The following is a 124434-nucleotide window of genomic DNA, read 5'->3' as shown; positions in this document are numbered from 1 at the left end:
GTGGGAGATGCTTAGAACTCTGTTAATATATGAATCAGAAGCAGAAGAAGTCCATTCATTCCCTCGAACTTACTCCACCGATAAATAAGATCATGGCTGATTTGATTGTTAACACAGATCCACATTCCAGCCTACCTCTGATAAGCTCTTATCCCATTGCTCAATGAGCATCCATCTACCTTTGCCTTAAAACTATTCAAGGCACGTTCAGGGTGAATAAGTTACCATAACACACACAAACAATGGTCAATATCTCGCCATAGCCACACATAAAATGAGGTCAGTACCTCACCATAACACACACAAACAATGTTTAATAAAGAATTAGCTCTTGGGCAGGAAACAGCGGGTGATGAAAAGAGGCTGCTTTCCAGGTATGACCAGGGATCAGTGCTGGGTCCACAACCATTTATGCTATATATTAATGACTTGGAGCAAGGCAGTGAATGTACTGCAGCCAAATTTACACACAACATTAAAATAGGTGAACAAAAACAAAGTTGCTGGAAAAGTTCAGCAGGTCTGGCAGCATCTGTGAAGGAGAAAACAGAAATAATGTTTCAGGTCCAGTGACCCTTCCTCAGAATTCTGTTTGAAATGTAGAAAGCTACTACACAGATGTAGCAGGTAATCAGGAAGGCTAATGGAATGTTGGCCTTATTTCAAAGGGATTGAAGCTTAAGAGTAGGGAAGTCTTAATAAAACTATACAAGGTGCTTTTGAGACCACATCTGCTGTGAGCAGTTTTGGTCTCCTTATTCAGGGAAAGATATTACTTCAATGAGAGGCTTTTCAGAGAAGGTTCACTAGGATGATCCCTGCCGTGGAAGGATTGCCTTATAAGCAAAGGCTAAATAGTATGGGATTCTACATCCTGGAGTTTAGACAAATGAGACAGGATTTTTAAGGGGCTTTGCAGAGTAACTGCTGACAGAATGTTTCTCCTCATAGAAGAGCCTAGGACTAGAGGGCATAATCTCCGAATAAAGGGGTGCCAATTTAAGACAGGAATGAGGAAGAGTTTCTTCTCTCAGAACATTGATAGTTTTTGAACTCCTTGCCACAGGGAGCTGTGGGAATACAGTCCTTGAGTATATTTAAGGCTGAGATGGATAAGATTTGTGATTAATCACAGGGAGGGCGTAATGTTACAGTAAGGAGCAGGAGATCAGAGGATATTTGAGAAAAAAAGCCTCTTTACTCAGAGGGGTTGGGAATCAGGAAATGCACTGCCTGGGAAGATACTTGAAGCCAGAAACCTTACAGCCTTTAAAACATACTTGGTTGGGTCATAGAGATGCACAGCATGGACAAATCCTCTGGTCCAATTTGTCCATGCTGACCATTTGCCAACATTTGGCCTATATCCTCTAAACCCTTCCTATTTGTATACCCATCCAGATGACTTCTAAGTGTTGTAATTGTACCAGTCTTCAACACCTCCTCTGGGAGCTCAATCCATACATGCATCATCCTCTGCATGAAAACATTACCCCTTGGGTCCTTTTAAATCTTTGTCCTCTCACCCTAAACCTATGCCCTCCAGTTTTGGATTCCCTACTCAAGGGAAAAGAGATGACTGTTCACCCTATCCATGCCCCAAGTGATTTTATAAACTTCTTTCAGGTCACTCCTCAGCCTTTAATGCTCCAAGGAAAATAGTCCAAGTCTATTCAGTCTCTCCCTGTACCTCACACCCTCCAAGCCCAGAAACATTCATGTACATTTTTTCTAAACCCTTTCAAGTTTCACACCATCCTTCCTATAGCAGAGAAACCAGAATTGAATGCATTGGTCCATAAGTGACCTAACCAATGTCCTGTATAACCATGACATGACCTGTCAACTCCTATACTCAAGGCACTGACCAATAAGGGGGAGCATTCAAAATGCCTTTTTCACTACCCTGTCCCCATGCGATTCCACTTTGAAGGATCTATGAACCTGCACCCCAAGGTGTCTTTGTTAGGCAACACTCACCAGGACCTTACCATTAAGTGTATAAATCCTGCACTGACTTGCCCTACCAAAATGCAGCACTTCACATTTATGTAAATTAAACTACATCTGCCTCTCCTCAGCAGTGAGTATTTGAAATATCATAACGTTCAAGGACATGGGACAAATGCAGGAAATTTGGATTACAACACCTTCAGTGGTAGATATATCAGTGCAGACTCAGGGCCAAAGAGCCTTTTCTGTGCTGTCTGACTCTGACTCATGAGTTAGTTCAGGTATTTAGTCAAAGATTCTGGAATTTAATGAAACAACCAGGGCAAATTGATATTGAATTAAATAAGGCTTAAGCAAAATAATTTTTAAAGGTGTTATGAGTATTAGAGACTGAAACTAATTGTGAATATTTTGGAGAGATTATTCTCCTAGAAGTTAAAAACTCTAATCCTTCCACAGTAAGAGCCCATACTGAGGACCGAAAGGTTGCAACTGCTAGATGGGCAGTGATATGGCTGATGATTACAAGTTAATCCATTAAACTATTTTTGTCTATCATCATCATAAATTTGAAAGGGATGGAAAATGAGAGAGTGAAAGGAAGGCAAGGTACCAAGTTAATGAATTGATAGCCTGGAATGCCCGAAGGTCTCCTCCACAGATTATAAGAGAAAGTACTGATAATGGAAGCGAAAATCAGAAGTAGAGGTGTTTGCATTGTAACAAGGATGGTGACGGCAAGCACAAGGGGGCATAGCTTTAAATTGAGGGGTGAAAGACATAGGACAGATGTCAGAGATGGTTTCTTTACTCAGAGAGTAGGAAGGGAATGGAACGCTTTGCCTGCAACGGTAGTAGATTCGCCAACTTTAGGTACATTTAAGTCATCATTGGATAAACATATGGACGTACATGGAATAGTGTAGGTTAGATGGGCTTCAGATCGGTATGACAGGTCGGCACAACATCGAAAGCCGAAGGGCCTGTACTGTGCTGTAATGTTCTATGTTCTATAAGCTGAGACATATTCAATCAGAATGATTGAAGTTATGAGGGGAAATTGATGGGGCCTAATGGAGCTAGTAAGAATTAATCTGAAAAGGAGACTCACAAGGAAAATGGCCATGGATCAGACTGTGGCTTTAACTACAAATTAGAAATCAAAGATAAACTTTGCTATAATTGCAGAAGAAGTTCGTTGGGTAATTGAGAGATACAAAGGGTTTTTACCTACTGGGAAAAGAACATTTTTTTTTCCCAAAGGAAACATCCTAGTCCATCACAATGCTATGGTATATAGGGGCTACTCAAACTCTCTCTTGTTAGAGAGGAGATAACAAAGTGTGGAGCTGGATGAACACAGCAGGCCAAGCAGCAATGAAAGTCATTGCCTCAGTAAATAGGATAGGCGGAGAGTATATCCCAATTCCATTGTGTACTAGTCGTGGTTCAAGAAATCTCCTGTGGATGAAGTTGATTTAATTCTGGGGAATGATTTACCAAGAGTGAAAGTTATAGCCTTGCCTATAATCACAGAAAGAGATGGAACAGTTGCAATAACTCATGGGTACATTTTCGTAGGATGATAAGAGCAAAGGATGAACAAAGTCCATCACCGGACATCACAGCAATACCAGGAGCAGATTTTAGGGTAGCCAAATTTGAGAATGAAGATAATTCAAAATTATCAGGGTGCGACATGATGGCTCTGTGGTTAGCACTGCTACCTCACAGTGCCAGGTACCCAAGTACGATTCCAGCCTTGGGAGACATCTGTGTGGAGTTTGCACATTCTTCCTGTGACTGTAGGATTCATCTGTGTGCCCTGGTTTCCTCCCACAGTCTAAAGATTGCACATTTGGCTTCACTTAAATTTCCGACGGTGATCAGGGATATGTGGGTTGGTGGGTTATCCATGGGAAATGTGGGGTTACAGGTATGGGGGAATGGTGACTCTGGGTGTGATGTTCTGAAGACTGTCGTTGTGGACTTAATGGCTGAATGTTAATTCTGATTTCTCTCCATAGATGTTGCCAGACCCGCTGAACTTTTCCCAGCAATTTCTATTTTTGTTTATGAAGTATTGGTATTTGCAATGTGAAACTCAGAAAGTGAAGTTCGGTGGTCCATGCAAAGTAGTTAAGCGTAAGTAAAGTCACTGACCTGATCGTGAGATCTAGAATCAGAGAAATCTAGAATCCAGACACTGGATCTTCAGAATCCACTTCTGAAGAAGGGTTGCTAGACTCCAAGCTCTTTGCACTGATGCTGCCAGATCTGCTGAGTTTCTCGAGCAATTTCTGTTTTTGTTTCAGCTTTCTTCGCCTTATTTATGCTAAATTTATCATAATGGAACATATAAAACCAAAATACACCCATACTAGAAATCTGAAACAGCTGTTTCTCTTTCCATGGATGCCGCCAAACTGGTTGAGTTCCTCCAGCATTCTCTGTGTTTGTAACAAACGTAGGATCTTCTGACCTGTTTCGTCAACCCGGGAGAATTCTTTCGACATTTTCTTCGAATAATTCGATGTGACTTTTTACATCCAGCTTCACAAACAGTTTAGATTAACATTAAATATGACACGTCAGATACAATGCTCTAAATCTAAATCATACACTGGTCTTCGAAATATCATTGATCAGCAGAGCTCAGAAATCCTCCATCAAAAAGGACTTCAGTTACGTGTAACTTTCATTCGTGGGGTGGCGAGCTGCGGGTTCTGGTGGCTCCGCACTGCACTCTAGCAACTGAACTCAACTAATAACGTGTTTAAGATTATAAAGGGGGTCTGCTATCCAGCTGTTTATGGTGGCCTAAATGTGAAGAATCAGAGAACACTGATTTAAGGTGACTGCAAGAAGAGAATGCCTCGAGGAAGAAAAAGAGCTAGCGTCTGGTTAGGATCTGGGAGGAAGTTGAAAAAAAGATTTCCGCGGCCTTCAAAAGAATACTGAAAACTCATGTGAAAGGAAAATGCATCGTTGCCCAATAACAATGTATAGAAGGAAATGCTTTTTCTGTGGTGTTGCCTCCACACCGCGACCGTTAAAAACGATCTCGGACATAACCTTCACTAAGGCCGAGCCTCAGCACATAAGAGCGCCACCAAGTGTACACATCTGATATAACACACTTGATCTTAGCCAAAAGGCCGAAGAAATACTTGCTCTCGTACAGTCGCCATGACATAACTGAGTAGTACGCTTATGTGCAGTCACTATGATCTCGTCTCCGCCCCACGAGTTGTGATGCCTGATCAGTATTTGCAGTAGCTCCTCCCCGAACACTCGCATCCATTGCTGGCATGATGAGTCAAGAGGAGGAGGTGGTCATCGTGTGTGCTGCCAGAACCCCGATCGGTAAGAACATTCGGATTGGTAAGGGAATGGAGCGAACAAGTCGGGTCGGCGCAAATGCTGTAAAACAGTGAAACAACAATAAGACGGACTTTTTCCCTGCCCTCCATTCGAATTGCGCGGAATGCCAGAATCCATGTGCAAACCTTCTGGCTCAGCCGTGGCCTCTTGTTGGATCAGCCGCCGATCAGCCAATCGCACGCTCCCTATCATTGTCTTTTAACTCAGCACCTGATAGGTAATGTCCCGGCAGCCATTCTTTTCCGTGGAGTGAAGTTAGCGAGGTATAACAACCAAACATTTTAAACTGAATCTAAATACTGCAGTTCTTATCGACAAATAAAGTAGTCCTTTAATGTTATAACAACCAAACATTTTAAACTGAATCTAAATACTGCAGTTCTTACCGACAAATGAAGTAGTCCTTTAATGTTAAAGGGCAGCTTTGTGCTTCTTAGAACTATGGGGACTTTACCTTCATTTACGAAAAGAATACCACCATCGAGGGCGGTACGGTGGCTCATTGGTTAGCAATGCTGCGAAAGGACCCCTTCACTTCCACCCTCGGACGAGTGTGTGTGTGGAATTTGCACATTCTCCCCGTGCCTGCGTGGGTTTCCTCTGGGTGCTCCGCTTTCCTCCCGCATTCCAAAGATGTGCAGGTTTGATGGATTAGCCATGCTAAATTGCCCCTAGTGTTCAGCGGTGTGCAGGCTATGTGGATTAGCCATGGGAAAATGCAAAGATAGGGTAGGGGGATGGGTCTGGGTGGGCTACTCTTCAGAGGCTTGGTCGGTGAGGACCCTTTGGGCCGAATGGCCTGTTTCCACATTTGTAGGGGTTCTTTGGTAATACCAGGTTTATATTCCTGGAATACAACGTAGAGAGGAGAGTATTTAGGTTTATTTAGTATATTTGGATGAATCCAGCAGATTTGTATATTAATATATTGAAAACTTTTCCAGGAATATATGTTAATCATGTCAGTTTAGTGTGATCACAGGAGAATTTCGGTTTCCTGCAATACCCAATGTGCGTAATGATGATTATCAGTTTGGAACATTACGAACTTAAGAACATAAGAACTAGGAGCAGGAATAGGCCATCTGCCCCCTTGAGCCTGCCCTGCCATTTAATAAGATCATGGCTGATCTTTTTGAGACTCAGTTCCACTCACTTGCCCACTCACCATAACCTTAATTCCTTTACTGTTGAATCTAGCCTTGCCTTAAAAACATGCAGCAAGGGCGGCACGGTGGCTCAGTGGCTGCAGCCTCACAGTGCCAGGGACCCGGCTTTGATTCCAGCCTCTGTGTGGAGTTTGCTCATTCTCCCTGTGTTTGCGTGGGTTTCCTCCCACAGTCCAAAGATGTGCAGGCTAGGTGGATTGGCCATGCTAAATTGCTCATAGTGTTCAGGGGTGTGTGGGTTATGGGGGATGGATTTGGGTGGGACGCTTCGAGGGGCGGTGTGGACTTGTTGGGCCGAAGGGCCTGTTTCCACACTGTAAGTAATCTAATCTAAATAAAGGTAGCTTCAACCGCTTCACTGGGCAGGGAATTCCACAGATTCACAACCCTTTGGGTGAAGAAGTTCCTCCTGACCTCAGTCCTACATCTGCTTCCCTTTGTTTTGAGGTTATGCCTTCTTGTTCTAGTTTCACCTGCTAGCGGAAATAACCTCCCTGCCTCTACCTTATCTATTCCCTTCATAATCTTATATGTTACTGTAAGATCTCCCCTCATTCTTCTGAATTCCAATGAGTGTAATCCCAGTCTACTCAGTCTGTCCTCATAATTCAACCCACTCAACTCTGGAATCAACCGAGTGAATCTCCTCTGCACCCTCTCTAGTACTAGTGCATCTCTTCTCAAGTAAGGAGACCAAAGCTGCACACAGTACTCCAGGTGTGGCCTCACCAGGACCCTATACAAGTGCAGCATAGCCAGGGTCTAGGCCTGAAACGTCAGCTTTTGTGCTCCTGAGATGCTGCTGGGCCTGCTGTGTTCATCCAGCCTCACATTTTATTATTATGCAGCATAGCCTCCCTGTTTTTGAACTCCATCCCTCTAGCAATGGCAGACAAAATTCCATTTGCCTTTTTAATTACTTGCTGCACCTGCAATCCTACTTTTAGTGATTCATGCACAAGGTCACCCAAGTCCCTCTGCACAGCAGTGTGCTGCAATTTTTTACCAATTAAAACATAGACCATTTTGCAGTTATTCGTACCAAAATGGATGACCTCACACTTATCAACATTGTACTTCATCTGCCAGACCTTTGCCCACTTACTTAGACTATCTATATCCCTTTGCAGACTTTCAGTGTCTTCTGCACTCTTTGCTCTATCACTCACCATAGTGTCATCTGCAAGTTTTGACACACCACACTTAGTCCACAACTCTGAATCATCTGTATAAATTGTAAACAGTTGTGGTCCCAACACTAATCCCTAAGGCACACCACCAGCCACTGACCGCCAACCAGAAAAACACCCATTTACTCCTACTGTTTGCTTTTTACTAATCAACCAATCCTCCATCCATGCCAATACATTGCCTGTAATACTGTGCAACTTTATCTTACGTAGCAGCCTTTGGTGTGGCACCTTGTCAAATGCATTCTGGAAATTCAGATACACCACATCCATAGGCTGCCCATTGTCCACCATGTTTGCGGCATGGTGGCTCAGCAGACAGCACTGCTGCCTCACAGCACCAGGGACCCAGGTTCAATTCCACCCTCAGGTGGCTGTCTGTGTGGAGTTTGCACATTCTCCCTGTGTCTGTGTGAGTTTCCTCTGGGTACTCAGGTTTCTCCCAACAGTCCAAAGATGTGCAGGTTAGGTAGATTTGCTTTGCTAAATTGGCTGTAGTGTTCAGGGATATGCGCGTTGGGTGGGTTATGGGGGATGTGTCTGGTTGGGCTGCTCCAAGTATTGGTGTGGACATCGGCCAAAGGGCCTGTTTCCATACTGTTGGGATTCTGTTCCATGAGAATTCAATAAAGTGAGGCATGACCCACCCATAGAACATAGAACAGTACAGGTCCTTCAGCCCACAACATTGTGCCAAACTTTTACCCTAACATAAGGTCTGTCTAACCTCCATCCCTCCTTATACCATATGCCTGTCTAATAGCCACTTAAATGCCCCTAATGAGGCTGACTCCACTACCCTGCCAGCAATGCATTCCACGCCCCACCACTCTGAGTAAAGAACCTACCTCTGACACCTCCCCTACATCTACCCCCACTCACTAAAACTATGCCCCAGCGTAATAGCTACCTTCACCCTAGGAAAAAGTCTCTGGCGGTCCACTGTATCTATACATCTGATCATTTTGTACACTTCTATCAAGTCACCTCTCATCCTTCATCGTTCTAATGAGAAAAGCCCTAGCTCTCTCAACCTTTCCTCGTGAGGCCTTCTCTCCATTCCAGGCAACATCCTGGTACATCTCCTCTGCACCTTTTCCAACACTTCCACATCTTTCCTGTGATGAGGTGACCAGAACTGGACATAATACTCCAGACATGGTCGAACCAGGCTTTTGTATAGCTGGAGCGTAACATCACGACTCTTGAACTCAATCCCTCTATTAATGAAAGCTAACACACCATACCCTTCTTAACAACTCTATCCACCTGGGTGGCCGCTTTCAGGGAACTTTAGACATGAACCCCAAGATCCCTCTGCTCATCTACACTGCCAAGAATCTTTCTGTGAACACTGTATTCTGCTTTCAAATTTGTCCTTCCAAAATGAATCACCTCACACTTTTCAGGGTTAATCTCCATCTGCCATTTCTCAACCCAGCTCTGTATCCTATCAATGCCCCTTTGTAACCTAGAACAGCCCTCCGCACTATCCACAACTCACCTTCGTATTGTCCATGAACTTACTAAAATCCACCCTTCCTCTCCTTCATCCAAATCATTTACAAAAATCGCAAATGGAAGAAGACCCAGAACAGATCCTCATGGTACACCACTATGTTGAATATTTTTCATCTACTACCACCTTTTGTCTTGTAAGGGTCAGCCAATTCTGAATCCAATCTGCCACATTTCCCCCCATCCCGTGCCTCCTTAGCTTCTGCATGAGCCTACCATGGGGAACCTTATCAAACGCCTTACTTAAATCCATGTATACCACATCCACTGCTCCACCTTCATCCACGTTTGGTCACCTCTTCAAAGAATTCGGTAAGGTTTGTGAGGCATGATCTACCCATCACAAATCCATGCTGACTGTCACAAATCAATCTGTGTCTGTCCAACTGATCATAAATCCTATCTCTCACAGCCCTTTCCAATAATTTGCCCGCCAGTGACATAAGCCTAACGGGCCTGTAATTTCCGGGGTTATCCCTGTTCCCTTTTTTGAAGGAGGGAATGACATTTGCCACTCTCCAATCTTCCGGCACTGTACCCGTGAACAGCGAGGACGAAAAGATCTAAAGGCCCTGTGATCTCTCCCCTTGCTTCCCATAGAATCCTTGGAGAAATCCCATCAGGCCCAGGGGACTTAGCTAATCCCTCACAAAATCATGCTGACTATTTCTAATCAAACTGTGCTTTTCCAAATAATCATAAACGCTACCTCTCAGAATCCTCCCTTGATAATTTGTCCATCACAGAACTAAGATTGACTAGTCTGTAATTCCCAGGATTATCCCTATTCCATTTCTTGAACAAGGGAATAACATTTTCCACCCTCCAATCATCTGGCACTACTCCAGTGGACCGTGAGGACACAAAGATCATTGCCAAAGGCACAGCAACCTCTTTCCTTGCTTTCCTTAAAAACTTGGGTATATCCCATCTGTCCCATGGAACTTATCCATCCTCATGTTTTTCAAAATTTTTTAGCACATCGTCCTTCCTAATCCTGTTGGAACATATCAGCCTGTTCCACACTGTCATCACAAACTATAAGTTCCCTCTCACTGGTGAATACTGAAGCAAGATATTAATCAAGGACCTCCACTACCTCCTCTGACTCCACACACAAGTTCCATCCACTATTCCTGATTGGTCTTACACTCACTCTGGCCATCCTCTTGTTCCTCACTGAAGTATAGAACACTGTGGGGTTTTCCTTAATCCTACCCGTCAAGGCGTTTTCATATCCTCTTCTAGCTCTCCTCAGTCTGTTTTTCAGTTCCTTTCAGGCTATATTGTGACCCTTTGGAGCCCTGTCTGATCCTTGCTTCCTCAACCTTAAGTAAACTTCCTTCTTCCTCTTGTCTAGATGTTCCACATGTCTCTCCATATATCTGCTGCCCTAGTCCTTCTAGATGGAACTAGTCATGGATTCTTAAATACCTATTAACCTGTCCCTGTAAAATCACAGATCTGTGAACAAGATCTGTCGGTTCCTCTAAGTTTCCTGGTGTCCTGCCATTCACGAATACTCCCTCGTCTTGTTACACAGGAGCCCCTCCATCCTGTTACCCAAAAACAGGAGGAGACCAGTCAGTCATCCCAAGAGGCTGGTAGTAGGGAGTTGGAGCAGCCTAGTATCATCCTAGTGCGCATGGTGCCCACGCCCTTATCTCACATCATATCCGTCACCACAAACAGTGAAAAGAATGGAGTTTGGCAGTCAGCAGAGAGAATGCTTAATTCAGGAATCAAAGGGAACTTGTGATGCCTTTGCCCTATCTCACTTGTAACCTTCACTTCCAATTCTCTGTTCATCGACTGGTACACTGTCTATGGTTCCCTAGTACTGGCCCACTGCCTTTCAAGTGCAGAGCAGAATCGCCGGACCAACTCTGCCTGGCACTCTCAGTGGATGGCCCAGAATTGGAGGTAGCCAGTCCCAGCCTCCAGGCAGCGCTAAGTGGTCATAAGGAACTGTGGCAATCAGTATAGGGAGGTTAATGAGTTCCATTGGATGGAGGGATCTTGAGTAATACACTTTCCCAAGTCCAGACTATAGTTTCACTGAGATTCATAATCCAACAGTCATGGAAAAGCCAGTCTTACTCTAGAAATATTATGGGAAACTTAGAGATTTCAACCCCTATAGAGGAGGTCAGAAGTATGGGGTGTTGAGCTCTCTACTGGAAACAGAAATTGGGACCAGATGAATTCCCAGAATTATTTCACTCCTGCCAATTTTTACATTCTTCTGACTAAAACCTGAGTCTAAATCCCAGACCCCAGAAGGTAAAGAGAAGAACTCTTGTGCTGGTGGGTAATGGGAGTGAGGGTTTGGGGAAGGGAGCACCTGTGGAAGTATAGAACCTGGGAGGTGCTTTCCCACCCCAGGCCTGAGTAGAGCATAGTACCCAGCTTCCTTTCTGCCCCTGTGCTTCTGATGCCAGATTCAAATTTGAGGCTGCGAAGTTAGAGGCCCGTAAATAGTCACTTAGGGGCCTCAACTGAGGTAAAGACAGTTGGATTCCCTTAGATCCTGTGTGCCCCATGTGAAATGCTGGACAAATGGGAGACAGGGGTAGGGCAGCTTGGGAATATTTATAGGCCCATCGAAGCCTGCAACTCTCCTACAGGAACTGTTAAAATTTTCCCCTTAGAATTTGGGGATTGTTTGTGACCTCAGACCTAGCTACTGCAGGAGCTGCTTTGCCGGTACTACAGAGTTGCCAGCTAGCCTGATTGGATATCATCTGCCTGAGGTAAGGGTTCCACCCGAGTGAGGGGAAGATTGTCATCTCCGGCCAGTTAATACTCAGAGTGCCAATTGAAAAATTTTGCCCACTGGTCCAGACACACATGCTGGAGATATTTTAGTATATTTAATAGAGTTCACCATGTGCTGCAGATTAATGCCTTGTCTGTCAGAGTCCAACTGTAGTGCAATGGTGAATGTTGTGGCACTTGGATACTACACACATATGAATATACACAGTACCAATATGACTTACAAACTATAAAGTCGTTCTTTTTAAAGAAAACCCCCTAAATGTAACTGTTTTGTTGGGGAGGGATGTCAAACAGGAGACTTGAGTCCTATGTCGAGCAACACTGTTTGATCTTTATTCAGAGCTCTTTACCAATGCAATGTGGGAGAGGTCCTTGGAAGCAATTTCTTCATGGCATTCTGGTTCTCTCAGCCAAATACAGCATTTTTATACATTCTGTGGTACAATTATATCATTGTTAGCCACATCCCCCTAACCCCCACATCCAGTCCTATAAACACAATTGATGATGTACATCTCTATGGACGTCCGTAGGTCCTCCCATGATCTCATGATGTTCACCAGGCACCTTTATCCAATCCTTCTCATTCAATCACATTCCAATTGGGGCGGCATGGTGGCTCAGTAGTTAGCACTGCAGCCTCACAGCGCCAGGAACCCGGGTTCAATTCCAGCCTCGGGCTGTGTGGAGTTTGCATGTTCTCCCCATGTCAGCGTGGGTTTGCTCCAGTTTCCTCCCACAGTCCAAAGATGTGCAGGCTAGGTGGATCGGCCATGCTAAATTGCCCGTAGTGTTCAGGGGTGTGTGGGTTATAGGGAGATGGGTCTGGATGGGATTCTTCAAGGGGCGGTGTGGACTTGTTGGGCTGAAGGGCCTGTTTCCACACCGTAGGTAATCTAATCAATACTGACAGTAAACTTGCTTCCCAGATTTTGCCAGCTGCATCACTTAATTGCCAATAAATTGGTTCTATTAAATAATTTATATTCACTACTGACCTTATTATCGGAGATATTAAAGGATGCTAATTTCTACCAATTGCTATCAGGTGTGTAATATCAGTTCCAATGTAAATTTGGTCATGTGAAGCTTTAGAGTTACATTTAATGTTATAATCCTTTGACAAAGCTGACAAATTGGGGAACAGCTGCTCTGTCTCTACGTTGGGAGATCAAATAAGCACAGACTATCTTGCAGCTGCAAGTTGGTTCAAAACAGAGGTATGATCCTTGGTTGGACCCCACTGTCTTCACTTCAAAAAGCTTTCACACTAGCTGTCTCAACCAAACAAGATCACACATATTCAAATTCTATTTGATCGGAGCAACATCAAGGGCCGAAGGGCCTGTACTGCACTGTAATGTTCTATGTACTATGTTCAGTGATAAGAAAGAAATTCAATCACTTTCACAGCTTTGCGCTTGCCCACTGCCTTTCAAGTGCAGAGCTATTTGCCACTACCTGAAAATGTTTTAACTAGGTGGGTCAAATTTCTCCTTCTACTCTACACTAAATGGGAACTTTTTTAATTAGTTTGTTAAAAAAGTTTTCATCTGTCCCTCCCTGACTACACTCCATTATCTTCTCTCACTGTAACCTTTCATTATCTTATCTAGTAACCCTATCTGGAAGCCCCATGTCTGGGTGTGGCAGTTTGCTGTGTGTGGCTGCTAATTCCTTCTTGGCCATCTTATGTCAGCAAAAAATCCATGGGCAGCTATTTTGTGTCACCTTCAGTCGTGGGTTTCCCTAACTTGTTCCAATTATTAACTTTTTGTATTACATTTAAATTTAAAGAAGAATAACTGTCAGCTTTTATAATTAAAACAACACACTGTGGATGCTGGGAATCTATCACAAGCACTGCAGTGTTGGAAAAACGCAACAGTTTTGACAACATCTGCAGAGAGAATAACAGGTGAAGTTTAACAAAGCATGACTTTTTCTGTATAAAAGATATTGGAAAATTTTTGTTTATACTTTTGACAGAGGCAGAGGAGGGACAAGGAGAACAGATGCTGTAGGCGCAGAGTATCAAAGATAATGGTGGTGAAAAGGAAGGGGGGTGTAAAATGGGTGTAAATTAAGGTGACAAAGGAAAAGAACAGGTCCTGTCTACTGAGTGAAAAGTAAACAAGACAAACTAAAGACCTGTGCATGCTGAAGATCTGAAACAAAAACTGAAATTGCTGGGGAAGTTTATCATTGTCACATTAATTTGCTGCAGTGGCCAATGATCACTCTTCACTTTGAACAGTCTCCCACATAGATATGTATAGAATTTCTATAATGCATAAATGACCCAAAATTTCTCCGATGTTTTTATTTCCGCATGGATTTCTAATTTGAGGGTCTAACATCAGCTGATTTGGCTGCGTTTGATGACACCACAGAACATGCAAGCTGTTCACTGTATACACACTTGCATATTAACAGAGGCAACCATGAAAGGGGAGAGCATTGGAGATGCACCAAGGGGAGGAAGGAGCAATCGTGGTGGTGAGGCAGGGAAAGAGATCGGGAACAGTAAGGGGAGGAGGTTGTGCTGAGAAGATATTTGGGTCAGGGTGGAGGTGGGGATATTGGGCTGTCCATCTGTTAGGATGGTCGGAGTAGCGGGAAGAAAACATCCATTCTATCTAAGCCCACTGCCCCGACTGTTCTCCCCTTCGCATCCCCAGCTTTGCCCGTTCTCTTCCCACGCCAATAGCCCCACCTGTTCATCTCTTCACACCGCCACCAGCCCCATTTGTTCTCCTGTCTTCCCACCACCCCATCCCTCCCATTCTGCTCCCCATCGTCAGCCCATCCATTCTACTTTGGCCTGATCTCTATCCTTTTCCTGTTTTAGTTGGATGAAGGGTCACCAGTTTCGAAACATTAGGTCTTGTTTACTTGCCACAGATGCAGCCAGACCTTCTGAATTTCTCCAATTTCTGTTTTTAATTCCAATCTCAAGCATTTGCAGTTCTTTGTTTTATTCTAGTTTCAGTGTTGCAACTGTTTTGCACATGTGTAGCACAGACTTTGCACAAGATGCAATAGCATTCAGGTTTTGGAATTGTGTTCCTGCGCGTTTCAGAGTAAGCAAACATACGCAGTTATTTGCAGTTCCAGTGTCAGCAAATACTGCATATTAATTTGGGTGGCACGGTGGCTCAATGGTTAGCACTGCTGCCTCACAGCACCAGGGACCCAGGTTAAATTCCGGCCTCGGGCAACTGTCTGCGTGGAGTTTGCATATTCTTTCTGTGTCTGCATGGTTTTCCTCCAGGTGCTCCACTTTCCTCCCACAGTCCAGATTTATGCAATGTAGGTGGATTGGCCATGCTAAATTGCCCATAGTGTCCAGGGATGTTTAGGTAGGTGGGTTAGACATAGGGAAATTGGGGGTAGGGGAATGGGTCTGGGGCGTTGCTGTTCGGAGGGGTGGTGTGGACTTATTGGGCTGAATGGCCCGTTTCCACACTGTAGGGCTTCCATGATTCTATGACTTTACCTTCTTGTGTCAGAGCCACTTGCAGCCAAGAAGTATCAACTTTTACACTGACAGGTTTCCTTCTGTTGTGATGTAACAGCCTAGTGCTACTTTGCATCCTGCTACTTTGGGTTTGCTGTAATTTCTCTTCTGTGACCCTGACCATTGGTGCGCAATGGATGTTTTCTGAGTTTTGATATGAGTTATGAAAGAACTCATGTACTGGAACTTCTCAGCTCCTTCTTGTCTCTTGGAACTTCCATCTTAGATATCAGTACTTTTTCAGAATGCACTTTGACTCCTATCAACTACTTACATTGTCCCAAAGAATTGGCATATTGTCACCTATTAAAGAAATTTATGCATTGAGTCATGGAGTCAGTTTTACACAGAAGGAGGTCACTTGGTCCACTATGTCATGCCAACTGTTCTTAGAGCAATCCACTGTTGACCCCAGAACACATTGAGGAACTCAGAAGGGAATTACATAGGTTGGAAAAACCCCTCTTTTGAGTCTCCAGCGGACTCGTGGGAAACAGTCAAGAAGAACATCAACAGGTACTTCTTCATCCTCAAAGGCGTTGAAAAGCTGTGAAAGAGACAAGGAAAACTGGCCAAATTCCAGCAAAGCATGCATAGCCTACTCCTGCTGTAGACGATGGAGGTGGAAGGGTGTGGAGGGTATGTCAAGAAGGATCTCCAGGAGGAGTTTCTTGCATTTCTTCTTCAACAAGGTTCAGAGGAAGAACTCTGTATCAGCAACCTGAAAGAAGAAGATGGCTCGGTAACATTATCTCAGTCTGACTTTTGAGGATTGGTGAATCCATATATGCCATGCTGTATGACACGAAGCCCACAGACAGTGTGGCGTCCCAGCCGTTACTGTCGTTTGTAACAGAGGTCTTAGACAACAGCATGTTGGAGAGGATGGACCGGTCATAGAACATAGAACATTACAGCACAGTACAGGCTCTTCGGCCCTCGATGTTGTGCTGACCTGTCATACCGATCTCAAGCCCATCTAACCTACACTATTCCATGTACGTCCATATACTTGTCCAATGACGACTTAAATGTACCTAAAGTTGGCAAATCTACTACCGTTGCAGGCAAAGCATTCCATTCCCTTACTACTCTCTGAGTAAAGAAACTACCTCTGACATCTGTCCGATGTCTTTCACCCCTCAATTTAAAGCTATGCCCCCTCGTGCTCGCCGTCACCATCCTAGGAAAATGGCTCTCACTATCCACCTTATCTAACCCTCTGATTATTTTAATTAAGTCACCTCTCACCCTTCTTCTCTCTAATGAAAACAGCCTCAAGTCCCTCAGCCTTTCCTCGTAAGACCTTCCCTCCATACCAGGCAACATCCTAGTAAATCTCCTCTGTACCCTTTCCAAAGCTTCCACATCCTTCTTATAATGCGGTGACCAGAACTGTACACAATACTCCAAGTGCGGCCGCACCACAGTTTTGTACAGCTTCACCATAACCTCTTGGTTCCGGAACTCGATCCCTCTATTAATAAAAGCTAAAACACTGTATGCCTTCTTAACAGCCCTGTCAACCTGGGTGGCAACTTTCAAGGATCTGTGTATATGGACACCGAGATCTCTCTGCTCATCTACACTGCTAAGAATCTTACCATTAGCCCTGTACTTTGCCTTCCGGTTACTCCTACCAAAGTACATCACCTCACACTTGTCCGCATTAAATTCCATTTGCCACCTCTCAGCCCGGCTCTGCAGCTTATCTATGTCTCTGCAACCTACAGCATCCTTCGTCACTCCGCACAACTCCACCGACCTTAGTGTCATCTGCAAATTTACTAACCCATCCTTCTGTGCCCTCATCCAGGTCATTTATAAAAATGACAAACAGCAGTGGACCCAACACCAACCCTTGCGGTACACCACTAGTAACTGGTCTCCAGGATGAACATTTCCCATCAACTACCACCCTCTGTCTCCTTTCAGCAAGCCAATTTCTGATCCAAACTGCTATATCTCCCACAATTCCATTCCTCCGCATTTTGTACAAAACCTATTGTGGGGAACCTTATCGAGCGCCTTGCTGAAATCCATATACGCCACATCAACCGGTTTACTCTCATCTGCCTGTTTGGTCACCTTCTCAAAGAACTCAATAAGGTTCGTGGGGCACGACCTTCCCTTCACAAAACCGTGCTGACTATCCCTAATCAATTTATTCTTTTCTAGATGATTATAAATCCTCTCCCTTATAACCTTTTCCAACACTTTACCAACAACTGAGGTAAGGCTCACTGGTCTATAATTACCAGGGTTGTCTCTACTCCCCTTCTTGAACAGGGGAACCACATTTGCTATCCTCCAGTCATCTGGCACTATTCCTGTAGACAATGACAAGTTAAAGATCAATGCCAAAGGCTCGGCAATCTCCTCCCTGGGTTCCCAGAGGATCCAAGGATAAATCCCATCCGGCCGAGGGGACTTATCTATCTTCACCTTCTGAAGGATTTCTAAAACCTCTTCCATGTGAACCTCAATCCCACCTAGTCTAGTAGCCTGTATCTCAGTATTCTCCTCGACAACATTGTCGTTTTCTAGAGTGAATACTGTTGAAAAATATTCATTTAGTGCTTCCCCTATCTCATCTGACTCCGCACACAACTTACCACTACTATCCTTGATTGGCCCTAATCTTACTTTCGTCATTCTTTTATTCCTTAAATACCAATAGAAAGCCTTAGGGTTTACCCTGATCCTATCCGCCAACTTCTCATGTCTCCTCCTGTCTCTTCTGAGCTCTCTCTTTAGGTCTTTCTGGGCTACCTCGTAGCCCTCAAGTGCCCTAACTGAGCCTTCACATCTCATCCTAACATAAGCCTTCATCTTCCTCTTGACCAGAGATTCCACCTCCTTCGTAAACCACGGCTCCCGCACTCTACAGCTTCCTCCCTGCCTGACAGGTACATATTTATCTAGGACACACAGGAGCTTTTCCTTGAATAAGCTCCACATTTCTAATGTGCCCATCCCCTGCAGTTTCCTTCCCCATTCTATGCTCCCCAAATCTTGCCTAATCTCATCGTAATTGCCTTTCCCCCAGGTATAACTGTTGCCCAGTGGTATACACCTATCCCTTTCCATCACTAAAGTAAACATAACAGAATCGTGATCGCTATCACCAAAGTGCTCACTTACTTCCAAATCTAACACCTGGCCGGGCTCATTACCCAGTACCAAATCTAATGTGGCTTCGCCCCTTGTTGGCCTATTGAGATACTGTGTCAGGAAGCCCTCCTGCACACTCTGGACAAAAACTGACCCATCTATAGTACTCGAACTATAGTGTTCCCTGTCAATATCTGGAAAGTTGAAGTCCCCCATGACAACTACCCTATTTCTCTCACTCCTATCGAGAATCATCTTTGCTATCCTTTCCTCTACATCTCTGGAACTATTCGGAGGCCTGTAGAAAACTCCCAACAGGTGACCGCTCCTTTCCTGTTTCTAACCTCAGCCCATACTACCTCAGTTGACGAGTCCCCAAACATCTTTTCTGCAACTGTAATACTGTCCTTGACCAACAATGCCACACCTTTTACCATCTTCTCTGTTCTTACTGAAACATCTAAATCCTGGAACCTGCAACAACCATTCCTGTCCCTGCTCTGTCCATGTCTCCGAAATGGCCACAACATCGAAGTCCCAGGTACTAACCCATGCTGCAAGTTCACCCACCTTATTCCGGACGCTCCTGGCATTGAAGTAGACACACTTCAATCCAACTTCTTGCTTGCCGGTGCCATCTTGCGTCCCTGAAACTTTATTTCGGACCACCCTACTCTCAACCTTTTCTATAGTCGAACTACAATTTTGGTGCCCATCCCCCTGCTGAATTAGTTTAAACCCACCCGAACAGCTTTAGCAAATTTCCCCCCCAGGATATCGGTTCCCCTCTGGTTCAGGTGAAGACCATCGTGTTTGTAGAGGTCCCACCTACCCCAGAAAGAGCCCCAATTATCCAAGAATCTAAAACCCTCCCTCCTGCACCATCCCTGTAGCCACGTGTTCAACTCCTCTCTCTCCCAATTCCTCGCCTCACTAGCACGTGGCACGGGCAACAAACCAGAGACAACAATTCTGTTCGTCCTAGCTCTCAGCTTCCATCCTAGCTCCCTGAATTTCTGCCTTAAATCCCCGTCTCTCTTCCTACCTATGTCGTTGGTGCCAATGTGTACCACGACTTGGGGCTGCTCCCCCTCCCCCTTATGGATCCCAAAAACACGATCAGAGACATCATGCACCCTGGCACCTGGGAGGCAACACACCAACGGTGAGTCTCTCTCGTCCCCACAGAGCCTCCTATCTGTCCCCCTAACTATGGAGTCCCCAATGACTAATGCTCTGCTCCTCTTCCCCCTTCCCTTCTGAGCAGCAGGGACAGACTCTGTGCCAGAGACCCGTGCCCCACAGCTTTCCCCTGGTAAGTCGTCCTCCCCAACAGTATCCAAAACGGTATACTTATTGTTGAGGGGAATGACCACAGGGGATCCCTTCACTGCCTGCCGGTTCCCTTTCCATCCCCTGACTGTAACCCATCTGCCTTTTTCCTGTACTTGAGGAGTGACTACCTCCCTGTAACTCCTCTCAATAACCCCCTCTGCCTCCCGAATGATCCGAAGTTCATCCAGCTCCAGTTCCCTAACGCGGTTTTCAAGGAGCTGGAGTTGGGTGCACTTCCCGCAGATGTCGTCAGCAGGGACATGAGTGGTGACCCTTACCTCCCACATTCTGCAGGAGGAACATTCAACTGCCCCGACCTCTGTTCCCATTATTCTAAGTTCCCAAAGACTTAAAAAAATAAAAAATAAACTTGTTACCTTACCAATCAGGCACACAGAACCTTTTTTTTTCGTTAGAGGAGGAGGATGGGTGGGAGACACTACCTGGGTAGTGTTTCGGGTAACGCAACCACACAAATTTCTTACCTCACTCACTCATCAGCATTGTGTCGGCTCCTGCTCAGCGTACCTCTGCCTATTCACGAGGTAAGCTTTTTAACGATTCAAAAACAGTGACTCACCGGCTTCCCGACAGGCCCCTGCTCCAAGCTCCCGTTCGCGCTGCTGCTGCAACCAGAATGGAAGATCCTTTGAAAAGAGTAAAGCTGCTGGAAGTGACAGCTTATTGGCCAAGTTGTTTTCAACTGTGAGATTTGATTGGTCTGGATCTGCTAAAGGTGTATGACTGTACACTTTTGGGAGGTGGCATTTGCAAATCTAAAACGTGGGAGAAGCGTACCGTCAAGATGAGGCAGAAACAGGGTAGAGGGAGCATCACTCCATCTCCATTGGTGAAAAACCTATTTGTCAGGTGTGAAGTACTCCGCATTGCTGTGTGTGGCGCAGGTCTGGCCCTTTCCTTGAGCTTGTGCCACTGCATTCACTGAAGCTATTTTCCACTTCAGGAAGAGGTCAAAGGTGAACTGTGTCTGCAGGGACTCAATGTACAAAGCTCTGGATAAGGGTCGGGGGATGTGGGATGTACCCAACACCACCCTTATCCTGAGAGCCACCTACTTGTGTGGCTGCATCAAACAGATCCTCATATGCAAGGATCAGGTGCACTCGAATGAGCACAATGTAAAGTTTGTAATGTCGCCTCTTGGCACCATCCTAGGTACAGGGTACTTAAAATATTTCACAGAATTGAAATAATGAAACATAGATTAGTGTAGGAATACAGAGTTTTAAAGTCCAGAATGAGAAGCAGTAGTGTCTATAAAGTACTCGAGTTATAGTCCTCATAGTCCTTTTCCAACATGAGCCCATGCCTGCTGGGCTTCAGCACATGGTAAGCCATACTGCCTCCACGTGCTGACCTCCATCCAGGACTCACTTTGCCATTGATTGAGGTCTCAGCCATGACTTGGCCCATGCTCACTCTCTTCCTGCTCCAGGACTTGACTGTGAGTTGGCCCTTGCTCTGTGGCCTATGTTGTCACCCTGGGAGTTGGCCCAGACTTCAGCTATGACTCGCTCTTCAACCTGCTCCAGGACTCGACCCACAAGCTCTGAACCCACCTGGGCTCTAGCTGCAACTCTTCTTCCTTCATCTCACCTCCATTCTCCAGGTAGGATAAGGTAGTTTGAGAAGTGGTGGGGCAGGGAGGTGGGAAGAAAAACTGCTTCAAAGGGAAAGAATAAAGAGAAAGGAAAAGTAACTGGTATGCAGAGGAGCATCTTACTCTGCTGCCATCTTTGCCACAAAAGTCAAGTGTCATGACGTACTGAGGTTCTACCTGTCCCCGATGACAAGAGTGAGTTTGGTTCTGTTGAACTACCACTGCTCCTTTGTAGTGCAATTTGAAAAGAAAACACCTTTGACCACAAGTCTATCAGGCAGTGTCCTTGTGACCCTTCAGGAAAAGGAGAGGGTTAATTCTGTCAAGTAGTTTCCACAGCAGACTGTCAAGGTCATGTGGCAGAACACCTCATTGCCAGAACTTTCCCACAAGCACCAAGACACAACTTGCTTGGTGGTGAGAAGGTCAGTACCCATCAAACCCTTCATGTATGCCCGAACTCTGTCTGCTACTTCGTGTTGCCCTTGAGGCAGCTGCCGGTGGAGGGTGGAAACTGTCGTGCACCACATTCTGTAATTCAGACCTTTGCAAAGAAGGTCTGGAGAGCAGAGTGTCCGGATTCGAAACATCAGCGTTCCTGTTCCGCTGATGCTGCCTGGCTTTCTGTGTTCCTCCAGCTCCACATTTTGTCATCTCTGACTCCAGCATCTGCAGTTCTTTCTATTTCTGGAGAGAGATGTAATGACTTTGATTTCAAGCAGCTCTTTGACACAGGACTTTGTGCTGTATGGACTGTTTCCTAGGACGCATACCAAGACAAACATTGATAGTACCTGGAAAACTAACAACTCAGTGAAAGATGCTGTTTTGGTGTTCCTTAAACTGGTTGACCTTCCAGTGTAAAGACTTGTCCTCAACTGAATGTTGCAGACTGGCACATTTCAAGGTCCAGGATCAAATGCTGAGGGACGCAGTAAAGCTTGGGGCAGCTGCTGCCAAGATGCAGTGGGAAAAGGCCACCATCTAATATCTTTCTGCCAATGTATAATGGGAGCCTGTTCAGTTGTCTGACCCTTTGTCTCAAAATGTACGTACTTTCTTTTTGCATGAGTTAAAATGCCCTTGTTATTCACAACTGTACAAAAGTAACTCTGTGGGATGTAAAGTTCTAATGTAGCATTCATATTTCTTTTTCCTTTTTGATAAGATTATGCAGAACAGAATGAGGACCGTTTTGTTGTACTTGTGGATTTTTTTTTGAATGAGGTATATTTTTGCAATTAAAAGATCAATCCTCATACTCCTGCATAGACTGGGGACTTTTTTCACTGAGCGTAGGAGGTTGAGAGGTGACCTTGAGGTTTATAAAATCACGAGGGGTATAGATGTGGTTAATGGTAGGTGTCTTTTCTCCAGGATGGGGGATTTCAAGTCCAGGGTACATATTTTTAAGGTGAGAGTAGAGAGAATTTAAAAAAAATACAAGGAGCAAATTTTTTACCCAGGGTAGTTCGCACGTAGAATGAACCTCCTGAGGAACTGGTGGATGTGAACATAGTTATACCATTTTAAAAGACATTTGGATAAGTACATGAAAAGGAAAGGTTTACAGGGATATGGGCCGAGAGCAGGCAAGTGGGACTAGTTTAGTTTAGGATTTTGTTTGGCGTGGAACGATTGGACAGCAGCATGTGTGCTTTATGATTCTATGACTCTATGTAATTCCTTCTACTTTCCATCTATCTAATTTCCTTTTGAAAGCATTATTTCCACTTTCACCACACACATGGGCAAAGAGTTCAAATTCATTACCACTTACTGTACAAACAAGTTTTTTTTCCTCACATTATCATTGCATCTCTTGTCCATAACCATAAATCTGTGGTTCCTGATCTTTGTACAATGAGTTCAATTTTTCCATGTCTGCTTATCCAATCTACCTTCTATCTTCCCATCACCCTCCCTTCAATCCACTTTGGTCTGAAAGAGAACAGTCATGTCTTTTCCAATTTCTCAGGCTGATTTTGACTCCTGTGGACCTCTGGAAGGTTATTATTCGAACAAACACGAAAATACGAATTAATGAACTGCAAATTAATTAATGTTTCGGCTTTATATAACTTGTGGCATTTTAGTAAATATTGGTATAATTTACTTGTCTGTGTAGGTTCCTTCAATGGCAGTTTATCTGGCCTGGCTGCACATCAGCTAGCTTCAGTGGTGATAAAAGAAGTCCTGAAGAGAGGAAACATCAAACCAGAAGATGTGTCTGAAGTAATTTTAGGCCAGGTTTTGACTGCAGGTATGTGTGTGGTAATTGGATGGCAAATAAAGTGAAGGCTGTATACAACGAAAGAAAGAAGATAATTATTTCCATTTATACTGACCCTGTCATGTGCTTAGGACATAACAAAGCACTTAATAGCTAATTGGGTACTTGTGAAGTGTATTTACTATTTGTAAGCTAACCATGTACATTCCTGTGCACTATCTCAGTAGCCTGCAAGTTTATTTCCCTCAATCCCATCATCCTGTCCAGTTTCCTTTTGGAAACCGTTAATCGTGTCTGCTTCTTAAACCCTCACAGACAGCATGTTTCAGGTACTTGCACTGTAAAAAAACTATTCACATTTCCAGTTTTATTTTGGTCATAAATGTGACCCCCTTTTAGCTCTTGCACCATCAGGTAATGAAAGCTTTTGTGTTTACTTTATCAAAACCTTTGTATTAGCACCTCAATCAAATCTCCCCTCGAACTTCTTTGCTCTTAGGAAAACAAGCTCATTCTCCAACCTAAATTAGTTAAATTCCCTCATTCTTGTAAGTAGCCTCTGCAAGCTCTGAAAAAGTCAAGGAAGGCAGTGGTTTAGTGGAAATCTCATTGGACTCGTAAACCAGAGGCCCAGTCTAATGCTCTGGAGACATGAGTTAAGAATTTAAATTCATCTGTATCTGTACGTCTGGAATTGAAAGCCGGTCTCCGTAATATTGCCATTGAAACTATCATTGGTTGTTGCAAAATCCCATTTGGTTCACTGATGAAATAAATATGCCATCCTTGTGTCATCTGGCCTATGTGTAACTTCAGGCCCTTAGCAATGGGGTTGACTCTATATTGTCTTCTGAAATGGCTGTGCAAACCATTCAGTTCAATGGCAAATACAAATGCATAATAAATGATAATCTTGCTAGTAATGCTCATTTTCAGTGCAGGAATAGAGATCTTTCCTTGGGTGGGGTGACCAGAACTGGATGCAGTTTTTTTTGTGGCCCACATTACGTTCGTTTTACTGGTTGTGGGTATGGATCCTTTACGTTCGTCAGTAGCTGTTGCAGAGTGGATGGTGGTTTATGGGCTACTCTGATATCCAGGAGTTTGAGTAAGACAAAACACCATGCAAGGACTGAGAAACATTATGTAGGCCAAACTGGAAGAAAATTGACAATAAGATGTTACAAACACCAACTAGCCACCAAGGTGTGATGAGATGTGGTGACTGTCAGGTTAAGCTACCGTGTGGAGGTAATCTGTGTGTAAAGCTGCAGGACATTGGAAGGGTGTTAAATGAATGCTACTTTTAGATCTTCACTCAGGAAAAGGAGAATATAGGTACAGATTTCAGAAAAAGACTACTGTGAGGAACTTGTACAGATTGACATAGGGAATGGGGAAATATTGGAGGCTCTGCATGCTTAAAACGGACAAATCCCTGGCCGTGATGAATTGTATCCCTGGATGCTATGGGAGGTGAGGTAGGAGATTGCAGGGGCTCTGACACAAATTTTAATTCCTTCCTGGCCACGAGAGCATGGCTAATGTGGTTCCATTTATCAAGAAAGGTGACAGAGATGAACCAAGAAATTACAGACCGATAAGTCTCACGTCAGTGGTCGGGAAACTCTTGGAGAAAATTCTGAAGGATAGAATTAATGTCCACTCGGAAAAGCATGGGTTAATTAGGGATGGTCTCTGTGACTTTGTGAGAGGGAGGAAATGCTTAACAAACTTGGTGGAATGTTTTGAAAATGTGATCAAATGTGTGGATGAAGAAATTCAGTTGATGTAGTTTTATGTGGCTTTAGGAAAGCTTTTGACAAGTTACCACAAGGGAAGTATGGCAAGATGGATCGGAAACTGACTTGGTAATAGGTCACTAAGGGCAGTGGTGGACGGATCTTTGAGTGACAGGAGACTGGTGTCCAGGACCACAAAGTACCACAAGGATTAGAAGCGGGATCCTTATTTTTGTCATACATAAATGATACAGATAAAAATATTGGGGGAATGTTAAGCATGTTTGCAGATAGCACCAAGATTGGTAGGGTGGTTAATTGTGAGATGGTTGTAGGTTACATGAAGATATAGATGTGTTGGTCAGATAACAGAGAAGTGGCAGATTGTATTTAAACATGACAAGTGCAAGCACTTTGCTAGAAGAAACAAGGTGAGGGTGTATTAACAGCACAGGACAATGGGTAGCTCAGAGCAACAGCGAAGTGCAGGAAATTGGGTTATGTCCATTTAGTGACAACCATTGACAGTGTGGACTCAACAGGTGGAAGGGCCTTTTATGCGCTGTATGACTCTGACTGTGTACATTAAAACTAGATGTGGGTTGCAAGAAATATTGAGACACAGTAAGTATTATTTTGTAATTTAGTTACAATGGTGGACAGTCACTGGACAGGGAAATCATGCTTGACAAACCTGCTGGAATTCTTCAAGGATGTAACTGGTACAGTTGATGAGGCGAGCCAGTGGATGCGGTTTATTTGGACTTTCAGAAGGCTTTTGACAAAATCCCACGTAAGAGATAAATGTGTAAAATGAAAGCACGTGGGATTGGGGGTAGTATGTTGACGTGGACAGAAAATTGGTTCCCAGATAGGAAATGCGGAGTAGGAATTAAATGGGCCTTTTGCTGAGTGGCAGGCAGTGACTATTGGGTGTTGTAGGTAAGTTATCACATCTACGTTTAATTCAGCTACTTATAAAAAATACCCTCGGACTATCAAATACTGAAGCAATTATTTAAGATTTATTGCATGCGGCTACCGAAATAAGGCGCCCACAAACTGAAACATGCCAGGGAATTCTTGGAGGCCTGGCATTTCATCTGGGAACCCATCAACAAACACATTGAACTGGACCCGATATACAAACCACTGAAAAACAGAACTGGTAATGAAGCCAACCAGCCCAGCAAACCAAGGCATATAAATAAATAACAAGCGAGACAGAACGCCAGTGATTCACTGGAGGTGCATTGACGAGCTTACTTAGCAGGGTGACAAAATGTCTGCAATCAAACAGCTTGGCAAGCAAGTCTACAACCTCATCCACAACCTGAGCTACAAATCTTCTCAAAAAATTTAAGAGGGAACTAAATGTAATAGCTCAAAATTTGCAGCTGCCACAAAGCTGGATGGAAAAGTGAGCTGTGAGGAGGATGCAGAGATTTTACAATGTGATTTGTACAGGCTGAGTGAGTGGTAAATGCATGACAACTGCAGTTTAATGTGGATAATGGTGAGATAATCCATTTTTGAAGAAAAAATAGGAAGGCAGATTATTATTTGAATGGCTGTAAATTTTGAGATGTAAATGTTCAGTGAGACCTGGGTGTCTTTATGCAGCTGTTGCTGAAAGCAGGTACTCAGGTGGAGCAGACAGTAAAGACGGTAAAACTGTATGTTGGTCTTCATAGCAAGAGGATTCCAGTACAGGAACAAGGAGCCTTGCTACAATTATATAAGGTAATGGTGAGGTCACACTTGGAATATTGTGTGCGGTTTTGGTCTCCTTTATTCATTTTTTTGCAGCAGATGGGTGCGCTGGCAGGCCAGCATTTATTGCCTGTCCCTAGTACCCTTGATGTTGCTGCCTTCTCGAACTGCTGCAGTCCAACTGCTGTTGATTCACCTATAATGCCATTAGGAAGTGAATTCCAGGCTTTTGACCCAGCGACAGTGAAGGAATGGTGATATATTTCCAAGTCAGGAATGATGAGTGGTTTGGAGGGGAACTTGAAGGTGGCTGTGTTCTTCTAGATGGAAGTGGTTGTGGGTTTGGAAGGCGCTGTCTGAGAAGCTTTGGTGACTTCTTGCAGTGCGTCTTGAGATTGTACACACTGCTGCTACTGAGCATTGGTGGTGGAGAATAGGATGCTTGTGGATGTGGTGCCAGTTAAGCGGGGTGCTTTGTCCTGGATGGTGTCAAGCTTCTTGAGTGCTGAGGCTGGACTCATCCAAGCAAATGGGGAGTATACCATCACACACCTGACTTGTGCCTTGTAGATGGTGGACAGGCTTTGGGGAGTCAGGAGATAGTGCCTGATCTGCTGCTGTAGCTATTGCATTTATATAGTGAGTCCAGCTGAGTTTCTAATCAATGATAACTCTCAGGATGTTGATAGTGGGGGATTCATTGATCGTAACACCATTCAATGTCAAGGGGTGGTGGTTAGATTGTCTCTTGTTGGTGACGGTCATAGCCTGGCATTTGTGTGATACAAATGTTACTTGCCACTTCTCAGCCCAAGCCTGGATATTGTCCAGATCTTGTTGCATTTGGACACAGACTGCTTCAGTGTCTGAGCAGTCATGAATGATACTTAACATTGTGCAATCACTGATGAACATCCCCACTTTTGACCTTATGGTGGAGGGAGGGTCATTGATGAAGCAGCTGAAGATGGTTGGGCCGAGGACACTACCCTGAGGAACTCCTGCAGGGATGTCCTGGACTGCGATGACGACCTTCAACAACTACGACTATCTTCCTTTTGTGACAGGTAAGACTTTAACCACTGGAGAGTTTGCCCCCGATACTAACTGATTTCAGTTTTGCTAGGGTTCTATGATACCACAGTTGAATGCAGCCTTGATGTCAAGGTCTGTCACTCTCGCCTTACCTCTGGAATTCAGCTGGTTTGTCCGTGTTTGAACCAAGACTGTAATGAGGTTTGGAGCTGGGTGGCCCTGGTGGAACCCAGACTGGGTGTCACTTAGCAGGTGCTGCTTGACAGCACTGTTGATGACACTTTCCATCTCTTTGCTGACAATCAATAGTAGACTGATGGGGTGGTAATTCGCTGGGTTGGATTTGCTTGCTTTTTACGTACAGGGCATACTGGGCAATTTTCCGCATTATCAGGTAGGTGCTGGTGTTGTATCTCACCACCAGGTTATAATCCAACAGGTTTATTTGAAATCACAAGCTTTCAGAGTACAGCCCCTTCGTCAGGTGAAGTGTGTAAGAGCACACACAGATAAGTACAGAGATCTGTCTGCCTATGAATTTCTGTGTCTGTGTACTCTTTCGTCCCATTTTGCCTGACGAAGGGACTGTGCTCTGAAAGCTTGTGGTTTCAAATAAACCTGTTGGACTATAACCCAAAGTCGTGTGTCACCTCAACATCAATGTTGTGACTGTACTGGAACAGCCTGGCTAGGGGAGTAGCAAATTCTGCAGCACAAATCTTCAGAATTGTTGCTGGAATGTGGTCAGGGCCTGCAGCCTTTGCAGTATCCATTCCCTCCAACGGTTTCTGATGCAGTTTCTGGAGTGGACAGAATTGGCTGAAGACTGGTATCTATAATGCTGGGGACCACTGAAGGAAGCCGACATGGATCATCTGCTTGGCACTTCTGGCTGCAGGTTGTTACAAAAGCTTCAGCCTTATCTTTCGCACTGATGTGTTGGGCTCTTCCATCATTGAGGATGGGGAGATTTGTGGAACCTCCTACTCCAGTGAGTTGTTTAATTGTTCACTACCATTCATGATGGGATGTGGTAGCAGTGCAGAGCTTAGATCTGATCTGTTGGATGTGGGATTGCTTACCTTCGTCTATCGTTTGCTGCTTATGTTGTTTGGCATGCAAGTAGTCCTGTTTGGTGGCATCACCAGGTTGACACCTCATCTTCAGGTATGCCTGCTCTTGAAATGCCATCCTGCACTCTCCACCAAACCAGGGTTGATCCCCTGGCTTGATGGTAATGGTTGAGTGGGGGATATACTAGGCCATGAGGTTACTGATTGCGCTAGGATATAATTTTTTTTCGTTCATTCATGGGATATGGCATCGCTGGCTGGACCAACATTCATTGCCTGCCCCTAATTGCCCATAGGGCAGTTCAGAGTCAACCACATTGCTGTGGGCCTAGAATCTGATGTAGGCCAGACCAGGTAAGGATGGCAGATTTCCTTCACAAAAGGACATTAGTGAATCAGATGGGTTTTTCCTGAGAATTGGCAGTGGTTTAATGGTCATCATTTAGACTCTCAATTCTAGATTATTATTGAATTTAAATTTCACAATTGCTATGGAGGGATTTGAACCCAGGTTCCCAGAACATTACCTGGGTCTCTGGATTAATAGTACACCGATTATATGACCAAGCCATTGCCTATTCTGCTGCTGTTGATAGCCCACAGCACCTCATGGAAGCCCTATTGCTAAATCTGTTCAAAACCTGTGCCTCACAATACGATGGAGGTTATTTTTAATGTGAAGGCAGGACTTTGTCTCCACAAGGACTGTGTGGTGGCCACTGTTACAGATATTGTCATGGACAGATGCATCTGCAACTGGCAGATTGATAGGGATGAGGTCAAGTATGTTTTTCCCTTTTGTTGGTTCCCTTACTAGGTGCCACAAACCCTGTCTAGCAACTATGTCATTTAGGACCCGACCAGCTTGATCAGTAGGGCTGCTGCTGAGCCACTCGTGGTAGTGGACATTGAAATCCCAACCCCCTCCAAGAGTACATTTTGTGCTTTGCCATTCTTAGTGCTTTCTCCAAGTGGAGGAGTACTGATTCATCAGCTGAGGGAGGACAATATGTGGTAATCAGCAGGAGGTTTCTTTGCCTATGTTTATCCTGAAGCCACAAGACTTCATGGGGTCCAGAGTCAATGTTGAGCACTCCTAGAGCAACTGCCTCCCAACTGTGAAGCACTGTGCTGCCACCTCCGCTGGGTCTGTCCTGCCAATGAGAAAGGACATATCCAGGGATGGTGATGGTGGTATCTGGTACGTTGTCTGTTAGGTATGATTTGTGAGTATAAGTATGTCAGGCTGTTGCTTGATTAGTCTGTGAGACAGCTCTCCCAGTTTTGGCACTTGCGCCTAGATGTTAGTCAGGAAGACTTTTGCAGGGTTGACAGGGCTGTTTTTGTTGTTGTTTTTTCCAGGTGAGGATGGGAGATTTCCTTTCCTGAAGTTTCTTAGTTTCTTAATTCCAGACTTTTTTTAATTGAAAACCTATGTCCTCCAGAACATTATCTGTGTCTTTGGATTAATCGTCCAGCAACAATACCACTAGGCCATTGCCTTTTGAGTGCAGAAAGCATACATTAAATGTAACAAAGACAAATTAGGCTTGAAATTTTGGTGGTTCTGTCTTTAATTTTCCAATGCCTTTTAGCATGTGGAAATCCTGTGTATCCAAGTGCATGTCAGCAACATGTTTCAAAAGGAGCAGTAGTCCTAACTCTTCACGCAGAAAGTGGTGAGCCTATGGAATTCCCTGCCACAGAAAGTGATTGAATGTTTTCAAAAAGGAAATGGGGTGAAAAGATCAAAGGATGTAGGACAAATGCAAGGAGAGGCTACTGAGTTGGATTGGATGATCACCCATAGTCCTATTGAATAGCAGAGCAGGCTTGAAGGGTTTATTAGCCTACTTCTGCGCCTAATTTTTATGTTTTTACAAATCTAGATGCATACTACCCTCTAGTATGATCAACCATTCTGTGCTATCTGTCCTTTGGCATGTATTTGTGCTTGCACTGGTCATTTAGACTTTAAATTTAATGACAAGTCAATTATGTAGCACTTGGTCAAATGCTTCATGAAAGCCTGTGTACACACGATCAACCATGCTACTCTTATCAAATATATTCAAGAGTTCATCAAATAACTCAATCAAGTTTATCAAATATAATTTGCTTTTAACAGATATGCATTGTCCTTCATTTATGAATCTACGCTTTTACAAATACCAAATCATTTTGTTCCAGAGTTTAGTCTTTGAAACTTCCCTCATCTTGAAGTTAGTTACTGTGTTTATCCTCCCCCCACCCTTTTTAGTTTTAAACCAGGATATTCTATTTACAATGCTCCATTCTCTTGTACCATCCTATGTTCAAGGAGGATTGGAAGATGCTAGAAATACTCAATAGGTTTGCAGCATCTTCAGAAAGAAATTAACGTTTAGATTTCAGGTCTACACCAATAATATTCTTGATCTTGTTGAGCTGTGAAAGAATATTTACAAAGTTTGTTAATGCAAAGAAAATAGTAACTTTGAGAAAACATCTAACTGGGGCTTAATCTTGCCACAAGGTTGCAAGAGAAATTGTGTGATGTTGATCACTTACTGTGATGATGAGTACTGCCCCATCAGCAGACCACATAGTCCGACTTAACCCCTTATGCCACATCTCCCGTCAAAACTCTGATTCTGCTCATTATATTGTCTCCTTCCCTCCATCAAAAACTTTGACTTCATTGATTTCATTTACTTTGTATTCGCTCATGGAATGAGGGTGTCACTGCCTGGGCCAGCATTTGTTATTCATCCTTAATTGCCCAGAGGATAGTTAAGAGTTGACCACATTGCTCTAGGCCTGGAGTCACATGCAGGTCAGACCAGGTAAGGTTGGCAGTTTCATAGTAAACCAGATGGATTTTTCCTGACATTCATAGCCGTCATTAGATTTTTAGTTCCAGATTGTTTTCTTGAATTCAGATTTTGTGATCTGCGGAGGGATTTGAACCTGGGTCCCCAGATTTCTGAAGAAGAGTCTAGGCCTGAAACGTCAGCTTTCCTGCACCTCTGATACTGATTGGCCTGCTGTGTTCATCCAGCTCTACACCTTATTATCCCCAGAACATTACTTTGGTCTGTACATTAACAGACCAGTGATAATGCGAAGTTGTTACCTCCTTTTTTTCTATACAGGAATGACTTCTATGGCAGCTTCACTAATCAACCTTAGCATCTTCTCAGTTTATTTGAAGGAGGTTGGGAATTCCAGTTTTTGTGTGGCAAAAGTAGAATCAACAGGTGGCTTCAGTTCAGCAATCAGACCTTCATCTGGATCTGTTGACGAGCACAGCATCTCTTCATGGCTTTGACCGTTGCTTCTGTGCAGAAACTAGTGCACATCTGTTGCTTTGTATCATTTCTTTTGGTTTGAATGGTATAGGGCTTGGATGTGATGTCTGTTCTACTACTTGCCAGTAACAAGTTTGGCCTTGAATCCAGACTATCCTAATTCGAGGTCTGTTGGGTATCATACTTTGTGGATATATCACAGTTCCACATCTGATTGGAACGTTTCTCATACTCCTTCACTTTTTTTCCCAAATCATTACCTCATGCATGTGAAGAATTGAGAAGTAGGCTCAGAAATATAAGTTGCATGTTCCTCTGAACGCTTTCACTGTACACTATTTTCACTGTCAGCTTGATATTCCTGTATGTTGATGAGCTGCTAATACAGACAAATCCATATGATGTTGCTGTGAGCTCCTTAAAGTATTCATAGACAAACTGTGGTCCATGGTCTGAGATGATAAGGTAAGGGACCCCATCTATTGGAAAGGTTGGTGATATATTGATGTGACTACTTCAGACATGCAACCCTCAACCTTTTTGACTTCTATCCATCTGCAATAGTAGCCTGCCGCTATGAAGAACATTTTACCTCTTTTTGAAAATGTACATCCCAACGTATTCCCATGGTCTTGATGGAAATGAATAGTCCTTTTGCAGTGTTCCTTCCAGCTTTGTTTACTGCTGTGCTGACCTCTGAAGACTCCACTCGGTGGCAACTTCTGGAAGTGGAAGGCAATATGATTGTTGTGTGCAACTCCTCCCTGCGGCTGCACAGTTTAGAGGGAACATTATTTTCTTTTTCCTGATGAATAACGCAAGTTATACAGCTTGACATCTTTTCTTTCCGTCTCAGGGCCCTTGGAATGACCAATCCCTCATCTGCTCATAGTACTGTCTAAGAATGGGAGTATGGCACATATGTTGGCCATACTTGACACAGCACTGCCTGTCCTGAGCACATTCTTCATCAGATTTTTGAGCATCTGAGTTGATTGAGTTTCTAGTAGAGTTGTAGTTTGCTTTTGTGGCAAGATTTGCACCTCTTCAACAAAGACTGCATCTCCTTGTCTAGGTCTTGACACACCGAGGTATAGGATGCTGTGCTATAGTCAACTTCTTTCCTGAAACATACTCTGTAATTGATGGAAGCATTTATGCCAACTTGGATTTGTGATCTGGATGTAATTTGAGGTGAAGATTAAGAACATAACCTGCAAAACTTCTCACAAACCCACAGAGCATCTAATGTGTCCTTCTCTAACACTGGCTATGTCTGATCATTTTATAAGTAAAGGGGTTGGGTAGTGAACTGGTCTATGCTTTCTATATGTCTGTATCCAAAAGATCAAAAGCTCCCAATCCTATGAAAATGCAGCTCGAACAATGATAATAGGCTGCTCTGGGTATTAGCTAAAGTGTCAAGCGATATCAGCTGTGTTCCATCTCATCTTACCATGTGCCATTCCCACAACAACCTGCCACCTGTAAAATATCCACTGAACAACCACTGGTTCTCAATATGTGATCCAAATATGTTTAGTTTTTTTTCAGAATCTATTTCCCATTCTTAAGTTTTACTCATCCCTGCTGTGCTTAAACAATCACCACAAAGTTCTTTTTTAAAGACATAAATGTACTAGCAACATGAGAATCTAGCTCAGCTGTGATCCCTCGCATAATAGAACAGAACCCTTTTTTATTTCAGAAGCTCATAGATGTGAACCCACCGCTTGAAGAACCAGCAAGATGTTAACACCTTTTGGGAGATATGGGGAAAATAGCAATAAAATCTGTACAACAAAATGAAATCTCACGCACAAGAAAAAATAACATCAATGTCTTTTGATTAAACATACCCTTGTTCTTTTTTGTAGTAACAATGATATACTTTTTAATATGAAACATTACTGCCATATCTCTTCTACCATTTTGTAGGCCAAGGACAGAATCCTGCTCGTCAGGCTAGCATCAGTTCGGGAATCCCATATCTGGTGCCTGCATGGAGTTGTCAGATGATTTGTGGCTCTGGCCTGAAAGCAGTCTGTCTTGCAACACAAGCCATCATGACGGGCAGCTCCAATATTGTGGTAGCAGGAGGCATGGAGAGCATGAGCAAGGTATGAAGATAAGTTTAGCTGTCATACTACATGGCTATTTGCTGGTTAACAGTAGCGAGACAAGAGAGGAGGTTGAGTCTGCTACAGAAGTTAAAATGAGTAAGTTAAATAAACAAGGCAGGCAAGAGCACAGCAGGGAACGAGGGAAGACTGATTATTTAAAGTGCATTAATTTCAATGCAAGAGGCCTGACAGGTAAAGCAGATGAATTCAAAGCATGGATAGGTATATGGAACTGAGCTATCTTGGCTATTACAGAGATATGGCTGAGGAATGGACTGAACTGACAGTTCAATGTTTCAGAGTAGAGATACTGTAGGAAGGATAGAAGGGAAGGCAAGAGACAAGGGGGAGTAGTGTTTTTGAGTAGCGAAAACGGGGCATAATTGGAGAGGATATTTTTGGGGGATTGTCCAGTGAAGCTGTATGAGAAATAAGGAGAGGAGTGATCTCTTTGATGGAATTTACTATAGGCCCCCACAGTAGCGGGAAATGAGGAGAAAATATGTAAGGATATCTCATATAGTTTTAAAATAGTATTGGAAAGGATGGGCCTGGCCCACAATTTGAAGTTCTAGATTGGAGCAAGGCCGATTTTGATGATACAAGACAGGGACTTTCAGAAGGAGAGGCTGTTTGCAACCACCGGCAAGTGGGAGGCTTTCAAAAGTGAGCCAGTGTTCGGGGACAGCATGCTTCTGTTGGTGTGAAGGGTACAGCTGGCAGGATGGGAAACACCGGTTAATCAGAGATATTGAGGCCCTGGTCAAGAAAAAGGAGGCATAGGTCAGGTATAGACAGCTAGGATCGAATGAATTTCTTGAGTATAGGGAGGTGTAGGAGCACGCTTAAGAGGGAAATCAGGAGGTCAAAAAGGGGCATGCGATAGTTTTGGCTGTTATGGTCAAGGAGAATCCAGAAAGATTCTACTTGTATGTTAAAGGCAAAAGAATAACTAGGCAGAGAATAGGGTTCCTTAAAGAGCAACGAGGTCATCTATGTGTGGAACCACAGGTGATGGATGAGATGCTAAGTGAATATTTCTCATCAATATTAACTGTGGAGAAAGTCATGGAAGCTAAGGAACTTGGGGAAATAAATTGTTAGGTATTGAAAAAAGTCCACATTACAGAAAAAGAGATGCTGAAGGTCTTAAAATGCATAAAGGTAGAAAATTTCCTGAGACCTGATCAAGTGTATCCAAGGACAATGTGGGAAGCTAGGGAAGAAATTGTGGGGCCCCTAATTGCTCATCAATAACCAGGGGTGAAGTGCCAGATAACTGGAGGATGGCTAATGTTATGGTATTATTTAAGAAAGAATGCAAGGAAAAGCCAGGGAACTACAGACTAGTAAGCCTGACATCGTAGTGGGTACGTTGTTGGAAGGGATTCTGAGAGACTGGATCTAGTTGCATTTAGAAAGAAAAGGACTGGATTCGAGAAAATCAGCATGGCTCTGTGCATGGGAAACGGTGTCTCACAAACTTGATTGAAGGGCATGGCACAGCCAAGGTATTTTCCACAGGGTAGAGGTGTCCAAAACTAGAGGGCATAGATCTAAGATGAGAGGGTCCAGTGCCTAGGGGCACTTAATCACACAGAAGATGGTGCGTGTATGGAGTGAGCTGCCAGAAAGAGGCATCTGAATGGACACATGAAAAGGAGGGTTTGGAGGGATATGGGCCAAATGCTGGCAAATGGGACTACACCTATTTAGGATATCTGGTTGGTGTAAACGAGCTGGATTGAGTGGTCTGTTTCTATTCTGTATAATTCTATTACACCATATTTATCTTATCCCCATATTATGGTTTCCATTGGTTTTTCCCTTCTTGATGAAAAGCTGACAATTCTGTTATTTTCTGGGTTATGCTTTGCCCCTTTCTTAAACAATGGTAGCACATTTGCAATCCTTAAGACACCCAGGACTGTTTAGAAAGGCTTGGAAAATTTCTGTCAACAGCTCCACAATTTACTCCCTTACTTTTCAGCTGTCTTGACTGCACCCGATCCAGATCCAGCCACTTCTGTAAGCGGAGCGCTGCTAGCCATTTTAGCACCTCCTCTTTATTGTACTTAGATGTTCAATACCCACATTTTCAGTAAGGCCATTGTCAGCATTTTCTAATTTGTTAAAGACTGAAACAAAATATTCATTTCATATCCCTGCCATATCCTTTGCTTCAGTGAGTGGCCTACCTTGCTTGTTCCACATGGACTGAACTCAATCCTTCACCAATCTTTTACAACTAATATGCTTGAAGAACATTTTACTATTTGTTCTAGCACAGCGTACCATCCTTTCTTCATATTCCGCTTAGCATTTCTTATTCCAGCCTCAGCCTCTCCTGCATTTGAGATGCTCTTCCTGATTTCTATTGCTGTTATTATTCTGGTATATATTATTTGCCTCCTTTTCCTCCTATCAATATCCTTAGCCATTCACTTACTCTGGCTTTAGATATTGCATATTTATTTCACAAGCCTGTGTACCTAGCTTGCACCATATTCGTTTCTCTTTTGAAAATATCCCGTTTCTCATCACTGTTTTATCCACCCAAAATGCATTTCCAATCAACTTGCTCCAGTTCAACTTTTAGACCCCTAAAATCTGTCCTTTTCCATTCAGGGATCTTAATTATTGACTGATTTTTTATCATTTTTCAATATTATCTATATGATCATAACATAAGAACTAGGAGGCAATCGACTCTTTTAGCCTGCTCCATCATATGATACAATCATAGCTAATCTCACCTCATCTTCAACTTCACTTTCCTGCCTGCTCTCCATAATCCTTCAAACTATTCCCATTTAAAAATCTGTCCATCTCCACTTCTCATTTACTCAATGTCCCAGCATACACGGCACTCCAGGCTGGTGAATTCCACAGATTCATGATCCTTTTGAGAGAAGTAATTTCTCCCCATCTGTTTTCAATCTGCTACTCCTTAACCTAAAATTATGACTTTCATTCTAGATTGCTCTACATGACAAATATCCTTTCTACAATTACTTTGTCAATCCCCTTTAGCATCTTATATACCTCAAATTGAGCTTTCCTTCTTCTAAACTCCAGAGAGTATAAACTAAACTGCTTAATTTATTTTTCATTAAGACAAACCTTTAATTTCTGGAATCAATCTTGTGAATCCTCTTTGAACTGCCTCCAATACAACTACATCTGTCCTCAATTAAGGGGACCAAAATTGGAAGCAACATTCCAACTGTGGGCTCATTAATGCCTTGCACGGTTGTAGCAATACTTCGCTACTATTATACTCTATTCCTTTAGCATAAATGCCATTTCCTTTCCTTATTACTTGTTGTATGCACATACTAGTTTTCTGTGATTCATGAATGAGAACACATAGATCCTTTGTAACAAAGTACTCTGAAGTTACTGTCTGTTTTTGATAAATTGTCTTTCTATTCCTCTGACCAAAATGGATAACCTCACACTTCTCCATATTAACACCATAAGGTACAGGAGCCGAATTAGGCCATTCAGCCCTTCAAGCTGCTGTGCCATTTCATCATTGCTGATATGTTTCTCAACCCCATTCTGCTACTTCTCCCAGTGACCCTTAATTCCCTTACTAATTAAGAATCTATCTATCTCTGTCTTAAATACACTCAATGACTTGGCCTCCATAGCCTTCTGCAACAATAAATTCTATAGATTCTTTATAAATTCTATATATAAACAACCCTTTTGCTGAAGAAATTTCCCTCTGCATTCTAAGGGGTTGTCCATTCACTGAGGCTATATGCTCATATCTTAGCCTCTTCTCCTAATGGAAATATCTTCTCCACGCCCACTATATTCAGGCCTCGCTGTAGTGATCGTAATAACTTCAGCCAGTGATCCTCATAGAATATGAGTTCCCTGATTGGGGCTGTTATTTTGGTCCAATCAGGGAGCCCTGACTGACAGACATAAGTGTCAGAAGTTCTGTGTATTCTGACAGCTGGCTCTGATGAAATTGGATCAGTGTCAAGGACTTTCCACGTGTAAATAAAGGGCGACTTGATAGGTTACTGGCGTCTGTGGAGCTATTTCAGTGAGAAAGAAATTCACTGTCAATAGTTATAGATTATAGAGCTGTATAGCATGGAAAGAGACACTTTAGTCCACTTCGTTTCTGCCAACCAGATATTCTAAATTAATCTAGTCCCATTTGCCAGATTTGCCCATATCTCTTTCAAAACTTTCCGTACATATACCTATCCAGATGTCTTTTAAATGTTGTAATTATACCGCCACTACCCCTTCCTCTAGCTACTCATTCTGTATACGCACCACCATCTGCGTGAAAACGTTGCCCCTTAGGTCCCTTCAAAATCTTTCCCCTCTTACTTTAAACCTATGCCACCCCCTGTTTTGGACTCCCCCTACCTCGGCTATTCACCGCATCCATGCCCTTCGTGATTTTGTAAACTTCTATAAAGTCGCCCCTCAGTGTCAGATGCTCCAGGGAAACTAGTCCCAGCCTGTTCAGCCCCTCCCTTTGGCTCAAATCCGCCAACCCTGAAAACATTTTTGCAATTCTTTTTGTTTCAAGTTTTACAACATGCTTCCTATATCAGGGAGATCAGAATTGCACGCAGTATTCCAAAAGTGGTCTAAGCAATGTCCTGCACAGTCTCTACATGACCTCCCAATTCCTATACTCAGGGCACTGACCAATAAAGGAAAGAATATCAAATACCGTCTTCACTATTCTGTCTACCTGGGTCGGCTTGGTGGCTCAGTGGTTAGCACTGCTGCCTGACAGTGCCAGGCTCGATTTCCACCCTTAGGCAATTGTCTGTGTGGAGTCTGCACACTCTCCCGGCATCCAGGGGTTCCTCCGGGTGCTCCGGTTTCCTCCCACAGTCCAAAAATGTGCAGGCTAGGTGGATTGGCCATGGAAGATTGCCCATGGTGTTGAGGGATGTGTAGTGTGGTCGAGTTATAGGGAGATGGGCCTATTTCCACACTGCAGGGATTCTACGATACCTGTGAATCCACATTTAACGGACTATGAACTGGCACTCCAAGGTCTCTTTGTTTGGCAGCACTCCCCTGCTGTAACTACTTTAGAGGACAAGGCAGTGCTGTTCATAGCTTCAGGCCAAATTTAGCTGTGGGCTATTACACTGTTTGTATATAATTACAAGTAGGAACACTGACTGGGAGACCAAGTAGCAAATTTGGATGCATTGAGCCTTCCACTGGCAGATACACCTCAGGCAGTGCTGCCACTGGAAGAGTCCATAATGGTTTTAAATTTTCTGGACACTTCCAGTCACATCTAACAATATCAAATCTTGGATGCAGAAAGATCTGGTCATAGCAAAACTGAAACAGCTGATGGAGATGGGGAAAAACCAAAGGACTATCACAACCAGAAATGAAAACTTCTGGACCCAGAGGGACCAGCTCACAGTAGAGGATGGCATATTATTTCTGAAGAGCAAGAGTGATTACCACCAGCAAAGGTTGCCACCAGATACTGTGTGAACTCAGCCAGTGTCATCCAGGCGTTTCCAAAATGAAGGTGTTGATAAGTGGTTATGTTTGGTGGCAAGGATTGGATGCAGACATAGCTGCACTGTTTGCAGATTGGGTGACAGTGGCTAGTGCTCAGAGTGCCAACAAGGACAAAAATTACTGCCAGAAGTCCCCCCATGTTTGTTGGAATGGCCGGTAAACTCTGGACTGGCTTGCTTGCTGACTATGCTTCTTTCATGAGCTTAAAGTTCTTAGTCATTGTGGACACTCACTCAAAGTGACTGGACGAGTGTGGAGTGTATTTGTCAAACACGAACTTGATGATAGCGAAACTGCATATCTTTTCTTGGAAGTGTTGGTCACAGACAATGGGCCATCGTTTACCAGCAGGGAATTTGAGAATTTTCAAAGGTCGAATGGTATTCATCTTATAAGGTCTGCTCCATACTATACATCATCCAGTGATCTGGCAGAAAAAGCAGCCCAGCCTTTTGAAGGCAAGCTTAAAGGGACAATCTACAGCTTGACCAGGCACCAAATTGTTCCGGTTCCTATTTTGATTGTAGGACCACTACTAATGCAACTGCAGTGATAGCTCCAGGAGAGTTACTAATGGGGAGAAGACTCCGTACCAGATTAAATTCGTTCTCCAAATGGCATGGGGTGGGAGAGGGGTGGAGGGTGAAATGGCATCAGGAGCACTGACACCAGAGACAAGATTTCACTGAGTGAGAGACAGTTTACTTCGGGATGAAATTTAATGTAGGAACCACAGTAATGGCCCTGCATGGGTAAGAGGCATGGTTGATGCGAGGTCAGGTCCAGTGACATATAAAATTCAACCAACAATCCTGAATGAACACATGGACCACATGAAAGCTGCAAACTCGCAAACGGGAGCAAAAACATGCTCGGCCCTTTGACTGCCTTTCTGATTGTTCTGGAACCCATGGGTTCTCCATCTCTGTCAAGCATTGAAGATACCTCTGAATGTGAGATGGATTCGACAGATGTTGCTGCCTCAATGCCTTTGCTGCCTGTACAGGAGAATTAATTCCTTCTGAGACACTGTGGGCGAATGAAGCAAGCCAGCATGTGTTACATGCTTCCTGTTATAGTGGTAGAATTGGAGGATCCTGACACAGTGCTAAAATGTCCTTGGAGGAACTTCAAGAGAAAGAATCAGATTCAAAGGGGAAGGGATACAGTGATTGTAATGAGGTCAGCCAAGTGGACCTAATAGAATATGAATTCCCTGAATGGGGCTATTAGAAAAAGAACAAAGAAAATTACAGAACAGGAACAGGCTCTTTGGCCCTCCAAGCCTGCACCGACATGCTGCCCATCACAACTAAAACCCCCTACCCTTCCGGGGACCATATCCCTCTATTCTCATCCTATTCATATATTTGTCAAGACTCCCTTTAAAAGTCACTATAGTATCTGTTTCAACTATCTATCCCAGCAGAATGTTCCAGGCACCCACCACCCTCTGTGTGAAAAACGTGCCTTGTACATCACCTTTAAATCTTGCCCCTCACACCTTAAACCCACAGCCCCTGATAATTGATTCTTCCACCCTGGGAAAAAGCTTTTGACTGTCTAGTCTGTCCATGCCCTTCATAATTTTGTAGACCTCTATTAGGTTGTACTCCAACCTCTGTCGTTCCAATGAGAACAACCCAAGTTTCTCCAACCTCTCCTCATAGCTAATGCCCACCATACCAAGCAACATCCTGGTAAACCTTTTCTGTACCCTCTCCAAAGCTACTGTATCCTTCTGGTAGTGTGGGGACCAGAATTGAACACAATTAATCTGGTTCAATCAGCGAGCCCTGGCTGACAGCTATAAACAGGAATGCCAGAGGTTCTGTTCAGTCTGAGAGCTGGCCCTGACGAAGCTGGATCAATGCCAGGGGCTCTCCACGTGTAAATAAAGGGTGACAGGATATTAGCTACTGTAGAGGTATTTCGCTCTCAGTATTCTGTAAACTTCAATGAGTTCACCCCATTTCTTTCTTGGTTCCATCAAGTACAAACCCACAATCCTGAACTGCTGCTTACATGACAAGCCTTGCGTTCCCTGAGATCATTCTTGTTAGCCTCCTGTGGACCCCTTTCAAGACCAGCATATCTCCCTAAGATTCAGAGCTTAAAACTGTTCTCCCTATTCCAAATGCCACAGCAATATATCTCTGCTCTTGTGTTTATAGATCTTTTGAAATGAATGCTAACATTGTATTTGCCTTCCTAGTTGCCAACTGAACCTGCATGTTAACCTAAAGAGAATACTGAACTAGAACTCCAAAGTCCCTTTGTATTTCACAATTAAGCAGCTTTTTCTCATTTAGAAAATAGTCTACCCCCGTTCTTCCGTTTTTTAAAAAGTTCTATTCTGTCTGCCAGTTTTGTGCTGCTCTGTTTGCCTGTTCAAGTCTTTCTTCAGTCTCCCTGCTTTTCCCAACACCACCTTTTTTTGTTTCATCTGTAAACATAGCAGTAGTGCCCTCAATTCCTTCATCCAGATTGTTCATGTATAACATGAGTAGTTGTGGTCATAATGCCAATTCCTGTGGAGCTCCATTATTCATTGGATCATGCCCTGAAAAAGACCCCTTTATCTCCAATCTCTGCCTCCTGCCACTCGTCCAATCCTCTGTCCATGCCTGTACCTTGTCCCAACACCATGATTCATCAGCCTGCTATGCAGCACCTTGCAAAGGCCTTTTGGAAATCCTTGGAAATGTTCTCCTTTGTATAACTTGCTTGTTACCTCCTCAAAGAATTCTAAGGGAGTTGTCAGGCATGCCCTCCCTTGATGAAACTACGCTGACTCAGTCCAATTGTACACTGCCCTTCCAAGTACTCTTCAATTTCATCCTTAATAATGATCAAAGTCAGGCCTGACCAGCCTATTGTTGTCTGTCTTCTGCCTCTGGTGTTGTATTAACCACTTTCCAGTCCTCTGGGATCCTTCCTGACTCCCATGGTTCCTGAAAGATCATCACCAATGCCTCTGCAATCTCCTTCGAAACTTTGAGGCATTGTCCATCCAGACCAAGTGATTTCTGAAGGTGGACCCATTTCCCTACCCCTGATTTCCCATGTCTAACCAACTAACCCAAAGATCCCTGGGCACTATGGACAATTTAGCGTGGCCAATCCACCTACTCTGCATGTCTTTGGACTGTGGGAGGAAACCCACACAGACACGGGGAGAATGTGCAAGTTCCACACAGACAGTCGCTGGAATTGAACCTGGGTCCCTGGCCCTGTGAAGCAGCAGTGCTAACTACTGAGCCACCAGGCCGCACCTAAGTAGGACCCATGAACCTCAAAAAAGACACACTGCTGTTGATGGCCAACATAGAATATAGAACAGTGCACCACAGTACAGGCTCTTCAGGCCACGATGTTGTGCTGACTTGTTTATCCTGCTAAGATCAATCTACCCTGCATGCCCTACATTTTACTATCCTCCGTGTGCCAATCCAAGAGTCGCTTAAAAGGCTCTAAAGTATCTGACTCCACTGCCACTGCCGCAGCGCATTCCACATGCCCACCACTCTCTGTGTGAAGAACCTACCTCTGACATCTCCCCATACCTTCCTTCAATCACCTTAAAATTATGCCCCCTTGTAAATAGTCATTTCTGCCCTGGGAAGAAGTCTGTGACTATCCACTCTATCGAATGAAAAAAGCCCTAGTTTCCTCAACCTTTCCTCATAAGACCTGCCCTCCAGTCCAGGCAGCATCCTGGTAAATCTCCTCTGCATCCTCTATAAAGCTTCCACATCTTTCCCATGATGAGGTGACCAGAACTGAACACCAAATTCCAAGTGTGGTCTAACCAGAGTTTTATAGAGCTGTAGCATAATCTCATGGCTCTTAAACTCAGCTCCCCTGCCAATGAAAGCCAACACACCGTACACCTTCATTACAACCGTATCAACTTGGGTAGCAACTTTGATTGACCTATGCATGTGGACCCCAAAATCCCTCCACACTGTGAGAATCCTGCCATTAACCCTGTATTCTGCATTCAAATTTGATCTTCCGAAATGAAGTCACTTTACACTTTTTCAAAAGAGTAAGAATAGTTGCAGAAAAGCCTGTAATTCTCGTTGGTAGAGAAGTGTCCATAGTTTGGAATTATTTATCCTTCTCCTAATGCACCTAAAATTATAGTAATATTGAATGTTTACAGCAAAGAAGGAGGGCATGCATCCAGTTGTTCCTTATCTGCTCTGTGCAGGACAAACTGATAGTCCCATAAGATATAAGAGCAGAAGAAGGTCAACTCAGCCTGTCGAGTCTGCTCGAACATTCAGTGAGATCATGGCTGATCTGATAATCCTTAGCTCCACTTCCTTGCCTTTTTTCCATAAACCTCAATTTCCTTACTGGTTAAAAATCTGTCTCAGCCTTGATGATAACTTAATGACTCAGCCTCAACAGCCCACAGTGGGAAAGAATTCCACTGATTCATAACCTCAGAGAAGAAATTCTTCCTTATTTCTGTGCTTCAAATGTGTGACCCCTTAATCTGAGATCATACTTCCTGATATTAGACTCTCCCACAAGAGGAAACAAACTTTCCGCATCTACCTTGTCCAGTCCTCTAAGAATCTGGTACGTTTAATAAGGTCACCTCTCATTCTTCTGTATTCCACTGAGTGCAGACCCAATCTACTCAACCTATCCTTATAAGACAGTCCCTCCATACTTGGTATCAACCTAGTGAACCATCTTTGGACCGGCTTCAATGCCAGTATATTTTTCTTTGGATATAGGGCCCAAAAATATATTACATCAGAATAATGTTTGTACAGTCTTAGCAAAATCCCCCTGCTTTTATATTTTGTTCCATCTGAAATGAAGGCCAACATTCCATTTATCTTCCCGAATACTCATTGAACTTGGATGCTAGCTTTTGGTGATTCATGGATGAGGATTCAGTTCTGAAATTTGCTGCAGTCTTTCATTTTTAAATACTATTCAGCTTCTCAACCTTCATGCCAAAATGCATAACCTTGGGTTTCTTCATCTTCTAATATATGTGCCAAAGTTTTGCCCATTGACTTAACCTGCCAATATCTCTTTGCAAACTCTATGCCATTCATAAATTTGCATACAGCACAATCATTTTCTTCATCCAAGTCGTTATTATATATTGTAAGTAATTGTGGCCACAGCACTGATCCCTGTGACACACTGCTAGTTACAGGTTGCCACCCTGAAATATCACCCCCTTATTCCAAATCTCAATCTCCCATTAGTTCACCAATCTTCTGTTCATTGCTAATATACAACCATGTACTTTTCTCTTGTTAAGTTGCCTATCATGTGTAGTAGCTTATCAAACGTCATCTAAAAATCCAAATGTATTACACCCATTGTTTCACCTTTATTTATCCTGCTTGTTAGCTCCTCAAATTGTTCTGGTAAATTTGTTAGACATGATATTTTCTTCATAAAACTATGCTGACCATTGCCTGATTTTATTAAGCTTTCTAAATGTTCAGCCCTTGTATCTTTTGTAATAAACTTGAATATTTTCACAATAACAGATGGTAAGCTAACTGGTGCATAGTTAGGCCATTTTATCTCATTTTCCGCTTGGCCCAGCAGAACTCAATATTGACTTCAATAATTTTAGGGCATGAACATGTTCTTCCATGTCCTTTACCCAAAGCAATAAACTCAGGCCCTCTCATCACTTGGCTGCTTTCACCACAGCGAACCCATTTTCATGCACTTACGGTCCATATTAGCAGCTTTTCTTTCTCCCTGGCTTACCATTATCCTTTTCTTCGTCTGCCTGACTGTCTGTCTTGCCCTCTGTGCTGAATCTTCACCTATCACTTACTCCCTTACCTGCGCCTCCCCCACACCCTTTTTCGGAATGCATACCTCCTTTTCCTAGCTACTATTAGTTCTGAAGAAGGGTAGCTGGATTCAAAACGTTAACTATGTCCACAGATACTGCCAGACCTGCTGAGTTTCTCCAGCAATTTCTGTTTTGTGGCCTTTGCTTACCTGTTTTTTGTCTTCACATTGGCAGTGTTCCAAGCCTCTGGGATATTTTCAACCTGCCATCTTTTTGCTGTAGCCCTGAATATCTTCAGGTAGTTATCTAATTTCTTTTGAAAGCTATGATTGTACTCACCCAAGATCATTAGAAATAGGAGTTCCGCAGAGCAGTTCTGCCATTCAATAAGATCATGGCTAATCAGATTCATCCTAAACTCCACTTCCTGGCCTGACTCCCATAACCCTTAATTCTTTGTAAATCTGAAATCTTTCTCATGCTGTCTTAAATATATTCAATGATCCAAGCTCCACTGATAACTTTACAAAGAATTCTAAAGCCTTTTGAGAAAAGAATCTCTTCATCTCCATTTTAAATAGACTGTCCCTAATTTTTAAATTACGCCCTGTAGTTCTAGACCTGTCTGTGAGGGGAAACAACTTCTCTACATGTACTCTGTCATGCCCCCCTCAGAATAATATATTACAATAAAACAAACCCACTCTTCTAAACCCCAGTGAATATAAGCCCAATCTACACAAGCTTTCCTAAGACAACCCCTTGGTCTTCAGAATCAGCTTTCTTTGAACAGTTCCAAAGCGAATATATCCCTCCTTAACTAAGGAAACCAGAACTGAACACAGTGTTCCATGTGTAGTCTCACCAATGTAACAAGAGTTGTAAAACGTGTTGTGAGGAGTTGTGACAAGATGTCCCTGCTTTTATCTTGTCTTACTTAAAATTAATTCCTTAATTCTATTTGACTTCCTAATTACTTACACCACATGCTAACCTTTTGTGATACATGTACAAGGATATCCAGATCTGTCTGTATTGCATTCTGCTGTCTCTTACTGTTTAGTAGTATTGTGCTTTTATGTTGTTCCTGATTCAGTTATTCCCATTGCGCAGTCCAGCTGCCAAATTTTTGCCCACGCAGAGTCCTAACATAACACTCATGGAAACAGACCCTTTGGCCTAAACTGGTCCGTGCTGACTACGGTGCCCAATCAGCTGGTTCCAATCGTCTGCAATTGGTCCATTTCCTTCTAAACCTTTTCCATCAATGTATCTAGCCGATTCTATATACGCACCACTCTCTGCCTGAAGAAGTTGCCCCTCAGGTCCTTCAGAAATCTATCCCCTCTCACCGTAAACCTATGCTTTCTAGTTTTCAATTCCCCATCCCTGGGAAAAAGATTCTACGCATTTATCTTATCCATGCCCCTCATGATTTTATACACCTCAATAAGGTCACCCCTCATTCTCCTATGTTCTAAGGAATAAAGTCCATTCCAGGCTAACCTGTACCAACAACTTTGGCCCTGGCAACATCCTCGTAAATCTTCTTTGCATACTTTCCAGTTTCACTGTGTCTTCCCTTTAATGGGTTGACCAAAACACATGTGACCTCACCAATGACTTATACAACCGTAACATAACATCCCAACTCAATGCCTTGATTGATGAAGGTCAGCATGCTTCACCGTCCTGTCCACCTGTGATGCTGCTTTCAATAAACTATGTATTTGTACTTCTAGTAGGTTCCTCTGTTCCATAACACTGCTCAGGATCTTACCATTTACTGTATAAGTCCTACCTTGGTTTGACTTTCCAAAGTGCAACACCTCACACTTACCTGTATTGAATAGCGTTTGCCAATCCTCAGCCCTCTTCCTCATCAGTATCAATGACACCTCCTAATTTTGTATCATTCCTTGTACATTTACATCCAGATCATTTAAGTAAACAACAAATAACAAGGTCTCAACACTGACCCCTGTGACACACCGTTAGGCACAGGCCTCCAATCCGAGAAACACCTTCAGCCATCACCTACAATGCTTCTTACAATGGAGCCAATTTTGAACCCAATTAGCTAGCGGTCCCTGGATCCCATGTGACCTTATTTTACATGACTAGCCTGCAGTGTGGGACCTTGTCAAAGGCCTTACTAAAGTCCATATAGACAACATCAACTGCCCTACCATCCTCTTGGTTACCTCTTTGAAAAACTTTAAAAGATTCATCAAACATGACTTCCTACACACAAATCCATACTGACTATCCCTAATTAGACCTTGACTATCCAAGTATTGGTTGATCCTGACCCTCCATATCCTCTCCATTAATTTACGTAACACTGTTAAAAGCCTCCCATTTGCCAGTTGTTCCTTTTCCTTGAAACCGACTCGCCCAGTTGACCTCTGCTAGATCCTGCCTAATGGCCCCAAAATTGGCCCTGCTCCAGTTTAGCACCTTTAACCTGTGGACCTATCCAGTCTTTTTCCATAACTATTTTAAAACTAAGAGAGTTATGATCACTGAACCCAAAGCACCCGCTGACACTTTTAGTCACTTGCCCAACCTCATTTCCTAAGAGGATGTTCAGTGTTGCACTCTCCTGAGTAGGGTCCTCTACAATTGATTTAGAAAACTTCCTTGGACGCATTTGACGAATTCCACCCCATCTAATCTTTTTACACTCTGAGTGGCCCAGTCAATCCAGGGGAAACTAAAATCTCCAATTAACACAACTGTATTATTCCTACAGGTATCTGCAATCTCTCTGCTCCTGTAGTACTCGCTGGCTACTTTGGGGGCCTATAATATAGTCCCAACAGAGTGACAGTCCCCTTCCTGTTTCTAAGTTCTAGCTGTATGGCTTCATTTGATGACCCCTTAAGAATATCCTGTCTAACTACTGTTGTTATGTCCTCCCTTATCAAAAGGGCAACACCCCCTCCTCACTTACTTGTACTTCTGTTACACCTGTAGCTTCTGTATCCCAGAACATTGAGCTGCCAGTCCTGTCCTTCTCTCAGTTAAGTTTCTGTTATGGCTATAATATCCCATTCCCCAGAGCCAATCCATGCCCTGAGCTCATCTGCCTTCCCAGTCAGGCCTGCTGCATTGAAATAGATATGCTTTAAACCAGAAGTCTTTTCCCTCCCTTTTCTGTGCCCCGGCTATCCTGAATAGTAAACTTGCTCTTGATGCTAATGAATTTTCCCCTGACTTCTCGAAGACCCCTATCTTATTCAGAGTTCCACACACCCCGACCCCCACCAAACTAGTTTAAACCTGTCACCTCTGGGTAACACTAACAATTCTCCCTGTGAGGAGGACTCCCTCCGGTTCAAGTACATAGAACATAGAACATTACAGCACAGTACAGGCCCTTCGGCCCTCAATGTTGTGCCGACCTGTCATACCGATCTCAAGCCCATCTAACCTACGCTATTCCATGTACGTCCATATGCTTATCCAATGATGACTTAAATGTACCTAAAGTAGGTGAATCTGCTACCGTTGCAGGCAAGGCGTTTCATTCCCTTACTACTCTCTGAGTAAAGAAACTACCTCTGACATCTGCCCTATATCTTTCACCCCTCAATTTAAAGCTATGCCCCCTCATGCTCGCCATCACCATCCTAGGAAAAAGGCTCTCCCTATCCACCCTATCTAACCCTCTGATTATTTTATATGTTTCAATTAAGTCACCTCTCAACCTTCTTCTCTCTAATGAAAACAGCCTCAAGTCCCTCAGCTTTTCCTCGTAAGACCTTCCCTCCATACCAGGCAACATCCTAGTAAATGTACAACCTATCCTTCTTGCACAGGTCACCTTTACTCCTGAAGAGATTTCAATTATCCAAGAACTGAAAACACTGCCGCCTACACCCGCTCCCCAGCCATGCATTCATCTGGCCTATCTTTCTATTTCCATCCTTACTGGCGTGTGGCACTGGGAGTAAGCCGGAGATCACTCCCCTTGATGTCCTGCATTTTAATTTCTTACCTAACTCCCTAGACTCATTTTGCAGGACTGTATCTGCTTGTCTACCTATATCATTTATACCGATGTGCATAGTGACTTCTGGCTGTTTACCCTCCCCCTTCACAATTTGTTTTTTGATCTATCCTTGTATCATCTGCAAATTTGGCTGCGATACAGTTACATCATCCAAAGTCATTGAAGTAGATTGCTGTACTGATCGCTGCGGCATTCCAATGGCTACAGTTTCTGAGTCTGTTTCCTGTTAGTTAGTCGTTCCTCACCCTCAACCCCTGCACATACAGGAGACAGTTCTTGCCTATGCAGGCTCTGTAGGAGTAATTTACTTGCTACCGCTCTCCTACTTTCTCTGCATTATTGTGACTATTTACTTTCCTTTTACAATGCATTCCTCTATTGAATGTTTCGACTATCTCACCACACTGTCAGGTAATCATTCGAGATTCTAACCACTCACTGCATGAAAAGGTATTTCTGCATATCATCATTGTTTCTTTTGCCAATTGCCCTCAAACCACATCCTCTTGTTTTCAGTCCTTCCATAAATCCCCCTATCCTCTTTATCATGACCCCTCATGATTTTTATACCCTCTATCAAAACTCATTTTGAAGAAAACTGGTCCAAAATTCTCCAGTCAATCAACAGAATTAAGTTCGTCATCTCTGGGATCATTCTCAAGATTAATTTCTATACTCATTCATTCAACCCATTCATTCATATCCTTGAGCAAACCTGAGGAGCTGTGTGGCCTACTCCTGTTCTAATTTCTTGTGGACACCAAAGCAGTATTCAGTGTATCAATTTTACATTACAGCCTGAATTATAACTATATGGTCTCTGGAAATGCGAGGTGTCATTTATTGCATACATGTGCAAGAGGACTGTAGTCCCATGACAAAACATCCGTTTGTCAATTAATAAACAAAACCTTCATGCCACTCGTGCTTAATTGCTGTGAAGTTTAAAAAATCTTTCACAATCATTGTAATACCTTTCTCGTAAACCTCCACTATTTTCTGATTTACACTATGACCTATAGTGTTGCCATCGTCAATGGGTTCACTAAACATACTCATCAGTGTCTTTGCTATTATCCCAGCTGCACTAAAACTGACTCTATATCTGATCCTCGATCCAAGATCATTTCTTACTTTGTGTTCAGCTAGTCCTTTATTCTGCCTTTCTATCTGTCCTTTTGAAAGTCAAACATCTTTGGATGTTTAGGTCCCAGCTGTGAACTTTCAAAAGAAACTTTGACAGTTACCTGATGATTATAAAAATTATAAGGTGAGAGAAAAATTGCAGAGCAAGGGAGTGGGACTGCATGACTTGTTCTTGCATAGACCTCGTACAGATATAACAGACCAAATGGCTTCCTTCTATACGCTATAACCATTCTGTGATTCTATTGGTGGAATATTGAATTTCACCCACGGCCTTTGGAATGTGTCCCAATGGCCATTTTGGCAACAAATATGTTGACAGATCAATACAGCATAGGTGACGTCATGGGTGAACATCTGTCAACATCCTGTCTGCTCATGTTTGAAATTCCTCTCAATAAAATTTGATCAATTTTGCAAAATAATATACAAATTTTTAAATATTTTTTACGTTGATATTGAAGTTTGTGCTGGGATTTCCTCAAATATACTGAAGCTTGATTGATCACATGGTTACTTTTAGCCAGTATACCAAGTGGTGATAAGGAGATCAATTAAAAGCTGCATATGTTATTTACTCCAGACTCCGCATGTGGCACTTTTGAGAACTGGAGTCAAAGTGGGTGATGTATCACTTCAAGATAGCATGCTTTGTGATGGTCTGATGGATGCATTTCACGGTTACCACATGGGAATTACAGGTAAGAATTGCCACTAAGTATTAAAAAAAAATTCTTGAGTGTACTGTATGTGTTATTTCAGACAGGAGTACAATTTCTGTGAGTGATTCAAGTATATATTATTAGAAGCCTGATAGCAGCTTGTTCCTTTAAAATGCTGACATGATTTTTTTTCTATTCATTCATGGGATGGGGCCCTCACTGGTTTTGCGAGCACTTATTACCTATCCCTGATTGCTAGCGGGCAGGTAAGGGTCAACCACATTACTGTGGGTCTGGAGTCGCAAGTAAACCAGCCCTAAAATTTAATTTATTTCACCTAATGAAGCAGATTTCCTTCCCTAATGGACATTAATGCACCTGATGGATTTTTATTACAAGTGATAGTACTTCAACTCCCAAATCAGATACTTGGGCCTGGATTTTCACCAAGTCATTTGGCACTTTCACCTGGTACTCCCACCTTTGGTGGCTTCATTGTGGGGATAGACATGCCCTTGGCCTCTACAATGTGTATGGAGTTAGGCCAGTTGTTAAACAATTCTTAGCTCAAAACAGCACTTCAGACGTATCATGAGTCATAGGCTACGTGAGAAAATTCTATGAGAAGTAAGTTAAGAATCTCTTTCTCATACCTACCAGTGGCATTTCCATGTCACTTGACCCACTATACACTGTTTAGGATGAATTAGCACAACAGTGGCAATAGGATGTGTTTACAAATAAAAGAACAAACAAAGAACAAAGAAAATTACAGCACAGGAACGTGCCCTTCAGCCCTCCAAGCCTGCGCCGATCCAGATTCTCTATCTAAACCTGTTGCCTATTTTCCAAGGATCTGTATCCCTCTGCTCCCTGCCCATTCATGTATCTGTCTAGACTCATCTTCAATGACGCTATCATGCCTGCCTCTACCACCACCACTGGCAAAGCATTCCAGGTACCCACCATCCTCTCCATAAAGAGCTTTTCATGCATGTCTCCCTTAAACTTTTCCCCTCTCACCTTGAAATCGTGACCCCTAGTAATTGAGTGCTTCACTCTGGGAAAAAGCTTCTTGCTATCCACCGTGTCTATATCTCTCATGATTTTGTAGAGCTCAATCAGGTCACCCCTCAACCTCTGTCTTTCTAATGTAAATAATCCTAATCTACTCAACCTCACTTCATAGCTAGCATCCTCCATACCAGGCAACATCCTAATGAATCTCCTCTGCACCTTCTCCAAAGCATCCACATCCTTTTGGTGATGTGGCGACCGGAACTATACGCAGTATTCCAAATGTGGTCGAACCAACGTCCTACACAGCTGCGACATAACCTGCCAACTCTTGTACTCAACACCATGTCTGATGAATGAAAGCATACCGTATGCCTTCTTGACCACTCTGATCGACCTGTATTGCCACCTTCAGGGTACAATGGACCTGAACACCCAGATCTGTCTGTGCATCAGTTTTCCCCAGGGCTTTTCCATTTACCATATAGTTTGCTCTTGAATTGGATCTTCAAAAATTATCACCTCGCATTTGCAATTGGATCTTCCAAAATGCATCTCCTTGCATTTGCATTCAATCATTCAATTGTTAATTTTCATTTATGTTTGAAAAAAAGCTCCATTTTACTACAGGAAATTTTTAAAAATTCAAAACCCTTTCAAGTATTGATTACCATAAGTACAACACAATATCCTCTTCGTCCCCACCCTGAATAGTTTCAAACGGTTTCAAAGTAGCACAACCCTGACTGCTTTTCCACCAGCCGAGGAAAATATCCTGTTGAGCAATGTAAGGATTTGATATAATTGAATAAGATCACCTCACTGTTTTCTAAGCTGTATGAAAGAAAGGCCAGTCATGAGATCCTACAAGAGGCCTTTCAGCCCATTGGGTCTGTGTTACCAAAAATAGACTACTGCCAACAGTAGTCCCACTTTCCCACACTAGACCCACAACCTTCAATGTTACAACACTTCATAGATTGTGAAGTTACCTGCCTCAACTACCCACACAGGCAGTGCATTCCAGATATCTCCACTCTCGGGGTGTTCCTTAAATCCCCTCTAAACCTCCTGCCTTTCACTTTAAAACTATTTCCCTTTGTTATTGACCCTTCCAAGGGGAACAGCTGCTTTCTATCTACCCTGCCCACATAACTCCCACATAGCTCTTACCTATGTCCCCATCTCCCCAACCTTCTCTGCTCCAAAGAAAACAAGCCAATCTTATCCAGCCTCTGTCTATATCTGACATGCTTCAGCCCAGCCAATGTTCAGGTGATCGCCTCAGCATTCTCATAAGAATCAGTCACATTCATGTGGGCCTGGAGTCATGTGTAGGCCAGACTAGGTGAAGATGGCAGATTTCCTTCTTTAATGAACATTAGTGAACTAAATGGATTTTTATGATGATTGACAGTCATTACTGTCAGACATTACTGATTGATAGCCGGAGAACTTTTCCAGCATTCTCATAAGAACACAAAAAATGTGCAGGTGCAGGAGTAGGCCATTTGGCCTTCGAGCCTGTGCCATCACCCAGTATGATCATGGTTGATTATGCAATTTTAGTATCTCACTCGTGCTTTCTCTTCTTTGATTGCTATAGCATGTCCACCTCCCTCTTGAATATATCCAATGAACTGGCCCCAGCAGCTTTCTGTGGTAGAGAATTCCACAGGTTCAAAACCCTCTAAGTAAAGAAATTTTCCCTCATCTCAGCCCTGAATGGCTCACTCCTTATTCTTAGACTGTGACTTCTTGTTCTGGACTTGCCCAAAATCAAGAACATTCTTCCCACATCTAGCTTGTGCCGCCTCATCAGGATTTTATGTTTCAATGAGATACTCCCTCATTCTTCTAAATTCCAACGAGCACAAGTCCAGTTGATCCAGTCTTATTTTATATGTCAGTCCTGCCATCCCCAGAATCAGTTTGGTGAGCATTCAATGGACTCCCTCAGTAGCAAGAATATCCTTTCTCAGACTAGGAGACCAAAACTTCACACATTACTCAAGGTGGCCTCACCAAGGCCCTGTATAACTGCAGCAAAACATCCCTACTTCTAAATTCAATTCCTCTCACTATTAGGACCAGCATACCATTAGCTCTCCTCACCGCCTACTGCACCTGCATGGCAACGTTCAAGCGCCCATTCCACCATGACACCCAGGTCTTATTGCACCTCACCTTCTCCTAAACTGCCACCATTCAGATAATAATCTGCCTTCCTATGTTTGCCACAAAAGTGGATAGCCCAACACTTTTTCACATCATTTTGCATTTGCCAAGTATTTGTCCAGTTAGGCAGCATATCCAAGTGAGCCTACAGTCTCTAAGCTTCCTCATAGCCCACACTGTCACCTAGCTTAGTGTCTTCTGCAAATTTGGAATTATTACAATCAGTTCCTTCTTCCAAATCACTAATGTATGTTGTGGACAGCAGATTTCCCTTTAATGAATCCTTGCTGACTTGGGCCAATTCTGTCACCACTTTGCAAATGCTCAGTTATTATATCCTTAATAATTGACTCCAGCATTTTGCCCACCACTGATGTCAAGCAAACTGGCCTGTAATTCTGTTTTCCCTCTCTCTCTTTTAAAAAGTGGCATTACTTTAGATACCCTCCAGTCCATTGTAACTCTTCCAGTGTCCGTAGAATGCTGGAAATGATCATTAATACATCCTGTATTTCTGGAGCCACTTCCTTAATATACACCAGGCTAATGTCCCTCCTTACTATTGTTTTAATCTCCTCCTTAACCAGCAATACTACCCCAACTCCCTTCTCCCACACTAAGCCAGCTTTGGTCTCAACTTGCCAAACTACTCTGGATCTCATGATCCTTCCACTGCCTTCTTTATCAGTTTTCCATGTGGGGCACCTTGTCAATGGCTTTGCCATCTCTGAATGGTTATCCTCCATGTGCTCTGGTTTCCTCCCACATTTCAAAGATGTCCAGGTTAGGTTGAATGGCCATGGTAAAAATCCCCAAGAGGGTTACGGGATGCGGGGGCTCTGGATGGATGCTGCTGGGAGGATCAGTAAGATTTGATGGGCCAAATGGCCTCTATGTACACAGTAGTGATATGATTCAATGATACACCAACCGCCCTACCCTCATCTGCATACTTGGTCACTTGCTCAAAGAATTGAACCAGATTTGTTAGGCATGACCTCCCTGTGCTGACTATTCCTGAACAAACCTTGCCTCTAAGTGGCGATTTATTTTCTCCTTCACTATTTTCTCCAATAGTTTCCCTACTACTGATGTGAGTTTCACTGGTCTGTAGTTTCCTAGCCTATCAGTACTACCTTTCTTGTAAAGCAGAACCATATTAGCTGTCTTCCAATCATCCGACTCCTTCCCAGTAGTCAAAGATGATTTAAAATTTTGGGTCAGGGCCCCTGTAATTCCCTATTTCATCTTCCACAATAACCAGGATGCAACTCATCTGCACCTAGGCCTTGACCACTTTTAAACCCGCCAATCCCTCCAATACCTCCTCGCTTCTTCAGTCTGTTTAGTCTTTCATTATAATGCAATTTCTTTGTATGATGGTCATTCTTTCCAAAAAGCTCCTTTTCAACATGGTTATTAAGTAGCCTTTTTTGACTATACAATACTGGGTCTAAACTAGTTCTTTCCCTAATTAGTTCCTCAACATAACTGTTCTAGAAAATGATCTTGCATTTGTTCCAATATTTTGTGCGTTGCAACATTTGGTATAAATTAGGTTTGCCCAGTTTGTCTGTAGATTGAAAACCCCATGTTTACTGTATTATCCTGTCCTTTGCTAACCTTGTCTTTTGTGCTGATATGCTTGTGCTGGGCTCCCCCATCTCTGGGGATGAGAATATTTGTGGAGCTTCCTGCTGTATTTGGTTGTCTAATTGTACATAGCCATTCACAACTCAATATGGCAGGGCTGCACAACTTTGAACTGATCTGTTTGATTAGCATCCAGTTTATATACAGGATAGGAAATTTAAGAGTTACAATATCATTATAGCGCAGAAGTAGGCCATTCGGTTCATCCTGTCTGAACCAATTCCCCAACTTCACTTAATTTGGTCACTTTTTGATAAGGGCTGGTTTACGTTGCAGGACGTGCTTGAAAGGGCAAATGAAATTAATAAAACTAAGTGAAATGGAGATGGGGTAGAGACAGTGGAAGGATTGACGTTAATTTTTTAAGCTTTCCTAAGGCATTTGATAAGGTTCCCCATGGTAGGCTCATTCAGAAGGTCAGGAGGAATGGGATACAGGGGAACTTAGCTGCTTGGATACAGAATTGGCTGGCCAACAGAAGACAGCGAGTGGTTGTAGAAGGAAAATATTCTGCCTGGAAGTCAGTGGTGAGTGGAGTTCCACAGGGCTCTGTCCTTGGGCCTCTACTGTTTGTAATTTTTATTAATGACTTGGACGAGGGGATCGAAGGATGGGTCAGCAAGTTTGCAGACGACACAAAGGTCGGAGGTGTCGTTGACAGTGTAGAGGGCTGTTGTAGGCTGCAGCGGGACATTGACAGGATGCAGAGATGGGCTGAGAGGTGGCAGATGGAGTTCAACCTGGATAAATGCGAGGTGATGCATTTTGGAAGGTCGAATTTGAAAGCTGAGTACAGGATTAAGGATAGGATTCTTGGCAGCTTGGAGGAACAGAGGGATCTTGGTGTGCAGATACATAGATCCCTTAAAATGGCCACCCAAGTGGACAGGGTTGTTAAGAAAGCATCTGGTGTTTTGGCTTTCATTAACAGGGGGATTGAGTTTAAGAGTCGTGAGATCTTGTTGCAGCTCTATAAAACTTTGGTTAGACCGCACTTGGAATACTGCGTCCAGTTCTGGGTGCCCTATTATAGGAAAGATGTGGATGCTTTGGAGAGGGTTCAGAGGAGGTTTACCAGGATGCTGCCTGGACTGGAGGGCTTATCTTATGAAGAGAGGTTGACTGAGCTCGGTCTCTTTTCATTGGAGAAAAGGAGGAGGAGAGGGGACCTAATTGAGGTATACAAGATAATGAGAGGCATAGATAGAGTTGATAGCCAGAGACTATTTCCCAGGGCAGAAATGGCTAGCACGAGGGGTCATAGTTTTAAGCTGGTTGGTGGAAAGTATAGAGGGGATGTCAGAGGCAGGTTCTTTACGCAGAGAGTTGTGAGAGCATGGAATGCGTTGCCAGCAGCAGTTGTGGAAGCAAGGTCATTGGGGTCATTTAAGAGACTGCTGGACATGTATATGGTCACAGAAATTTGAGGGTGCATACATGAGGATCAATGGTCGGCACAACATTGTGGGCTGAAGGGCCTGTTCTGTGCTGTACTGTTCTATGTTCTATGTTCTATGTTCTATGCCATATGACTGGAGAGTGGCAAATGTGACATATATGAGATGGTTGCATAGTGGTAATTCAAAGATGGCAATTCTTTAGGGAATGGGTTCAAATCCTATCACTGTAGCTGATGGAATATAAATTTAACTTGTCTGGCAGCATTTGTGAACTAAAAATCAGAGTTTAAGGTTTCGGGTTCAGTTCTGACCCGAAACGTTAAATCTGATTTTTTTCTTCACAGATGCTGCCAGATCTGCTGCGCTTTTCCAGCAAATTCTGTTTTTGTTCCAGATTTACAGCATTCACAATTCTTTTGGTTTCTTTAAATTAACTTAATTTATTTGCAATGTAAAGAAAGTATCAATAATGATGATCATGTCAACTATCACCAGTTGTAAAATGTCATCTGGTTTACCAGTACCATTTTGGGAAGAAAACTTGCCATCTGGTCTGCGTGTAACTGTAAACCCACAGCAATGTGGTTGACTCTGAAATAGTATCTGCAATGGCCAAGCAAGCCATTCATTTCAAGAGCAATTAGGGTTCGGCAACAGATGCTGGGACAAAAGAAATTTTTAAAAACACGTATTCAAGAAAGGGTGCAAGAACATTTCTAGTAAGTACAAGCAAGTTCGTCTGATATCAGTAGTGGGTATGGTTCTGCAGTTCAAAGAGGAAACAAAGTCAACAGGCATTTAGAGAGATTTAAAGGTTTGTAAAAGCTACAGCATGCTTGACTAATCTAACTGAAATTTTTGATGAAATAACCAAAAAGGTTATTGAAGGGAATGTGATGTATGTTGCCTATGTGGACTTTACCGAAATAAGCTAGTTAAAAAATTTGGGGCAAATGCAATGAGAACACCTGTGCCCAATTGGATAACAAAAATGTTTGACCCAAGGGTGGGATTTCCTGAGGATTAATGCAAAGCTCTTGTTCTTTAGCTACACATTAATGACCTAGATCTTGGAATACGGAATAAAATTTTAAAATTGGCCATTGATATTAATCCTGGAAGAAATGCAAACAGAGAAAATGATAGGAATCATCTGTAACATGACAAAGATAGGCTTATGGAATGGACAGACAAGTGTCAGTTGTCAAAAGAGACGGGGAAAGTTACAGACCTAATGACACAATTCTAATAGGTGTGCAAACACAGAAAGACCTCAGCTGCATGTACATCAACCTTTGAAGGTATCAGGACATAAGGGGACATAAGACATATTCAGCAAAGTTTGTAGGATCTTGTGCCTCACTAATAGAGATTTTGTTAACAAAAGCAAAGATGTCACACTGAATTTATGAAAATAAATAAAGATCTTGTAAGGTCTCAAGTGGAGTATTGTGGTCACCACACTTCCGGAACGATGATGGTCCCCGAGAGGACGTTTAGAGTCATAAAGGGCTACAGCACAGAATAAGGCTCTTTGGCCAATGTCTTGCTACATGTGACCCCATCGTACTGTTCTGTAAATATTCCTTACTGTCCCGTTTTGACACCGTCGCCTTGATAACTTGTTATAATCATCTCTACCTTAATTAGTTTGTATAGTTTGGATTACTTTTACTTTGATTAGACCCTCGGCATGCGACTCTTATACCTAGCATGTTATTCCAGTCATTTGGTTTGTCTCCAGCACCACCTTATTTTTAATATTTTGCAATTATTTCTCTGCCTCAATTAATTGGATTGTAGGTCATCCCTTCACTTGTTATTCAGCTGTTCACAATTTACACACATTGCGTGACACTCTTGATCACCTGCAGACATCTAATATTCAACTTGTTGAGACTCCACTCAAAACATTTGCATGATCTTTTGATCTCCCTGATTATAAGGTCTATGTTTGAGTGCTCTCTTCACTTCAGCTAATGAAGAGACAACACTGTGAAAGCTAATGATTTCAAGTAAACCGTTTGGACTATTAACGTGGTGTTGTGTGACTTTTAAATTTATCACATTTACAGGCAGTGAGTTCCACATTCCCACCACCCTTGATACGAACGTTTCTGCCCCTTGGTCATTTATCCCTTCACTAAGGAGAGAGGTTTCTTCCTGTTGACCCTGAATTGATGCCCATTCTAAGAAAAAAGTCATAGGGACCCAGTGTGAGAGCAGCTGTTGGTAGTCATATCTTAGGTACTAAGAATGAATATTATGTTAAGCGGGGTACGTCAAAATTTAAAAGAATAACTGTCATAGTGCACTGTCCTGTCAGGGGAACAGATGAGATTTTGCAGCAGTGAGCATGAATCTAGGATAGTATGTTGCTTTCCTAATGCAACGGTTAAGCACATCTCAAAACATCTAAAGCATATTGTCAAAGGGGAAAGTGAGAAGCTGCATGTCGTTGTACACATTGTTAAGAATGATGTAGTAAGGGAAAGGGTTAAGACTTCGCAGTGTGAATAAAAGAGGCTAGGTAGAAGCTTAAAGAACAACCTCAAAAGTGGGTGAATTAACTCCATGAAGGCTGGTATCCCGTCGCCAAGTCACTCTTTATTTACACGTGCATAGTACAAGACACTGACCCAGTGAGCACGAAGCCGACTCCCTGAGTAAACAGAACCTCTGATGCTCTTGTTTTTATCTGTCAGCCAGGACTCCCTGATTGGGGTTATTAACCTGGTCCATTCAGGGAAATCATACTCAATGAGATCCCCCTGGCTGACCTTGTTCCAATCATTACATGTCTCCCCCCTCTAAATCTGGGGATATAAACCTGATCCTTTCCCTGTAGCTTCTCCTGGGATGTTTTTGCCTAACTGTGCCTTGGATACTGGTGGCGTGTACTAGACTGTAGATCCTCTCTTGTGACCAGAACGTACTGGTTGAAACTCATCTTCTTCAGGTGGTAACGTTGTTGAGACTGCAGCATCTGCTATGTCATTTGCTGTGTCGTCTCAAAGAGGTTTCGTTGATGCTAGGTGGAGGGGGTGAACCCACTGGTTCTGACAGTCTTGCCAGATGTTCTGAGTGTCTTGGTATGTTTTGCCCTTGCCCCGTTTGTGAGGTTGCAGCTTTCATTGGTCACATGCTTGTTGGAGACAGCATTTCCTACCTAACTTTATATGACATCACGACAACCATACCTCTTACCCAGACAGGGCCATTCCTGGGGTTTTGCCACCAAACTTAGTCCATTTCACCCTACATCCAAGGTCCAGGAATATCAGATTCAACTTCATGTGGAGTCTTTTCCCCATCAGCGACACTGTTGAAGCTGTCGCTGTGTTTGCATAAGGAGTGGTCCTTTAATCAAACAGGAGCTGCATAGTTTGGTATTGAGTAAAGATTTAGGCCGTTTCTTTAGGCACGCCTTCAAAATTTGAACTGCGCTTTCTTTCAGGCCATTGGACAATGGATGGAATGGAACCGTCTTTACATGCCGAATGCCATTTGACTTTAGGAAATTCTGGAATTCGCTGTTGGTAAATCTGACCAACACCCTCAAGTGGCTGTCAGTGTGGAGTTTGCACATTCTACCCATGTCTGAGTGCACGGGTTTCGTCCCACAGTCCAAATATGTGCAAGTTAGGTGGATTGGCTATGTTAAATTGTCCATAGTGTCCAGGGATGTGTAGGCTATTTGGATTAGCCATGCAGGATTCGATGAGATACTCTTCAGAAGGTCAATGTGGATGCAATGGATTGAATGGCCTGCATCCTCACTGTAGGGATTTTATTCTGTGAACAACTCCAAGAGCCCATGCATTGCAAAAGATGCTTGCAACATTTCAATTCTCATCCTTGTATTTGATGAGTGAACTCTGTGCATGTTCAGCCACTTTGAATGGGTGTCCACAATGACTAAAGCATAGATGCAATGAAAGGAAAGGCATAGTTAACATTTAACCAAGTCCAGAGTTTACCCGGCTGTTCCAAAGAATATGAGAGAGATGCTGGCGTCAATTTTTGTCCTTGTTGGTACTCTGTGCACTGCTCCACTATTGCGGCTGTGTTGGCATCCAATCCTGGTCACCAGACATAACTTCTTGCCAACGATCCTTATTTTGGAGACTGCTGGATGATCCTGGTGTAGTTCAGCCAGTATCTGGAGGCGACCTTCACACAGGACTATCAGTTTTGCTGCCCATAATATTATGCCATCATCTATGATGATTTGATCAAGGCGGATCCAGAAAGGTTTCAGTTCTGGTTGTGGTGGCTGTTTTCTTCCCCCATCACCACTAGCTGTTTTAGTTTTGCCAGGATCGGATGTTTTTGTGTCTACAATCTGATATTGTCAGTGGTGACCCGAAGGGTGTTTTAGAAAGTTTAAAACCAGAATGGACTGTTCCAATTGTATCACCTTTGGAAGTATAACCACCAGTGGGAGGTGAGACAAGGCATTTGCATTTGCTGCTTTGTCTGTCAGTGTTCCACTTGTAATTGTACATACTTATAATAAGAGCCCACTGCTAAATTCGACCTGAAGCTATGGGAGGCACAACCCTGTTCTCTTTAAGGAGTAGATTGTGGCCCATTACTATTGCAAATTTACATCTTGAAGGTATTGGTGAAACTTTCTCAACACCAAAGATGTCCACCAAACTTTCATTCTTGATCTAGGCGTATTTGCATTTGGCATCAGCCAAAGTCCAGGAACCATACGTTTTTGTGTGGCCCTCTCTTTTGGTCTGTCTGTGAGCCAGCACTACCTTGATACCATATGGGAAGCATTGCACCTCAGCACCACATCTCGCTTGGGATTGTGTTGTGCCAACAACTGAGACGATGATGGCTACTTCTTCACTTCCCTAAAGGTTACATTTTGGCATGAGACCATTTCCAAGGATGATGCTTTTTAAGTAACAAATATACGTGTGTGAGGATAGAGTCTAGGTTACATATGTATTTTCCGTAATAAGTTACCAACCAAGAAAAACCTAAGGCCCGATACAGATGTGGGAGCCGTGGCACCTTTGATCAGCCTCAGCTTATCTTCCAACAGGTGTAAACTGGTCTTGTTGCTTCTGTAGCTCAAGCACTTGGGGTGCCTAAGGCATTGGAGAAACCCGCCTTGAAGAAAGGTTTAATCACTATGTTAGCATAGTGATTCTGTAAGTGTTCTTTATTGGATTTCCTAGTTATTAGAACAGCATCCATACAAATGGTGAGGTGTGGTAAACCTTGTAAAATGCTCTCAATCATCTGCTGGAAAATGTCACAGGCTGCTGTTAACCCAAAAGGCAGTCCCTTACATGCCCTTATGGGTATTTATTGTAGCATACATCTGGGAATACTCATCTAATTGCAATTGCTGGCACACATGGCTCATGTTCAGTTTCATGAAGGATAGCCTCCTGCCAGTTTTGCATGTGAACCCTCAAAGCGACAGATTGGGTATTTATCCAGCTGCAAAATTTCCCTTGTTCTCTAACTTTTAAACCAGTCGTGCCTCTGAATTAAAGGAGGTTTGGGGTTGTAATATTTCTTAGCTAAATCCGTCAATTGTTGGAAACATTTTAGTACCGGATGCCGCAGGAAAAGTTAGGCTCCTAATAACTGAAAAAAGCTGCAGGTACACACGCTGTCAGCAGTGTTACTTGTTGCTTTCTGTCTGCCCCAATGTCATTTGCCTGAAAAACTAACACATTCTTTTCGGATATTGGGCCCAGTCTTTTACAGCAGTATTGAATGTGTCAAGCTTCCCAGATACTGGATTACTTACTCCAATTCAAAGATACTTAGTACTTACTTATAGTATTTACCCCAATTCAAAAATAACCGTTGCAAGCACTGTTCTTCAGGGGAGTGCTTTTCTCTCGTCAATACTGAAATAACTCCCCAAAGGCTGGTATACTGTCACCAAGTCACCCTCTATTTGCACATGCATAGTACAAGACCCAGCTAGCTCAAAGCTGGCCCCTAGAGTGAGCAGACTATGCTGAATACGTTGCCCATATCTACACACCCGGTCACCTCTTTGAAAAGGTCAATCTGGTTGGTCAGGTATGACCTCTCCGGAAGAAAAGCCCATGTTATTTGCCCGAATGGTTCGCAGGATAAGCGAGCATAGTTTTGGCTTAGTTACCTTAGAAAAGCTGAGATTGTTCTTCGTAGTGCAAAGGCAGTTTGATCATTTTTGGAGGCATGCAACAGACTTAGAAAAGGTAATCATAGAAAAATGCTGTCAGTCACAGATTAGAACTAAAATTATAGAATCCTTAGTGATTGGAAGTGGGCCATTCAAGCCCATTAAGTCCACACCGATCCTTTAAAGAGCATCTCACCCAGACTGACCCTTCTACCCTAACCCTGTAACCCTGCACTACTCATGGCAAGAGAGATAACAAGGTGTAGAGCTGGATGAACAGAGCAGGCCAAGCAGCATCAGAGGAGCAGGAAAGCTGATGTTTCGGGCCAAAACCCTTCTTCAGAAATGGGGGAGGGGAAGGGGGTTCTGAAATAAATAGAGAGACGGGGGAGGCAGATAGAAGATGGATGAAGGAGAAGATAGGTGGAGAGGAGACAGACAGGTCAAAGAGGCAGGGGTGGGTCCAGTAAAGGTGACTGTAGGTGGGGAGCTAGGGAGGGGATAGGTCAGTCCAGGGAAGACAACAGGTCAAGGGGGCGGGATGAGGTTAGCAGATAGGAGATGGGGGTGGGCCTTTAGGTGGGAGGAAGGACAGGTTAGGGAGGCTTGGACAAGCTGGGGTGGTTTTGGAAGCAGTAAGGGGAGGGGAGATTTTGACGCTTGTGAAGTCCACTTTGATACCATTGAGCTCCAGGGTTCCTAAGTGAAGTATGAGATGCTGTTCCTGCAACCTTCAGATAGCATTGTTGTGGCACTACAGGAGGCCGGGATGGACATGTCATCTAAGGAATGGGAGGGGGAGTTGAAATGGTTCGCAACTGGGACGTGCAGTTGTTTAGTGCGAGCCAAGCGTAGGTGTTCAGCTAAGCAGCCCCCAAGCCTCCACTTGGTTTCCTCAATGTAGAGGAGGCCACATCTGGAACAGCGGATACAATATACCACATTAGCAGATATACAGGTGAACATCTGTTTCGTGTGGAAGGTCTTCTTGGGGCCTGGGATGGGTGTGAGGGTCTGGTACAGGGACAGGTGTAGCACTACCTGCAGTTACAGGGAAAAGTGCTGGGTGTGTGGGGCTGGACGGGAGTGTGGAGCGGATAAGGGAGTCACGCAGAGAGTGGTCCGGAAAGCAGATCAGGGTGAGGAGGGAAAAATGTCTTTGGTGGTGGGGTCGGATTGCGGATGGTGGAAGTGTCGGACGATGATGCTTTGGATCTGGAGGTTGGTGAGGTGGTATGTGAGGACAAGGGAGATTCTGTTTTGGTTGTTCTTACAGGGAGGGGTGGTGAGGGATGAGTTCCAGGAAATGCGGGAGACACGGTTGAGGGCATTCTCGACCACTGGTGGGACCATTGACGGTGGGAAGTTGCAGTCCTTGAGCAACGAGGACATCTGCAATGTTTGGGAGTGGAATGCCTCATCCTGGGAGCAGATGCGGTGGAGGCGAAGGAATTGGGAATAGGGCTTGACATTTTTCAGGAAGTTGTGTGGGAGGAGGTGTATTCTAGGTCGCTGTGGGAGTCAGGGGGCTTGAAATGGATATCAGTTTCCAGGTGGTTGCCAGAGATGGAGACAGTGAGATCCAGGAAGAAGAGGGAGGTATCAGAGATGGTCCAAGTGAACTTAAGGTTGGAGTAGAAGGTATTGGTGAAGTGCATTAAGTGTTCAAGCTACTCATGGGTGTGCAAGGCATCACCGATACAGTCATCGATGTAACGGAGAAAGAGGTGGGGTTTACGGCCAGTGTAGCTACAGAAGAAGGATTGTTCGACGTAACCTACAAAAAGGCAGGCATAGCTTGGGCCCATGCAGGTACCCATGACCACCCCCTTTGTCTGTAGGAAGTGGGAGGAATTGAAAGAGAAGTTGTTAAGGGTGAGGACGTGTTCAGCTAAGCGGATGAGGGTGTCAGTGGAGGGGGACTGGTCGGGCTTGCGGGACAGGAAGAAGCGGCGGGCCTTTAGGTCATCTGCATGGGGAATGCAGGTGTATAGGAACTGGCCGTCCATAGTAAAGTGTTGGGGACCAGGGAATTGGAAGTTTTGGAGGAGGTGGAGGGCGTAGGTGGTGTCACGGACGTACGTGGGGAGTTGCTGGACCAAGGGGAAGAAAATGGAGTCAAGATAAGTAGAGATAAGTTCGGTGGGACAGGAACAGGCAGAGACAATGGGTCAACCAGGCCAGTCAGGTTTGTGAATTTTGGGAAGGAAATAGAAGCGGACGGTGCGGGGTTGGGGAACGATGAGGTTGGAGGCTGTTGGTGGGAGGTCACCTGAAGTGATGAGGTTGTCAATGGTTTGGGAGATGGTATTTTGGTGGTTGGGGGTGGGGTCATGGTCAAGGCGACAGTAGGAGGAGGTGCCAGAGAGCTGGCATATCATCTCGGCAATGTAGAGGTCAGTGTGCCACACTACAGCTGTGTCTCTCTTGCCTGCAGATTTTATAGTGAGGTTGGGATTGGAGCGGAGGGAGTGGAGGACTACACGTTCTGTGGGAGAGAGGTTGGAGTGGGTGAGAGGGGTGGAGAGGTTGAGGCGATTTGTGTCTCGGCAGTTGGAGATGAAGAGGTGGAGGGAGGGTAGGAGGCCTTAGGGTGGTGTCCAGTAGGGGGTGTGTGTTAAGAGGTGGGAGAAGGGGTCAGTAGAGGGAGGGCTAGGCTCGCGGTTGAAGAAATACGCAGAGGTGGAGGCAGCAGAAAAACTGTCCAGCATCCAAGCGTGAGCGGTATTCGTTGATGTTAGGGTGGAGGGAGACAAAGGTGAGCCCTTTACTGAGGACTAACTATTCATCCTCGGTAAGGGGGAGGTCTGGGGGGATGGTGAAGACTCAGCAGGGCTGGGTGCTACTGTCTCTTCTGGAACTGCTGGCTGTGGAGGTGGTGGGTGGAGCAGCATCGGCGTCGGTGGTGGGCAGAGCAGCATCGGTAGTGGGAGGAGCGGAGTCGGTCTGTAAGTCCTGGACGTTGGTTGCAGTGGCAGCAGCAGTGTCGGCAGGTGTGTCCTCGACGTCTGTGGTGTTGGCCTCGGAGATGGAGGCAGTGGCATCAGCAGTGGTGTCGATGGCGTTCGCTGTACCGGAAGTGGCGTACCTGGCAGCGGCAGATGTGATGTCATCTGTGAGTGCTCCGACAGTGACCGCATAGCCAACGGCGGCAGGCAGATTGTGGGGAAGGTCCTGGGTAGGTTTGGGGATTTGCGGGGTGGAGGAGGCCTGTGTTGGGTGGCAAGCACCAGTAAGTTTAGTGTACTTTTAGTGTCCAATACAGCTGACTGGAATTGTGAGTTCAGGTTGTGGATCCTGCGAAGAATGAAAAACAGGAGAGGTCCTTTGCAGGCCTGGGAGAGGGAGGCTGTACCCATGGCTAATCCATTTAACCTGCACACTATGGGCTATTTAGCACAACCAATCCACCTAACTTGCACATCTTTGGACCAGGTACATGGATTTAAAATTTTGGGCAGATTCAGGGGGAATGTGAGGAAAAACGTTTTTACGAAGTGATAGAACTCACTGCCCACAAAAGTGGTAGGAACAGAATCAATTAATGATTTCAAAATGCAACTTGAGGAAAGAAACTTGTTGGGCTTCTGAGACTAAGCAGGCCGTTGGTACTGACTGGATTGTTCCTCAGGAAAATGCGTGGATTCGATAGACAACCTGTGCTCTAAATGACTCTTGACTTTAAGCAGATTGAATGGCGTTTTGCCTGAGTGCACTGATTTATTCTCTGGCTAATTTCTTACAGATGAATAGTTTTGACACAGATCAATGGTGCAAGACTCATCAATTGCGTGTTGTATTTCCAAACCAATCTTCATATCTACAATTAAGCAAGTAGCTAATCATGAACTTTTACAGCATTGAAGTTTTCTGTATTTTGTTGTTGCTTCTGCAGCTGAGAATGTGGCCAAAAAATGGAATATTAGTCGAGAAGAACAGGACAAGTTTGCTGTACAATCCCAGAGAAGGACTGAGAGGGCACAAAAAGCAGGATTTTTTGACAACGAAATCGTACCCGTCTCTGTCCCAACAAGAAAAGGTATCGGTGTGATCTCGTATGAACAAGTTGTGAAATCTTCAACATTGATCTTGGTTAACTTTACTTTTTGGGTACAAGAATAGGAGAGGTGGTTTTGGTCTCTACCAGGTAATTTCAGCCTTCTTCTGAGAAAGCTAACATTGGGGGTAATGATTGTATGTTCTTTCATTTGTCAGCCTTAACAGTATATGCCAGACGTTATTTGATTGTGGAGAGAACACTTCAACCAAGCCAACCAAATAGGTTTTTTCTAAGCATTCAAGTATGTTTGCACTTCCTTCCAGCAGCAGCCACTGCATTGCAGTTAGTGGCTGAACCTTTCCGTTAACTGAAAAACACCTGGATCAATTGCATCAGCAAGATTACCATGAAAGTGTAGAATGAACTGAATGCAGTTGAACATTGAAGTCAAATGTCATAGAATCACAGAGCCATACAATACAGAAATAGAACCTTTAGTCCAACTCATCCATGCCGACCAAGTTTCCCAAACCAAACTAGTCCCATTTGCTCTATACCTCTGAATCTTTCCAAATGTCTTTTAAATGTTGTAACTATACTTGCATCTACCACTTCCTTTGGCCGTTCACTCCACATATGGGCCACCCTCTCTATAACCTGTCAGATATGTATCTGACCCCTCATTCTGGTGGCCTGACACTCTCACTGTTAAGGCACAAAACATCTTGTGCATCACATATCTACTGATGAATACTCCAGTGCTCACCGTGCCTAACACCAGAACATGCACGCACTGACAAACTGAAGTTCAACGCAACATGGGTATAATAATATTTGCAAAATCATAGAAACCCCAGCTCTACAATCTTTTTGTGCCCTTCTTAAAACATTTCTGAATACTGAGGTGATGGGTGCCTGGAGTAACTGCCGATGACTTGGATGCCAGCAGCTGGTCTGTATGTCCTGCAAACATTAAAGAGATTGGTGGCGTCCCAAGGCTGCCTAAAGTCTGGAGGGGGCCATAGCAACTAGATGTGTTAGGCTAACTGCTGTTGGAACATAATGGATTAGTGATAGATGGAGTGGGGAGATACTGTCAGCTCTTACAGTACTGTGACGAATGAAAAAATGAAAAAGTACAGCACAGGAGGCCCTATGGCCCTCCAAGCCTGTGCGACCATTATGGTCTCATTCATCTAAAAACAAACCTGCCATTTTTCAATCCATATTCCTGTATTCCCTCCCTATTCATGTGCCCATCGAGGTGCTTCTTAAATGTCTTCAATGTGCTCACTTTCACCATCTCTTCTGGTAGTGCATTCCGGGCTGCTACTACTGTCTGCGTGAAAAACTTCCATTGCGGCACAGTGGCTCAGTGGTCAGCACTGCTGCCTCACAGTGCTAGAGACCTGGGTTCATTTCCAGCACATTCTCCCTGTGTCTGCGTGAGTTTCCTCAGGGTGCTCTGGTTTTTTCCCACGGTCCAAAGATGTGCATGGTAGGTGGATTGGCCATGCTAAATTGCCCATAGTGCCCAGGGATGTTTAGGTTAGGTGGATTACACATGGGAAATCAGGGATAGGGTAATGGGTCTGGGTGGGATGCTCTTTGGGGGTGGGGGGGGGTGGCGGCGATGTATACTTGTTGGGCCAAATGGCCTGTTTCCACACGGTAGTGATTCTATGATTCTAATTCCAGTCGTGCCGTCCTGCTAATCAAGCAAAGAAATGCTTATGCATAGATAGGTTGTGTAAAAAAGAAAAAGAACAGAAAAAAGAAAATAATCTCCCTGAAGCTTTTCTCCCACTGACCTTGGACCTGTGCCCCTGGTAATTGAAACTTCAACCCTGGAGAAAAGCTCCTGACTATTCACCTATCTACACCTCTCATAATTTTGTACACCTCGATCAGGTCTCCTCTGAGCCGCAGTCTTTCCAGTGTAAATAATCCTAGTCTTTTTAACCTTTCCACATAGTCAATGCCCTGGAGACCAGGCAACATTCTGGTGAGACAGTAGGAACTGCAGATGCTGGAGAATCTGAGATAACAAGGTGTAGAACTGGATGAACATAGAAGGCCAAGTAGTATCAGTGGAGCAGGAAGGCTGGCATTTTGGGCCTAGACCCTTCTCCAGCCTTCCTGTTCCTCTAACCTTTGTTTCCTAACATTCTGGTAACCTTCTTTGTACTCTATCCAAAGCTTTAACATCCTTCAGGTAGTGTGGTGACCAAAACTACACACAGTACTCCAAATGCAGCCTAACAAGGGTTTTATATAGCTACAACATGTTGTGCCAACACTTGTACTCCACTCTCAGGCAATAAAGGCAAGCATGCCAAATGCCTTTATAGTCACTTTGGTTACCTGTGTTGCCACTTTCAGGGAACCATGGACCTATACGCTAGATCTGTCTGAATGCTAGTGTTCCTAAGGGTTCCGCCAATTACAATATAATTCACACCTAAATTTGATCCTTCAAAGTGCATCACCTTGCATTTGTCTCGACTAAACTCCATCTGCCATTTCTGTGCCCAAGTCACCAATCATCTATATCTTGTTATTTACTTTCACAATCATTGGCAGAATCAGCAACTTCACCAATCTTCATGTCATCGCAAACTAGCTTATCAGATCACACACATTTTCCTCCAGATCATTTATATGTAGGACAAAGAACAGATAACCTAAGACTGAACCCTGTGGAACACCACAAGTTACCAGTATCCATTCTGAAAAACATCCTTCCACCACTACCCTCTGTCTTCTATGACCAAGCGAGTTTTCTATCCATCTAGCTAGGCCACCCCAAATCCCTTGTGATTTTAGTTTTTGTACTAACCTGCCACTGTGGGTCTTTATCAAATGCCTTACTAAAGTCCATTTAAACTACATCCACAGCCCTTCCCTCATCAGTTATCCTCATTACCTCTTCAAAAAATTCAATCAGATAAATGATATGTGACCTTCCCCAGACAAAACCATGCTGCCTATCATGAACTAGTCCACTTTCTTCCAAATGTGCATATATCTTGTCACTCACTATCTTCTCCAAGACCTTCCTCACCATAGACATCAAGTTCAATGGTTTCCTAGATTATCCCTGCATCCTTTCTTAAATAAGGGAACAACATTCATTAATTTCCAGTCCTCTGGAACTTCACCTGTGGTCAATGAGGATGTGAAGATATCTGACAATGCCCAAGCTATTTCCTCCCTAGCCTCTCTGAGTAACCTGGGGTAGATTCCATCTGGTCCTGGGGACTTGTCCATCTTAAAGCAATTTAGGATTCCTAAAACTTCCTGTATCAATATGTTGACATTCTCTACAGTATTCACACAATCATCCCTGACCTCAACATTAGTCAGAGATAGTAAGAGCTACCGCTGCTGGAGTCAGGGATAACACAGTATTGAGCTGGAGGAGCACAGTAGGCCAGGCAGCATCAGAGGAGTAGGAAAGTTGATGTTTCGGGTCGGGGCCCTTCTTCAGAAATGGGGGAGGGGGAAGGGAACTCTGAAATAAAAAGTGAGAGAAGGGTAGGGCTGGGGAATGTAGGATTTAGAATCTAGGATGGTGATAGATGAGTGCAGGTAGGCAGTGGTAGGGATTGGTGAGCTGGGAGGAGTGGACAAGTGGGAGAGAAGGTGGACAGGATGTGTCAGGTCATGGAGGTGGGGATAAGAGGGAGAATTGGTCATGGGATGAGGCCAGGGGTGGGGAGATTTTGAAACTGGTAAAGTCCACATTGAGACCATTGGGTTTAGCCTCCCAAGGTGGAATATGAGGCACTGCTCCTGCAGTTTCCGGATGGTGTCATTGTGACACTGGAGGAGGTCCGGGATGGACATGTCACCCAGGGAGTCAGAGGGAGTTGAAATGGTTCCCAACAGGAAGTTGTTGTCGTTTGTCGCGAACGGCAGGTGCTCTACAAAGCGTTCTTCGAGCTTCCACATGGTCTCACCGATGTAGAGGCCAAATCGGGAGCAACAGAACACATTGATAGATGTGCAGATAAACCTCTGTCTGAAGTGAATGGTTTGTTTGGTGCCTTGAATGGAGGTGAGGGGGCAAGGTGTGGAGGCAGGTGTAACACTTCCTGCGGCTGCAGGGAAAGGTGCTGTGTGTGGTGGGGCTAGTGGGGAATATGGAGTGGACGAGGGAGTTGTGGAGAGCGTGGACCCTCTGAAAGACTGATGGCGATGGAAATATATCAGTGATTGTTGGTTTATAAAGGGAGTAGCGAAGAATGATACATTGGATTAGGAGATTAGCGGGGTCATATGTGAGGACACGGGGGGAATGTGTCTTTGTTTTTGTTGGAGGGAGGGGATGTGAGGGCAGAGGTGCAGGGAACACAAGATATGCGATCGAGAGCATTTTTGATCACCAAAGGGGGCAAGTTGCAGTCCTTGAAATAAGAGGACATCTGGGATGTTCAAGAGTAGACTGCCCCGTCTTAGGACCAGACGTGGGCATAGGCTGAGGAGTGGGAGCAGAGGATTGCATTCTTACAGGAAGGTGGGTGAGGAGAGGTATAGTGTAGGTAGTTGTGGGAGTCGGTAGGCTTGAAATAGATGTCGATTTCAAGACGGTCACCAGAGATGGAGACAGAGAGGTCCAGGAAGGAGAGAGAGGTATTAGAGGTGGTCCAGGTGAATTTGAGTTTGGGATGAAAGGTGTTAGTAATGTTGATGAACTGTTCAAGCTCCTCGTGGGAGCACAAGGCAGTGCCGATACAGTCATCAGTATAGTGGAGGAAGAGGTGGGGGACAGTGCCAATGTAGCAGTGAAAGAGGGACTGTTCCACGTATCCTATGAGAAGTAGGCATAGCTTAGGCCCATGCGGGTTCCTATTGCCAACCCCTTAGTCTGTAGGAAGTGGGAGGAGTTAAAGGAGAAGTTGTTAATGGTAAGGACAAGTTCAGTTAAGCGGATGAGGCTGTTGGTGGGGGGGCGCTTGGTTGGGCCTGCGGGAGAGGAAGAAGCAGAGGGTTTTTTGGCCTTCTGCATGGGGAATGCAAGTGTACGTGGATTGGATGTCCATAGTTAAAATAAGGTTTTGGGGGCCAGAAATTGGAAGCCTTGGAGGAGATGGAGGGCATGGGTGGTGTCCTGGACATAGAATGGGGGAGTTCCTGGACTAGAGGGACAAAACAGTCAAGGTAAGCGGACATAAGTTCAGTGGGGCAGGAGCAGGCAGAGACAATGGGTCGACCGGGGCAGTCGGGTTTGTGGATTTTGGGAAGGAGATAGAAACAGGCAGTGCAGAGTTGGGGAATGATGAGGTTGGAGGCTGTGGGCAGAAGGTCACCTGAGATGATGAGGTTGTGAATGATTTGAGAGATGATGTTTTGGTTTACAGGGGTGGGGTCATGATTGAGGGGCGGTAGGAGGAGGTGTCAGAGAGCAGCTGGCGTCAGCTATTGTAAAGATCAGTGCACCATGCCACTACAGCAGCCCTTTATCTGTGAGTTTGATAGTGAGGTTAGAGTTGTAGTGGAGGGCTGCATGTTCCGTGGGGGAGAATTGGGGTGAGTGAGAGGTGTGGAAAGGTTGAAGCAATCGATGTAGCGATGGCTGTCAGAGATAAAGAGATCGAGGGAGGCTAGGAGACTTTGGGATGCTGTTCAGGAGGATGGGGTGGGTTGGAGGCGGGAGAAGCGACCTGTAGAGGGTGGGTTAGACTCGTGCTTAAAGAAATAGGTGCAGAGGAGCAGGCGGCAGAAAAAATGTTCAACGTCCAAGCGTGAACGGAATTTGTTGATGTGTGGGCAGAGAGGAATGAAAGTGCATCCTTTACTGATGACTGACCGTTCGTCCTCAGTGATGTCATTAGTCATGCCCTTCTCCTTGGTGAAAGCCAATACAAAATACTGATTCAGGATCTCCCCCACTCCTACGACTCTACGTATAACTACCCTCCTTTGTCCTTGAGTGGGCCTACTCTTTTCCCTTGTTTCCCCCTCTGTCCCGAAATATGCATAAAAAGCCTCAGGATTCTCCTTGACCCTGTTTGCTAAAGACGTTTCATGGCCCTTGTTTGCAGTCCTAATTGTGCATTTAAGTTCCTCCCTAATTTCCCAGGGCTTCATCAATTTGTAGCTGCCTAGACTTTGTCGTATGCTTCCATTTTTCTTTTGACTAATCTTACAAATTCTCTTATCATCCATGATTCCTGAATCCTGCCATTCCTATCCTTTAATTTTGCAGGGACATGCATGTCCTGCACTTTAGTCATTTGGTCTTTAAAAGCCTCCCACAAACCCGAGATAGATTTGCCTTCAAATAACTGCTTCCAGTCCACATTCTCTGGTTCCTGCCTAATTTGGGTGTAATTGGCTCGTGCCCAAATAAGCACCCTCCCCTGAGGGCCACCTGTGTCCTGTTCCATGACTACTTGAAATCTTATGGAATTATGGTCACTAAGCCTGAAATGCTGTCCTAGTGAAATATTAATCACCTGTCCTGACTCATTCCCAAGGACCAAGTCTAATGTGGCCTCCTCTCTGGTTGAACTATCAACATACTGCCTTAAAAAGCCACCATGGACACAACTAACAAATTGCTCTCCAAATGAACCCCTGCTGTAGGGGATTCCCAGTCAATAAGAGGAAAGTTGAAGTCACCCGACACAAGTACCCTGCTGTTCTCACACTTTTCCAGTATCTTGACTACATATCCATTCCTCTGTGTCTTGTGAGTGTTGGGAGGTCTACAGAAAATTCCCAACATTATGATTTCACCCTTCCTATTCCTGAGTTCCACCCATAATGCCTCAGTGCAAGATCTGTCTAATGTATCCTCCCTAAACACAGCTGTGATGTGATCCCTCATCAACAGTGCAACTCCCCCCACCCCTTTTGTTTCCCTTTCTGTCCCTTTTGAAACAACCATATCCAGGAATCTTAAGCTGCCAGTCGTGAACCTCCTTTAACCATGTCTCTGTAGTGGCAATTATACCATAATTCCATGCAGTATTCCATGCTTTTGCTTCATCTGATTTACCTGTTATACTTGAAGTAAATGAATTCCAGTCCTCCGTTCCCTCTGAGCCCCTCTGACTTCCCTGTGCCTGCTTTTACTCTGTGCTATGCATATCTCTGTCACACTTTTGCCCCCAGTCCCAGCATTTACTGGCCTAGTATTCCGGTTCCTATCTCCCTGCCACACTAGTTTAAACCCTCCTGAAGAGCTCTTGCAAACCTCCTGTTCAAGGTATTGGCGCCCCTCCAGTTCAGGTGCAGCCTGTCCTTCCTGTACTGGCCCCACCTTCCCCAGAAAACATTTCAATGATCCATATTATCTAAAAGCCCTTCCTCCAGCACCAGTTCTGTAGTCATGTGTTCAACTGCACTCTCTCTGTGTTCCTAGCTTCACTAGCCCGTGGCACAGGTAGTAATCCTGAGATTACTATCCTGGTGGCCCTGCGTTTTAGCTCCCTACCTAACTTCCTGAATTGTCTTCACAGGACCTCTTCCTTCCTCCTACCTATGTAATTTGTGATAGTGTGGAAAATGACTTCTGGCTCTTTTCCCTTCCACTTCAGGATGTCCTGTACCCACTCAGAGACATCAAGGACCCTGACACCAAGGAGGCAACACATCATCCTAGAGCCACATTCACGGCCACAGAAATGCCTATCTTTGCCTCTTATTATAGAGTCACTTATTAATATCACTCACCTAGACTTTGCCACACTCTGCTCTACAGCAGAACCAGTTGTGGTGCCACAGGTCTGGCTACTTCTAATACTATTTCCTGAAAGGCTAGCCACCCAGCAGTGTCCAAAACGGTGTACCTGTTTGAAAGGGGAATAGCCACAGGAGACTCCTGAACTACTTGCAGCCTGAGATCTGATATCTAATATCTGAGATCTAAACCCAGTGAATTTGAATTAGTGAATAAGACATAAAAACACAAAAAGGACTCGTTTCAACAGCAAAATTTTCAGATTTTGGCTCACTATCATTGCTCATTTTTGAAATATATTATTTTTCTCCACAAGTTATAATTGTGTTTTAGCAGATGAGGGATGCCAACACTAGATTGTAATGCTTAGCATCATAGTGCTAGATGAATGGATAGTAACCTATCTGCAGTTTGGATGCATCCAACAGTTTTATATAACTGCATTTTGTCCTAGGTCATAGAGTCATAGCAGCATGGAGACAAGCCCTTTGGCTCACCGTGTCTATGCTGACCAATAAACACCAAAGCGACATTAAATTCATTTGTCTGCATCCTACTATGCCTTGGCATTTTAAGTACCCATCCTGATGCTTCTTAAATGATGCAAGAGTACCTGCCTCCACCACCTGGAATAATTTTGTAGATGACTTCTTGTGTTATAAAATTTCCTCAGCTGTTTTTTATTCCTAACTTCAGCCCACTTTCAATATTATCTCTGTGCAGACTATAGTAAGACTGATTTTGGATATGTTCCAAGTGAAACTGCTCGCTGAAAAACATAATCTCAGCGTACCAAGGCAGTAAACATAGAAAATAGGAATGGGGTAGGCCATTTGGCCTTCAAGCCTTCTCTGCTGTTCAATAATCATGCTGATCAATATCCTATTCTCACTTTCTCCCCATACCTTTTGATCCCTTTAACCCCAAGAGTTGTATCTAAATTCTTTGAGGCCAAAACATTGAATCTTTTCAACCACATTCTGTAGCAAAGAATTCCACCTTTTCTGGGTGAAGAAATTTCTCCTCATCTCAGTTCTAAATGGCTTACTCTGAACTCTTAGATTTTGACCCCAGGTCCCGGACTCTGCCATCATTGGGACCATCCTCCCTGCATTTATCTTGTCTACCCTGTTAGAATTTTATTGTTTTCTATGAGATCCTCCCCAATTTGTCTAAATTCTAGTGCATTTGGTCCTCACTGATCCAGACTGTTTGTACGTCAGTCCTGCCATCCCAGGAATTGGTCTTCGTTGCACTATGGCCATAGCCAGAATATACTTCCTCAGGTAAGGAGATCAAAATTGCACACAGTGCTGTGGGTGAATACATTTTGTTTATTAGTTTGAAGTGGAGTTTGAGGTAGATCTTAGTTGTGGTGATTTTCATATTCAAAGGACTCTAATGACACTACACAAGGGTCTATCTCAAAGTAATCACTAGTGTTCAATGTTAGTTTCTGATGTAAATAACTGGGCATTGACATATCTCTCCGCAGGCTCTTTTGAAGTATCAGCTGATGAATTTCCTCGTCACGGCAGTAGTTATGAAGTGATGTCAAAACTGAAGCCATGTTTTTTAGACGATGGAACTGGCAGTATCACAGCTGCTAATGCATCAGGTGGGTGATTTTCATCTCTTGAGCAGTGACTAGCAATCACAACAACTGAAGTAATGTTATTTTGTTTCCTGTTGCTATAGGCATAAGTGATGGAGCAGCAGCTGTAATTCTGATGAAGAAATCAGAAGCTCTTAAAAGAAATTTGATGCCTTTGGCACGTGTTGTATCCTGGGCACAAGCTGGATTGGATCCTGCTATAATGGGAACTGGCCCTATACCAGCAATAAGGAATGCAGTAAGAAATGCACTTTCCTTCAGAACTTTGTTTATTAATACTATGCCTTTCTATAATACGGACTGTACCAAAATATAGTTAAATATTTAATTTCTTTCTTGGTTATTTCATCATATATGTTAGATAATTCCATTAGGAAATCAGTAGGAAGGCTGTACTTCCAGAAAACTGAAACCATTTAATTTCCTGAACACAGCAGGCCAAGCAGCATCTGAGGAGCAGGAAGGCAGACGCTTCGGGCCGAGACCCTTCTTCAGAAGGACTGCTGTGTTCATCCAGCTCTACATCTTGTTATTTCAGATTCTCTGGCATCTGCAGTTCATACTATCTCTGAAACCATTTAATTTCCACTGAGTTCAGACCTTAGGTTTCCAATTTTTTTGCTCCTTACTTAAATGCCTCAACTCTGGTAACACCCTGGTTAATCTTTTCTGTACCCTTCATAAATTTCCAAAGTGTAGTTCCCAGAATTGTGCACAATTGCCCAGTTGAAGCTTAACCATCGATTCATAAAGCTCTGTCTGCTTTTATATTATATGCATCTGTTTATAAATCCAAATAGCCTATGTGTTGCTTGATCACCTTTAAGCATTTGTGTATATGGTGGCTACGATCACTACTCGCCTACACTTTCCAAAATTATGGCTTTTATGCATCTTCATATGAGTCATGGTATGTCAAGGTAGGTGCTGTGGAATGGTGACTTAGGTGTCGTATTATGGTGACTTAAACATGTTCATTGTTTTATTTGTAAAAATGACAATTTTATGCTAGTCCATTGAATGTGTATCGTTTCACATTCTTCACATTGAACTCCACCATCATTTCATCATCTCAACTGTGTTATCCATAGGCTGTAAACTCTCATCTTCACTATCTGCTACTTTTCAATCTAATCTGCAAGCATTATAATACTATCACCAGTAGTTGAAACTAGGTCATCCAAAAAATTTGAGAAGATTAAAATTGATCCTTGAGGGACATCACTGCAAACCACCACTGAAAAATTTCGATTCACCTTTGCCTCCTGTCACTGATTTTTATATCCATGCTAAAAACAGAAAACACTGGAGAACCTCAGCAGTTCTGAAGAAGAGTCATATTGGACTAAAAATATTAACTCAATTTCTTTGCCCATTGATGCTGTCAGATCTGCTGAGTTTCTCCAATATTTTCTGTTGATACTTCAGATCTAAGAATCCATAGTATTTTGTTTTATATCTGTACTACTACGTTCTTCATAGTTCTATGTGCTTTCATTCTTTTACAAATCTGTTTGTCAACTGGCTTCCAAGGTTCTTATACGCAGTATGTACTGGTCTAACTTGATCAAGCTTGTATTGTCCAGTCAAACAGTTTAATGGAGTTTGTGCTTTATAATTTGACTTTAACAAATCCTGGATTAACCCATGCCTACCTCGAGACCAGCTTTCTGTACTTATCCAGAGCTGCTATTTATCACAAGTAAATAGATCCTAACTACTGATTAGAATTTTCCCTTCCTGGCTCCATCCCACTGTGCCACCAGCTGTGCTGAACCTAGCTCATAAATGGGACATGTCAAACCCAATAGTGGTGTGTGAGACTTTTCTCTGTAAGGTATGATTTGGTTAGTGTAAATATTTCAGGCTATTGCTTGACTAATCTATGGGGCAGCTTTCCTAATTTTGGTAGAAGTCTCCTTGATAGTACTGATGTTGATTTTTAATGGTCAACAGGGTTGACATCAGCGTTGTCATTTCTAGTGCTCAGATTGTAGTGATTGTAATGAGGTCAGCCAGGTGGACCTCATAGAATAGGAGTTCCCCAATTGGGTCTGTTAATCTGGTTCGATCAGGGAGCCATTGCTAACAGGTATAAACAGGAGTGTCGGAGGCTCTATTCATTTTCAGAGCTGGCTCTAAAGAAGCTGGATCAGTGTCAAGGACTTCCCTTATGTAAATAAAGGGCGACTTGGTGACCGGATACCAGCCTCTCTGGAGTTATTTTAGCAGCAGCAAGTGAAAAGCATACTCCTGAAGAAATTCACTTGCAGTGGTCATCTTTGAGTTGAGGTATGCATTTCTGGTATGATGCTGTTATTTGGGAAGCTTGACTCGTTTAATCCTGCCATAGAAGATTGGGCCCAATGTGTGGGAAGAATATGTTATTTCTTTCCACGCAAATGAAATGGAAGCAGATGAAAAGCAACAATTCCCCCAACAGCTGTGGACATGCAGTTTTTTTTAGTTATTAGGAGTCTAACTTTCCCAGAGGCAACAGATACTCAAACCTTTTGCGAGCTGATGGATTTAGTTAAGGAATGTTATAACCCCAATCTCCTCTAATTCTAAGATGCTATCAGTCTAACTTGACAACTCAAGAACCGGGGATGTAACCATGGTTTAACCCTTAATGAGATGCTGAGAGACAGTTTGGCATGTGCGATTAATGATGTAACCATGCAAAACTGCCTATTAGTTGAAGCCCAACTGAACTGGAAACAGGCACTACAACAGTCTTTAAAATTGGAAAATGTGGCAAATGGAGCGTATGAGTTGCAGGTCAAATTGAGCTTGGAACACACCATTTGAATGAAAGCAATGCATCACTTCACTCAGGTCATATCCTAAATAGAGGGACTGTAGGTCAGCCCACATCAAAACCCCACACAAAGCAAAGCCTTGACCAAATGGTTAAAACAAGAACAAAAACAAAGTTGCTGATAAACCTCTGCAGGTCTGGCAGCATCCGTAAAGGAGAAAACAGAGTTAATGTTTCAGGTCTGGTGACCTTGACCAAATGTTTAAAATTTTCTTTAGGATCTGGGCTGGCAAACCATTGAAGTTGCTGCCAGAATGCGGACTTGAGACAGCACAAGAGTCCCAGTAGACCTAAATGGAGTAAGAGAACTCATAGGACAGTACCCAGGAGAGTTCACACCCTGGAAAAGCCCACCTGATTTGGAACAGTTAAATTGCTTAGCAACATCCAAATCAGAACCAATCAAAATAAACATCTGGTTAAATGATCTTCTGGTTCCAATGGAGATCAATACTGGTGCAGTCATTGTAGTGATCGTAGAATCAGTCTTTAATAAAATTCTCTCTGGAGTTCAACCCTTACTTTTACGCAAGACCTTGGCTAGACTGAGAAACCTATACTGGGGAACCTTTGCAGATTCAGGATTCAACTTTTGTCCTGATCTCTTTTGAGAAACAGCTGGTTCAGTTACCACTGATTGTACCAAAAGGCTCGAACCCAAGCTGATGGAGCAAAATTGGTTGAGAAAGATTCACCTAGGTTTGGTCAACATTTTTCAGTTAGAAAATGGCTGCCTGGGTGAAGCCCTAAATAAATACCCAGACGTTTTTTCAGTAAGGTCTAGAGTCTATCAAAGAAGCCAAGGCCACCTTGCACGTGATCTAGGAAGCAATTCCATGATTCTATGAGACCAGCCCAGTGACAGTCACATTGTGGGCAAAAGTAGAGGCAGAAATCAGAAGGCTAGAAAGCGAAGGAATTATCACACTATTCCTGTTTCAGAATAGTAGCACCGTTCATACTGATTGTGAAGTCCATTGGGTCAGCTCACCTTTGTGGAGATTTTAAGCAAATGGTAGACCACTTTATGTGGTTGGCTAAATGCCAACCCATCATATAGAGGATTTATATGCATATTTGGTGGAAGGGTTGTCCTTTATGAAGCTTCATGAGTCATGCATAGTTGCAAATGTGGTTAGATGCGGATTCACAGAAGTATGCTACAATTAGTATCCATGAGGGTTTGTACCATTATATGAGACTGCCATGTTGGGTGTTGTCAGCCTGTGCGATTTTTCAGTGGATGATGGAGAACATTTTGCAAGGTCTACCCCAGGTCGCCATTTATCTAGATGTTATGCTAATAACAAGGAAGTCCAATAAGGAGCATTTATAGAACTTGGACATAGTCCTAAAACATTTATCTCAGTATGCCTAAGAAGGGAAAAAATGTGTTCAGGCACCACAAGTGACGTACTTGGGTTACAGTGTTGACAAGACTGGGTTTTACTTATTGGGAGATATCAAATGCTCCCCGGCTCCCACATCTGTACTGGAACTTAAGGCTTTCCTTGGGCTGGTGAATTATTGCTAAAAGTTCATACATAACCTGGCTTCCATTCTGGCACCTTTGCTTCAACTCTTTTACAAAAAAGGGTCAGACTTGGAAATTGACGTGAGCTTTGAGGGAAGTGAAGAATCAGCAATCCTCCTCTGAAGTGTTGACATGCTATGATCCTGAGTGAGATCTACTAATGACTATATGCCATCAGGGAAGAATTAGCTCATATTAGCCCCAGTGGAGAGCATAGCGTACATAACCGGAACTTTGGCTAATGCAGAGCATCAATACACCTTGATAGGGAAGGAAGGTTTGACGGCCATATTTGGAGTCTGAAGTTCCACCAATACCTTTACAGTCATAGATTTATAGGATAATGGGCCACAAACCTCTGCTAGGTATGCCTAAAGGGAACAAGTCAGTGCTGCCAATAAGTTAAGGCAAATTCAGTAATGGCCTCTAAGTGCATATAATTACAGGTTGGAACACCATCTGAGTGGTCAGGTGGTACATGTGGATGCATTGAACAACTGGCAGATTCACTGCTGGTGATACCCTGCTGCTGGAAAAGTCCACCCTGTTTTAAATTTTCTGGACACACTTCCAGTCACAGCTGACAATATCAGACTTTGGACACAGAAAGATCCGGTCCAGGCAAAACCAAAACAGCTGGTGGTGATGGGCAAAAACAAAGGGCTGTCACAATCAGAATTGAAACATTTTTGAACCTGGAGACACCAGCTCACAGCAGAGAATGGCATCTTACTGTGGGGAGCTTGAGTGATTGACTCGAGCCAAAGGTTTCTACCAAAATTCCATCAGAGTCATCCAGGGGTTTCCAAAATGAAGATGTTTGCAAGAAGTTATGTCTGGTAGCTAGATATAGCTGTGTTGGTGGGGCAATGCCCAGAGTGCCAACAAAGACAGACTTACTGCCAGTATCTCTCTCACATTCATGGGAATGGCTGGGCAAACCCTGGACTCAGTTACACGTTGATTTTGCAGGCCCTTTCATAGTCTTGAAGTTCTTTGTCATTGTCGATGACCACTCAAAGTGGCTGAATGTGCATAGAGTTTCTTTATCAAACATGGGGACGAAGATAGAAAAACTTCTCTTATCTTTTGCAATTCCTGTACGTCTTGGTCACAGACAAACAGGCCATTGTTTACCAGTAGGGAATTTGAGTATTTCCTAAAGTCGACTGGTATTTATTATACAAGGACAGCTCCATACCATTCAGCATCCAATGATCTGGCAGAAAAAGCAGACTAAACTTTGAAGACAGGCTTAAAGAAACAGCATACAGCTTCACTAGCTACTGAACTGTCCTGGTTCCTATTTGATTATCAGCCCACACCTCATGCAACTGCTCCAGCAGAGTCGCTAATGGGGAAAAGACTCTGCACAAATCTGAACTTCTTGGACCTTGAAGGGAGGAGGGTGGAACAACATCAGGAATGCCAGTGCCTGACACATGACTCTGCTCAGCGAGAAAGACACTTTATGTCAGGGGATGAAGTTTGGTGTGCGAACCACAGGAGTGGCCCTGCATGGGTAAGAGGCATGTTTGATGCAAGGTCAGATCCAGTGACTTATAGAAGTTTGGGTAGGTGCGATGGTCCTGAACAAGCACATGACCATATGAAAGCTGTAAACTTGCAAATATTGCGGTAGTAAAAAGATGCCTGGCTCCTGGACTGACTTTCCAACTGTTACAGAACCTGTGGGTTTGCCTTCTCCTTCGCGTATTGAAGGTGGCTTAGAATCAAAGGTGGACCTGGTGGATGTTGCTGTCTTTTCACCTCTGCTTCATGAAGAAGTGTATGAATTTCTTCCGAGATGCTCTGGGTGCAAGATGTGAGCTACTATGCATTACAGCCACCTGTACTAGAGACAGAGTTGGGAGAACTTAACCCAGTGCTAATACGCTTCAGGAGGAGCTCCAAAAACAAAAGAACCGGCTGATGGCCTCAGACATGGGGTTGGAGGTGGGGTGTCGGGGGTGGATGTAGTGATTGTAATGAGGTCAACCACGCGGACCTCGTAGAATGAGTTCACTGACTGGGGCTATTAATCTGGCCCAAAAGGGGAGCCTTGGCTGACTAATATAAACAGGAGTGTCAGAGGTTCTGTTCACTCTAAGGAGCTAGTGTCAAGTGTCAAGGACTTTCCATGTGTAAATGCTGGGTGGTTCATCTAGTTCCATTCCCGTCTGACCTTGAAGCAATTAATACAACTTAATGACTAACAGGCTTTCAAAAGGCATTTAAAAGTCAACCACATTTTCGTGGATTTGGACTCGTATAGGCCAGACCGGTTAGTTTCCTTTCCTCGAGGCATTAGTGAGTCAGATAGATTTTTATAACAAACAACAATGAAATCAGGGTATCCATTACTGAGACAAGCTTTTAATTCCAGATTTTTTAATTGATCTAATCTATATTCCACCAGCAATGACAGTGGAATTTGAACCTGTGTCCCCAGTGCTTTTGCATTACTAGTCAAATAACATTACCCTTGTATTTGTTAGTAATAATAAAAAATAAAATCAATAATCTAATTTCTCCTTGTTCAAGCTCTTAATTCTATGAGCTGTGTAGATACCTGCCTGTCTTGATTTAATGGTTCTGTCACACACTTCTGTGACTGGTTTGGTGTTTTTGTCAAGAGACAAGTAGCTGAGAATAAGGCACTGCGCAGTATGAGGAAATTAAGAGTTGCGGCATTGTGAAAATAGTTCTTTCAGCAGCTCAATTCAGCTCCTGCACTATATATGCTGAATTTATCACCATTTTATTATCACCACCCATGATGATTATTAATTTGCTATTCAAGTATTCCTACTAACAAATCTACAGGACATGTTCTAATGAGAGACCTATTTTTATATTATCACTATCATCGTTTTTTTCAAAGTCTGGTGGAATAGAGGTTACGTTAAATCACTGCTAAACCATGGGCTTAATTTACTAATCTCCTAAATTTACTAGGTGGATAAAGCTGGCTGGACATTGGATGAAGTTGATCTGTTTGAAATTAATGAAGCTTTCGCTGCACAGTCAATTGCTGTTGTCAAGGAGCTTGGTTTAAACCCAGAAAAGGTGAGATGGAGAGAAGAAAATTATTTTAACAGTAACTAATGGTGTACTTGGAAAAAAGCACGTATTAAAAAACCAAGAATTGTACAAGAATTTCATACAGCTAGATGTATATTCAAGCCGTTGAAAGGGGCTTGTGTCACGATGCCTCTGCGGCCTGTAGCCTGAGTGAACACTGTGCATTCCCATTATGATTGCCACATAAGTCATTTATGCTGCTCATGAGTAGCTGATATGTCTGATGTGGCAAGTTCTCAATGGCTGCAGGTTCCCACATCTGTGAAAAATAAAAGTTGGTGCTAGTGTCAAAAACAGACTGTCTTTGTAGCAACCCTTACGTAGTTTTTATCTGTGACATCAGAGAATATCATAGCTCCATTGCATGATACTTTTAGCTTTGGATGCTTAAGATGCTTTTTTTATATCTAATTTTTTGCTCATGTTTTCCTCTTTCTGTGACTGCTACTAAAGTGCCAGACCATACTGAAGAATGATTGCAAGACCATTAACTGTCCTCTGTTCCCTCCCTAACCAATTACCATTTCTTCCTCTGAGAATCAAGCTGGCATTCAAAAATTGGGTGCTGCAACAAAACCACCTAATGTTCCTACATTTACTTTCAAATGAAGGACCATTCACGGATCAGACAGGAGGGCATTACTATCTTTTTCCCTAGCTCTCTTAATGGCTGAGGTCAGTTGTCAATATGCCAATTGTGTTGTAATGCATTGGAATTTGTGCTGCAGATGCTTAAGGAAACACCTTGCTTTAACTCGGAGTGCTAGGAATATTTGCAGCAAAGAAAGAAGTTATCTTTCACATTGAATCCATGCTGGCTCTCCTTGCAGGAATCCAGTCAGTCTACAGATTTATTTAATTAAAATGCCAGTCTAGAATCGTAGAATCCCTATCATGTGGAAACAGGCCTTTTTGGCCAAACAAGTCAGTGTCGACCCTTGGAGCATCCCACCCAGACCCATCCCCCCATAACCCATTTAATCCCTACACCCCTGAACACAGTTTAGCAAGGCCAATCCAAGCTGGAATACCCAGAGGAAACCCACACAGACACGGAGAGAGTGTGCAAACTCCGCACAGGCAGTCACCCGAGGGTGGAATTGGATCTGGGTCGCTGGTGCTGTGAGGCAGCAGTGCTAACCACTGAGCCACTGTGCCAGAAAGCAACTTTTCTAGCCTTATCTTGTAACAAACATGTGTGGAACCATTTAAATCCAAACTGGAATACCCAGAGGAAACCCACACAGACACAGAGAGAAAAAGACAGTCTTTGCTGTAAATCTCTCCTTGTGCCTCTCAAGGGCCTTCATGTCTTTTGTAAATTGGAGCCTTGTGACAAGAATTGGGTATAATACCCTATTTGGAGTCTTACCAGGCATTATTAAAGGCTCAGCATAATTTCCTTGTATATGCACTCACGGTTTTATGAAGTCTAAAATCTCATATGTTGTATGAGCTGCTGTCCAAATATATCCTCCTACCTTTCAAGATCGATGCGCATGCAACCCCAGATCTCTCCATTCCTGAACAATCGTTTGCCTTTTCATATCCATTCTATCAATTGCATAACTTTGCATTTCCCTGCATTAAATTGCAGCTGCCTATTTTGCTAGCCTTACCTATATTATACTCCAGGTTATTCATGTAATCCTCCACTGTTTGCCACTCATCCAAGTTTTGTATCATTAGCAAATTTTGAAATTCCAATTTACTTATAGGAACAAGAAACTGATACGCAGCTAAAATATCACAGATCCTAGCACTGACTGTTAGAGAACATGTGTTGTTGACTCATCCAGTCTGAATAATAAACCATTACCCCACCCCATTGTTTTCTGTCCTTAAGACTTCTTTTTATTCAATTAGTTACTGACCTTCAAATTCCATGAGCCTTAATTTTTTTAACCAGCCTATTATGTTTTTCTTTGTCAATTGTCTTCTGAAAATCCATGTCAGTAACATCCACTGCAATCAATCCATCAAACTAGTATGTCACTTCATCAGAAACATGGATGAGTCAAGCACAAGGTGCTGTTTACAAATTTCCTTAATTTCCTTAACTAATTGGGCAGCACGGTGGCTCAGTGGTTAGCACTGCAGCCTCACAGCGCCAGGGATCCGGGTTTGATTCCACCCTTGGGCCACTGTCTGTATGGAGTTTGCACATTCTCCTCATGTCTGTGTGGCTTTCCTCTGGGTGCTCCAGTTTCCTCCCAGTCCAAAGATGTGCAGTCTAAGTGGATGGGTCATGCTAAATTGCCCATAGTACTCATGGATGTGTAGATTAGATGGGTTACACAGGGATGGGTCTGGGTGGGATGTTCCAAGCGTCGGTGTGGACTCGTTGGGTTGAAGGGCCTGCTTCTACTCTGTAGGGATTCTATGATTCTATGAACCTCAGCCTCTCCAAGTCCTTTTTTTTTGTCCTGATTATTGTTCCTAAAACTTTACTGGTTTTAAACGAACTGGCCTGCAGGTGCTATGCCATCCTGAGCCATTTCTTGAATAAAGATATCACATTTGCATCATTCAAACATTTGTCACCTACTTTGTTCTGAATAGAACCGACTCTTATTCCCCACTTACTATATAGATATAGAGGTGTAAAAGATTTTTGGGCTGCCTTTTATGTTGGCTGCAATTCTATTCTCATATTCTACCCCTGCTCGTCTACTTTTCTCTTCTCCTCCTTTCTAAATCTCGGTTTTGACTTGGTTCTCACTTGGAACATTCACCTGTGTGCCCTCTTTTAATTTGTTTTGGCATAATCTCTTGTCATCAATAAATTGTATTTTTGGTTTAACCCTTTAATGAAATATGCCTAACTTGTAACTGATGCATCTCTACCTTAAAGATCACACCTTTTTGTTAGTTCCATTTTGTCATGGATGGATCCCTTCTTATTGCATTGCAACTCGTGCTTAAATGATCTAAACATTCTACCTTATACCATTCCCTGCCTTTTTAGGTGATGTAAAAATATGACAATCATTCTTTTCCAAGTGTTCACTGACAGGCACCTGGATGGCGACATAGTGAAAAGGGTACTGTATTAGTAATTCAGAAGCCCAGCTAGTAAATGGTTGCCCAGCTAGTGTCTCCCACATCCCATGAGTAAATTTAAAGAATCTTCTGAGGGTGTAGGTTACCCATGGTCCTCCTTAGTCCAATCCTGCCTAATATGGAAGAATTTCTTTCACTGCATTAGGGTTAGGGTTAGGCTTTGCCCAGCATTCTCACCTCATGCACCTTATTCCTCTCTTTTATTTCTAGCTGCTGGTATCCATCCTACTGCTAACTTTTCTTTAACATACCGGCAACAACACTTGCAAACATTCTCACAAGTCCATGTCCTGTTGAATTGCAGCCCATCTTCATTGAATAGGTTCTTCCTGTTCCATAACTGGTCTCAATTCTCCAAGGATCTGAAGCCCTCCCTTCTGCACTTTACCTCAAGCCAAGCATTATTCCAGCTAGTAAAAGGCACTTGAAGTAATCTAGAGATTATCAGCTTCATGGTTGTATTTTTTAACTTGCTTCTTAACACCTGAAAATCTGTCTATAGGACCTGAATGGCTATTCCATTGCACCTTCTGACTCAGTCCACCCACAGAATATTCTGCACCCTTCTCCTTAATTGGCACCAGGGAGGCAGCATACTATCCAGAACTCTCAATGACTATTACAAAAATCCTTTGTTTCCCTGACTGTGGAATCCCCTATAACAACTGCATTTCTATTCTTCATTGTTTCATCCTGTGCACTCCATGTCCATAGGTACCATAACTGGATGGCATGACACTCCTTTCATCCTTGCATTCTCTAATGGCATGTCCATAAGGGCCCTCACAAACATTTACATATGCACCACAGAAAGTGTTCTATCTGGGTGCATAACGGCCTGGTACGGTAACTGCTCTGCCCAGGACCATAAGAAACTACAGAAAGTTGTGTGCACAGCCAAACTACCTCCGAAGCCAACCTCCCATCCATATGGACTACATTTGCACTTCTCGTTGCCAGCGACAGGCTGCCAGCACCATCAAAGATCCCTCCCAATTCGGTAATGCTCTCTTCCAAAATCTCCCATCAGTCAGAAGATATGGAAGCTTGAACACATGCACCACTTTTCACTGTACTCAGGTACATGTTACTACAATAAATAAAGTCAAAGCAAATCACTACTCAACACCTAGAGTGGTATGTACCCTGAGGCCCTGTGCATTTCCTGCTTCTTCCTGTTCTTTTGGATAGCCCCTGCCTGAGGGGTGGCCACCTCCTGGAACACACGATCCTTTCTGATGTTTTGCATTGACTGGAGCTGTCAATCAAGCTTGAAAATCCTGACCTGGAGCTGATCCATTTGGGGACAATTCCAAAGCACACGTCCTCCAGGACACTTGAAGTGTCCTGAAGTTCTGCAGAGTGCAGATGACATGTTGAAAAGGAATAATTCCTTGTTTACTGCTGGACATCTCTGGTTCCATTCATTATTGCATCCATGATTCCATCCATCCATTATCCCCTTAATCCTGCAATTGGTGAATTTTCAGTTTCTGTAGAGCTTGTACAGTTGTAGCTGTACAACAACCAACCCTCCTTGGAATTTCAGTTATCTCTCAAATCACCCTGAACATAATATTATTGTAGATATTTTTGATGGTTAGAAGAGACAAATTGACTAAATTATAAATTACTCTGCTGAGCCATCAGTTATCCCTCATCCATCAATCATCACCAAGCTACTAGAAAACTGCATCTTCCCAGATGGTGTGCAACTTACTGTCTTCAGGAGCATTTGGTTGCAGGGGTTTGATAGATCAGGAAAAAAATTCAAGGAATACTTTTGCTTTAGAAACGAGTTGTATAGATTGACTTTAGATCTCATTGTGTTTTTGTAGGTAAACATCCAAGGTGGTGCTATTGCTTTAGGTCACCCATTGGGAATGTCTGGGTGCCGTATCCTGGTCACACTTCTCTACAGTTTGGAGAGAACAGGAGGAAAGCGTGGGATCGCTGCTTTGTGTATTGGTGGAGGAATGGGAATAGCAATATGTGTTGAAAGGCAATGAATCAGATCTGTGCTTTGATGGCAGGAAACCTTGCACACATAGCACTGCACATAAGTGAGCGTGTAATTTACACAGCTGCCTTGCCATTATAGAATGAAAGAGTGATTGCAAATTGTTGTTAATGATTTGATTATACTCCTTCAATATATTTTCCCCAAATTTGCTTTGTTATTGAGTCTGCAGTGCATGCAATTATTAATGTGTAATTAAAAAGCGCTACGTAATGAGAAAAAAGAAATGCTGTCAAGTGTAAATAGTGACAAATAGCATAATCTTATTACCAAAGTTTGCCATCAACATCTCCACTAGTATCTCAAAATTTGTACTGGAAGAACAAATTCTACTCATCACAGAACATTATGTTGTTTATGGTAAGGACCCTTTTTAGTAGGGCAATGTGTGTTTTTGTGACTTTCCACTTTGAAATTGGTTAACAATAAATGGTAATTATCCTATACATGCTGCATAGAGCATGTACCTTGGATGCAAAGAAAATGGGGAAAGAATTGAAACAAGTAACAACAAATAATTAGGGTCTGGAACGAAATGAGTGAACCAAAAGAAATCTGAGAGGACAAATTGTAAAATGCATTATTGGACGTGATTGTCACTGAATCAGAATATGCAGCCAAGTAAACAATATTTCTGATCAGCAAATTTAATTTATTATGAATTACTGTAGATTAGATCACTTTTACATGCAGGTAGCAGTTGTCTTTGTTTCTGAATTCCATCAATTAAAAAAATGACTGAACCATGGGCATCTGACTGTATATTTCTTTGGTTTGTGCATTGTAATCCATATGCAAATGAGTCAGTTGCAATTTGTTATTTTAATGAGCACTGTTTAAATATTTCGCAGTCAAAGCTGCAACTTCAAGCTGTGCTAATAACTTGTTTTAATGTATCATATCTAAAATAGTAAAGTATCCCAAAGCAAAATTTGACATTGAGCCATTTATGGATGTTTACTGACAGGGGTTCAAAACTTAGAGACACGTTTTAAAGAGCATCTGAAAAGACATGGGACTGGGTGAATTGCTGTTGCAGAGAGCCAGCCACAGACACAACAAGCTGAAGTTGTCCTCCTGTGATATAATCATTCTGTGCTTCTATGTGAAGAAATTTGGGGAAAGAGTTTCAGTCTGAGTTCAAGTTTAAACAGGTTGTGAGATCAACCAGGGGACCATTTAGTATTGTTGAGTATAGAAGTAACAGATGCGTGCAGCTGAATTGAGGTTAACATTCAAATTTTTATATTTCACCGGTGTGGAAACTAAACTGTTAGCTCCATTGGTCATCAATGGCCTGAACGTTCCATTGGTACTACCATTGTCAACTCTCAATACTAGTAATTTACAGTGCAAAGTTAATGGGAGTTCCATGTAGAAGAAAATGTCAAACTAAATGCTGAGCAGATTCTGGGCCAAAACTAACAAAATGTTGACGTGTTTTTTGTCCATTTTGTTTTATGTCCTGTGTGAATATTGTCTATGTTTGTATGTATGTAAGCATATATAAAACATACACATTTTGAAATTGACATTATAAATTCCAGTTACATCCCCATTGTTGAAGGTTCTGAAGTTCTATTTACCATGCATGAATAATTCAATATACTGTAGTAAAGAGGAATTATTTCCTTAGGTTGTAATAGAATCAGGGAAAGATTATAGTATATCAGGAGGCCATTTGATTTGTCATGTCCGTGCCAGCTGTTTGGAAGTACGGTTCACTTCGTCTTAATCTGTTGCTGTTCCAAACCGTAATCCTGTGTCGTAAATCTTTACCCTTGCCCCATCACCTAGCAAGTATTTCCCTTCAGGTGATTATCCAACTCTATTTAGAAAGATTAATCGAACCTGCCTCCACTGCACCCTCAACACAAAGGACACAAGATAGGAGCAGGAGTCAACAATGAAACCTGTCAAGACTGATCTGTCATTAAATACAAGGCTGATTTGAAGCATCACCTCCACTTTAGCAAAGCAAAGCAAATCAGCCTTACTATGACTGGATTCAGAACATGTGAAGTGAAAACATTCAATGCCCCTCAATACTGCCCAGTTGTTCTGAACCAAACTTTACAAGTAACAGCCTTTGGACAGCAAGTTTATAAATTAAACAAAAATTAACATTTTGTTGTTAATACCATAATCTTAGTTGAACACAGATGAATAACCGTACAATCTAATTAATAACTAATCTAAGCCCATTCATCTTTAATCATAAAACATCCACTCTCACGACAGATAGGTGCAGTTAAGGAATTTTTTTTTTAAAAAACCATAATTCACAATGTCAGGAGCCACTTCAATAATGAGACAAGCCTTTATGAAATGAGTTGTATCACTGGTACAAGGAGTTGACTACATTTTGCTTGAATTCCAGCATTGCCGCACATCTCCTCTGACCTCTGGATACATTCACTTATTACTCACGCACTGGGATCCTTTGCTCAGAGCTATCAACAAGTTGATAACTGGAGAATAACTAGAGAGAGAAAAGAACAGAAAAACAGACCTAGTCCAGAAGCTTCGAAAACAGATCTGATTCCTACTAAAACCCAGTCAGCAGCAGTTCACTCTTTATTTCTCAACATTTTTCAACATTACCTGTAGTTGGCTGGCCAGCACCTGTTATCCCTTGATTGAACAGTGTATATGTGAATTCTCACATTTGTACAAATTCCATTGTTTGCCATACATCTGTTTGTTTATGTGTCTGTAATCCTGAATGCAACTGTCCCAACATGATGCTTCATGGCCACACAGACTGTCACGCACTCATATCTATTGTTGAGAACCTGCTGCAGCATGTGAATGCCGGATGTTCAAGGCATTTACAGCTTAATAGATCCTGCTGACGTCATTGCTTTTGTACTGCATTGTCATTCTTTGTGTCCAACATCACTGGTTGGTGATGTATGCTGCAGGATTGTGTACGGGGGAGTCAGTGTCTGAGGATTGCCAATGCTGCAGCCAATAAAAGGAGACCGAAACAAATCTGTCTGTCTATAGATCTGTCTACGATTCATAGCACAGTAAAATTAAAACATTCAATGCCACCCAAAATTGCCTATTTCCTCCTGACCAGACTTTATGAATAATAGATATCAGACATCAAATTTAAACAAAATAACATTTGATTATCGATATTGTAACTTTAGCAGAGGAAAGTTAAACAGAAAAGATCAGATTAGTGTCCATGATTTAAACTCAATCTTCCTTGATTGGAACCTGTACTCAGTCTTATAAACAGATGTATTTAAGGAAAAAAATTAAAGATAATGAATGGTAATTGATCAATTCAATGGTTTTCTGAAATCCTTTATTAATCACGGACAAGTTATTTGGATGTCTTGCTTGAAACAGTTGCTCAGTGGTTCACAATGCTGCCTCACAGCACCAGGGGCCTGGGTTTGATTCCTGCTCAGGCAACTGTCTGTGTGGAGTTTGCACTTTCAACCCATGTGTGCATGGCTTTCGTCCGGGTGCTCTAGTTTCCCACAGTCCAAAGATGTGCAGGCCAGGCAAAATGGCCATACTAATTTGCTAAATTCAGGAATGTGTAGATTAGGTGGGTTTGGGAATGGGTCTGGGTGGGATTCTCTGCAAGTTTGTGTGGACTTGTTGGGCCAAAGGGCCTGTTCCCACACCATAGGGATTCGATGAAAAAAATGGATTCTGTGAATTCAAAGTCACTAATTCATGCAGATACCTGCAGGCTACGAAGAATGTTCACTTGTTTCTTTTTCTAATTCCTTTCTCATAACTTTCAAGAAGTTCTGGATAACTAGAGAGCAACCAACAACTCTGTACTTTCACAGCTATGCTACATTTTCTATTAGAAGCGAGTTTAGTATATGGCTTCTGAAAACCAGATATCAGTAGAATGCATAACTCAGTTACAAAATAGCAAACCTCTTCAAATTGCTGGAAAATGCTGGCACATTATTAAAACAAATAACTGATGTTAGACAAGCAAACCTGTACCAGAAAACCAAAGCTTCCAGCCATCTTCTGGGACATGCTGACTCATTCTAAAATAAACATGTTTGAATATGAAAATCTTGCAGTCACCAAACAACTTAAAATTTAATGCTGATTGCAGTAAAATGCTTCTTTCAGGGAAATAAGCACTTTTCACCATAAAATCTGACATCTAAAAACCTGCTGCTGATTGCATTAAAACACTGATTTCAATGACATAAGCACACTGAAACATCAAAACCTCAGCCACAAAACATCTCAAAATCTGATTCTGATTTTACTGAAATGCTTATTTCAGTGAGATAAAGCACATGTGATGGTCAAAATCTCACATTTACCAAACATCTTAAAATTTAATGCTGATTGCATTAAAATGCTTATTTCAGTGAGATAAGCACTTCAGAAGTCCAAAACCTCAAATTCAATGATAGACTGAAGTTTTCATTGCTGATTTCACTAAAATGCTTATATCAGTGAGATAAGTACTGCAGAAGACAAAAATCTGAACTTCACCAAATGACATGTTTTCCTGCAATGTTTTTCTAAAATGCTTATATCAATGAGATAAGCAAGTCAGAAGTTCAAAAACTCAACATCAATAATTGACTGAAGTTTTCATGCTGATTTCACTAAAATGCTTATTTCAGTGAGATCAGCACGTTTCAAGACCAAAATCTCAACTTCACCCAATGACTCTACTTTTATTGACGGTTTCACTAAAATGCTTATTTCCGTGAGATAAGCACTTTTGAAAATCAAAACCTGAACTTCTCCAATTGACTGAAGTTTTCGTGCTGGTTTCACTAAAATGCTTATATCAGTGAGATAAGCACTTGAGAAGACAAAAGGCTCAACTGCTCAATGTGACTGGACTTTTCGCGCTGGTTTCACTGAAATGCTTATTTCTTTGAGATATGCTCTTTTGGAACAACAAAATCTCAACATCACAAAATGACTCCACTTTTCGTTCTGGGTTCTCTAAAATGCTTATTTCAGTGAGATAAGCACTTCAGAAGACAAAAATCTGAACTTCACCAAATGACTCCACTTTTCGTCCTTGTTTCACTAAAATGCTTATTTCAGTGCGATAAGAACTTCCAAAGACAAAAATCTGAACTTCATCAAATGACTGATGTTTTCCTGCATGGTTCCACTGAAATGCTTATTTCAGCGAGATAAACACTTCAGAAGTCCAAAACCTCAACTTCAATAATTGACTGAAGTTTTCATGCTGATTTCACTAAAATGCTTATTTCAGTGAGATCAGCACGTTTCAAGACCAAAATCTCAACTTCACCCAATGACTCTACTTTTATTGACGGTTTCACTAAAATGCTTATTTCCGTGAGATAAGCACTTTTGAAAATCAAAACCTGAACTTCTCCAATTGACTGAAGTTTTCGTGCTGGTTTCACTAAAATGCTTATATCAGTGAGATAAGCACTTGAGAAGACAAAAGGCTCAACTGCTCAATGTGACTGGACTTTTCGCGCTGGTTTCACTGAAATGCTTATTTCTTTGAGATATGCTCTTTTGGAACAACAAAAGCTCAACATCACAAAATGACTCCACCTTTCGTTCTGGGTTCTCTAAAATGCTTATTTCAGTGAGATAAGCACTTCAGAAGACAAAAATCTGAACTTCACCAAATGACTCCACTTTTCATCCTTGTTGCACTAAAATGCTTATTTCAGTGCGATAAGAACTTCCGAAGACAACAATCTGAACGTCATCAAATGACTGATGTTTTCCTGCATGGTTCCACTAAAATGCTTATTTCAGCGAGATAAGCACTTCAGAAGTCCAAAACCTCAAATTCAATGATATACTGAAGTTTTCATGCTGATTTGACTAAAATGCTTATTTCAGTGAGATAACCACTGCAGAAGACAAAAATCTGAACTTCACCAAATGACATGTTTTCCTGCATGTTTTTTCTAAAATGAGATAATCAATGAGATAAGCACGTCAGAAGACAAAAATCTCAACTACACAATATGATTCAACTTTTCGTGCTACATTCACTAAAATGCTTATTTCAGCGAGATAAGCACTTCAGAAGTCCAAAACATCAACTTCAATAATTGACTGAAGTTTTCATGCTGATTTCACTAAAATGTTTATTTCAGTGAGATAAGCACTTCAGAAGACAAAAATCTGAACTTCACCAAATGACTTATGTTTTCCTGCATGTTTTTTCTAAAATGCTTATATCACTGAGATACGCACGTCAAAAGACAAAAATCTCAACTACACAATATGACAACTTTTTGTGCTAGATTCACTAAAATGCTTATTTCAGCGAGATAAGCACTTCAGAAGTCCAAAACCTCAACTTCATAAACTGACTGACGTTTTCATGCTGATTTCACTAAAATGCTTATTTCAGTGAGATCGGCACGTTTCAAGACCAAAATTTGAACTTCACCAAATGACTCTACTTTTATTGATGGTTTCACTAAAATGCTTATTTCCGTCAGATAAGCACTTTTGAAAACCAAAACCTGAACTTCTCCAATTGACTGAAGTTTTCGTGCTGGTTTCACTAAACTGCTCATATCAGTGAGAAAAGCACTTGAGAAGACAAAAGGCTCAACGTGCATAGACTTTTCGCGCTGGTTTCACTGAAATGCTTATTTCTTTGAGATAAGCACTTTTGGAACAACAAAATCACAACATCACAAAATGACTCCACATTTCATTCTGGGTTCACTAAAATGCTTATTTCAGTGCGATAAGAACTTCCGAAGACAACAATCTGAACTTCATCAAATGACTGATGTTTTCATGCATGGTTCCACTAAAATGCTTATTTCAGCGAGAAAGCACTTCAGAAGTCCAAAACCTCAAATTCAATGATCGACTGAAGTTTTCATGCTGATTTCACTAAAATGCTTATTTCAGTGAGATCAGCACGTTTCAAGACCAAAATCTCAACTTCACAAAATGACTCCACTTTTCATGCTGGGTTCACTAAAATGTTTATTTCAGTGAGATAAGCACTTCTGAAATCCAAAACCTCAACTGCACCAATTTTCTAATGTTTTCCTGCAGGTTTCATGAAAAAGCTTATTACAGTGAGATAAGCACTTGAGAAGACAAAAGGTTCATCTCCTGAATGTGACTAGACTTTTCGAGCTGCTTTCACTGAATTGCTTATTTCTTTGAGATAAGCACTTTGAAACAACAAAATCTCAACTGCACAAAATGACTCCACTTTTCGTGCTGGGTTCAATAAAATGCTTATTTCAGTGAGATAAGCACTTCAGAAGACAAAAATCTGAACTTGACCAAATGACTGATGTTTTCCTGCATTTTCCTTCTAAAATGTTTATTTCAATGAGATAAGCCCCTCAGAAGTCAAAAATCTCAACTACACAAAATGACTCCACTTTTCGTCCTTGTTTCACTAAAATGCTTATTTCAGTGAGATAAGCCCTTCAGAAGATAAAAATCTGAACTTCACCAAATGACTTATGTTTTCCTGCATGTTTTTTTAAAAATGCTTATATCAATGAGATACGCACGTCAGAAGACAAAAATCTCAACTACACAATGTGACAACTTTTCGTGTAATTCACTAAAATGTTTATTTCTGCGAGATAAGCACTTCAGAAGTCCAAAACCTCAAATTCAATGATAGACTGAAGTTTTCATGCTGATTTCACAAAAATGCTTATTTCAGTGAGATAAGTACTGCAGAAGACAAAAATCTGAACTTCACCAAATGACATGTTTTCCTGCAATTTTTTTCTGAAATGCTTATATCAATGAGATAAGCACGTCAGAAGTCCAAAAACTCAACATCAATGATAGACTGAAGTTTTCATGCTGATTTCACTAAAATGCTTGTATCAGTGAGATACGCACTTGAGAAGACAAAAGGTTCATCTCCTGAATGTGACTAGACTTTTCGAGCTGCTTTCACTGAATTGCTTATTTCTTTGAGATAAGCACTTTGAAACAACAAAATCTCAACTGCACAAAATGACTCCACTTTTCGTGCTGGGTTCAATAAAATGCTTATTTCAGTGAGATAAGCACTTCAGAAGACAAAAATCTGAACTTGACCAAATGACTGATGTTTTCCTGCATTTTCCTTCTAAAATGTTTATTTCAATGAGATAAGCCCCTCAGCAGTCAAAAATCTCAACTACACAAAATGACTCCACTTTTCGTCCTTGTTTCACTAAAATGCTTATTTCAGTGAGATAAGCCCTTCAGAAGATAAAAATCTGAACTTCACCAAATGACTTATGTTTTCCTGCATGTTTTTTTAAAAATGCTTATATCAATGAGGTACGCACGTCAGAAGACAAAAATCTCAACTACACAATGTGACAACTTTTCGTGTAATTCACTAAAATGTTTATTTCTGCGAGATAAGCACTTCAGAAGTCCAAAACCTCAAATTCAATGATAGACTGAAGTTTTCATGCTGATTTCACTAAAATGCTTATTTCAGTGAGATATGTACTGCAGAAGACAAAAATCTGAACTTCACCAAATGACATGTTTTCCTGCAATTTTTTTCTGAAATGCTTATATCAATGAGATAAGCACGTCAGAAGTCCAAAAACTCAACATCAATGATAGACTGAAGTTTTCATGCTGATTTCACTAAAATGCTTGTATCAGTGAGATACGCACTTGAGAAGACAAAAGGCTCAACTGCTCAATGTGACTGGACTTTTCGCGCTGGTTTCACTGAAATGCTTATTTCTTTGAGATATGCTCTTTTGGAACAACAAAATCTCAACATCACAAAATGACTCCACTTTTCGTTCTGTGTTCTCTAAAATGCTTATTTCATTGAGATAAGCACTTCAGAAGACAAAAATCTGAACTTCACCAAATGACATGTTTTCCTGCATGTTTTTTCTAAAATGCTTATATCAATGAGATAAGCACGTCAGAAGACAAAAATCTCAACTACACAATATGATTCAACTTTTCGTGCTAGATTAACTAAAATGCTTATTTCAGCGAGATAAGCACTTCAGAAGTCCAAAACCTCAACTTCTATAATTGAAGTTTTCATGCTGATTTCACTAAAATGTTTATTTCAGTGAGATCAGCACGTTTCAAGACCAAGATCTCAACTTCACAAATGACTCTACTTTTATTGACGGATTCCACTAAAATGCTTATTTCAGTGAGATAAGCACTTTGGAAAACCAAAACCTGAACTACACCAATTGACTGAAGTTTTTGTGCTGGTTTCACTAAAATGCTTATTTCAGTGAGATCAGCACTTTTCAAGACGAAAATCTCAACTTCACAAATTGACTCCACTTGTCGTGCTGGGTTCACTAAAATGCTTATTTCAGTGAGATCAGCACTTTCCAAGACCAAAATCTCAACTTCACAAAATGACTCCACTTTTCGTGCTGGGTTCACTAAAATGTTTATTTCAGTGAGATAAGCACTTCTGAAATCCAAAACCTCAACTGCACCAATTGACTTATGTTTTCCTTGCAGGTTTCATGAAAAAGCTTATTACAGTGAGATAAGCACTTGAGAACGCAAAAGGTTCATCTGCTCAATGTGACTAGACTTTTCGAGCTGCTTTCACCGAATTGCTTATTTCTTTGAGATAAGCACTTTGGAACAACAAAATCTCAACTACACAAAATGACTCCACTTTTCGTGCTGGGTTCACTAAAATGCTTATTTCAGTGATATAAGCACTGCAGAAGACAAAAATCTGAAGTTCACCAAATGACTGATGTTTTCCTGCATTTTCCTTCTAAAATGCTTATTTCAATGAGATAAGCACATCAGAAGTCAAAAATCTCAACTACACAAAATGACTCCACTTTTCGTCCTTGTTTCACTAAAATGCTTAATTCAGTGAGATAAGCACTTCAGAAGTCCAAAACCTCAAATTCAATGATAGACTGAAGTTTTCATGCTGATTTCAATAAAATGCTTATTTCAGTGAGATCAGCACTTCAGAAGACAAAAGTCTGAACTTCACCAAAGGACTTATGTTTTCCTGCATGATTTTTCTAAAATGCTTATATCAATGAGATAAGAACGTCAGAAGACAAAAATCTCAACTACACAATATGACTCAACTTTTCGTGGTAGATTCACTAAAATGCTTATTTCAGCGAGATAAGCACTTCAGAAGTCCAAAACCTCAACTTCAATAATTGACTGAAGTTTTCATGCTGATTTCACTAAAATGCTTATTTCAGTGAGATCAGCACGTTTCAAGACCAAAATCTCAAATTCAACAAATGACTCTACTTTTATTGATGGTTTCACTAAAATGCTTATTTCAGTGAGATAAGCACTTTGGAAAACACTTTGGAAAACCTGAACTTCTCCAATTGACTGAAGTTTTCGTGCTGGTTTCACTAAAATGCTTATATCAGTGAGATAAGCACTTGAGAAGACAAAAGGCTCAACTGCTCAATGTGACTAGACTTTTCGCGCTGGTTTCACTGAAATGCTTATTTCTTTGAGATATGCTCTTTTGGAACAACAAAATCTCAACATCAAAAATGACTCCACTTTTCGTTCTGCGTTCACTGACATGCTCATTTCAGTCAGATAAGCACTTCAGAAGTCCAAAAACTCAAGAACAATTTAAAACATGAAGTTTTCATGCAGATTTCACTAAAATGCTAATTTCATTGAGATAAGCACTGCAGAAGACAAAAATCTGAACTTCACCAAATGACTTATGTTTTTTTTGCATGTTTTTTCTAAAATGCTTATATCAATGAGATAAGCACGTTAGAAGACAAAAATCTCAACTACACAATATGATTCAACTTTTCGTGCTAGAATAACTAAAATGCTTATTTCAGCGAGATAAGCACTTCAGAAGTCCAAAACCTCAACTTCATAAACTGACTGACGTTTTCATGCTGATTTCACTAAAATGCTTATTTCAGTGAGATCAGCACGTTTCAAGACCAAAATCTGAACTTCACCAAATGACTCTACTTTTATTGATGGTTTCACTAAAATGCTTATTTCCGTCAGATAAGCACTTTTGAAAACCAAAACCTGAACTTCTCCAATTGACTGAAGTTTTCGTGCTGGTTTCACTAAACTGCTCATATCAGTGAGAAAAGCACTTGAGAAGACAAAAGGCTCAACTGCTCAATGTGCATAGACTTTTCGCGCTGGTTTCACTGAAATGCTTATTTCTTTGAGATAAGCACTTTTGGAACAACAAAATCACAACATCACAAAATGACTCCACTTTTCATTCTGGGTTCACTAAAATGCTTATTTCAGTGCGATAAGAACTTCCGAAGACAACAATCTGAACTTCATCAAATGACTGATGTTTTCATGCATGGTTCCACTAAAATGCTTATTTCAGCGAGAAAGCACTTCAGAAGTCCAAAACCTCAAATTCAATGATCGACTGAAGTTTTCATGCTGATTTCACTAAAATGCTTATTTCAGTGAGATCAGCACGTTTCAAGACCAAAATCTCAACTTCACAAAATGATTCCACTTTTCATGCTGGGTTCACTAAAATGTTTATTTCAGTGAGATAAGCACTTCTGAAATCCAAAACCTCAACTGCACCAATTTTCTAATGTTTTCCTGCAGGTTTCATGAAAAAGCTTATTACAGTGAGATAAGCACTTGAGAAGACAAAAGGTTCATCTCCTGAATGTGACTAGACTTTTCGAGCTGCTTTCACTGAATTGCTTATTTCTTTGAGATAAGCACTTTGAAACAACAAAATCTCAACTGCACAAAATGACTCCACTTTTCGTGCTGGGTTCAATAAAATGCTTATTTCAGTGAGATAAGCACTTCAGAAGACAAAAATCTGAACTTGACCAAATGACTGATGTTTTCCTGCATTTTCCTTCTAAAATGTTTATTTCAATGAGATAAGCCCCTCAGAAGTCAAAAATCTCAACTACACAAAATGACTCCACTTTTCGTCCTTGTTTCACTAAAATGCTTATTTCAGTGAGATAAGCCCTTCAGAAGATAAAAATCTGAACTTCACCAAATGACTTATGTTTTCCTGCATGTTTTTTAAAAAATGCTTATATCAATGAGATACGCACGTCAGAAGACAAAAATCTCAACTACACAATGTGACAACTTTTCGTGTAATTCACTAAAATGTTTATTTCTGCGAGATAAGCACTTCAGAAGTCCGAAACCTCAAATTCAATGATAGACTGAAGTTTTCATGCTGATTTCACTAAAATGCTTATTTCAGTGAGATATGTACTGCAGAAGACAAAAATCTGAACTTCACCAAATGACATGTTTTCCTGCAATTTTTTTCTGAAATGCTTATATCAATGAGATAAGCACGTCAGAAGTCCAAAAACTCAACATCAATGATAGACTGAAGTTTTCATGCTGATTTCACTAAAATGCTTGTATCAGTGAGATACGCACTTGAGAAGACAAAAGGCTCAACTGCTCAATGTGACTGGACTTTTCGCGCTGGTTTCACTGAAATGCTTATTTCTTTGAGATATGCTCTTTTGGAACAACAAAATCTCAACATCACAAAATGACTCCACTTTTCGTTCTGTGTTCTCTAAAATGCTTATTTCATTGAGATAAGCACTTCAGAAGACAAAAACCTGAACTTCACCAATTGACTGAAGTTTTTGTGCTGGTTTCACTAAAATGCTTATTTCAGTGAGATCAGCACTTTTCAAGACGAAAATCTCAACTTCACAAATTGACTCCACTTGTCGTGCTGGGTTCACTAAAATGCTTATTTCAGTGAGATCAGCACTTTCCAAGAACAAAATCTCAACTTCACAAAATGACTCCACTTTTCGTGCTGGGTTCACTAAAATGTTTATTTCAGTGAGATAAGCACTTCTGAAATCCAAAACCTCAACTGCACCAATTGACTTATGTTTTCCTTGCAGGTTTCATGAAAAAGCTTATTAAAGTGAGATAAGCACTTGAGAACGCAAAACGTTCATCTGCTCAATGTGACTAGACTTTTCGAGCTGCTTTCACCGAATTGCTTATTTCTTTGAGATAAGCACTTTGGAACAACAAAATCTCAACTGCACAAAATGACTCCACTTTTCGTGCTGGGTTCAATAAAATGCTTATTTCAGTGATATAAGCACTGCAGAAGACAAAAATCTGAAGTTCACCAAATGACTGATGTTTTCCTGCATTTTCCTTCTAAAATGCTTATTTCAATGAGATAAGCACATCAGAAGTCAAAAATCTCAACTACACAAAATGACTCCACTTTTCGTCCTTGTTTCACTAAAATGCTTAATTCAGTGAGATAAGCACTTCAGAAGTCCAAAACCTCAAATTCAATGATAGACTGAAGTTTTCATGCTGATTTCAATAAAATGCTTATTTCAGTGAGATCAGCACTTCAGAAGACAAAAGTCTGAACTTCACCAAAGGACTTATGTTTTCCTGCATGATTTTTCTAAAATGCTTATATCAATGAGATAAGAACGTCAGAAGACAAAAATCTCAACTACACAATATGACTCAACTTTTCGTGGTAGATTCACTAAAATGCTTATTTCAGCGAGATAAGCACTTCAGAAGTCCAAAACCTCAACTTCAATAATTGACTGAAGTTTTCATGCTGATTTCACTAAAATGCTTATTTCAGTGAGATCAGCACGTTTCAAGACCAAAATCTCAAATTCAACAAATGACTCTACTTTTATTGATGGTTTCACTAAAATGCTTATTTCAGTGAGATAAGCACTTTGGAAAACACTTTGGAAAACCTGAACTTCTCCAATTGACTGAAGTTTTCGTGCTGGTTTCACTAAAATGCTTATATCAGTGAGATAAGCACTTGAGAAGACAAAAGGCTCAACTGCTCAATGTGACTAGACTTTTCGCGCTGGTTTCACTGAAATGCTTATTTCTTTGAGATATGCTCTTTTGGAACAACAAAATCTCAACATCAAAAATGACTCCACTTTTCGTTCTGCGTTCACTGACATGCTCATTTCAGTCAGATAAGCACTTCAGAAGTCCAAAAACTCAAGAACAATTTAAAACATGAAGTTTTCATGCAGATTTCACTAAAATGCTAATTTCATTGAGATAAGCACTGCAGAAGACAAAAATCTGAACTTCACCAAATGACTTATGTTTTTTTTGCATGTTTTTTCTAAAATGCTTATATCAATGAGATAAGCACGTTAGAAGACAAAAATCTCAACTACACAATATGATTCAACTTTTCGTGCTAGAATAACTAAAATGCTTATTTCAGCGAGATAAGCACTTCAGAAGTCCAAAACCTCAACTTCATAAACTGACTGACGTTTTCATGCTGATTTCACTAAAATGCTTATTTCAGTGAGATCAGCACGTTTCAAGACCAAAATCTGAACTTCACCAAATGACTCTACTTTTATTGATGGTTTCACTAAAATGCTTATTTCCGTCAGATAAGCACTTTTGAAAACCAAAACCTGAACTTCTCCAATTGACTGAAGTTTTCGTGCTGGTTTCACTAAACTGCTCATATCAGTGAGAAAAGCACTTGAGAAGACAAAAGGCTCAACTGCTCAATGTGCATAGACTTTTCGCGCTGGTTTCACTGAAATGCTTATTTCTTTGAGATAAGCACTTTTGGAACAACAAAATCACAACATCACAAAATGACTCCACTTTTCATTCTGGGTTCACTAAAATGCTTATTTCAGTGCGATAAGAACTTCCGAAGACAACAATCTGAACTTCATCAAATGACTGATGTTTTCATGCATGGTTCCACTAAAATGCTTATTTCAGCGAGAAAGCACTTCAGAAGTCCAAAACCTCAAATTCAATGATCGACTGAAGTTTTCATGCTGATTTCACTAAAATGCTTATTTCAGTGAGATCAGCACGTTTCAAGACCAAAATCTCAACTTCACAAAATGATTCCACTTTTCATGCTGGGTTCACTAAAATGTTTATTTCAGTGAGATAAGCACTTCTGAAATCCAAAACCTCAACTGCACCAATTTTCTAATGTTTTCCTGCAGGTTTCATGAAAAAGCTTATTACAGTGAGATAAGCACTTGAGAAGACAAAAGGTTCATCTCCTGAATGTGACTAGACTTTTCGAGCTGCTTTCACTGAATTGCTTATTTCTTTGAGATAAGCACTTTGAAACAACAAAATCTCAACTGCACAAAATGACTCCACTTTTCGTGCTGGGTTCAATAAAATGCTTATTTCAGTGAGATAAGCACTTCAGAAGACAAAAATCTGAACTTGACCAAATGACTGATGTTTTCCTGCATTTTCCTTCTAAAATGTTTATTTCAATGAGATAAGCCCCTCAGAAGTCAAAAATCTCAACTACACAAAATGACTCCACTTTTCGTCCTTGTTTCACTAAAATGCTTATTTCAGTGAGATAAGCCCTTCAGAAGATAAAAATCTGAACTTCACCAAATGACTTATGTTTTCCTGCATGTTTTTTTAAAAATGCTTATATCAATGAGATACGCACGTCAGAAGACAAAAATCTCAACTACACAATGTGACAACTTTTCGTGTAATTCACTAAAATGTTTATTTCTGCGAGATAAGCACTTCAGAAGTCCAAAACCTCAAATTCAATGATAGACTGAAGTTTTCATGCTGATTTCACAAAAATGCTTATTTCAGTGAGATATGTACTGCAGAAGACAAAAATCTGAACTTCACCAAATGACATGTTTTCCTGCAATTTTTTTCTGAAATGCTTATATCAATGAGATAAGCACGTCAGAAGTCCAAAAACTCAACATCAATGATAGACTGAAGTTTTCATGCTGATTTCACTAAAATGCTTGTATCAGTGAGATACGCACTTGAGAAGACAAAAGGTTCATCTCCTGAATGTGACTAGACTTTTCGAGCTGCTTTCACTGAATTGCTTATTTCTTTGAGATAAGCACTTTGAAACAACAAAATCTCAACTGCACAAAATGACTCCACTTTTCGTGCTGGGTTCAATAAAATGCTTATTTCAGTGAGATAAGCACTTCAGAAGACAAAAATCTGAACTTGACCAAATGACTGATGTTTTCCTGCATTTTCCTTCTAAAATGTTTATTTCAATGAGATAAGCCCCTCAGAAGTCAAAAATCTCAACTACACAAAATGACTCCACTTTTCGTCCTTGTTTCACTAAAATGCTTATTTCAGTGAGATAAGCCCTTCAGAAGATAAAAATCTGAACTTCACCAAATGACTTATGTTTTCCTGCATGTTTTTTAAAAAATGCTTATATCAATGAGATACGCACGTCAGAAGACAAAAATCTCAACTACACAATGTGACAACTTTTCGTGTAATTCACTAAAATGTTTATTTCTGCGAGATAAGCACTTCAGAAGTCCGAAACCTCAAATTCAATGATAGACTGAAGTTTTCATGCTGATTTCACTAAAATGCTTATTTCAGTGAGATATGTACTGCAGAAGACAAAAATCTGAACTTCACCAAATGACATGTTTTCCTGCAATTTTTTTCTGAAATGCTTATATCAATGAGATAAGCACGTCAGAAGTCCAAAAACTCAACATCAATGATAGACTGAAGTTTTCATGCTGATTTCACTAAAATGCTTGTATCAGTGAGATACGCACTTGAGAAGACAAAAGGCTCAACTGCTCAATGTGACTGGACTTTTCGCGCTGGTTTCACTGAAATGCTTATTTCTTTGAGATATGCTCTTTTGGAACAACAAAATCTCAACATCACAAAATGACTCCACTTTTCGTTCTGTGTTCTCTAAAATGCTTATTTCATTGAGATAAGCACTTCAGAAGACAAAAACCTGAACTTCACCAATTGACTGAAGTTTTTGTGCTGGTTTCACTAAAATGCTTATTTCAGTGAGATCAGCACTTTTCAAGACGAAAATCTCAACTTCACAAATTGACTCCACTTGTCGTGCTGGGTTCACTAAAATGCTTATTTCAGTGAGATCAGCACTTTCCAAGAACAAAATCTCAACTTCACAAAATGACTCCACTTTTCGTGCTGGGTTCACTAAAATGTTTATTTCAGTGAGATAAGCACTTCTGAAATCCAAAACCTCAACTGCACCAATTGACTTATGTTTTCCTTGCAGGTTTCATGAAAAAGCTTATTAAAGTGAGATAAGCACTTGAGAACGCAAAAGGTTCATCTGCTCAATGTGACTAGGCTTTTCGAGCTGCTTTCACCGAATTGCTTATTTCTTTGAGATAAGCACTTTGGAACAACAAAATCTCAACTACACAAAATGACTCCACTTTTCGTGCTGGGTTCAATAAAATGCTTATTTCAGTGATATAAGCACTGCAGAAGACAAAAATCTGAAGTTCACCAAATGACTGATGTTTTCCTGCATTTTCCTTCTAAAATGCTTATTTCAATGAGATAAGCACATCAGAAGTCAAAAATCTCAACTACACAAAATGACTCCACTTTTCGTCCTTGTTTCACTAAAATGCTTAATTCAGTGAGATAAGCACTTCAGAAGTCCAAAACCTCAAATTCAATGATAGACTGAAGTTTTCATGCTGATTTCAATAAAATGCTTATTTCAGTGAGATCAGCACTTCAGAAGACAAAAGTCTGAACTTCACCAAAGGACTTATGTTTTCCTGCATGATTTTTCTAAAATGCTTATATCAATGAGATAAGAACGTCAGAAGACAAAAATCTCAACTACACAATATGACTCAACTTTTCGTGGTAGATTCACTAAAATGCTTATTTCAGCGAGATAAGCACTTCAGAAGTCCAAAACCTCGACTTCAATAATTGACTGAAGTTTTCATGCTGATTTCACTAAAATGCTTATTTCAGTGAGATCAGCACGTTTCAAGACCAAAATCTCAAATTCAACAAATGACTCTACTTTTATTGATGGTTTCACTAAAATGCTTATTTCAGTGAGATAAGCACTTTGGAAAACACTTTGGAAAACCTGAACTTCTCCAATTGACTGAAGTTTTCGTGCTGGTTTCACTAAAATGCTTATATCAGTGAGATAAGCAATTGAGAAGACAAAAGGCTCAACTGCTCAATGTGACTAGACTTTTCGCGCTGGTTTCACTGAAATGCTTATTTCTTTGAGATATGCTCTTTTGGAACAACAAAATCTCAACATCACAAAATGACTCCACTTTTCGTTCTGGGTTCACTGACATGCTCATTTCAGTCAGATAAGCACTTCAGAAGTCCAAAAACTCAAGAACAATTTAAAACATGAAGTTTTCATGCAGATTTCACTAAAATGCTAATTTCATTGAGATAAGCACTGCAGAAGACAAAAATCTGAACTTCACCAAATGACTTATGTTTTTTTTGCATGTTTTTTCTAAAATGCTTATATCAATGAGATAAGCACGTTAGAAGACAAAAATCTCAACTACACAATATGATTCAACTTTTCGTGCAAGATTAACTAAAATGCTTATTTCAGCGAGATAAGCACTTCAGAAGTCCAAAACCTCAACTTCATAAACTGACTTACGTTTTCATGCTGATTTCACTAAAATGCTTATTTCAGTGAGATCAGCACGTTTCAAGACCAAAATCTGAACTTCACCAAATGACTCTACTTTTATTGACAGTTTCACTAAAATGCTTATTTCAGTGAGATAAGGACTTTTGAAAACCAAAACCTGAACTTCTCCAATTAGACTGATGTTCTCGTGCAGATTTCACTAAAATGCTTATTTTAGTGAGATCAGCACTTTCCAAGACCAAAATCTCAACTTCACACAATGACTCCACTTTTCGTGCTGGGTTCAATAAAATGCTTATTTCAGTGAGATAAGCACTTCAGAAGTCCAAAACCTCAAATTCAATGATAGACTGAAGTTTTCATGCTGATTTCACTAAAATGCTTATTTCAGTGAGATCAGCACGTTTCAAGACCAAAATCTCAACTTCACCAAATGACTCTACTTTTATTGACGGTTTCACTGAAATGCTTATTTCAGTGAGATAAGCACTTTTGAAAACCAAAACCTGAACTTCACCAATTGACTGAAGTTTTCGTGCTGGGTTCACTAAAATGCTTATTTCAGTGAGATCAGCACTTTCCAAGACCAACATCTCAACTTCACAAAATGAATCCCCTTTTCGTGCTGGGTTCACTAAAATGCTTATTTCAGTGAGATAAGCACTTCAGAAGACAAAAATCTGAAGTTCACCAAATGACCGATGTTTTCCTGCATTTTCCTTCTAAAATGCTTCTTTCAATGAGATAAGCACATCAGAAGTCAAAAATCTCAACTACACAAAATGTCTCCACTTTTCGTCCTTGTTTGACTAAAATGCTTATTTCAGCGAGATAAGCACTTCAGAAGTCCAAAACCTCAAATTCAATGATAGACTGAAGTTTTCATGCTGATTTCAATAAAATGCTTATTTCACTGAGATCAGCACTTCTGAAGACAAAAATCTGATCTTCACCAAAGGACTTATGTTTTCCTGCATGATTTTTCTAAAATGCTTATATCAATGAGATTAGCACGTCAGAAGACAAAAATCTCAACTGCACAATATGACTCAACTACACAAAATGACACCGCTTTTCGTCCTTGTTTCACTAAAATGCTCATTTCAGTGAGATAAGCACTTCAGAAGTCCAAAACCTCAAATTCAATGATAGACTGAAGTTTTCATGCTGATTTCAATAAAATGCTTATTTCAGTGAGATAAGCACTTCAGAAGACAAAAATCTGAACTTTACAAAAGGACTTATCTTTACAGGCATGCTTTTTCTAAAATGCTTACATCAATGAGATAAGCACGTCAGAAGACAAAAATCACAACTACACAATATGACTCAACTTTTCGTGCTAGATTCACTAAAATGCTTATTTCAACGAGATAAGCACTTCAGAAGTCCAAAACTTCAGCTTCAATAATTGACTGAAGTTTTCATGCTGATTTCACTAAAATGCTTATTTCAGTGAGATCAGCACGTTTCAAGACCAAAATCTCAACTTCAACAAATGACTCTACTTTCATTGACGGTTTCACTAAAATGCTTATTTCAGTGAGATAAGGACTTTTGAAAACCAAAACCTGAACTTCTCCAATTAGACTGCTGCTCTCGTGCAGATTTCACTAAAATGCTTATTTTAGTGAGATCAGCACTTTCCAAGACCAAAATCTCAACTTCACACAATGACTCCACTTTTCGTGCTGGGTTCAATAAAATGCTTATTTCAGCGAGATAAGCACTTCAGAAATCCAAAACCTTAAATTCAATGATGGACTGAAGTTTTCATGCTGATTTCACTAAAATGCTTATTTCAGTGAGATCAGCACGTTTCAAGACCAAAATCTCAACTTCACCAAATGACTCTACTTTTATTGACGGTTTCACTGAAATGCTTATTTCAGTGAGATAAGCACTTTTGAAAACCAAAACCTGAACTTCACCAATTGACTGAAGTTTTCGTGCTGGTTTCACTAAAATGCTTATTTTAGTGAGATCAGCACTTTCCAAGACCAACATCTCAACTTCACAAAATGAATCCCCTTTTCGTGCTGGGTTCACTAAATTGCTTATTTCAGTGAGATAAGCACTTCAGAAGACAAAAATCTGAAGTTCACCAAATGACCGATGTTTTCCTGCATTTTCCTTCTAAAATGCTTATTTCAATGAGATAAGCACATCAGAAGTCAAAAAACTCAACTACACAAAACGACTCCGCTTTTCGTCCTTGTTACACTAAAATGCTCATTTCAGCGAGATAAGCACTTCAGAAGTCCAAAACCTCAAATTCAATGATAGACTGAAGTTTTCATGCTGATTTCCATAAAATGCTTATTTCAGTGAGATAAGCACTTCAGAGGACAAAAATCTGAACTTCATCAAAGGACTTATGTTTTCCTGCATGATTTTTCTAAAATGCTTATATCAATGAGATACGCACGTCAGAAGACAAAAATCTCAACTACACAATATGACTCAACTTTTCGTGCTAGATTCACTAAAATGCTTATTTCAACGAGGTAAGCACTTCAGAAGTCCAAAACCTCAACTTCAATAATTGACTGAAGTGTTCATGCTGATTTCACTAAAATGCTTATTTCAGTGAGATCAGCACGTTTCAAGACCAAAATCTCAACTTCACCAAATGACTCTACTTTTATTGACGGTTTCACTGAAATGCTTATTTCAGTGAGATAAGCACTTTTGAAAACCAAAACCTGAACGTCACCAATTGACTGAAGTTTTCGTGCTGGGTTCACTAAAATGCTTATTTCAGTGAGATCAGCACTTTCCAGGACCAACATCTCAACTTCACAAAATGAATCCCCTCTTCGTGCTGGGTTCACTAAAATGCTTATTTCAGTGAGATAAGCACTTCAGAAGACAAAAATCTGAAGTTCACCAAATGACCGATGTTTTCCTGCATTTTCCTTCAAAAATGCTTATTTCAATGAGATAAGCACATCAGAAGTCAAAAATCTCAACTACACAAAATGACACCACTTTTCGTCCTTGTTTGACTAAAATGCTTATTTCAGCGAGATAAGCACTTCAGAATTCCAAAACCTCAAATTCAATGATAGACTGAAGATTTCATGCTGATTTCAATAAAATGCTTATTTCAGTGAGATAAGCACTTCAGAAGACAAAAATCTGAACTTCACCAAAGGACTTATGTTTTCCTGCATGATTTTTCTAAAATGCTTATATCAATGAGATAAGCAGGTCAGAGACAAAAATCTCAACTACACAATATGACTCAACTTTTCGTGCTCGATTCACTAAAACGCTTATTTCAACGAGATAAGCACTTCAGAAGTCCAAAACCTCAACTTCAATAATTGACTGAAGTTTTCATGCTGATTTCACTAAAATGCTTATTTCAGTGAGATCAGCACGTTTCAAGACCAAAATCTCAACTTCACAAAATGATTCCACTTTTCATGCTGGGTTCACTAAAATGTTTATTTCAGTGAGATAAGCACTTCTGAAATCCAAAACCTCAACTGCACCAATTTTCTAATGTTTTCCTGCAGGTTTCATGAAAAAGCTTATTACAGTGAGATAAGCACTTGAGAAGACAAAAGGTTCATCTCCTGAATGTGACTAGACTTTTCGAGCTGCTTTCACTGAATTGCTTATTTCTTTGAGATAAGCACTTTGAAACAACAAAATCTCAACTGCACAAAATGACTCCACTTTTCGTGCTGGGTTCAATAAAATGCTTATTTCAGTGAGATAAGCACTTCAGAAGACAAAAATCTGAACTTGACCAAATGACTGATGTTTTCCTGCATTTTCCTTCTAAAATGTTTATTTCAATGAGATAAGCCCCTCAGAAGTCAAAAATCTCAACTACACAAAATGACTCCACTTTTCGTCCTTGTTTCACTAAAATGCTTATTTCAGTGAGATAAGCCCTTCAGAAGATAAAAATCTGAACTTCACCAAATGACTTATGTTTTCCTGCATGTTTTTTAAAAAATGCTTATATCAATGAGATACGCACGTCAGAAGACAAAAATCTCAACTACACAATGTGACAACTTTTCGTGTAATTCACTAAAATGTTTATTTCTGCGAGATAAGCACTTCAGAAGTCCGAAACCTCAAATTCAATGATAGACTGAAGTTTTCATGCTGATTTCACTAAAATGCTTATTTCAGTGAGATATGTACTGCAGAAGACAAAAATCTGAACTTCACCAAATGACATGTTTTCCTGCAATTTTTTTCTGAAATGCTTATATCAATGAGATAAGCACGTCAGAAGTCCAAAAACTCAACATCAATGATAGACTGAAGTTTTCATGCTGATTTCACTAAAATGCTTGTATCAGTGAGATACGCACTTGAGAAGACAAAAGGCTCAACTGCTCAATGTGACTGGACTTTTCGCGCTGGTTTCACTGAAATGCTTATTTCTTTGAGATATGCTCTTTTGGAACAACAAAATCTCAACATCACAAAATGACTCCACTTTTCGTTCTGTGTTCTCTAAAATGCTTATTTCATTGAGATAAGCACTTCAGAAGACAAAAACCTGAACTTCACCAATTGACTGAAGTTTTTGTGCTGGTTTCACTAAAATGCTTATTTCAGTGAGATCAGCACTTTTCAAGACGAAAATCTCAACTTCACAAATTGACTCCACTTGTCGTGCTGGGTTCACTAAAATGCTTATTTCAGTGAGATCAGCACTTTCCAAGAACAAAATCTCAACTTCACAAAATGACTCCACTTTTCGTGCTGGGTTCACTAAAATGTTTATTTCAGTGAGATAAGCACTTCTGAAATCCAAAACCTCAACTGCACCAATTGACTTATGTTTTCCTTGCAGGTTTCATGAAAAAGCTTATTAAAGTGAGATAAGCACTTGAGAACGCAAAAGGTTCATCTGCTCAATGTGACTAGACTTTTCGAGCTGCTTTCACCGAATTGCTTATTTCTTTGAGATAAGCACTTTGGAACAACAAAATCTCAACTACACAAAATGACTCCACTTTTCGTGCTGGGTTCAATAAAATGCTTATTTCAGTGATATAAGCACTGCAGAAGACAAAAATCTGAAGTTCACCAAATGACTGATGTTTTCCTGCATTTTCCTTCTAAAATGCTTATTTCAATGAGATAAGCACATCAGAAGTCAAAAATCTCAACTACACAAAATGACTCCACTTTTCGTCCTTGTTTCACTAAAATGCTTAATTCAGTGAGATAAGCACTTCAGAAGTCCAAAACCTCAAATTCAATGATAGACTGAAGTTTTCATGCTGATTTCAATAAAATGCTTATTTCAGTGAGATCAGCACTTCAGAAGACAAAAGTCTGAACTTCACCAAAGGACTTATGTTTTCCTGCATGATTTTTCTAAAATGCTTATATCAATGAGATAAGAACGTCAGAAGACAAAAATCTCAACTACACAATATGACTCAACTTTTCGTGGTAGATTCACTAAAATGCTTATTTCAGCGAGATAAGCACTTCAGAAGTCCAAAACCTCGACTTCAATAATTGACTGAAGTTTTCATGCTGATTTCACTAAAATGCTTATTTCAGTGAGATCAGCACGTTTCAAGACCAAAATCTCAAATTCAACAAATGACTCTACTTTTATTGATGGTTTCACTAAAATGCTTATTTCAGTGAGATAAGCACTTTGGAAAACACTTTGGAAAACCTGAACTTCTCCAATTGACTGAAGTTTTCGTGCTGGTTTCACTAAAATGCTTATATCAGTGAGATAAGCACTTGAGAAGACAAAAGGCTCAACTGCTCAATGTGACTAGACTTTTCGCGCTGGTTTCACTGAAATGCTTATTTCTTTGAGATATGCTCTTTTGGAACAACAAAATCTCAACATCACAAAATGACTCCACTTTTCGTTCTGGGTTCACTGACATGCTCATTTCAGTCAGATAAGCACTTCAGAAGTCCAAAAACTCAAGAACAATTTAAAACATGAAGTTTTCATGCAGATTTCACTAAAATGCTAATTTCATTGAGATAAGCACTGCAGAAGACAAAAATCTGAACTTCACCAAATGACTTATGTTTTTTTTGCATGTTTTTTCTAAAATGCTTATATCAATGAGATAAGCACGTTAGAAGACAAAAATCACAACTACACAATATGATTCAACTTTTCGTGCAAGATTAACTAAAATGCTTATTTCAGCGAGATAAGCACTTCAGAAGTCCAAAACCTCAACATCATAAACTGACTTACGTTTTCATGCTGATTTCACTAAAATGCTTATTTCAGTGAGATCAGCACGTTTCAAGACCAAAATCTGAACTTCACCAAATGACTCTACTTTTATTGACAGTTTCACTAAAATGCTTATTTCAGTGAGATAAGGACTTTTGAAAACCAAAACCTGAACTTCTCCAAATAGACTGATGTTCTCGTGCAGATTTCACTAAAATGCTTATTTTAGTGAGATCAGCACTTTCCAAGACCAAAATCTCAACTTCACACAATGACTCCACTTTTCGTGCTGGGTTCAATAAAATGCTTATTTCAGTGAGATAAGCACTTCAGAAGTCCAAAACCTCAAATTCAATGATAGACTGAAGTTTTCATGCTGATTTCACTAAAATGCTTATTTCAGTGAGATCAGCACGTTTCAAAACCAAAATCTCAACTTCACCAAATGACTCTACTTTTATTGACGGTTTCACTGAAATGCTTATTTCAGTGAGATAAGCACTTTTGAAAACCAAAACCTGAACATCACCAATTGACTGAAGTTTTCGTGCTGGGTTCACTAAAATGCTTATTTCAGTGAGATCAGCACTTTCCAAGACCAACATCTCAACTTCACAAAATGAATCCCCTTTTCGTGCTGGGTTCACTAAAATGCTTATTTCAGTGAGATAAGCACTTCAGAAGACAAAAATCTGAAGTTCACCAAATGACCGATGTTTTCCTGCATTTTCCTTCTAAAATGCTTCTTTCAATGAGATAAGCACATCAGAAGTCAAAAATCTCAACTACACAAAATGTCTCCACTTTTCGTCCTTGTTTGACTAAAATGCTTATTTCAGCGAGATAAGCACTTCAGAAGTCCAAAACCTCAAATTCAATGATAGACTGAAGTTTTCATGCTGATTTCAATAAAATGCTTATTTCACTGAGATCAGCACTTCTGAAGACAAAAATCTGAACTTCACCAAAGGACTTATGTTTTCCTGCATGATTTTTCTAAAATGCTTATATCAATGAGATTAGCACGTCAGAAGACAAAAATCTCAACTGCACAATATGACTCAACTACACAAAATGACACCGCTTTTCGTCCTTGTTTCACTAAAATGCTCATTTCAGTGAGATAAGCACTTCAGAAGTCCAAAACCTCAAATTCAATGATAGACTGAAGTTTTCATGCTGATTTCAATAAAATGCTTATTTCAGTGAGATAAGCACTTCAGAAGACAAAAATCTGAACTTTACAAAAGGACTTATCTTTACAGGCATGCTTTTTCTAAAATGCTTACATCAATGAGATAAGCACGTCAGAAGACAAAAATCACAACTACACAATATGACTCAACTTTTCGTGCTAGATTCACTAAAATGCTTATTTCAACGAGATAAGCACTTCAGAAGTCCAAAACTTCAGCTTCAATAATTGACTGAAGTTTTCATGCTGATTTCACTAAAATGCTTATTTCAGTGAGATCAGCACGTTTCAAGACCAAAATCTCAACTTCAACAAATGACTCTACTTTCATTGACGGTTTCACTAAAATGCTTATTTCAGTGAGATAAGGACTTTTGAAAACCAAAACCTGAACTTCTCCAATTAGACTGCTGCTCTCGTGCAGATTTCACTAAAATGCTTATTTTAGTGAGATCAGCACTTTCCAAGACCAAAATCTCAACTTCACACAATGACTCCACTTTTCGTGCTGGGTTCAATAAAATGCTTATTTCAGCGAGATAAGCACTTCAGAAATCCAAAACCTTAAATTCAATGATGGACTGAAGTTTTCATGCTGATTTCACTAAAATGCTTATTTCAGTGAGATCAGCACGTTTCAAGACCAAAATCTCAACTTCACCAAATGACTCTACTTTTATTGACGGTTTCACTGAAATGCTTATTTCAGTGAGATAAGCACTTTTGAAAACCAAAACCTGAACTTCACCAATTGACTGAAGTTTTCGTGCTGGGTTCACTAAAATGCTTATTTTAGTGAGATCAGCACTTTCCAAGACCAACATCTCAACTTCACAAAATGAATCCCCTTTTCGTGCTGGGTTCACTAAATTGCTTATTTCAGTGAGATAAGCACTTCAGAAGACAAAAATCTGAAGTTCACCAAATGACCGATGTTTTCCTGCATTTTCCTTCTAAAATGCTTATTTCAATGAGATAAGCACATCAGAAGTCAAAAAACTCAACTACACAAAACGACTCCGCTTTTCGTCCTTGTTACACTAAAATGCTCATTTCAGCGAGATAAGCACTTCAGAAGTCCAAAACCTCAAATTCAATGATAGACTGAAGTTTTCATGCTGATTTCCTTAAAATGCTTATTTCAGTGAGATAAGCACTTCAGAGGACAAAAATCTGAACTTCATCAAAGGACTTATGTTTTCCTGCATGATTTTTCTAAAATGCTTATATCAATGAGATACGCACGTCAGAAGACAAAAATCTCAACTACACAATATGACTCAACTTTTCGTGCTAGATTCACTAAAATGCTTATTTCAACGAGGTAAGCACTTCAGAAGTCCAAAACCTCAACTTCAATAATTGACTGAAGTGTTCATGCTGATTTCACTAAAATGCTTATTTCAGTGAGATCAGCACGTTTCAAGACCAAAATCTCAACTTCACCAAATGACTCTACTTTTATTGACGGTTTCACTGAAATGCTTATTTCAGTGAGATAAGCACTTTTGAAAACCAAAACCTGAACGTCACCAATTGACTGAAGTTTTCGTGCTGGGTTCACTAAAATGCTTATTTCAGTGAGATCAGCACTTTCCAGGACCAACATCTCAACTTCACAAAATGAATCCCCTCTTCGTGCTGGGTTCACTAAAATGCTTATTTCAGTGAGATAAGCACTTCAGAAGACAAAAATCTGAAGTTCACCAAATGACCGATGTTTTCCTGCATTTTCCTTCAAAAATGCTTATTTCAATGAGATAAGCACATCAGAAGTCAAAAATCTCAACTACACAAAATGACACCACTTTTCGTCCTTGTTTGACTAAAATGCTTATTTCAGCGAGATAAGCACTTCAGAATTCCAAAACCTCAAATTCAATGATAGACTGAAGTTTTCATGCTGATTTCAATAAAATGCTTATTTCAGTGAGATAAGCACTTCAGAAGACAAAAATCTGAACTTCACCAAAGGACTTATGTTTTCCTGCATGATTTTTCTAAAATGCTTATATCAATGAGATAAGCAGGTCAGAGACAAAAATCTCAACTACACAATATGACTCAACTTTTCGTGCTCGATTCACTAAAACGCTTATTTCAACGAGATAAGCACTTCAGAAGTCCAAAACCTCAACTTCAATAATTGACTGAAGTTTTCATGCTGATTTCACTAAAATGCTTATTTCAGTGAGATCAGCACGTTTCAAGACCAAAATCTCAACTTCACCAAATGACTCTACTTTTATTGACAGTTTCACTAAAATGCTTATTTCTGTGAGATAAGCACTTTTGAAAACCAAAACCTGAACTTCACCAATTGACTGAAGTTTTCGTGCTGGGTTCACTAAAATGCTTATTTTAGTGAGATCAGCACTTTCCAAGACCAACATCTCAACTTCACAAAATGAATCCCCTTTTCGTGCTGGGTTCACTAAATTGCTTATTTCAGTGAGATAAGCACTTCAGAAGACAAAAATCTGAAGTTCACCAAATGACCGATGTTTTCCTGCATTTTCCTTCTAAAATGCTTATTTCAATGAGATAAGCACATCAGAAGTCAAAAATCTCAACTACACAAAATGACTCCGCTTTTCGTCCTTGTTTCACTAAAATGCTCATTTCAGCGAGATAAGCACGTCAGAAGTCCAAAACCTCAAATTCAATGATAGACTGAAGTTTTCATGCTGATTTCAATAAAATGCTTATTTCAGTGAGATAAGCACTTCAGAAGACAAAAGTCTGAACTTCACCAAAGGACTTATGTTTTGCTGCATGCTTTTTCTAAAATGCTTATATCAATGAGATACGCACGTCAGAAGACAAAAATCTCAACTACACAATATGACTCAACTTTTCGTGCTAGATTCACTAAAATGCTTATTTCAGTGAGATAAGCACTTCAGAAGTCCAAAACCTCAACTTCAATAATTGACTGAAGTTTTCATGCTGATTTCACTAAAATGCTTATTTCAGTGAGATCAGCACGTTTCAAGACCAAAATCTCAACTACACCAAATGACTCTACTTTTATTGACGGTTTCACTGAAATGCTTATTTCAGTGAGATAAGCACTTTTGAAAACCAAAACCTGAACTTCACCAATTGACTGAAGTTTTCGTGCAGGTTTCACTAAAATTCTTATTTTATTGAGATCAGCACTTTCCAAGACCAAAATTTCAACTTCACAAAATGAATCCCCTTTTCGTGCTGGGTTCACTAAAATGCAGTTTTCAGTGAGATAAGCACTTCAGAAGACAAAAATCTGAAGTTCACCAAATGACTCTACTTTTATTGACGGTTTCACTAAAATGCTTATTTCAGTGAGATAAGGACTTTTGAAAACCAAAACCTGAACTTCTCCAATTAGACTGATGTTCTCGTGCAGATTTCACTAAAATGCTTATTTTAGTGAGATCAGCACTTTCCAAGACCAAAATCTCAACTACACAAAATGACTCCGCTTTTCGTCCTTGTTTCACTAAAATGCTCATTTCGGCGAGATATTGAAGTTGAGGTTTTGGACTTCTGAAGTGCTTATCTCACTGAAATAAGCATTTTAGTGAACCCAGCACGAAAACTTCAGTCAATTGGTGAAGTTCAGGTTTTGGTTTTCAAAAGTGCTTATCTCACTGAAATAAGCATTTTAGTGAATCGACCACGAAAAGTTGAGTCATATTGTGTAGTTGAGATTTTTGTCTTCTGACGTGCGTATCTCATTGATATAAGCATTTTAGAAAAATCATGCAGGAAAACATAAGTCCTTTGGTGAAGTTCAGACTTTTGTCTTCTGAAGTGCTTATCTCACTGAAATAAGCATTTTATTGAAATCAGCATGAAAACTTCAGTCTATCATTGAATTTGAGGTTTTGGACTTCTGAAGTGCTTATCTCGTTGACATAAGCATTTTAGTGAACCCAGCACGAAAAGTGGAGTCATTTTGTGAAGTGAGATTTTTGTCTTGGAAAGTGCTGATCTCTCTAAAATAAGCATTTTAGTGAAACCTGCACGAAAACTTCAGTCACTTGAGAAGTTCAGGTTGTGGTTTCCAAACGTGCTTATCTCACTGAAATAAGCATTTTAATGAAATCAGCATGAAAACTTCAGTCTATCATTGAATTTGAGGTTTTGGACTTCTGAAGTGCTTATCTCGCTGAAATAAGCATTTTAGTCAAACAAGGACGAAAAGTGGAGTCATTTTGTGTAGTTGAGATTTTTGACTTCTGATGTGCTTATCTCATTGAAAGAAGCATTTTAGAAGGAAAATGCAGGAAAACATCAGTCATTTGGTGAACTTCAGATTTTTGTCTTCTGAAGTGCTTATCTCACTGAAATAAGCATTTTAGTGAGCCCAGCACGAAAAGGGGATTCATTTTGTGAAATTGAGATTTTGGTCTTGGAAAGTGCTAATCTCACTGAAATAAGCATTTTCGTGAACCCAGCACGAAAACTTCAGTCAATTGGTGAAGTTCAGGTTTTGGTTTTCAAAAGTGCTTATCTCACTGAAATAAGCATTTCAGTGAAACCGTCAATAAAAGTAGAGTCATTTGGTGAAGTTGAGATTTTGGTCTTGAAACGTGCTGATCTCACTGAAATAAGCATTTTAGTGAAATCAGCATGAAAACTTCAGTCAATTATTGAAGTTGAGGTTTTGGACTTCTGAAGTGCTTGTCTCGTTGAAATATGCATTTTAGTGAATCTAGCACGAAAAGTTGAGTCATATTGTGTAGTTGAGATTTTTGTCTTCTGACGTGCGTATCTCATTGATGTAAGCATTTTAGAAAATCATGCAGGAAAACATAAGTCCTTTGATGAAGTTCAGACATTTGTCTTCTGAAGTGCTTATCTCACTGAAATAAGCATTTTATTGAAATCAGCATGAAAACTTCAGTCTATCATTGAATTTGAGGTTTTGTACTTCTGAAGTGCTTATCTCGCTGAAATAAGCATTTTAGTCAAACAAGGACGAAAAGTGGAGTCATTTTGTGTAGTTGAGATTTTTGACTTCTGATGTGCTTATCACATTGAAAAAAGCATTTTAGAAGGAAAATGCAGGAAAACATCGGTCATTTGGTGAACTTCAGATTTTTGTCTTCTGAAGTGCTTATCTCACTGAAATAAGCATTTTAGTGAACCCAGCACGAAAAGGGGATTCATTTTGTGAAGTTGAGATGTTGGTCTTGGAAAGTGCTGATCTCACTGAAATAAGCATTTTAGTGAAACCTGCACGAAAACTTCAGTCAATTGAGAAGTTCAGGTTGTGGTTTTCAAAAGTGCTTATCTCACTGAAATAAGCGTTTCAGTGAAACCGTCAATAAAAGTAGTCATTTGGTGAAGTTGAGATTTTGGTCTTGAAACGTGCTGATCTCACTGAAATAAGCATTTTAGTGAAATCAGCATGAAAACTTCAGTAAATTATTAAAGTTGAGGTTTTGGACTTCTGAAGTGCTTATCTCGCTGAAATAAGCATTTTAGTGACCCAGCACGAAAAGTGGAGTCATTGTGTGAAGTTGAGATTTTGGTCTTGGAATGTGCTGATCTCACTAAAATAAGCATTTTAGTGAAATCAGCATGAAAACTTCAGTCAATTATTGAAGTTGAGGTTTTGGACTTCTGAAGTGCTTGTCTCGTTGAAATAAGCATTTTAGTGAATCTAGCACGAAAAGTTGAGTCATATTGTGTAGTTTAGATTTTTGTCTTCTGACGTGCGTATCTCATTGATGTAAGCATTTTAGAAAATCATGCAGGAAAACATAAGTCCTTTGATGAAGTTCAGACATTTGTCTTCTGAAGTGCTTATCTCACTGAAATAAGCATTTTATTGAAATCAGCATGAAAACTTCAGTCTATCATTGAATTTGAGGTTTTGTACTTCTGAAGTGCTTACCTCGCTGAAATAAGCATTTTAGTCAAACAAGGACGAAAAGTGGAGTCATTTTGTGTAGTTGAGATTTTTGACTTCTGATGTGCTTATCACATTGAAATAAGCATTTTAGAAGGAAAATGCAGGAAAACATCGGTCATTTGGTGAACTTCAGATTTTTGTCTTCTGAAGTGCTTATCTCACTGAAATAAGCATTTTAGTGAACCCAGCACGAAAAGGGGATTCATTTTGTGAAGTTGAGATGTTGGTCTTGGAAAGTGCTGATCTCACTGAAATAAGCATTTTAGTGAACCCAGCACGAAAACTTCAGTCAATTGGTGAAGTTCAGGTTTTGGTTTTCAAAAGTGCTTATCTCACTGAAATAAGCATTTCAGTGAAACCGTCAATAAAAGTAGACTCATTTGGTGAAGTTGAGATTTTGGTCTTGAAACGTGCTGATCTCACTGAAATAAGCATTTTAGTGAAATCAGCATGAAAACTTCAGTAAATTATTAAAGTTGAGGTTTTGGACTTCTGAAGTGCTTATCTCGCTGAAATAAGCATTTTAGTGAACCCAGCACGAAAACTTCAGTCAATTGGTGAAGTTCAGGTTTTGGTTTTCAAAAGTGCTTATCTCACTGAAATAAGCATTTCAGTCAAACCGTCAATAAAAGTAGAGTCATTTGGTGAAGTTGAGATTTTGGTCTTGAAACGTGCTGATCTCACTGAAATAAGCATTTTAGTGAAATCAGCATGAAAACTTCAGTCAATTATTGAAGTTGAGGTTTTGGACTTCTGAAGTGCTTGTCTCGTTGAAATAAGCATTTTAGTGAATCTAGCAGGAAAAGTTGAGTCATATTGTGTAGTTGAGATTTTTGTCTTCTGATGTGCGTATCTCATTGATGTAAGCATTTTAGAAAATCATGCAGGAAAACATAAGTCCTTTGATGAAGTTCAGACATTTGTCTTCTGAAGTGCTTATCTCACTCAAATAAGCATTTTATTGAAATCAGCATGAAAACTTCAGTCTATCATTGAATTTGAGGTTTTGGACTTCTGAAGTGCTTATCTCGCTGAAATAAGCATTTTAGTCAAACAAGGACGAAAAGTGGAGTCATTTTGTGTAGTTGAGATTTTTGACTTCTGATGTGCTTATCTCATTGAAAGAAGCATTTTAGAAGGAAAATGCAGGAAAACATCAGTCATTTGGTGAACTTCAGATTTTTGTCTTCTGAAGTGCTTATCTCACTGAAATAAGCATTTTAGTGAACCCAGCACGAAAAGGGGATTCATTTTGTGAAGTTGAGATGTTGGTCTTGGAAAGTGCTGATCTCACTGAAATAAGCATTTTAGTGAACCCAGCACGAAAACTTCAGTCAATTGGTGAAGTTCAGGTTTTGGTTTTCAAAAGTGCTTATCTCACTGAAATAAGCATTTCAGTGAAACCGTCAATAAAAGTAGAGTCATTTGGTGAAGTTGAGATTTTGGTCTTGAAACGTGCTGATCTCACTGAAATAAGCATTTTAGTGAAATCAGCATGAAAACTTCAGTAAATTATTAAAGTTGAGGTTTTGGACTTCTGAAGTGCTTATCTCGCTGAAATAAGCATTTTAGTGACCCAGCACGAAAAGTGGAGTCATTGTGTGAAGTTGAGATTTTGGTCTTGGAAAGTGCTGATCTCACTAAAATAAGCATTTTAGTGAAATCAGCATGAAAACTTCAGTCAATTATTGAAGTTGAGGTTTTGGACTTCTGAAGTGCTTGTCTCGTTGAAATAAGCATTTTAGTGAATCTAGCACGAAAAGTTGAGTCATATTGTGTAGTTGAGACTTTTGTCTTCTGACGTGCGTATCTCATTGATGTAAGCATTTTAGAAAATCATGCAGGAAAACATAAGTCCTTTGATGAAGTTCAGACATTTGTCTTCTGAAGTGCTTATCTCACTGAAATAAGCATTTTATTGAAATCAGCATGAAAACTTCAGTCTATCATTGAATTTGAGGTTTTGTACTTCTGAAGTGCTTATCTCGCTGAAATAAGCATTTTAGTCAAACAAGGACGAAAAGTGGAGTCATTTTGTGTAGTTGAGATTTTTGACTTCTGATGTGCTTATCACATTGAAATAAGCATTTTAGAAGGAAAATGCAGGAAAACATCGGTCATTTGGTGAACTTCAGATTTTTGTCTTCTGAAGTGCTTATCTCACTGAAATAAGCATTTTAGTGAACCCAGCACGAAAAGGGGATTCATTTTGTGAAGTTGAGATGTTGGTCTTGGAAAGTGCTGATCTCACTGAAATAAGCATTTTAGTGAACCCAGCACGAAAACTTCAGTCAATTGGTGAAGTTCAGGTTTTGGTTTTCAAAAGTGCTTATCTCACTGAAATAAGCATTTCAGTGAAACCGTCAATAAAAGTAGAGTCATTTGGTGAAGTTGAGATTTTGGTCTTGAAACGTGCTGATCTCACTGAAATAAGCATTTTAGTGAAATCAGCATGAAAACTTCAGTCAATTATTGAAGTTGAGGTTTTGGACTTCTGAAGTGCTTGTCTCGTTGAAATAAGCATTTT

The 124434-nt window shown here is 41.3% G+C and overlaps 1 protein-coding gene across 3 annotated transcripts; it reads left to right on the top strand.

The window, feature by feature from the left end:
• The first annotated feature begins 5087 nt into the window (after positions 1 to 5087).
• Positions 5088 to 90912, top strand: acat2 (acetyl-CoA acetyltransferase 2). 3 transcript variants are annotated; one of them, XM_048536009.1, is made up of 9 exons: positions 5088 to 5337; positions 23714 to 23848; positions 34610 to 34791; positions 51868 to 51985; positions 68238 to 68381; positions 77528 to 77650; positions 77731 to 77885; positions 84961 to 85071; positions 89988 to 90912. In XM_048536009.1, exons 1-9 carry the CDS (start codon positions 5265 to 5267, stop codon positions 90156 to 90158), a joined length of 1212 nt encoding a protein of 403 aa, XP_048391966.1. In that variant the 5' UTR covers positions 5088 to 5264; the 3' UTR covers positions 90159 to 90912. The 3 variants fall into 3 exon arrangements, with proteins under 3 accessions (XP_048391966.1, XP_048391967.1, XP_059504454.1); XM_048536010.2 differs by having other exon boundaries at positions 5089 to 5319; XM_059648471.1 differs by lacking the exon at positions 23714 to 23848 and having other exon boundaries at positions 5089 to 5319.
• The last annotated feature ends 33522 nt before the right edge of the window (positions 90913 to 124434 follow it).

The sequence above is a fragment of the Stegostoma tigrinum genome, chromosome 9 (genome assembly GCF_030684315.1).
Source record: "Stegostoma tigrinum isolate sSteTig4 chromosome 9, sSteTig4.hap1, whole genome shotgun sequence".
NCBI lineage: Eukaryota > Metazoa > Chordata > Chondrichthyes > Orectolobiformes > Stegostomatidae > Stegostoma > Stegostoma tigrinum.
The sequence above is the reverse complement of the archived record's forward strand: the minus strand, read 5'-3'. Positions and strand labels throughout refer to the sequence as shown.

Bases quoted from the DNA above. Each gene is read 5' to 3' on its own strand.
- acat2 (XM_048536009.1), top strand. From the start codon at position 5,265: ATGATGAGTCAAGAGGAGGAGGTGGTCATCGTGTGTGCTGCCAGAACC. The intron at 68,382-77,527 runs GTATCGGTGTGA...ATCTCTCCGCAG, and splicing joins CTCTGTCCCAACAAGAAAAG to GCTCTTTTGAAGTATCAGCT. The intron at 77,651-77,730 runs GTGGGTGATTTT...CTGTTGCTATAG, and splicing joins CACAGCTGCTAATGCATCAG to GCATAAGTGATGGAGCAGCA.